General features: G+C 43.5%; 5 protein-coding genes, 1 non-coding gene and 1 pseudogene across 7 annotated transcripts; 3 read left to right on the top strand and 4 right to left on the bottom strand.

The window, feature by feature from the left end:
- Positions 1–7,879: 7,879 nt before the first annotated feature.
- Positions 7,880–7,953, bottom strand: TRNAN-GUU (transfer RNA asparagine (anticodon GUU)). Its single transcript has one exon. It is a non-coding gene; the product is annotated as a tRNA-Asn (tRNA).
- A 10,912-nt stretch (positions 7,954–18,865) lies between these two features.
- LOC133065557 (large ribosomal subunit protein uL16-like) lies at positions 18,866–20,342 on the top strand (annotated as a pseudogene).
- Positions 20,343–23,834: 3,492 nt separating this feature from the next.
- Positions 23,835–35,421, top strand: NT5DC4 (5'-nucleotidase domain containing 4). Its single transcript, XM_061156114.1, is given in 17 exon segments — positions 23,835–23,911; positions 24,419–24,487; positions 24,593–24,715; positions 24,796–24,890; positions 25,058–25,180; positions 25,252–25,309; positions 25,656–25,749; positions 25,918–25,986; positions 26,247–26,330; positions 26,854–26,886; positions 27,682–27,800; positions 28,016–28,104; positions 28,292–28,462; positions 28,893–28,944; positions 29,301–29,356; positions 32,373–32,552; positions 35,396–35,421. Coding segments are annotated over 17 exon segments (1,518 nt in total).
- Positions 35,422–40,345: 4,924 nt separating this feature from the next.
- On the bottom strand, positions 40,346–65,166 carry CKAP2L (cytoskeleton associated protein 2 like). 2 transcript variants are annotated; one of them, XM_061155321.1, is made up of 9 exons: positions 65,071–65,166; positions 62,808–62,874; positions 58,794–58,845; positions 56,588–57,828; positions 53,146–53,353; positions 48,951–49,106; positions 44,465–44,528; positions 42,857–43,046; positions 40,346–41,450 (listed from the first exon to the last, which is right to left on the bottom strand). In XM_061155321.1, the coding sequence occupies exons 1-9, from the start codon at positions 65,099–65,101 to the stop codon at positions 41,225–41,227; spliced, it is 2,235 nt and encodes a 744-aa protein (XP_061011304.1). In that variant the 5' UTR covers positions 65,102–65,166; the 3' UTR covers positions 40,346–41,224. The 2 variants fall into 2 exon arrangements, with proteins under 2 accessions (XP_061011304.1, XP_061011305.1); XM_061155322.1 differs by having other exon boundaries at positions 42,857–43,025.
- On the top strand, positions 46,918–47,765 carry LOC133064841 (non-histone chromosomal protein HMG-14-like). Its single transcript, XM_061155323.1, has one exon. It carries the CDS (start codon positions 47,111–47,113, stop codon positions 47,414–47,416), a length of 306 nt encoding a protein of 101 aa, XP_061011306.1. The 5' UTR covers positions 46,918–47,110; the 3' UTR covers positions 47,417–47,765.
- A 6,073-nt stretch (positions 65,167–71,239) lies between the features above and the next one.
- IL1A (interleukin 1 alpha) lies at positions 71,240–82,666 on the bottom strand. Its single transcript, XM_061155320.1, has 7 exons — positions 82,574–82,666; positions 81,889–81,943; positions 80,528–80,576; positions 78,669–78,891; positions 76,891–77,064; positions 74,978–75,099; positions 71,240–72,818 (listed from the first exon to the last, which is right to left on the bottom strand). The coding sequence occupies exons 2-7, from the start codon at positions 81,933–81,935 to the stop codon at positions 72,627–72,629; spliced, it is 807 nt and encodes a 268-aa protein (XP_061011303.1). The 5' UTR covers positions 81,936–81,943; positions 82,574–82,666; the 3' UTR covers positions 71,240–72,626.
- A 48,198-nt stretch (positions 82,667–130,864) lies between these two features.
- On the bottom strand, positions 130,865–139,362 carry IL1B (interleukin 1 beta). Its single transcript, XM_061155319.1, has 7 exons — positions 139,249–139,362; positions 138,579–138,640; positions 137,770–137,818; positions 135,519–135,717; positions 134,572–134,733; positions 132,605–132,735; positions 130,865–131,663 (listed from the first exon to the last, which is right to left on the bottom strand). Exons 2-7 carry the CDS (start codon positions 138,623–138,625, stop codon positions 131,451–131,453), a joined length of 801 nt encoding a protein of 266 aa, XP_061011302.1. The 5' UTR covers positions 138,626–138,640; positions 139,249–139,362; the 3' UTR covers positions 130,865–131,450.
- Between the last annotated feature and the right edge of the window lie 3,811 nt (positions 139,363–143,173).

Here is a 143,173-nt window from a genome sequence, read left to right as displayed (position 1 = left end):
TTTTTGTTTCTGTATAGACTTCATTCTGTAGAGGGTTGCGTTTTGGGACACCTCATCATTTAACTAGTTTTCAATTGGTGAACATTTATTTTGCCCTATAAACTATGCTGCATAAAAATCTATATGGCATGTTAATCATCTTTTATATACCTGTGGGAATATATCTGTTGAGTAAATTCCCAGAAAAGGGAATTCTGGGTCAAAGGACATGTGTGTTAAAAGTGTTTATAGATATTACAAAATTATTGTGCAAAAAACATTCACCTATTTACATTCCTACCTCTGAATCATTGGTCTTCCCTTTGGCCCTTCCTCATTTCCTTCCCTGCCTTTCCCCTCTCTCCCACTCCCTCTTTCCTTTCTTCCACCTAATGAACAGGCAAGCAAAAGCTTTATCTTTTCCATTGTAACATGGCAAGAATAAAAATAAAATATATATTACAATTTCTCATAGTTTGTTGGTCTAGTTGGTTCTCTGACATCCAACTCTTGGCTATATTCATATTTTTGCTTTAATTCACATTATGTTACTACTGTAGGACTTAAGTTATCTTGAAATGTTTGAGGCTTGTGCACTCCTTTTGTCTTGCTGATGTAAGGTTTTTTTAAAAATTTTTATTAAAATAAAAAATTTTATTTTAAAAATTAAAAAAAATTTTTTTAAAAAAATGTAATTGTTTTATAATATTGTGTTAGCTTCTACTGTACAGCAAAGTGACTCAGCTTTATGTATACATGAGCGAGTGAGTGAAAGTCACTCAGTCATGTCCAGCTCTTTGCGACCCCATGGACTATACAGTTCTTGGAATTCTCCAGGCCAGAATACTGGAGTTGGTAGCCTATCCCTTCTCCAGAGGATCTTCCCAACCCAGGGATCGAACCCAGGTCTCCCGCATTGCAGGCAAATTCTTTACCATTTGAACCACCACAGAAGCCCCTCTTTTTTGGATTTCCTTCCCATTTAGGGGACCTCAGAGTGCTGAGTAGAGTTTCCTGTGGCCTACAGTAGATTCTCATAAAGTTTAAAATACATCTTTCATTCCAGGATGTAATTTATTTTTATTTTATTTTTGGCTGCACTGGGTCTTTGTTGCTGTGCCCAGGCTTTTTTTAGTTGCAGCAAGTGGGGGCTACTCTCTTGTTGCAGTGCCAGGGCTCTAGGCACTCAGGCTGAGTAGCTGTGGTTCTCTAGAGTGAGAGCTCTAGAATGCCGGCTCAGTAGTTGTGGCCCACGGGATTACTTGCTCTGAGGCATGTGAGATCTTCCCAGATCAGGGATCAAACCCATGTCCCCTGCACTGGCAGGAGGATTCTTAACCAATGGACCACCAGGAAAGTTCACTTGGGGTATAATTTTGTTTTTACTCATAATCACCCCTTCTTTGTACAAAAATTGCCTTTTAAAACTATTAAAAATAGTTTTAAATTTAATATTATGAATAAGTGATACATTTACATGGCTCATAATCCAAAAATATAAGTTGGTATTAAAAGTCTGTCTTTGTTCCTTATTTTGCATCTGCTATTTCTACCACCTTTCCTATCCTCTGAAACCTTGTGTTTAGTTTCTTATATATCCTTCCAGTGTTTCTTTATGAAAATACAAGCAAATAAATATGGATTCTTATCCCTCTCTTTTTACACAGAATATAGTTTACTATTTCTGCTGCATTTTTTCCTTGCTAATTATTGGCATACCTTGGAGATCTTTATTAGTAGATGGAGAGTTTTCTCCTTCATTTTCATGGCTGTGTATGTATGTATATGATATTCTATTATGGAGGCACCTTATTTATTTAACTAGTCTTCTATTGATGAGTTTATCCGATTTAGACTGAGTGACTGAACTGGATTGATACAGTGTGGCAGTGTGGCCCATGCCCTTGTCCAAGTGGTCATTTGGATGTGTACAGATCAATCTGGAGTGTCAGAGTGGAACTGCTGGGTCAAAGGATTTCTCTTAATTTTGAAGATGCTGCCAAATTGCTTTCCCAGAGGGGCTGTACCAATTTACACCATTGTGAAGGATGTGTGAAGTTTCCTCTTTCCCCACAACCTCGACAACTGCGTGTATATTATCAACTTATTGGAGTTTTGCCAATGCAATAGGTGAAAATTGGTGTCTATAGCTTTAATTTGCACTTCTCTTGTGAGTCTGATGATCTTTTAAGTTTAATTTTAAAAATTTGTTATTATTATTTACTGAAGTATAGTTGATTTGAATATCACATTGACAATCTTTTTTTTTTTAACATTTAAAAGTCATTTGTATTTCTGTTCTTTGAATTATTTGCTCATTTTTCTCTTTGGGATTATTGATAGTCTTCTAGAAGCTCCTTCTGTATTAGGCAGGTTTGACCTTTGTCTGTGATATGAATTGCAAGCCTACTTCCCTACAGTTTGCCATGTGTCTTTTGGCTTCCCGCATGGTGTATTTCGTTGTAGCTTTTTTTATTGTCATTGCTTTAATTTAAAAATTGTTTTGAAATAATTTTAAACTTCAAGTTACAAAGATAATATGGAGACATTCTTATGCCTGTTTCCCAATTTCTTCCAATACAAACTTCTTTCATAATCATTATATAATTACTGAACCCAGAAAATTTATATTGACCAACTACTGTTAACAAATCTATGGAGTTTATTCAGGCTTACCTAATTTCTCACCTAATGTTCTTGTTCTGTGGCTTTGTAGTGTATTTCTTTTTAGTACTGAATAATATTTGTTTGGACAAAGGAAGAGACTGTTTATCTGTTTACCTACTGAAGGACCTCTTGGTTGCTTCCAAATATTGGCAAATATAAAAAAAGCTGTAATACATATCCATGTGCAGGTTTCTGTGTGGACACAAATGTTCAGTTCATTTGGGCAAATACTAAGAAGCATGATTACTGGATTGCATGCTAAGTATGTTAGTTTTACACAAAACTGACAAACTCTCTTCTGAAGTGGCTGTACCATGAGGCATTCCCGTAAACAGTGAATGAGAGTTCCCTCTGCTCCACAACCTTGCCAGCATTTGGTAGTATTAGTGTTTTGGATTTTGGTCATTCTATTTGGTGTATAGTCATATCTCTTTGTTTTATTTATTTATTATAATTTTTGGCTGCATCACATGGCTTGTGGGATCAGCCATGATCCCAACCAGGGATCAGACCTGGGCCCCCAGCAGTGGAAGCTCAGAGTCCTAATCACTGGACTTCCATGGAAGTCCCTTTTATTGTTTTAATTTGCAATTCTTAATGACATATGGGGATCTCAAATTAAAACAGCAACAACAAAAAAGGGACAGTTAGAACCGGGCACAGACAGTTAGAACTGGACTTGGAACAATGAACTGGTTCAAAATTGGGAAAGAAGTACTTCACAGCTGTATATTATCACCCTGCTTATTTAACTTCTATGCAGAGTATATCACTCTAAATGCCAGACTGGATGAAGCACAAGGTGGAATCAAGATTGCTGGGAGAAATATCAATAACCTCAGATATGCAGATGACACCACCCTTATGGAAGAAAGCAAAGAGGAACTAAAGAAACTCTTGATGAAGGTGAAAGAGGAGAGTGAAAAAGATGACTTTAAACTCAACACTGAAAACCAAGGAAGATCATGTCATCTGATCCCATCACATCATGGCAAATAGATGGGGAAACAAAGGAAACAGTGACAGACTTTATTTTCTTGGGCTCTGAAATCACTATAGATGGTGACTGCAGCCGTGGACTTAAAAGATGCTTGCTCCTTGGAAGAAAAGCTATGACAAACCTAGACAGCATATTAAAAATCAGAGACATTACTTTGCCAAAAAAGGTCCATCCAGTCATGTGGACTGGATGTGAGAGCTAGACTGTAAAGAAGGCTGAGCGCCAAAGAATTGACGCTTTGAACTGTGTGGTGCTAAAGAAGACTCTTGAGAGTCCCTTGGACTGCAAGGAGATCAAAGCAGTAAAGAAAATAAATCCTGACTATTCATTGGAAGGACTGATGCTAAAGCTGGAGCTCCAATACTTTGGCCACCTGATGTGAAGAACTGACTCTTAGGAAAAGACCCCAATGCTGGTAAAGATTGAGGGCAGGAGGAGAAGACAACTGGGGATGAGATGGTTGGATGGCATCACTGACTCAATGGACATGAGTTTGAGCAAACTCTGGGAGACAGTGAAGCACGGAGAAGCCTGGTGTGCTGCAGTCCATGGGGTGGCAAAGAGTTGGATATGACTTTGCAACTGAACAACAACAACAAGCTTAGTTTGAACTCCAAATTCCATGCCTTCTAGAAAGCCGAAGTACTCCCCAGGATCTCCATTGTTTCTCACATTATCTCTGATTTAAGCTACTGTTCCTATGGATGCTGCTCTGTTCCATGCTTCCAGATGGTAAATTTCAGCCCTTTAGGTATCTATAAAGGGACTAGCTTGCACCAAGCATGTGTGGTAGAGGGGGCTTTACAGAAGATTTTGAGCAGACATGGGGATGTGGGGAGGACAGCGCATGGGTTAGGGCAGCTGGGGACACACAGGCAGCTCCGTCGTTAGAGTGTACTGACTTGGGGGCACCACTAGCTTCCTTCAGACACTTTATTGCCTTCCTTTTATCTCCTTTCCCCATCTCTCCAGCTCCCTCCTTGGGGCAAGACTCCTGACTCCTGCAAGAGAGTTATCCCCATCCTTCAACCTCACCTTACTCCAAGGGGCTTAATTGACCACCCATAACAGAGCATGACCCGCACAACTAGATTCGGGGGCCTGTTGCTATTTGCTCTTCTGGATTTTCCAGTGCTTTCTGGGAACTCTGCTTTCTAAAACTGAGGAATGGGAATTAGGGCATTTCCTGGTGTGGGAGAGATGAAGGAAGAACAGATGGGGAGTCCGTGTGACATGGGTGGGAGCAGATTGAGAAAGACAATTTTAAAAGTTTTAGTTAAAAAAAATCTGGAGGGACTTCCCTGGTGGTCCAGTTAAGATTCTGCGCTGTTAATGCAGGGGGCGTGATTTGATTCCTGGTTGGGGAACTAAGATCCCCCATGCCATGTAACATAGCCAAAAGATTAAAAAAAAAAAAGTCTGGAGAAGGGGAGGCAACATAAACACAAGGAAAAAAAATCAAATTGTAAATAAGAGCATACAGTGAAGAGTCTCCCCTCTTCACCCTCAGTCCCTTAGTTCACTTTCTTAAAATAACCACTGCTACTGGCTTCTTACTGACTTTTGGGAAATGTTTTATGCATATATAAGCATAACTTGTATGTATTAAGTGTAAGTATGCTCCCACTTTAAAAAAGAAATAGTGGCCTGTTAAACATAAGGCTTTTCTTTTAACTTTTGAAAATATAAAAGTATATCTTTACTATTTTTAATGGAGCTACTTATAAATATATTACATAAATACACACACATACAAGCACATATGTATTTTCTTGTATTTTAAACCTAGGTGACCCCCTTCATGCACCACCCGGGATGCTTTCTAGGGCATGGGAGTTTCCACAGGGAGAGGGATTCTGATTGCCAAACATTCCTTTTTTGTTTTTGGCCACACTGCCTGGCTTTTGGGGATCTTAGTTCCCCAACTGGGGGTTGAACCTGGGTCCCTGGCACTGGAAGCATGGAGTCCTAATCACTGAACCACTGGGGAAATTCCCTGCCAAACATTCCTGATGTCAGGCTAAGTCCCAGGATGTGATTACAAGCTGGCAGCATTGTTTCTGAGGGCTCAGAGCTGTGGTTGGCTGTATTATTTTTATTTTTAAATTTTCTTGGCTGTGCCACACAGCTTGATTTATGCGTTGGTCCCTTGGCCATGAGGCATGTGGGTGCCTAGATCCCCAACCAGGGATTGAACCTGTGCCCCTTGCATTGGAAGTTCGAAGTCTTAACCACTGGACTGCCAGGGAAGTCCCTGGCCAGTTGTATTCTTGCTCCCAGTTATTTCTTGTCTCCTCTGTAGAGGGTTCTGCACACTAGGATGTGACCTGCGGTGCATCCCCATGGGAGGAATATATTGGTACTCCTTCCTCTCACTGGTGCTGGATTGATTACATCACCTTCCTGGGCTAACGGAAGTGAGAGTGATGCTCATCATGTCTATGTCAAAGCCTTAAAAGCCAGAGTGGGCTTCTGTTCTGTCTCTTTGTCCTTGACCATGAGAATGGAGTCAGGGGTGGTTCCTTCAGCCTGGGTCCTGAAACAAGATGGCATATGGAAGACAGCCACAGTTGAGCCACATCTGATGAGTAATGATGGCGAGAGAGAAAGCTTCCTCATTGTAAGTCCCTAACATTCTAGGATTGTTTGTTACAGCAGCCTCACCTAGTGAAAGCCGACTTACGCTGGGGTTGTGCTTTGTTACAAAGTCCAGGTGACTCTGAGGAAATGATACCTGCTGATACTGGCCTCTGGGTTGGATCTGAGTCTACCACCAGCTAATAAAGGAGTTCTGGCCATTATGACAAGAATCAAGACATGCCACAGGCACAATGATGGCTCTAACTTTGCTCATAGCAATGCCAGTGGCTTCAAATGTTCAGGAAGCCCTTTGGTCATGTATAATGAGAGTCTTAAATAAATTTTACTTCTGGAAATCTAGCCCAAGAAAAAAATTCGAGATATACCCAGAGGTCCACTGTAAAGTTATTTGAAAAATTGGAAACAATGTAAATACCCCATCACAAGGGAAGAGTGTATACATTGTTCTAGAAGATGGACACTATGCAGTCATTAAAAATCAAGTAACTGTGGTTTTCCCTGGTGGTCCAGTGGTTGGGACTTTGCCTTCCAGTGCAGGGGGTGTGGGTTCAGTTCCTGGTCAGGGAGCTAGGATCCCACATGCCTCAGGGTCAAGGGACCACAGCATTAATCGGAAGCAATCTCATAACAAAATCAATAAACACTTTAAAAATGGTCCACACACACAAAAATCTGAAACTAAAACAAGTAGCTGAATATTTAATGAGACAGTGGAGATGCTTATATTTTAGTACTGAGTGAAAGAAACAAGATAGGAAACTATATCCCTATGACAATTCTAACAAACTTAGGATCACATTGTTTATTTTTGTCTCTTTTTTTCACTTACATTATGTGAATTATTACATTATGTGAATACATATTCCCCCCAAAAGTCAAACATGTAAATATTTCCATACCCATGAGGAAATAAGGAAAAACAGTGGCTATCTCTGGGTAGCATTTTCTTGTCTGTATTTTCTGTATTTTCCAACCGTGCTCTGATGAATATGTGCTAGTTTTATAATCAGAAGTAAGTAACTGCTGTTTAAAAATAAGAATTATTCCGGTCACTTCTAGGGCTGTGCCTTTGCGCTGTGGCTGCCCAGGGGCCTTAATTGGGGCTCCTCATCTAAGAATAAGCCTGTGTGTTTAATTAGGTCACTCTCCTGCCGACCTAGAATCTTTGCACAGGGCTTAGCTTGTGCTGCCCTAACTCCTGGTATGCACCCTGCCTGAGCTTGGAGCCTCACAGCCAGGAGCTGGGCTGCTGCCTGCCTTTAGCTTAGTCTGAATTTGAGAAATGTATGATGCCTCTCTAACGTATCTTCCTTAAAAATTAACTGGAATCTAGTTGTTTTATTGAAGAGAAAATGAAGACTCATGAAGTAAGTGTCCTACCTGTTTTTGAAAGAAAGTGAAAGTGTGAAAGTGAAGTTGCTCAGTCGTGTCCGACTCTTTGAGACCCCATGAATTATACAGCCATGGAATTCTCCAGGCCAGAATACTAGAGTGGGTAGCCTTTCCCTTCTCCAGGGGATCTTCCCAGTCCAGGGATCAAACCCAGGTCTCCCGCATTGCAAGCAAATTCTTTACCAGCTGAGCCACAAGGGAAGCCCAGCAATTGAGGTGTTGCTAGAGTCCAAGCCAATTTGTCCCTGGGTGGGCTTGAACCACGAACCTTTTGATTAACAGCCGAACTCGCTAACCGATTGCGCCACAGGGACTGTCCGTTTTTGGATGGTCATAATCTCGGCTTCCCAGGCTGTTCAGTGGTAAAGAATCTGCCTATCAAGCAGGAGATGCAAGTTTGACCCCTGAGTTAGGGGGATCCCCTGGAAAAGGGCATGGCAACCCACTCCAGTACTCTTGCCTGGAGAATCCCATGGACAGAGGAGCCTGGTGGGCTACAGTCCATGGGGTCGCAAAGAGTCGGACACGACTGAAGCGACTTACCTGCATCAGTATTCTTACCTGGAAATCCCGTGGATAGAGGAGCCTGGTGGGCTACAGTCCATGGGGTCAAAGAGAGTTGGACATGACCTAGTGGCTGAAACAACAACAGTCTTGGCTGAGGATGACTGCTGTGCCTGGCAGCTATTGTTCATGGTCCCCTGTGGCCTTCCAGTTCTGTCCTGGGTCACATATGTGGAGGCCCCGAGAGACTGGTGAGCAGATAGGCGACATTGAATGTGCCTGAGAGCTGGAAGTCTCTTAGAGAGGAGCTCAGTCCAGAGAAAAAGGAGCCCAGTGTGACCAGGCTGCTCCTAGAGGACCTCAGATGTCAGTGGGCCAGCCAGGGCTACTCTGCTCATGTGGTGTCACTAAAGCCTTTATCCAGGTTTGGTCCTTGTGAGAATGTGCCACGTGGTGTGCGGTGTGTGTGTGCAGTGTGTGTGTGGGGGGGGTGTCCAGAGTGTTGCCCAACAGAAGCTACAGTGGAGTTGGGCAGACCTGGGCCGGATAGGAGAAAGCAGCTGGAACTGGCAGTTTCATTGAATAAACCACTAATAATACAGTATCACCCACTTTGCAAAGTAGGTTTTTGTAGCCGTTTCACATCATGTCACTGTTTTATTTTTTGCTTTTGTTTTTTGTAAATTTTTGTCTGTGCCACAGGGCACGTGGAATCTTGGGATCTTAGCTCCACAACTGGGGATCAACCCCATGTCCCCTTCATTTGAAGTGTGGAGTCTTAGGCACTGGACCACCAGGGAAGTCCCAACAATCATGTCACTACTGAGGGGCTCAGTTGTCCAGGGGCACTCGGTTCCCTCCCTTCTCAGACTCCATCAGCCTCCCTGGGATCTGCTTCAGCCCCAGATTGCAGGGCCTGGTCCTCTCCTACACTGCTTCTCATCTGAAACCTTCAAGTCCATCATCCTTAACTTTTTTCCTTGAGGTGTAATGTACAGACAGTAAAATACATGAGTTCTTTCTCTTTTTAAAAATTGTATTTATTTATTTATTTATTCCTGGCTGCTCTGGGTCTTCATTGCTGCCCTCTGGCTTTCTTTAGTTTCTGCATTTGGGGACCACTCTCAAGTTGCAGGGCACAGGCTTCCTTTACACTGGCCTTTCCTGTTGCAGAGCACAGGCTCTAGATGCACAGTTGTGGAGCACGGGCCTAGCTGCCCCAGGGCATGTGGAATCCTCCTGGCCCAGGGATCAAAGCCGTGTCCCCTGGATTGGCAGGTGGATTTTCATCCAGTGCACCACCAGAAGAGTCCCAATACATGAGTTCTTATGCTTGATATTGTGTCCATGAAATTCCCAAGTTATTGTGGGCAACACAGTTTATTGTCCTTCTAACCCCATTGGGTGGATACGTCACTATTTGTTTATCTTTTCTGGTCTTGACGGGCATTCAGGTTGTTTCCAGTTTGGGGATTATTGTGAATAAAGATGCCACGAACATTCTTATACATGTCTTTCAGTGGATGCTGTTTGAAATTTCTTTTACTGGAGTATGATTGTTTTATCATGTTGTATTAATTTCTACTATACAATGAAGTGAATCAGCTATTGCTATTGTTCAGCCATTCATTTGTGTCTGACTTTTTTCAACCCCATGGACAGTAGCATGCCAGGCTTCCCTGTCTCTCAGCTATATGTATACATATATCCACTTCCCCTTGGACCTCCCTCCCACCCCCAACCCACCCCTCTAGGTCATCACAGAGCACAGAGCTGAGCACTCTGTGCCATATAGCAGTTTCCCACTAGCTATCTATTTTACACATGGTCATGTCTATATGAGCTTCCCTGGTGGCTCAGATGGCAAAGAATCTGTCCGCAATGCAGGAGACCTGGGTTCAATCCCTGTGTTGGGAAGATCCCCTGGAGGAGGGCATGACAACCCACTCCAGGATTCTTGCTGGAGAATCCAATGGACAGAGGAGCCTGGTGGGCTACAGTCCATGGGGTTGCAAAGAGTTGGACACAACTGAGTGACTAAGCATGCACGCAATGTCTATGTGTAAATGCTCATCTCCCAGTTCGTCCCACCTTCCCCTTGCCCCATGTCCACATATTTGTTCTCTACATCTGTATCACTATTCTTGCCCTGCAAATAAGTTCACCTGTACAGTTTTTCTAGATTCTGCACATCATGCGTGAATACACAATATTTGTTTCTCTTTTTCTGACTGACTTCACTCTGTATGACAGACTCTAGGTCCATCCACATCTCTACAAATGACCCAGTTTCGTTCTTTTTAATAGCTGAATGATATTCCATTGTACATATGTACCACATCTTCTTTATCCATTCATTTGTCAATGGACACCTAGGTTGCTTCCATGTCCTGGCTATTGTAAATAGTGCTGCAGTATCTTTTAACTCACTTCCTGTCCTTCATCTTCTCTGTCACGCATCGAGACCCCAGGTCCTGCAGCCCCACCATCAGTCTAATTCTGTAACCCAGTCTCATTGCTTTTTTGGCCAAGATTCCTGCAAAGGGAGGTCTTCACCTGTGGCTCCGCCTTCCCTGCCCTCTGCCCCCACTCTACTGCTACCACCTCTTGCCACTGACATCTCACAGGGCCCAAGTCTCCCGTCCTGTGACCTTGGGCCTTTTCTGACCCTGGTTTTTCTGTAGCGCTGTCACTGCTCTCGGTTCCCTCTTTCCTCCTGGGGTTGCTGGGACAGCCCTTCCTCCTACTTCTTCCCTGCAAATCTGGATGCTCCCTCTCAGCTTCTTTTGCTGGGTCCTCTCTGGCCTCGGCCCCCACATGATTGTTGCCAGGACTCTGTGCTCAGCTTTCTTCTGCTCCTGTCTCTCTGAGGGGCCCTCCTGCCACTGGGTCTTCAGCTACCATGGTTGCTCAAGCAACATCCCTCATCCTCAATCCCATGTCCCCAAACCCAAAGGATTTCAAACTCATTTGGTGGCAGCCTTGATTGACCCTACCTGAGGTTGTTTATTGTCTTTGTGGACCTACTTCGTGTGAATGAATATTCATGGCTCGGCAGCAGGAATGCTAATGTATTAGATTATGGGCTGTTGCCCTGGACCCCAGCAAGTGTGTGATCATGCATATATACAGTAAATCATGTGTTACCTCCTTAGACTCAGAAAATACCGACTTCTGAGATATATCAGGCCCCAAGGGTGTCAGGTCAGTGTTGGTGGAGCCCGAATGCTGTCTCTAGTTTGTGGACGAAGGCTTTGTCCTAGCAAGCCCCTGCCCTTCCTGCTGATATTTCTGGTTTGGTGGTCATATACTCACTGGCCTCTCAGTGTCTCAGCCTCATTTCCCTCCAGGATCCCCTTCGGTTAAGCAGTCCCCAGGTCCTGATGAGCCCAGTGACTCCCTGGCCAGCCCTCCCTTATCCCCTCCCCACAAATCCAGGCGCTCACAGCTCCTGCCTGGGCCATGGAGCTCAGCTTGGCAGCTCCCCTCATCCTAGCCCGCCCAGCCTCCCCTGCTCTGACATCAGAGCAGCTTTGACACCTCATCCTGCTCAAAACGCTGCCTGGGCTCCCTACCACCTGCGGGGTCCAGGTCAAGCTCTTTTATTAGGGCACAGGAGCCTTCCTAATCTGGTCTTGCCCCCTCCCCCACCTGCTGTGGGCCCGGAGAACAGTTGTGGGTTCATGACCCCTCTTTCCCACTTTGGCAGCTGCAGTTGCTCGGCCAGGAATTTTTCATGTGATCTCCAGGGAAGCTCCTGCTCGCTTTTCAAGAGGCTGGTGGGCATGACCTTCTGGAGTTGCTTTCCTGTCCCTCTGGATGGCTGTGTCTGGACATTGTGGGCAGCACCCTGCTGCGCTCAGGACGACGTGGTTCAAGGTATTGGCTTGTGTGGGAGGTTGCAGGCGGTGAATGTGGAGGGGTTGGGGGGATGGGGGTGGTGGGGATGGGAGTGGTGGGGGTGGGTGGATGGTACAGTCAGCACCAATGGGCTCATCCCTTAATGCCACAAGGCAGTTCAGGGCAGGTGCTCACAATATGCATAAAGGAAAAAAAAAAGGGGTTTTACTCAAAAAACAGAGAATCTTATGTATATATCATTTTCTGTTCTTTTTTCAGTTAGCATAAACATTTCTTGAAATTTCTATGTCATTTTATGTAGCTGAAATTTTATTATCAAAACAAAGATACCAAAGATAAGAAATTAAATATGGTCCTGCATTTTACCCAGACCCTCCCCTGGGTGATTCATATGCATGTTACGCCTTTCTTCATTTGAATTATTTTCTTCATCCTTCGTGTATGTGATTTGTTAATGGTTGACAAGCCTGTGCAAATGCAATTTGGGGTTCTGATTTTTTTTCCCCATGTGGGAAAAGTATTTTCACATTTTCTGAGTTAATCTTCTTGACCACAATTAGCAAAGTTTGTGTAATAATTTATAAATAACAGAGTCTCTCTGCTTCAGGTGGACATTGAAGGGACCTCTGATTTTTCATGAATTCTCTCTCTTTTTTTAAAAATTGAGATAGAGTTGATTTACAATGTTATTTAGTTACAGGTGTACAGCAAAGTGATTCTTTTTCAGTTTCTTTTCCCTGATAGATTATTGCAAAATATTGAGTATAGTTCCCTGAGTTATACAGTAGGTCCTTATTGCTTATCTGTTTCTATTTTATACATAGTAATGTGTGTATGGAACTTCTCTGGTGATTCAGATGGTAAAGAATCTGCCTGCAGTATGGGAGACCCCAGTTTGCCCCTGGGTTGGGGAAATCCCCTGGAGAAGGGCATGGCAACCCACTCCTGTTGGCTGCCTGGAAATTTTCCTTGCTCAGAAAATTCCAAACAGAAAAGCCTGGTAGGCTACAGTCCATGGAGTCGCAAAGAGTTGGACATGATTGAGCAACTCAGACACACACACCCACACACACACACAGTGTGTATATGTTAATCTCAAACTCTTAATTTGTCTGTCCCCCATCCGTGAATCCTCTTCTTGCATTTTTCTGTTTTCTGTATACTTTTAGGATGGATTCTCAGAACAGGATAGTTCCAAGAAAATGGACATTTTCATGACTAGATCTGCAAAACCAAGTGGTTTTCTAAAGCAAGTGTCATTTCCCTGGGGGACTGGTTGATGACACAAAACACTGCGTGCGGGAGGGGTGGTCATTCTAGAAACATGGCCCAGGAGACAAGCCGACTTCCCATCCACTCGAGTCCTGCCTGATTCTATATGAGATGTGGGGCCTGGTCAGGCTTCAAAAGGATTTACCAGATGATAAAATAATAAAACATTGGGATGTGACCCTTCTCTCCTACCCTCTGCTCATTTCTACCTTGGGCTGAACTCCTGACAGTTGCTGGGCATTTCTGTTCTTAACCCTGAAGTGCATCTGGCTAATGGGTCGAGTGTAAGAGGGACCAACAGCCCCAGAAGGGAGGTGACTGTTTTCCTCCTTTGCCCTACAAACTGCGATGGAGTGGTGACTGATTCCCAAGGGCAGACTGCAGAGAATGTGCTATGAAGTGAATCTCCCCCCACCCTCGCCTCCAAATCTTCCTACCAACCCAGTGCTGGTGGGCTTCTCTGGTGGTCCAGTAACTAAGCCTCCATCCGCACTCCCAATGCAGGGGGCCAGAGTTCGAACCCTGGTCCAGGGACTAGATCCCACATGCTGCAACTAAGAGTTTTAATGTCACAACTAAATATCCTGAGTGCTGCCATGAAGATCAAAGATTCTGTGTGCTGCAACTAAGACCTGGTGCAGCAGAATAAATAAATATTAAAAAAAAAAAAGACGGTGCTCATGTTGTCTGTGGTGGTGGCTGACCTTTACAAGGAGGGGCAGTGAAAGGACAGGTGAAGCCTCCAAGGAGTGAGTGAGGTTCTAGAGCAAGTCCTTCACCCAGCCCAGCCTTCGTTTGCCTCTCTAGAAAAAGAGGATAATAATAATGGTAATAATATCTACCTCACAGGGCTGAGGTGAGAAGCAAATGAGAAAATGAATTTGGGACACAGTCAGTTCTATATAGACACTGGATATTTCCAGAAGCATGAGACTCCCAAGGCCTGGGGTAGGGTGATCTCAGCTTCCTCTTGTACTCATTACATCTATTGTTGGCTGGGATGTGTTGAATGACTTTTAAAAGCCGAGGTCCTGAAATTTTGTTATATGTTAGTGTCACCTTGGTGGCTCAAGAGGTAAAGAATCTGCCTACAGTGCAAGGGATCTGAGTTCAATCCCTGGGTTGGGAAGATCTCCTGGAGAAGGAAATGGCAACCCACTCCATTATTCTAGCCTGGATAATGCCATGCACAGAGGAACCTGGAGAGCTACAGTCCTGGCGGGCTACTCTTTGGGGTCGCAAAGAGTCAGACATGACTGAGCAACTAACACACACAGAGTCACCCAGGTAGCAAAAACGCCCCATGGCTGAATCCTGCCCTAGACCAGCTCCACGAGACTCTCAGAGAGGGAGGGGTCCCCCCACTAGGCTGTTACTCAGCGCTGGCTTGGGCCATCCCTGGCTTCAATGTGCCCACCTGCCCTTGCCTGACTGCTTCCCATTCACCAGAGACTTTATTTTAATTTATTTATTTTTCTTTTGGCTGCTCTGGGTCTTGGTGTGGCACATGGGCTGCTCTGGTTGTGGCACGCAGGCTTAGATGCCCTGCGGCATGTGGGATCTTCCTTCCTTGACCAGGGATTGAACCCGCATCCCCTGCATTGGTAGGCAGATTTTCAACCAGTGGACCACCAGGTTAGTCACATGTCAGAGGTTTTAAAGCTCCTTTAGTCGTTCCAATTTGCCAACTAAGGCTCCAACCACTCTTATCACTGAAATATAGTGAGACGGGCACCATGCAACTATCTGAGCACTTGTGAGCGATGCAGACTCCTGGGACCTACTCCAGACCTACTGAGTCAGGAGTTGCATTTATTTATTTATTTTTTCTTCTCTCTCTCTTTTTTTAATTTATTTATTTTAATTGGAGGCTAATTACTTTACAATATTGTAGTGGTTTTGCCATACATTGACATGAATCAGCCATGGGTGTACATGTGTTCCCCATCCTGAATCCCCCTCCCCCCTAGAAGTTGCATTTTAACTAGACTCCTGGATGATTCATGTGCATGTTGAAGTTTGAGAAGCACTGAACTGGCCTCTGACTCCCAGCCGACCCTTCTCATGTGTCCTCCTCCACCCTGAGCCATGGCGATCCACCCCTGGGTACACAGGACCAGAACATTCTTCTCTTACACTCCTTTGCTCTCATCACCTCCCAGAGAAAGTCTCCACCTGTTAGTGTGGCCTGGAAAGCTGGCCACAGTGAGCCCCAGCTGACACCCCAACTCTGCACCCCAACCAAGCATGTCTGTGACTCCCACATACTTGCCAGGCTGCTGATCAGCACCCTTGGAGGCAGCCCTTGTGTGGCTAATTCCTCCTCCAGGAAGCCTTCCCTGACCTCCCCTGGGTTCTCTGGGCATGTTTAGTTACTAAGTCGTGTCCAACTGTTTTGTGACCCCATGGACTGCAACCAGCCAGGCTCCTCTGTCCATGGAATTTCCCAGGTAAGAATACTGGAGTGGGTAGCTATTTCCATTTCCAGGGGATCTTCCTGACCCAGGGATCGAAACCATGTCTCTGACATTGCAGTTGGATTCTTTACCACTGAGCCGGCATGTTTCTCATATCACTGTTTCCTATTAATGAGTGTTGAAGTCTTCTTTCTTGGACTGTCAGCTACTCAAGGGCAGGTAACACTCTTCATAGTTTTTCTAAAATTTTTATTTTATTTCTGGCTGCACTGAGTCTTCATTGCTGTGCGCGGGCTTTCTCTAGTTGCTGAGAGCAGATCTAATCTCTAGTTGCGGTATGATGGCTTCTCGTCGCAGTGTCTTCTCTAGTTGCGGTTCTCAGCCTCTAGGCCACAAGAGCTGCAGTAGTTATGGTGCTCAGGCTTAGTTACTCTGTGGCATGTGGGATCTTCCTGGACCAGGGATTGAACTTGTGTCCCCTGCATTGGCAGGTGGATTCTTAAGGACTGGACCACCAAGGAAGCCCTCTTCATAGTTTTAAATCCGGCTTCTAGAAGAACCTTGGCATGAAGTAGACACTTAATGAATGCACGTGTCTGACTAGATCGATTTATGTGCAAGAAAATACGGCACGTAATACTGAAATGCACCGTATCTAACTCTCGTGCAGCTTCCCTTTGCCCCGACCCTCTGTGCAAGCTGGCACTCATCCTGCCTAGCCCGCTCCTGTCTCTGCAGATCACAGCAAGAAGAGGTGTGGGTTTCGGTCGGGCGGAGCCTGTCCCTGCCTGTGGCTCTCAAGCCCCGTGACCCAGCCTCAGGCATGTCTGGCAGGTCTCAGATGCCCTTCCATCATGCCCCAGGATGACCACCACCCTTATGACCTAAAGCGAAGAAGAACTAAAGAGCCTCTTCATGAAGGTGAAAGAGGAGAGTGAAAAAGCTGGCTTAAAACTCAACATTCAGAAAACTAAGACCAGGGCATCCGGTCCCATCACTTCATGACAAATAGGTGGGGAAACAAAGGAAACAGCGACAGACTATTTTCTTGCAGATGGTGTTTGCAGCCATGAAACTAAAAGACGCTTGCTTGGAAGAAAAGCCATGACAAACCTAGACAGCATATTAAAAAGCAGAGACATTACTTTGCCAACAAAGGTCCATCTAGTCAAAGCTGTAGGTTTTTCCAGTAGTCATGTTTGAATGTAAGAGCTGGACCATAAATAAGGCTGAGTGCTGAAGAACTGATGCCTTTGAACTGTGGTGTTGGAGAAGACTCTTGAGAGTCCCTCAGACTGCAAGAAATCAAAGTAGTCAATCCTAAAGGAAATCAACCCTGAATATTCATTGGAAGGACTGATACTAAAGCTGAAACTCCAATATTTTGGCCCCCTGATGCAAAGGACTGACTCATTGGGAAAGACCCTGATGCTGGGAAAGATTGAAGGCAGGAGGAGGGGATGACAGAGGATGAGTTGGATGGATGGCATCACTCACTCGATGGACGTGAGTCTGAGCAAGCTGTGGGAGTTGGTGATGGACAGGGAAGCCAGGGGTGCTGCAGTCCATGGGGTCATAAAGAGTCAGACGTGACTGAGCAACTGAACAACAAACCTGTCCCAAACCTGTCTTGGGGCCCTCCTGAAGCACCTCATCCTCTGCCCATCAGGATCACCAAGCTACCTGGTTTATACTGAGTCCTGCCCCAAGGCCACAGGTGCGAGCCCTTGTACCACGGCCACAGAAGCGGAGCCCAGAAACAAGGTCACCTCTGAAGCTAAATGAGCCCTTTTGTAGCTCTTGCCAAAAGCCCCGATCATCACTAACAAGCTTTATGATTAAAATTAGGCAAAGATGCCCACTCCAGTAATCACCCTGCATGCTAAGTTGCTTCTTTCGTGTCTGACTCTTTTCGACCTCACGGACTATAGCCCACCAGGCTTCTCTGTCCCTCAGTCAAGAATACTGGAGTGGATTATCCTAACCAATCACTGAACGTCAACCTTCTCGCAGGAATTTTCTTTGTCTTGAGGCTATAAAAATTGGCAATTAACCCACAAAAACTGTGGACTCTTCCTGGTCTGTCAGGAGGTCGGCCCGCTGCACTCGCAGTGTCCTTGTTATCTCTGCTCTTTGTTCTTTTACTCCTTCCCTTCCGAAATGCTCTTTGTCTGGAAATTCCTTTCCAACCTGGGCTCAGACTGCCTCATCAGTTTAGGGACAGGAGGGCACTATCTCCCAGGCTCTGGCTTCTTCTACCTCCTGCCAGCTTGAGATCCTTGGGGACCCTGGGTCTGCAAGATTGAGTTAGGGGTAAATGAGGCCTCACCTCACTCCCTCAGAGGACAATTTTACCTAAAAGACGGGCCCCAAAGTGCTGTATGATGTCCTGAGGGGGAATGTTGGCCCCTGGCCTCCCTACTCCCATCCTGTGTTCTTGTAGGGCGGTCAGGATGGCCAAGGGGCCAGTCAGTACGCACGCATACACTCACGCCCACTTTCACATCTGCACTCACACCCACAACACAAACTCCCAGCCACTTCCTTTATTTTGATGGTGAGAGAGACAGGATCTTGGAAGTTTCCTAACCTCTTACCCCAAATCTCTCCCTCCATGGGGTGCTGCATCCCCATTTAGGGGACTGGCCTGTGCCCTGGGTGGGGCAGGATTGGGGCAGAATTGTATGTGGGCCCTGACTCAGCGCCAGGCCCTTCTTGCAAGTGGAGTCACGTCCCTCCTTATTCACCCTGGCGACGTGTGCTCTGGCTGTGGTGGCCACATCAGAGGGGAGGAGCCCCCTTGGGCCAGCCCGGGCTCCCATGGCCAATGCCCAGCCTCCACTGTCCTCGTGGGTCAATTTCCTTCCAGCCCCTCAGCACTGGGCACACTGTAGGCGACATGAAATCTCTTTCTCCTCTAGACTAATACAAATCCTACATTTCCAGAAGATCTCATTCAGGAAGCCCCTCTGTTAAAACAAAAAACCTTCCTGGGATTTCCCTGGTGGTCCAGTGGTTAAGATTATATGCTTCCAATGTAGGGGGAGTGGGTTCGATCCTTGCTCAGCGAACTAAGACCCCACATGCTGCGTGGTGCTTCCAAGAAAAACACAAAAAGTCTTCCTGATGGCTCTTTCCTTTTGGCATGCCCACTGAGGATCCTGCTGTTGCCATGAGCTTCTGCCCTGCCTGGTGTTACTGGTATTGTGAAAACAAGCCGAACCCAGAGTTTCACTTCTGCTGAAATGTCCCTGATGCCAAGATCTGCATCTTTGACCTGGGGTAGAAGAAGGCAAAAGTGGATGAGTTCCCACTCTGTGGGCACACAGTGTCTGATGAGGATAAGGCAGCTGTCCTCCGAGGCCCCAGAGGCTGCATGTATGTGTGCCAACACATATGTGGTGAAAAGCTGTGGCAAAGATAGCTTTCACATCCAAGTGTGGCTCCACCCCTTCACATCACCTGCATCAAGAAGATGTTGCTCTGTACTGGAGCTCTTAGGCTCTGATAGGCTCCAGACAATTATGTGCGGTGCCTTTGGAAAGCCCCAGGACCCAGTGACCAGGGTGCACACTGGCCAACTTATGATGTCCATCTGCACCAAGCTGTAGAGCAAGGAGCATGTGATTGAGGCCCTGGTGTGTGCTAAGTTGCTCAGACGTGTCCAGATCTTTGTGATCCCATGAACTGTAGCCTGCTGGGATCCTCTGTCCATGGGATTCTCTAGGCAAGAACACTGCAGTGGGTTGCCATGTTCTCCTCCAGGGGATCTTCCCCAGCCAGGGATCGAACCTGTGTCTCCTGTGGCTTCTGCTTTGCAGGCGGATTCTTTGCCACTGAGCCACCAGGGAAGCCCTGAGATCCTATTCATGGCCAGATTCAAGTTCCCTGGCCACCAGAAGATCCATGTCTCCAAGAAGTGGGGGTTTACTGAGTTTATTATTTATTTTAAAAAATACCTGTTTATTTATTTGCTTGCATCGGGCGGGTCTTAGTTGTGGCATTTGAGATCTTTAGTTGCAGCATGTGAACTGTTAGTTGTGTTATGTGGGGTCTCAGTTCCTTGACCAAGGATTGAACCCAGGTCCTCTGCCTTGGGAGCGTCAAGTCTTAGCCGCCGGACCATCGAAGAAGTCCCGGGCCTTACTGTTTAATGTAGATGAATTTGAAAACATGGTGACAGAAAAGTGGCTCATCCCAGATGACTGTGTAGTCAAATACATCCCTAATCGTGGCCCCTGGGCAAATGGTGGGCCTTGTGCTCAGGAGAACCTTGGCGCTGTCCCCTCCTTATCACACTCACCAATAAATCCTACTTTCCTGTTAAAACAGAAAAATGGCCTTCCTGATGTATTGCTCCACTTCCCATCTCGATCCCTCCATGTACCACTCACCCCTGTGTGAGGAAGCCCGGTCTATGGGAAGTTTCTGGTGATTTTGAGAGGGTTTCTCCAAACTCAGGGAAACAAAAGGGCCCTCAAACTCTGTGCTGCAGTGGACCAACTGTGTGATCTGGAATAATGCCTCCGGCTGAGGGTGGAGGTGAAGTGTGAGCGGTGACTGGCCTACTCCACGCTCTGGGTGCTCCAGATCTGGCCACCTTTCTGAGTGTCAGGTGGCCATGGGGAACAAGGCCATCATGTGCTGGACACCTGATGTCCAGGACCTGGACACCTTCCAAACAGGAACAGCCTGGGTGTGAGAGTCAACAGGATTGCAGGCTGAATGGTCCTGTTTTTACGCTGCCTCTGGGTGGATGGGAGGGGCCCAGCTGGGAGCTCAGAAGAAAGTGGGAGCAGAAGTGACCATTCTAGGTGGTAATGTGGGGGCCTTGGGCCTCCTTAATTAAAATATATATATTTAAAATTTGGAAATAATTCTAAAAGTTTATGAAAAGTTGTAAAAATAAAGCATAGTTCAAAGAACATCTTTATTCTTTTTGCCAAGATTTACCTATTGTTGGGAATTCCCTGGTGGTCCAGTGGTGGTGGTGTTGTTATTTAGTCACTTCAACCGTGTCCAGCTTTTTGTGACCCCGTGGACTGTAGCCTGCCAGGCTCCTCTGTCTGTGGAATTTTCCAGTCAAGGTTACTGGAGTGGGTAGCCAATTCCTTCTCCAGGGGATCTTACCAACCCAGGGATTGAATCTGAGTCTCCTGCATTTCCTGTATTGCAGGTGGATTCTTTACTGCTAAGCCAGCAGGGAAGTCCCCAGTGTTTAGGACTCCACATTTTTCACTGTTGAGTCCCCAGGTGTAATCCCTGGTGCAGGAACTAAAATTCTACAAACTGTGTGCCTTCCCCACCACCGAAAATAAAAAAGATTTACCTATTACTAACATTTTACTCCATTTGTTTTATCATTTTATCATCTGTCCCTGCCAGTGTGTACACACACAGATGGACACACATATGTGTGTACATGCATAAATTTTTCCCTGAACAATCCGAAGTTAAGTTACACATGTCATGACCTTCACCCTGAATACTTCAATATTTTCCAAGAATATTTTTCTTGTGGTGTCAACTTTACAAATTGACCCTGAGCCAGTGCTTTAAGCTGCCGTCCATCATCTAGTCTTATTTGTTGACCTTATTATGTCCTTGGGTTAAATCCCCTTCCCCGATTGAATATCTGAGAGTAGATACTGCAGTTAGTTGGCATGTCTCTTTAGCCTCCTCCTCTGAAACATTCCCTCTGCCTTTGTCTTGCACGCTGTTGAAAAGTCCAGGGTCTTTGTGAGGGCTCTAGGCAGAGGTGGGTGAAAATGAGCTAACGTACCTCCTGCAGCCTCCATAATCTTGCCTTACCATCTAACCGTTGTTCATTTGGAATTACCAAGGATGGGACTAACTATTTCACTGAAATATTTTCTTCCACCCAGATAATTTCTATCCCTTCAACGGTGTCTAACTTCATTTAGTTTCGCCATTTTGGAGAGAATATTTTATCAAATGTATCATAAACTTGTGTTCCTTTTTAAAAGAGGACATGCTACATCCTTAAAGTCTTTCTGGATGATCCAGGTCAAAACTCTAAATGGAAATGATTGTGCTTTGTTGCAAAACCAGCAATTTTGGACACTTAGAGCCTGATTGGGTTTCCCTGGTGGCTCAGATGGTAAAGAATCCACCCGCAATGCGGGAGACCTGGGTTGGGAAGATCCCTTGGAGGAAGGCATAAGCCACGCCAGTATTCTTACCTGGGAACTCCCCATGGACAGAGGAGGCTAGAGGGCTACATACAGTTCATGGAGTCGAAAAGAGTCAGACATGACTGAGTGACTAAGAACAGCACAGCACAGGGCCTGTTTACAGCTCTGCACTAAATGATCACAATGACTCTGCTCTTGGGTACTCATTTTTGTACTTTTTTCCCCCTGATTCTGAGATTCTAGTCATCTGCCATTTCTTATAGCTTCTGGTACACTTCGAGGGCTTCCCTGATGGTTCAGCTGGTGAAGAATCCACCTTCAGGGCAGGAAACATAGGAGATGTGTGTTTGATCCCTGGGTCAGGAAGATCCTCTGGAGAAGGAAGTAGCAACCCACTCCAGTATTTTTGCCTGGAGAATTCCATGGACAGGGGAACCTGGCAGGCTACAGTCCATGGGGTTGCAAAGAGTCAGACATGGCTGAGCAACTAGGCACACTTATAGCAATTCTTTTTTTCTTTTTACAATTTATATTTATTTATTTGGCTGTGTCGGGTCTTGGTTGTGACATGCAGGATCTTAGTTGCATCATGTGGGATCTTTCTTTGTGCTCGGGCTCCAGAATGCACGACTCAGTAGTCGCAGTGTGGGGGCTCAGTTACTCCAATGCATGTGGGATCTTAGTTCCCTGGCCAGGTCACCTGCATCTCAAAGTGGATTTTTAACCCCTGAGCCACCAAGGAAGTCTCCAGAAATTACTCCTTTAAATGGTCTTGGGCTAGGAAGACTGATAACCCAATGTGCTAGAATTGTTTGTAAAGCAGGAATCCTAAGTGCTTTCTTTCTTTATTAGACACTTTATTTATTTAAAAATGTTTTTAAAACAAAATTCACACTTTATTTAGGTTGAAATTAATTATGCAAAAGTTTATTTCCTTCACTAAAAATAACCGCAATATTTTGTGTATTATTCCTAGGTAAACCACAAACACTTCTTTTTGTAAGTTTTCTATGTTTTGCTTGTAAATCAAGATGAGGCAGTAGACATAGTCATGTCTTCTGCGCAGCCAGTAGCTTGACTGTCATGTACTTACTGAATACACTTACTTGCATTCAGTAAGTGAAGTGATGGAAAATATCAAAGTTTATCATGAATTTTGGTTTGAGGAAGCCACAAATGTGGCAAGCAAACTTGACATTCAGATGACACTCCAAGGGAAATTTCGCAGAGTTCAGCACAGTAACCTGGAATCTCAGCTTGCCTTTGACAGCTACGGTAAAAACACTCTAGATGTTCTAACAGTGGACCACATTACTCAGGAACAGAAAGATATATTCTCAGAACAGTACCTCAAAGCTCTTAAAATGCTTATCTCTGCTACCCTCTGTCATGGGACAGTCATTTATTTTTAAAGCATATGAGTCTCCTGCCTTTGCAACCTCCATGTTTGTTGCACTCTGAGTTCTCTGCTACATTCTAGGTCGTTGTGGTCCTTGGATGCATAAATCCAAGAAGTGAAGATAGTATAATACAGATGAATTTTTCTTCCTTGATTATTACTGGTTTCTGTCTTAAAAAACAGGGGCTTCCCTGATGGCTCAGCTGGTAAAGAACCAGTCTGCCAATGCAAAAGAGACGTGGGTTCACTCCCTGAGTTGAGAAAATCCCCTGGAGGAGGAAATGGCAACCCACTCTAGTATTCTTGCCTGGGAAATTCCATGAACAGAGGAGTCTGGAGGGCTGCAGTCCCTGGAGTCTCAAAGAGTCGGACAAGACTGAGCGCACATGCACTTAAAAACAGAAGGGACACCAGAGACTGTCCTGGCTGACTCCTCCCTCAGAGGAGGAGGAGATGGGGGCCAGGGTGGGGCCAGCAGGGTCAGCAGTGTTGTCGCGAAGGTTTGAGGGAGGGGAGAGCTGCTGGACACCACTGATAGTGGGCAGGTGACTGGAGAAAGAACCATGGTATTCTCACACCTGGTGGCGATGGCCAGTGTGGATGGGAGAGAGCTAACGGAGGCCAGAGGAGAGCCGCAGGCCGTGGAGCTGGACTGGCATCAGCGGTGAGATGGATGAGGGGTGAGGGGATCATGATAAACACCCCATTTCCTGACATACCCCATACAACACAGCAGCCCCGGGACTGACTCCTTCAAATACACAGAGATGATGACACTGAAACACAGGCAAGCTCCTGCTCTCACAAGGGAACATCCTCCTGTAGGTGGGCAGCGGCTGACCACATAGAAAACTGACTGTGTACACTGAGGGGGGGAGGGGGCTCTCCCCTCCCCCACCCCCCAGACAACGCGCTTTGTGCGACCCAGCTGGGACAAACGCAACATCTCTGAGCTTGGACACAGCGACCTCAATCAGGAAAGTGAACCCCACTGACCAGGGCACATCCTCGCTCTTGGGGATGCCCCCAGAACACTCCCACGGTGAGAGGAGCCCTGCACACGCTGGCACACGTGCTCAGATACACACGTGTGCTCAGACACACGCAGGCCCAGGGAAGCCCTGGCCCTTGGAGTTTGGGGGCGTTGATCCGGACATCCTCCCCTTTCCAGGATTTTTGTCAACTGCGGCCTGATGATGGGGAAGTTTGGCTGCTTCGGCTTTGACGTGGACAAAACTCTGGCTGATAGCGGAGAGGGGGAGGGGTGGGGGTGCGGGGGTGAGGAATTGGGGGCCGGGGGCGCCGGCTGGGGAATGGGCACCAGCGGGCCTGGGTCTGCTCTGCCCGCAGCTTACAAGTCCCCGGCTTATGAGACGCTGGCCTTTGAGTTGCTGCTCCAGCGCTAGGTGTGCATCGGATACCCGCACGAGATCCTGCGCTACACCTACGACCCCACCTTCCCCACCAGGTGAACAGGGCCCGGGGGCGGGATGCTGAGCCGAGTCCCGGCCCCGGCACCACATTCACAGCCTCTATGCCCTCACCCAGGGGGCTGGTATTCGACGCGCTCTACAGAAACCTGCTGAAGGTGGATGCCCAGGGGAACGTGCTGCAGGGCACCTACGGCTTCTCCTCCCTCTCGAGTAAGGCACCGGCTGGGGGGCAAGGATGCTGCAGGAAAGACGTTGGGGGCTGAGTCAAGCACACAGCAGGGGCTCGTCAATGCCAGCTGGAGATAGAGGGACAGGAGGACGGGGACGGGCGCGAAGGAGTGGCTGGGCCTGGCCGACCACTGGGGGGCGCTGTGGAGGGGGCATCATGGCACAGTGCTCACTGCCCCCTCTGGAGGTCTGGAGCTTCTACCCCAGCAAGTTCATTCAGAGGGACGACCTGCAGCGGTTTCACATCCTCAACATGATGTTCAACCTGCTTGGTGAGGGATGATGGACTGCGGGCTGATGGTGGATCTTTGGGCCAGAGACTGACCTGCCTCCCCACCCCCAGAAACCTACCTCTATGCCTGCCTGGTAGACTTCTTCTCTGGCTGCTCCCGCTACATCAAGTGCGTTCTGTGCCCCTCCCCTCCCCCAGCCCTGGGTGACCCAGCAGGATACTGCTCCCCTTAGGGGCCAAGCCCTGAAGTGGGGGCTCCAGCAGGAGGCAGAGGCTCCTCCTAAGGGGTTCCCAGGGCTTCAAGAACTCAGTGGGAAGGCCTTAGATGTGGGAGCCCCCAACTGTGTAACTGATACCCCCTAGGGGTGACCCTCGGCACAGGGTGACACCCCTCCCAAGAGGGCTGGGACATGAACCCAGTGTCCTCACTGTGGATGGAAGGATCCCACTGATGGGGCTCCAGGGTGGTGGTCACCTCGGCGGCCCTTATCAGCCTCCCTCCTGGCTTGACTCAGCTGTGACATGGGCTATCAGCATGGGAACCTCTTCATGTCCTTCCAAAGCCTCTTCCAGGATGTGATGGATGCCATGGATTATGTCCACCATTCGGTGAGTGTCCCAGGACCCCAGGCCGCACCCAGGTCCCCAGATCCCATAAGGTTTCACTCTGCTTCCGGTTGAGGATGGTGGTCTGGGTTCCTTCATCTTGGATGTAGGCATGTGCACGCATGCCCATGTGCACACACACACATACACACATGAGATGTGAACTCACAGCTCTGCTCCCTCCTGTGGGGCTGTCTCAAGGAGAAGACCTTGGATGACTTAGAGAAATAGCTGGATAAGGTGTGAGTGGCCTTAGACTAGGGTCATGACTAAGCTTTGTCCCCCTTGTCCCCTCCTCCCCCAGGGCAGTGGGGCTGCTCCTCCTTTCCCTGGCTCCTTCTTCAAGATGTGGACAGAGCTATGCATCCTGGTCTTGTTCCTTGCCTTCCTGCCTGACCTGGGGCCCCCTGCCCACCTATGGGGCTGAAACCTGAGAACAGGCTCCCAGGGCAGCTCTGGGGAGGCCCCACTGCTGGAGGTGGCTCCTCTCTCTGCCCCAGGCACGAATCCCCGTCCTGCTGGACAAGATGAGGGAGGTGGGAAAAGTGTTCCTGGCCACCAACAGTAGCTATAACTACACAGATGTGAGTGTGTAATTGGAGGTGGGTGGAGGGGCGGGGCTCAGCCTCTGGGCCAGAGAACTTTCCTTTCTGGCTCTGGGTAAGCTGAGGACCTGCAGAAACAGTGAGGGAGTGGAGAAGCAGTGGGGGTGAAACCCTCACTGCCTGGTTGGTATCTTGGGTTCCATTTCTTGGCCTTTTAAGGTCTCAGTGAAATGTTAGTCACTCAGTCGTGTCTGACTCTTTGTGACCCTGTGGACAATAGCCAGGCTTCTCTGTCCATGGGATTCTCCAGGCAAGAACACTGGAGTGGGTTGCCATTTCCTTCTCCAGGGTATCTTCCTGACCCAGAGATCAAACCTGCCTCTCCTGCACTGCAGGCAGATTCTTTACCCCGAGCCACCAGGGAAGCCTAGGGTCTCTGTGAAATTATCCATTTCCCCTCCATCTTGCTCCTGTGGTCCCTGGTGTGTCCTGTGGCTGAGGGCCTTGGCAGCCCTTGGTCTAACCCAGCTAGGTGCTCTAACTCCTGGCTTTTCCTTGCTAGGCCATCATGACCTACCTGTTAGGCACTGGTGAGGTGAGTGCCATGGGCCTGGCTACTGGAGGCTGTGCCTAGGGCAGGGAGGCCGGGCCACCTTGCTGTAGGTCCCTCCCATGTCCAGCTGTCTCCTCCAGAGGAACCAAGGGTATGGGAGGGATCATTTCACCTGAGTGGGCCCATTGGAAACTCCCCAGTGGGTGCTGGAACTTCCTCAGTGGGTGGGAGACTTGTGACTTCAGCCAGGCTATGGGAGGAGCCTGGAGGGGTGGGGAGACCTTGGAAAAGTGACTAGATATTTGGGGAGGGGCTGGATGGGGCAGAAGAGGGTGAGGGAGAGGGTGAGAAGTGGCTTTGGCAGGCCTGGGGGTGGGCAGTGTGACATACCTTGTGGGGACCCGGCCGGCTAATGGGTAAGCAGGGCTCCAGCTGGGGGGTGGGGGGGGAGGAATCTGTGCTCTCATCCTGTGTCCCTGGGCCTCTGACTCTGTGCTACGAGGGACTCCAGGGGCTGACACAGCCCACTCAACATCCAATGCTGGCCTCTGCTAATAGCTTTTGAGCACGTCCTGCCAGTGTGGCTGGGGATGCTGGGTGGTCAGAGGCCCGGATTCCTGAGCCCTGGGATGTCCCATCTGGCTGAGAGGCCAGGGCTGAGATGGGGGAGCTGGCGAGTTTTCACTGGTCCAGAGCCAGGCATCCCGGCCAGGTGTGGGTGGGGCAGCTGTGGGTGAGGACCTGGCTGAGAGCCTGAATCAGATTTTCCAGGCTGAGCGCGTGTGTTGGCACGTGCCTCGCCATGTGCCCCACCATGTCTCGTCCACCCACCTGCAGGCTGAGGCTGCAGCCAGGCCCTGGAGGTCCTACTTTGATCTGATCGTGGTGGACACACAGAAGCCCCACTTCTTCGCGGAGGGAACAGTGCTGAGACAGGTCAACATGGTAATGCAGGGGTCGAGGCCTGTCCTTCGTGACCCATGAACCCACTGTGGGGAGGGAGCCCGCCTCTCAGGCTTGACCTGCCCTTGGTGGTGGCTGCTCTGCTGTCTGTCTGTCCCTGGAGGCAAGGATCCAGGGAGGGGACTCCTTCAGGGCCCTCTGTGGCCCCCTTCTCTCCTCACCCCATAGTTACCCCTGCCAGTCCCAAGCCCCCACCCTCTCTGACCAGGGCACCCCTCTGCCCCCTCCAGGACACGGACAAGCTCTGTGTTGGTACCTACACTGGCCCCTACCAGCACTGTGCTGTCTACTCTGGAAGTACCATCTCCCCCTTTCCCCTCCCTCCCTCCCTCCCTCCCTCCCATTCCTCCTTAGTGACCATCCTTCATCTAGAAGCCCACATCCCAGGCCTGCGTGCCAGGACAGGACTAGGAACCCCTGTCCCCAGCCTGCTCGCTAAGACAGGAAGGACTGTGAGTGGGCCTGTCCTTCCCTGGTCCGGCAGGGTCATTGGACGTGGTGTGTGAGCTGCTCGGAGTGCAGGGCATGGACATCCTATACATTGGGGATCACATCTTTGGGGACATCCTCAAGTCCAAGAAGCAGCAGGGCTGGCAGACTTGTCTGGTGGTTCCTGAGCTGTCCTGGGAGTTGGGCATCTGGGCCCAAGAGAAGGGTGAGTTGTAGGGGGCAGACCAGCAGGGGGCACTGGCCAGTGATGCTAAAGCCTGCACCATGGTCATCGTCCCCTCTCTCCTATGTGGGGTCAATAGTGACCATGATCATACTGTCTGCTCTGTGGTTTATGAGAGTGGATCTGTTTATTCATGAGGAAACAGAGACCCAGAGAGGTTAAGTGTCTTGCCCAAAGTCACACAGCCTGGAGGGCTAAAGCTGAGACTCACATCCTGTCTCCTAACTCCAGAGCCCCGTGGTGCTTCTGTAGTCCCATGTTTACTCCCTCACCTGACTGCATCCTCCCTACTCACCCTGAGAAATTTAGTGAGTGCAAGGCCCAGTCCTCCAGCCGAGAAGTCAGGAGTTACTATGAACCCAAATAATTCGGGCTTGTTCTAAGGGCTGGGTTTGAGTCACTGACGTCACAGAGTGAATGGAGACCCTGAAGAGGCTGGACACGCATCTAGCAGACCTGTACCAGTGAGAGCCCTGACCTGTGACCCCTACCCTGGGAGGGAAGCAGGATGGAGGGTGGTGGTCCATGTCCATGCCTGGCAGCAGGGTCCATGCCAGGTTGCTCAGGAAATCATGATCTGTTTCAGACTGGGCTTCCCTACTAAACTGGACTCTGATCCCCTTGAGATGCTCACACTGACCGCTAGGCCCTTCCTCCTGAACCACTGACCCTCTCACACGTGGGCACACACCCAGCTCAGCGCCCCCACTGGGTGCCTGCAGAGTGTCTCCCACCCCATGCCATCTGGAGAGGTTGTACCTGGAGACTCTGGGGCCCCCAGCTCCTCTCCTCCTGGGTCAAGTGGCCATTTTTGCACTGGGCACACAGATGGCAGCAGTTACGGCCTGCAACTCATCAACTCCACCAAGAGGGAGATTCGGGGAAGAGCAGGGTGCTGAGGAGGAGGGGATGGGCCTGGCGGGGCAGAGGGTGAGGCGTGTGTCTCCAGGTTGCCTGCCTAGATTAGCTCTTTCCCAGGTCCCCAGAGCCCAGTTATGACTCCCCCAGTCTCCAGGAGTGCCACTGGGCCTTGTGAGCTGGTGCCCTCTGCTGGCCTACATGCTGAATGACAGCAGTGTGCTCTTGAGGGGTTGAGGTTTTTCCATCTCCACCATTAACCTTGAGCAGTGCCTGCCTCCTGGATTGGGTCCTCATGTGACCGACTGCCTGGTTAGCATCTGGGGTCAGCCAGACAAAGGGCCTGAGAAGACAGGCTTTAGGGTGGATGCGCTGGTGGGTCTGGGTGAGGAAAGGACACGTTCCCTAGTGTCTTTCCTGACAAGTCACTAGAGGTGGAAGAGTCCCACAGGGATTCAGGCCACTCGACCTTCCCAGGCCCAGTAGGGACCAATAGGGCAGGATCTCGGTTGAACCTCTTGTAGGAAATTCAGTGCTTTCATGCCGTGTGATCCTCCCACAGCTCCTCGAGGGGGACTGGACAGGGATTGTCACCTTTATTTTATAGGTGGGGAAACTGAGGCACAGAAAGGGGAACAGGGAAGCCCTTGGTCACACTTGATAACACGGGACCATTTTTCTTTTTTTTAAAAAAACTGTTTGTTTTTGACCTGAGTCTTCACTGTTGTGCACGGGCAAGTGGGCTTTTTATTGTGGTGGCTTCTCCTGTCACAGAGCACAGGCTCAATAGTTGTGGTGCACAGGCATAGTTGTTCCCGAGGCATGTGGCATCTTCCTGGACCAGGGATCGAGCCCGTGTCCTCTGCATTGGCAAGCAGATTCTTAACCACAGGACTACCAGGGAATGGAATGCTTTTCTAGATTCTGAAGGCAGGGCCTGTAATGAGGTGGGGGCTTGCTAGGGGGGTGGTGTAGGAGTGGGGCTGGGTGTGTGGGTCTTACCAGAAAGTAAGTGATGCTGAGAGTGTAGAGCAGGCTGGTCGCTCTCCAGGGCCAGGCAGGGAAGCAAGGAGTGGGGCCTGGGGCCAAGCAGAGAGAGCTGCCCCACCTCCCAAAGCCCGCACTGGCTGAGCACCATGGCAGCCCCTTCCCTGTGGTGGGCGAGGGCCTCAGTGTCCTTGGTGGTGGTGGTGGTTTAGTCGCTAAGTCGTGGCCGACTCTTGCAATCCTGTGGCCTGTCAGGCTGTCAGGCTTCTCTGTCCATGGGATTCTCCAGGCAAGAATACCGGAGTGGGTTGCCATTTCCTTCTCCAGGGTATCTTCCTGACCCAGGAATCGGACCCAGGTCTCTTGCATTGCAGGTAGGTGATTTACCAACTGAGCTATGAGGGAAGTCCTCAGTGTCCTTAGGGGATTGTTTCCCGGGAGGGCAGAGCTGGGCCTGACCCTGGCAGACAGGTTCACTTGTGGGTGATGCAGGTCCAGGGTGTTGGGGGGAATGGAATCTCGAATCAGTGAGCTGCCCCTCTGCCAGAGAGTCAGCCGGGAGTTGGACCTGTGCTACAGTGTGATGGGCAGCCTGTTCCGGTGTGGCTTCCACCAGAAACTCTTCTCCAGCCAGCTGATGCGCTACGCCGACCTCTACACAGCCACCTGCCTCAATTTCTTGTACCACCCACTCAGCTCGCTGTACCGGGTGGCCCTGGAGCTGGTGGGTCCCTGCGGAACCTCCCTAGCATCCCTGAACCTCCGTCCCAGAAGGACCCATGGGTGGTTGGCCCTGCCAAGAGCATTTGAGGTCACCAGACCCCCCTCTCCCATCTCCAGGCACAAATGGGCCAAACCCTTGCAGATAACTGTCTGCCTCATCAAGAATACTCTGGACGGGTTATGGTTCTACAGATAAGATGCCTCTGCTAGGAAGTTTTCCTCCTGCTCAATTTTTTTTTTTTTTTCCTCCTGCTCAATTTTAACTCCTGCTTTAAACTGAGACTGCATTATCTCCCTAGTACACATGATACCACTTTCAAGGAGGAAGGCTGTGGTCCCCCTACCCTCAGTAACTGCAGTACAGTGATCGCAGGGGAAGTGGACGAAACAGCAGACTGCATAGTAAACACTCCAGCTGGTTTTCCTCTGGAAGACCTGGAATGCTTCTCAGTCAAGAGCAGGGAAGTGAAGGCGACAGTGATGCCACAGGGTTCATGGAGGCCATGAGACTGACCAGTGCAGAACTCCCCGGGGCATGCATGTCCCTTCTCCCAACAAGCGGTCATTATTTCCATCTTAGATGATGTACTGTCTGCAGTCAAGGATCTAGACTTGAAGCTAGTTCTCTGGGGCTCCGTGCACCCTGTTTTTCTTGCCACTCTCAGCTGCCTTCCTGATAATTGAGAGCAGGAGAAACCATTTTATGTTTCTGGGCTGGGTGTGTGTGTGTTTTTAAGTGATTCTGCTTAATGCTTAATATAACTCAGCAAAGTAGGTTTTCGTCTCCTCATTTTACCACTGGTGAACTGGAAGTGCAGAGAACCTAAATTACTTAGGTTCAGACTGCTGCTAGGTAGGCTGCAGAGTCAGGATTTGAATCCAGGGCTGCTTTGTCCCCTGCACCACACTACTGCACTGAGCTCTCGTTGTGCAGCCTCTTCTCATCTCCGGGCTGTTAAATGAGCAGGCTGGAGGATTCCCGTAGGCAAAGCAGGGCGTCTGAGGCGTTATTGTGCAGTTAGACACCATTGCTAAAGTAGAGACCAGACAGGTGAAGAAACAGCATCCAGAGCACCCGGGTGAAAGAGCCAAAGAAACCGGAACTTACCCAGCAGTGCTGCCTGGGATTTTTGAGGAAGTGAAGTCCATCTGCCAGAAACTTCCTCCTCCTGCTGACCCTCTTGGGCTCCCTTTTCTGTAGCATCACTGGGCAGGAAGCTGGCAGCTGTGGGCAGAGGATGGCGTTGGGGGGTATTGATGTGTAACTGGGGACTCCAGAAGGCCTCGGCACCGATGGCGCTCCTCCACCTCCTGTGTTGGTCCTTACAGATGCCCCATGAGACAGCAGTGGAGCAAGAAAGGGCCGGTCTGGTTCCCGCCTTCAGCCTCTTCTCTTGCAGCCAGAGGCTGAGTTACTGGGAAGTGAGGGCTGCCAGTGGACTGGCCGGGGAGTTCAGAGACTTGGGGGTTCCTCTTGGGCTAGAGCAGGGGTCCCAGTGGAGCAGTATCAACCCGAGGGGTTATTTGGGAGGTCTGCAGGAGCTATTTTGTCTTCCAGTGCAATCATTCCTGAATATTCATGTAGGAATACATATTATTTTATTATACGTTGCTTTTCATTTCTCATTTGTTATAGTTAAGGTATGATATTGATTGTTAAGATTATAGAGACAATCATATTGTCTATGAATCTCAATTCAGAATCAAGAAAAGCAAATGAAAATATTTGTTTTATTTATTTTTTAATTGAAGTATAGTTGATTTGCAATGTTGTGTTAGAAAATACTTGGTTTTAAGATGAGGCAGGGGGTCTGAGAGGGCCAAGAACCACTGGCTCTCAGACTCACAGGTCCTGCTCGGCTGACTGAATGGGGGTCCATATCTCCCCACATCTCTTCTGGATCATTCCTCTAGATCATTCATCCTCATCCTCTGGATCATTCATCCTCATCCTGGGAGAGGTGACAGAACACAGACTCTCTCTGGCCAGGCTTCCTCAGCAGGCGACTTTTATGGACACAAAGTGGAGGGGCTCCTTCTTCGTCCCCTCTGTGACTCTGCCTTCTGAGTGGAGACCCAGGCTTTCCTGAGTGGCAGGTTCAGCTCCTCACCTAGTTCTGCAGCCCCGAGCCCTGTAGAAGGGTTCCTGTTTCTACCCTGGCATTCCCAGGGCTTGAGTTTCAAAATGCCCATCTTATCGGTTCCCTTTAGTGTGGTGGCTCCAGGCTCAGTTTACATTCTTTCCACCAGTGATTTTCACCAGGCGCCTCCCATGTGCCTGACAAAGTAGAAACTGAATTATGAGCCATTTTACTCCTGCCCAGGAGAAGCTCAAAATTCAAGTACATTGATAATATTAAATGAGAAGCAAAAGAGATTAAGAGGTGGGGAGAATACACAGAACTGAAGGTCTTAATGACCCAGATAACCATGATGGTGTGGTCACTCACCTAGAACCAGACATCCTGGAGTGTGAAGTCAAGAGGGCCTTAGGAAGCATCACTATGAACAAAGCTAGTGGAGATAACAGAATTCCGACTGAGCTATTTCAAATCTTAAACCAGTGGTTTGCAACTATTTTTTCCCTCCCAACCCACCAGAGGACTAGACCCACTCCCCTCTGTAACTGTGGGTTCTCTGGGGATGTGTTGGTTATTCTCTCCTCTCATCTCCATCCCAGGGCAGACTAAGGCATTTGGACACATTTCCTACCCCTGGCTGGGAGTCACTTTGTGAACCTGAGAAGCTTCCATAACCAGCTTTCTTTGTTTCTTGTAAGGCTGAGGGCAAAGAAAGGAAGACCAGGAGGGCTGCATGGAGGCAGACTGAATCTAGGACATGGCTGGCATCACCATCCTCTTCTATGAGATATTTTTCAGATAACAGGAAAAATATGGGAGAGAGAGAAAGCAATCATATTGAAATCTCCTAAATGTAACAGATCTGGAGCCCAAGAGCCCTTCTTTTAGGGAGGAAGAAGGGACCTTGTTCTCCCTGGCTGCTGGGCCATTTGTGTGTACCAAGTGAAACTATTTAACCCAGTTCCCCTGAGTGTATCCTTTCTCATCCATTTTTATTTCTATAAATTTCTTTTTAAAAATAGTGTTTCTGTGCACTCAATTTTTTCATTCTGTTACTAGTAATGACAATGGCTATAGATGACTTCATTAACTGTTCTTTCCAGTCACTGTGAAAGACAGCGAGATAGTCTTTGAACTTGATGTATGTACATGCATTAAAATCTACAAAAAGTCCTACTTGTGATTTTAAAACTTGATTCTTCATTCTAGTTGGAGCTCCTCCATGGTGTTAAGCCCTTGCCCTTCACTGAATTTGAGTTCACTTTTCTTGTTAATGCTATCATCTGGAGGCTTTTGTTGTTTAGGCTCTCAGTCGCGTCTGACTCTTTGCAACCCCATGGACTGCAGCATGCCAGGCCTCCCTGTCCTTCACTATATCTCCTGGAGTTTGCTCCAATGCATGCCATCCAAGCATCTCATTCTCTGTCGCCTCATTCTCCTCCTGCCCTCAGTGGAGGCTTAGAAGGAATATATGTTTGAAATGAAAGCATGTGATCCAGTTCGCTAGTTTTATTTTCTGTGGGTAAATAGGGGAAACATTTGGAATATCTGAGGATAAATAAGGGACAACAGGCCCTGTGCTCAGAGTTCACATTTTTTGACATCTCCTGTGCATTTTAGAAGCTTCCAGACCTTTCATTCTTCTTCCTGTGTTGACTTTTGGGCCTCAGAGTCACCAGAGGCAAGTTTTCCAGGAAAGGATTAGGTACCCCTGAACATGTGTCTTTATTTTTTAAAGAAATAGAAAGTATATTTTTAGCTCTGTTTTCTGTCTTTTTAAATATTTATTTGGCTGCACCTGGTCTTAGCTGCAGCATGCAAACTCTTAGTTACGGCATGTGGGATGGAACTTGGGCCACCTGCATTGGGAGTGCAGTCTTAGCCATTGGGCTCCCAGAGAAGTACCTGGCCTTGTTTCTTTAAACATTAGACTCTTATTAAAGGCCTACAGGATAGTATTTTACCAGGAAAACTGCTCAGACCCTAGGACACATGCTTTTCTTTGAAATCCAGCAGCATTACAAAAAGTATTTTAATACTACAAAAATGAATGCTTAGAATTCCCTCCTAGGGCAGAGAGAATGCAGAAATGGCCTGGGGGATAAGCGGCCTGGCAGAAGATCCTTAAGGGGTCTGAGGAAGAGATGAGGTAGAGGGAGGGGAGAAGGGGTGGGGAGGGGGAGGGCAGGAGGGCAGCCCCGCAGAAAGAAGAGGTGGTCAAGGCCCTTTCCTGTGCTTCTCTATCTCACCTCTGCTCCTCCCTCAGGTCTCAGGGGCCTCCCACCTCCCTGATCCTCTTTCTCTGACATTTGTGATGCTTTAACATGTGTCCCCACTAGACTTGTGGCTCCATGGGGACAGGTCATTTGGGTCACCATTGTATCTCTGGTGTCCAGTGTCCTGTATGTTTTATTGCATGAGCCATGTAACCTGGTTTATTATTACACTGGGTCAGCATGTAGAATTGCAGGGAAAAGAGTGGGGCTAAAGATATATCATCAAGACCAGAGGAAGTGGGGAAAGGATAGACAGCTTTGGATTAGAACTCTGCTCAACTCCTAGGAAGTCATCTGTATTTCTGTCTGGGGGTTGTTCATTTGATGCGGTGTTTTGTTTTTGTTTTTAAAAAAACACATCATGTCGGGTCTTCCCTGGTAGTCCAATGGTTAAGACTCCACCTTTCAATGCAGGGAGTGTAGGTTCGATCCCTGTTGGGGAATTAAGATCCCGCATGTCACTAAGCCCATGTGCTGAAACTAGGATCGACATATATATGCTATCATGTGTAAATATTAATAAATAGCTAGTGGGAACCTCCTGTATAGCCCAGGGAGCTCAGCTTGATGCTCTGTGATAACTCTGTGATGACCTAGAAGGGTGGAAGGGGCAGGGAGCATGAAGGAGGGATGTCCCAGAGGGAGGGGATATATGTATATAAATAGCTTTTTTTGTACAACAGAAACTAACAATATTGTAAAGCAGCTATCAGTTCAGTTCAGTTCAGTCACTCAGTCGTGTCTGACTCTTTGCGACCCCATGAACCGGAGCATGCCAGGCCTCCCTGTCCATCACCAACTCCTGGAGTTTACCCAAACTCATGTCCATTGAGTCGGTGATGCCATCCAACCATCTCATCCTCTGTCATCCCCTTCTCCTCCTGCCCTCAATCTTTCTCAGTTATCAGAGTCTTTTCAAATGAGTCAGCTCTTCACATCAGGTGGCCAAAGTATTGGGAGTTTCAGCTTCAACATCAGTCCTTCCAATAAAAACCCAGGAATGATCTCCTTTAGGATGGACTGGTTGGATCTCTTGCAGTCCAAAGGATTCTTAAGTCTTCTCCAATACCACAGTTCAAAAGCATCAATTCTTTGGCGCTCAGCTTTCTTTATAGTCCAACTCTCACATCCATACATGACTACTGAATAAAACATAGCCTTGACTAGACTGACCTTTGTTGACAAAGTAATGTCTCTGCTTTTCAATATGCTGTGTAGGTTGGTCATAACTTTCCTTTCAAGGAGTAAGCCTCTTTTAATTCATGGCTGCAGTCACCATCTGCAGTGATTTTGGAGCCCAAAAAAATAGTCAGTCACTGTTTCCACTGTTTCCCCATCTATTTGCCATGAAGTGATGGGACCAGACGCCATGATCTTAGTTTTCTGAATGTTGAGCTTTAAGCCAACACTTTCACTCTCCTCTTTCACTCTCATCAAGAGGCTCTTTAGTTCTTCTTCACCTTCTGCCATAAGGGTGGTGTCATCTGCATATCTGAGGTTAGTGATACTTTTCTCAGCAATCTTGATTCCAGCTTATGCTTTATCCAGCCCAGTGTTTCTCATGGTACTCTGCATAGAAGTTAAATAAACAGGGTGACAATATACAGCCTTGATGTACTGCTTTTCCTATTTGGAACCAGTCTGTTGTTCCATGTCCATTTCTAACTGTTGCTTCCTGACCTGCATACAGATTTCTCAAGAGGCAGGTCAGGTGGTCTGCTAATTCCCATCTCTTTAAGAATTTTCCACAGTTTATTGTGATTCACACAAAGACTTTGGCATAGCCAATAAAGCAGAAATAGATGTTTCTCTGGAACTTTCTTGCTTTTTCGATGATCCAGCGAATGTTGGCAATTTGATCTCTGGTTGCTCTGCCTTTTTTAAAACCAGCTTGAACATCAGGAAGTTCACAGTTCACGTATTGCTGAAGCCTGGCTTGGAGAATTTTAAGCATTACTTTATTAGCGTGTGAGATGAGTGCAATTGTGTGGTAGTTTGAGCATTCTTTGGGATTGCCTTTCTTTGGGATTGGAATGAAAACTGACCTTTTCCAGTCCTGTGGCCACTGCTGAGTTTTCCAAATTTGCTGACATATTGAGTGTAGCAGTTTCACAGCATCTTTTAGGATTTGCTATAGCTCAACTGGAATTCCATCATCTTCACTAGCTTTGTTTGTAGTGATGTTTTCTAAGGCCCACTTGACTTCACAATCAGGATGTCTGGTTCTAGGTGAGTGATCACACCATCGTAATTATCTGGGTCGTGATCTTTTTTTGTACAGTTCTTCTGTGTATTCTTGCCACCTCTTCTTAATATCTTCTGCTTCTGTTAGGTCCATACCATTTCTGTCCTTTATTGAGCCCATCTTTGCATGAAATGTTCCCTTGGTATCTCTAATTTTCTTGAAGAGATCTCTAGTTTTTCCCCTTCTATTGTTTTCCTCTATTTCTTTGCACTGATCACTGAGGAAGGCTTTCTTGTCTCTCCTTGCTTTCTTTAGAACTCTGAATCAGATGGGTATACCTTTCCTTTTCTCCTTTGCTTTTGGCTTCTGTTCTTTTCACAGCTATTTGTAAGGCCTCCTCAGACAGTCATTTTGCTTTTTTGCATGTCTTTTTCTTGGGGATGGTCTTGCTTCCTGTCTCCTGTACAATGTCATGAACCTCCGTTCATAGTTCATCAGGCACTCTGTCTATCGGATCTAGTCCCTTAAATCTATTTCTCACTTCCCACGGTATAATCATAAGGGATTTGATTTAGGTCATACCTGAATGGTCTAGTGGTTTTCCCCACTTTCTTCAATTTAAGTCTGAACTTGGCAATAAGGAGTTCATGATCTGAGCCACAGTCAGCTCCCAGTCTTGTTCTTGCTGACTGTGTAGAGCTTCTCCATCTTTGGCTGCAAAGAATATAATCAATCTGATTTTGGTGTTGGTCATCTGGTGATGTCCATGTGTAGAGTCTTCTCTTGTGTTGTTGGAAGAGAGTGTTTGCTGTGACCAGTGCGTTCTCTTGGCAAAACTCTATTGGCCTTTGCCAGCTATCCCCCAATTAAAAAAACAAAAAAGAGAATTGGTTGTCTCATATTGGAAAGTACAGGGCTTGGCTGGCTCTGGGCTTTAGCCTGGGTATCAAATGATGTCACCTCACTCTCTCCAGCCCTCAGGCTTATTCCATATTGGTGCCATTCTCAGGTAGGCTTTTTTTCTCCATCGGTATAAGTAGATTTACAGATTCCCATCCTATCTCTTTGGCAACTCTACCAGGAAAAGTCTCACTGTTTTGTGTGAGACACAACCCATTGTCCAGTCAATGTCATTAGCCAAGAGATAATGGGTGCTGGTTGGCCTGACCTGGGTCATATGTTCTGGTGGGTGGAGTTCATTCCTCTTAAGCTACAGACTGTGAGCAGGAAAGAGGTGGTCCTCAGGAAATTAGGGTGCTCTTTTTTAAAGATAGTTATTTATTTTTATTTATTTTGTTGCTCCAGGTCTTAGTTGTGTTACGTAGGATCTAATTACCTGATCAGGGATCAAACCCAGGACCTCTGTATTGGGAGTGTGGAGTCTTTAACTGCTGGACCACCAGGGAAGTCCCTAGGGTGTTCTTATTAGGACTGTATGCCCAGCAGGCATGATGGATGTCTTTTATAGCAGGTGTAACTGGTACCCAGTAAACAGTAATAATGGTCATAGCTTCTCCCTTCCCTGTCTCCTGGTTCCCAGACATTCTGCACCTGATGTCAGCACATAACCATCCCTGTTTATCTTCAATACTCATACTCCCCTCTCCTAAGAAGCTGTCCCTACACATTAGATTTAATACTGTTTAAAGCCCGTATCTCTGCTACAATTCCCTGTGAATCTTCCTGCCAAGCGATTAAGGGCCTGCCTTCTTTCCTTCCCGCCTGCTCTGGTTTCTAGGAACAGCTATTTACTGAACAAGAGGGTTACTGAGAACCTACAAAGAGCTCCAGAATCAGGGTGTAGTTTTCTGCAGCTGCTGTACCATCCACTATCATTTCCACATCCTTTTAGATCTTGAAGATGCTACTTAGTCTAATCAGGCTGCTTAAAACCTCCAATTTGTCAGTTTGAAAACTACACATTATTAGATGCCAATAATTTATCCTGCATTGTCAGAACCCAGAATGGTATCGAGACATCCTGCTAAGAACTGGCAATGGTGAAGTTGCTCTTTTGAGAACCAGGAGGGATGAGCTTGACTCTTGTCTGCTGATTCTGAATATTTGATTTCTCCCAGTCCCCATTTTCAGCTTCTGTGCCTTCTAAGCATTATTTGGCTTCACAGATGAAGTGAGTCTGTCTATAAGGGGAGAAAAGGGCTGGCTGCATGGATTCCTGCATTTTCATTGTGGTGACAGTCTATTTCTCATTGAGAGTTAGTCTATTAACTTCAGGGTTTTATAGCTCAGTTTTAGAATCTTGTTTTTATAAATCTTAGAGATGGCTCTGCTTGCCTCACAGTGGGAACATCTGCACCCTGGGTGAGGCTGGGGGTCTGATCAAGGTGAGTTCTCCCGGGTAGTGGGTGTTCCCTGTGAGGCCTACTGGTATTTCCCAGTTGTTGTTGTTGTTCAGTCGCTAAGCTGTGTCTGACCGTTTGGGTCCTCATGGACTGTAGCCCGCCAGGCTCCATTGTCCATGGGATTTCCCAGGCAAGAATATTGGAGTGAGTTGCCATTTCCTTCTCCAGGGGATCTTCTTGACTCAGGGATCAAACCCAGGTCTCCTACTTGTCAGGCAGATTCTTTACCACTGAGCTACCTGGGAAGCCTGTGTTTCCACAGACACACCCCTAATTCTCTAGGCCAAGCTACCATCACAGTTTTCTGTAATAAATAAGATAAATAAGCAGGAATGAACAAAGGTTAATTTTTTTAAAGATAATATAAATATCAAGAAAACTGAAATCTAAAATACATCAACTAGGTCCTTTGTACTTTATATTTACACAATGATTCTGACTGGGAAAGGTGAATGGGGAGTCTCTGGGGCTTAGGTGGTCTTCTCAGGCCAGATGTCCCCTACAGAGAATAGAACTGAAGAGGCAAGGGTCCTCTCCCCACTGCTCTCTGCTATTCCCTTTTGCTTTATTCTGAAGCATTTCTGAATAATAAATGCAAACTAGGTTTGAATATAAAAAGCTTAATGACCACCCCAATTCAGGATTGTGTATCATTATAGGAAACCAGGCACAGAGAGGATGGGAATTACCCCTCATCTCCAGGGATCTGTGAGGGAAGTCAAAGATCACACAGAAAAGTCATTTGTGACCTCTAGGCCAAGGCACGGCTGGTGTAAGCTCATCAGCTAAATGAGGGCATTTGACCAGATGGTGGGTTACATTCCATCTAAGCGGGGAAGGCCAGTGTCTAGGCTCTGGTCTTTCAGGCTGCGAGGACCTGCCCTCTCTGCTAGGGCAGATGCAGGAAGGAAAGTTTATCATATTGTGGATCTGACTTCCTGATATAAAAAGTAACTATGGTGGGATTAAGGTAGGTCAATAAAATTACAAAACTTTCTGTACTTGTGGGATAAATTAATTTTCAAAAGTTGGAAATTTATGTATGCTGTAAAACTGTGGCCAACTCCAGTCTTAAATAAACCAGACTTTCCTGCAGGGATATAAAATTGGGAGAGTCAGTCCCGGTGAGTTACTTTTCAAGTTCCAGGGGCCCATGTCCTGCATCCACAATGCCTCTCCATTGTACAGTTTCTCCCAGGTCACCTGGGTAAGTGCATTTCTTGTCTCATGGAGGCTCTGAAATGTCTCTTAAAAAAGAAAGCATCAAGAAATTATGATTCAGGGACTTGAAACCCTAACGTTACAGGCAAAGCCTCATTTTTGCGGAATATAAAGCACTCGGTCTCTTCCACTTCTAAGAGCTCGTTGAGAGAAGCCACCACGAGGTCGTGTTCCTGCAGCATTTCCGGGTAGCGGGACACAGCTCGTTCGATCCTGGCTGAACGCCTCACGGGTGTGATCAGCTTCATGTCCTGCACCTCTGGCATCCCATTTATCCTAAGAGAGCAAGAGGTGCATTCAAAACCTTGTAACTCCTTTCAAAATTCTACTTATTATTTTTTTCTTATTCTCTAATAAAACATGAGAGAATCTCAACGTTGGCTGATACAAGAGATGTGTCTAGGGCAGCTCTCATCCTAAGACGGACGTTCCCTGAATGTTAGAATGAACTGGGTGGAGTCCATCTGTTGTCAGATGGTGTCAGCAGAGGGATTTCCTTGAATGAAGTGCTAAGTGTGGTTTTGTTTGAAGTCAACTACTTGGCAGTTGGTGTTTGTTTATTCCATAAACTTCCACAGAATTGACATCCTTTGGGGAAATTGGGCCTAACACCAAAAGAGGCTGGACTAAAGAATTCAAGACACTTTCTAGCTTTGACAGTACATTATCCAAAAACATCTTTTAAAATGTGCACCAAACCACAGATGGAGATTGGAGCAAATTGGGCATCTTCCTGGTAAGGGCTTTAATACATTCCTATAATAGCCTGAAAGACAAGCTGCAGAGACTTTCCACGGAGTGAATCCTGGCCACAGGAAACAAAATCACAGATTACATTTAGTCTTATAAAACTCATGGCCAGTCTGCTGAAAATGTTCCTAAAAATTCCTGAGCCAGTGAGAGGTGGCTTTCACATCAGCAGCTTAACTTCATCCACCCATGAGCGGAGTATAGTGGGGAAATGACACATCTGAGAGAGGTGTTTAGAGTGGAAGAAGCTCACCTGTGCTCCCCAGGAAAGTAAGACAAAGAACTGTGGTCTTGGTGCTTTTGTTTGAAATTTTCCTTTCAAGAGCATGAACAATGACACTGATACCCTGACACAGTTCCTTAAATTATTACACATTCTGTCTTAAACTTCCACTTGTTTCAAAACCAAACACTTGATACATGAGCAGCCTCTAACTAGTACAGTCCTGACCGCCCTCCTTGTTCTTACAGGCTATTCATGGCCCCTTCCTTCCCATAGCTCCAGAGGTTGCCCTTGCTTAGCAATTTGTGCAGTACCCCCACTCCTGACCCCCAGGAAAGGTGGGTGGGATCTGCCATTGCAGGACAAAAGAGGGTGAAGGGGGAGGACCGATTTCAGGAGGAAGGGGTGACTCCACTCCAACACCCCTCCTGAGTCTGGCAGCTCCTTCCTCACAGGAAGGTCAGATCTCCTTGGAGGTGCGGTGGTGGGGTGGCGTGTGTCCAGAGAAAGGACTTCTCCCTGGCATGGGTTCCACCCCTCCCCTTCCCCTCTTTCCCTTAACACCAAAGATGGATTAGATCACCTAGTCCTCATATGAGGCAGAAGTATTCATATCACTATTCTGCTGGTATTCCAGATCTTCAGAGGAAAAGCTGACAACTGGACTTAATTTAGACCTGTGAACACAAAAGCTTTACAGCGTGCTTACCGAGGGATTGGGGCGATCTGTAATTTGATACCAGGATGACCATCCTGTTCTGACTTTGTTATTTGGGGTGTTACTGACATCTGTTCAATCTCTTTGGGGGAAAGGCAAGATGCTCCAGATTCTGTCTTCTTGGCCAGCTCTTCTACTGATGTTATATTAGTTTCAGCAACTAAGGAGTTAGAGATAATTCCTATGTATATAAGGTCAAAAGGAAAGACTTAGCAATTTAATACTGAAGCTAAAAAAATCAATACAGTGAAACAGGAATATCTCCGTGACTTCTTAGTGATCCTTATGGATTCCATATGCTAAATAAAGAGTAACTGATTTGGAGTGGGACTTACAACTAGTTTTTCCCACTAAGCCTTGTAGTAATATGCTGCTGCATTAAGCCTCCTCCTAACCAGTCCTCCACACAGCCTTTGGGCCTGTGAGAATGGATCCCTGCTACCCTTTCAATATTCTGAATACATCCCCAGTCTTATTCATTCTTGAAGGAGCTCCCCTAGTGACTAACCATTGGCCTCTTACACTCATTCCACACCTTGGGTCAATTCTCCTAACTCATTAGGGTTAACCCACTTGACCTTCTGATCCCCTTGGACCCAGGGATGACCATATGGCTCTCACCTTGGACGCAGGTGTAAATGTCTTGTGTTAACACAATGTACATCACAGCCTAACCACCATAGCAACCAAAATAAAGGGAAGGAAATTTGACTGAGACAGATAGATATACTATGGCTGGAGGCTGAGACCCCAAGAGAGGCCAACAGGTGGAAAAAGGCATGAATTCCTGTCTCTCTCGCTCTCTTTTTTTAATCCTTTAAAGAACACTGCCATATATTATAAACAAATACCTGAATTGTAGCATTGTTCTCAGTAAGGGTACCATTGAGTATATATATACTACAACCTTATTCCTAAAAGTAATGGGTTAGTTGGCTGTAATTCCACATGGCTTGATTGTTCCCCAAAGTTCAATCTACTCTTAATGGAAAAAGATTTGTCACCTTTTAAGATTATAAAAGTAATCCATTCTATTTTCTCAAGGTGTCTTCCCCCCAACCCTGTTCATATCACAAATATAATTATATATATTGTAATTATATTGTATATATAATGTGCCACTCGCTTTATTTGGCACATTTTTCACAGAAGAATTCTCTAAAGGTTTTGACCAATGACAGCAATTGTCTATGTGAAATGATTCCTGAGATGGCTATGTTTTAAAGGTAGAACATGAATTTGGATGTATCCAGGTTGGTGGGCATGTACCAATTAAACACATAACTTAAACTAAAGTACCTCTCCTCTCTGGCTCAGTCTCTCCTGGTAAAGAACCTCTTGTCTTCTCTCCAAGGAAGCAAGTCACCCTGGTCCAGGATGCTCTGGTGGGAACCCTTTGTTTGGTGTTGGAGCAGTATATTTACTTGTAATAATAGAAATCAATCAGCTGATGATGAAAGCTGAAAGGTCCACACCAGGGAAACCAAGAAGCAAGAGGCATTTCAGTGAACTTAAAATTCTTCTTTCCCTATATGTGTTCCTCAGTGACCTTTACTTGAGTAACTAGAGGGAATGAATTTAAATACAAAATAGCAGTACCTTCTGTGGTTCTGTTTCGGTCTTGCAAAATATTAAGGACAACTTCTCGCAACTCTTGTATTGGCTAGAAGGAAGAAAATACACGAATGGTATATTAAAAACATTCATGGAAAAAATGACCCAAGGAATTTATGATGTTGTTTAACATCAAATGACTTTTTATAACAAGAATGTTTCCCTTTTTAATCGCTTGTCTAACTATAAGTAACATTTAAAAGGCTTCAGTTTTAGCTTTACAGGAAAAATAAAGAAAGAGAAAAAATATTGGTTTAAATGCTGGCATGCCTGACTTTAATGAAGAGATGAATTCATGGAACGTTGTCTATAATAAAATTTCTTTAAATCAAATTGGGTTTCTTATTGACTGACATGATCCCATCAAAGATGTATTCCCATACCAAGATTCTAATCCAAAGACACAGAACTAAGCTATACAGAAAATCTGATATATGTTTTCAGTGTTGTCTTAACTGAATTTTTGTTTTTATCATGAAAGTCATATGTCAATACACACAACTGAACAATAGGTCAAAGTTAAAAAGGAAAACTACCCATAATCCCATCATCTAAATATAACCTTTAGTTAGCATTTTAGACAATTTTCCCCCAGCTTTTCCTTTCATTCTTTTATTTGGTAACATAATATAAAAAAACACTAAACTAAAAGCTATCACAGAAAAGTAATTTTCTGATAAAATTATCTGAGATAGTCTTCCTTTTCTTCCCCTCCTTCCTTTTTAAAGTATGTAAACAATGTCATGAAACAGAACATCACAAACGAACTATACTTTCTCATAGGAAAACAGTATTTGGAGGCTGGTCTTCCTGACCTGGGAGCCTGTATCAAATAAATAACAGATATAAACTGAAAATAGAGCATAAAAGCAAAGCTGTCTATACATTTTTACAAAAGCTAAAATGCTTAAGCTAAACGCTTAAGGAAATGGGAATAAATGTACAGAATACATTGCAAAGCATCTTAATTATATAAAACACTCATTAAGTGTATATTTTCATATGCTTCTGGTTAAAGATGATAGATTGAGTACACAAATATGCCTAATCCCTCTTGAAACTCTTCTGAAATTATTTTAAAAGGGGGTTAAAAGGAGGCAATAGCCACAGAGAATAGAGGGAATGGCAACAAGAATGTAGAAGGAAGAGGTAACCAGCTTGACCAACGAAAGAGTCAAATTCTATGCTGGCAGTTTGGCTGAGAAAGAATCTGATTCAACCCCAAAGCCTCTGAAAGGCTCAGGAATTGCTGGAGGGCTCTAGAACATCTGTCAAAAAGCAGTCACACCTGGGAATTGCCTGGCAGTTCAGGGATTAGGACTTGGTGCTTTCACTGCCAGGCCTGGATTCCATCCCTGGTCAGGGAAGATCCTGAAAGCTGGTGGTTTGGCCAGTCAATAAAAACAATCAGACCTCCAAATCCACCCTGCATCCCTGAACTCCAGGCAGACTGGTGGCTCTGTTCCGCCCACCTTCACCCCAACAGGGCAGCAGGCACATATGCTCCAAGTCTCTGGGTGATGTCATGCAAGACTGAGGGTGGGGGTGTCTGCTGAGAAAAGGGATACATGAAAGTTTCCACACTGAAGGTTGAGACTCCCAGCTCCCTTTTCCCCAATAAGGGGAACTGGTAGCCCAGTTCCTGGTTCTCAGGAAGGAGGATGAATGAGCCTTCTTCAGAGAATATGACCAGCCTTAGAAGAAAGACCAGAAGATACTGATATTGAGGGTTCTTCAATCAGCTGACTCAGCCAGATCACTCTGTGGTAAAGCCTCATCTGTGACCAGAGTTTTTAATAAGTTTTTCAAACCTACTTCATACACATACAAATAGTCCAGTTTCACCAGCATCTGAGTAGAGCCTCTAAGGAACAATAGGGAATACAACCAAACAAACACCCCATTCTTCCTTCAAAAAAAGGAGATGAGAGAAGAAAAAGCACTGGAGAAGAGTCAGGCAGTGCAGGAAGAAAAGGTAACTTGATAGTTCTGGTGAAAGGAGATCCCAGAAGGACAACTGATAACGATGGGGGTGAAGAACCACCAGTTGGCCACTCACGCAACCAGAGAAAGCCCAGCACTGCAGCAGTGAAGACCTAGCATAGCCAAAGGAAAAAAAAAAAAAGAAGAATAACCCAAGGAAAAGAAATCAACAGAATGTAATGTTTTGAAAGTATTGAAAAATATAATTATAGAAGAGTTTGGAAATACTAAGCAAAGGGAAAACAAGAAAATAATTTCAGGAAAATTAGAAAACCATACTTAAAAGGCAAAGTAACCACAGTATGTACTACATGGATCAGTGTATACGTCTCACCTATTTATGACAATGTAAGCTCTGGACAGTGATCAGAATGTCTGCATGATTCTAATGGAAATATGGAGGACAGTGAAGTCTACAGGGGTGATGGGGTGTCTGTGTGTGTATGCTGGGGATCTGTGCAGATGTGTGTGAAAAAGAGGGTTAGATCCTCATCCTGCAGAGTTAGAAGTCTACAAATCATGTCTAAAGATAAAAAAATCAAGAAGTAGGGCGGGAGGAGCGGCAGCGGCCAGGCTACTCAGCTTCGCGAAGGCTCTCAGCGGGCCGCGGCCCTCAGGCACCCGGCTCTCGCCCGCCCCGCCGCCACGATGCCCAAGAGGAAGGTCAGCTCCGCCGAGGGGGCGGCGAAGGAGGAGCCCACGAGGAGATCGGCGAGGTTGTCAGCAAAACCGGCTCCTGCAAAAGTGGAAACGAAGCCAAAAAAGGCGGCGGGAAAGGATAAATCTTCAGACAAAAAAGTGCAAACAAAAGGGAAAAGAGGAGCAAAGGGAAAACAGGCGGAAGTGGCCAACCAAGAGACTAAAGAAGACTTGCCTGCAGAAAATGGAGAGACTAAAAACGAGGAGAGCCCAGCCTCTGATGAAGCAGAAGAGAAAGAAGCCAAGTCTGATTAACAACCACACACTCAGTCCTGTCAGTGGTCCCTGTTTCCCTTCTTGTACAATCCAGAGGAATATTTTTATCAACTAGTTTGTAAATGCAAGTTTTTTAGTAGCTCTAGAAACATTTTTAAAAAGGAGGGAATCCCACCTCATCCCATTTTTTAAGTGTAAATGCTTTTTTTTAAGAGGTGAAATCATTTGCTGGTTGTTTATTTTTTGGTACAACCAGAAAATAGTGGGATATTGGATATGGGAGGCTTTGATTGTCTTGGGTGTCAGCTTAACATTCCATAGATGGGGGGTAGCTTTTATATCCTATAATACAAAAGTATACTAAATGGCAGTTTGGAGTCAGTTGTGCATTTAATGTCTTGAACACTTTAAATTACTTCTCTTCTCATATTGTTTTGGTAGAATTATTTCCTACAGCAAACCACTTTTTGATCTTGGCTCTCCTGGTCAGAATTTTGTGCACTATACTATAACATCTTTGGTCGTGGTAGTCCAGTTTTCCTAGTAACTTGGTTAATGTGCTGTGAACGATTGACAGTTTGGGTATGTAGTGTATATGATATTAAATTGTGAATCAGTGGGACTTATGATGTAACAACATATCAATATTTGAAGATATTGGTACTTGATATCCTGTTAAGGAAAGTTTGCTCCAAATTTTAAGCTGGAAAGTCACTGGAATAACTGTTAAGAATCACAACTACATGATATTTTAGATTTCTGGTATGTATGTGAAGAATTGTGTACAAATTGAAATGTCTGTGTAGTGATCCTCAAAACAACCAATAAAATCTCAGTTATAAAAGAAAAAAAAAATCAAGAAGTAGTAATACTAGCACATTATCTGAAATTATCAAGGTAACAAAATACTCAGTTTGTTGTCAGTGGGAAATGGGAGGGAAGGAAAATAGGCCTTATGGTATAGACTTTATCAAACTATTTAAACTATGACCATGTAAAACTCTGATTTTGAACAATCATGGAAAAGGTATGGTAGAATATACAATGACATAGAAAGTGATATTATTGGGAAAAGAGTTTTAAGACTATTTGATGCAGTCTTTGTTAAATTATATAGAGACAGTGGTTTTACTAGGTTTTAGAATTACAAGTTACTTCATGAAATGGCCTTGAATGATTGATCTATGGATATTGATGTGTTGGGTTTAATATATTTTTTAGGTTCTTTACGGTGAGGTATGATTTTCTAAGTATTGGATATTGATGTTATACTATAATTTTCTATGCTGTTGCTTTCCAAAAGTGCACATTTCTACAATGAGCGTTAAGTGAGACATATTCACTTGACAAGAAAGTGACTCTATTTGTTTACATGTGACACTATTTCCTAGAAAATAAATATTTTAATTAAAATGTTCACAAAGGACATATTGTACTTCATATTTTGCATACAACTTTATGAAGTAAATTAGAACCTTTATCATTACATTATATAACTGCCATTTTGCAAACAACAGAGAACTCATATGAAAGAGGAGTTTTAAGAAGTCACCCACTCAAGACAGATACTTACTGTGGCCCCATTTCTAATGGCCTCTTCGTAGAGCCCAATAACATCAAAGGTGCCTTTGCCTGCCAACAACTTTGCTTTGCAGATCCAAAATTTAGCAAATTTTTCAGCCTCAGGAATACTGGACAAAATGGCAAATACTTCATTAGAAAGTACACCCTGGAAAAAAAGAAAAATACCCAGAGGTAATTGTTACTGTCTTGCGGTTATTTTCACATCTCTTAATACTTACCATAGCAGGTTTGCAGAAATCAGTCTGATAAGTGTTTTTGTTTTTAACTAAAAATATTCAATTTTATTGAAGTAGTTTATATAAAAAAATGCACCTATTTAAATAGTTTCAAAGAGTTTTTGCACTGATCATTAAATTTTAAGAGTTGAGACCAAATAGAAAAATGTTTATCATAGCTCAAAGTAAGAAATTGTTCTACCTGTTTATGCAAAACCAAAACCAAACCAAACCCTAGAGTAATCAACCTTCCATGTATTTTTTACATAGTCATAATAATGCGAACACTGAATAGTGACCAGAATTTCTGCTTAACAGAAGCGTAAGGATGCAGGTGTGAAAGGGTCATGGATGTACATGCGTATGTGTTGGGGATCCATGCAGGTATATGTGTGTGTGTGTGTGTGTGTGTGTGTGTGTGTATGTGTGTGTCGCTCAGTCGTGTCCGACTCTTTGCAGGTATATATAAAGAAGGTTAAACCACATACAAAGGAACTTTATAATGGCTTCATAGGTTTGGACCCTTTCTGCCTTGTACCAAGAGCAGCACAGTGACATGGACTAGAAGGAAAACGGGAGCTACTATGCTCACACTGAACCAAGTAGCACCTCCTACTCTTCCTGAGATGGGAAAGACAAAGGGGTAAGCTCATGGTCAAGAATCACTAATGTCTGAGGAAACCAACACTGCATGAAAGAGGCATAAAACTCAACAACCAGAAGACCGAACACTGGTGCAAACAGCTGAGGGCGCAAAGAGGAATACATTTTAAGAGTGTTGTAGTCAATATCTTCAGAGTCATAAGAAAATACTGCCACCATAAAAGTAGAATCAGTGTTATGAAAAAGAATCAATAGATGGGCAGAACAATGGCACTGCTGAAGAATAAATCAGTGAGCTGAAAATCCAGCTGTGGAATTCTTCTAGAACCCAGTGAAACAGAACAAAGAAATGAAGTATATAAAAGAGTTGTAGAGGACACATCTATACTCTATATTGGATATATTTATTAGATACATCTATATTGGATACATTCCAATATCCATGTAATAGAATTTCTTCAAAGACACAGAGAAAGAACAAAGCTGAACGTGCACTGCAGTTATAGAAGAAAATTCCCAAGGACGGAACAGAGAAACAAGTGTTCAGACTGTAAGGTCCCCAGAGAGCTAAGCAAGATGGATGAAAAAAGATCCATACTTAGAAAACCAAGGATAAAAAGAAAATCTTAAATTCTTCCAGAGAGGGAAAAAAGACCCAAGATTACCTACAGAGAAATGAGAGATTGACATGAGACTTTAATAAATCAACAATTCCAGATGCAAGAAAGAAAATGAAACAATAACTTTCAAATCTTCCAGGAAAAACCATCTGAATTTAGAAATTTCCCCCAGTCAAACTATGAATTCAACATGAAGATGAAATGATGACATTTTTATAAGCATAACAACTCAGAAAGTTTACCATTCAAAAACCATAAAGTTATTAGTGAATGAACTTTAGAATTCAACTGGAAGACTTGAAACAAAAATAGCCACAAGAAGAATATGATATATAATTGCACACCATGTTTGAACTCATACTTAGCACTTTCTTTTGTGAGTTCAATTTATATGCTTTCTTTATGAAATAAAAACTGGATCAAACAAAGACATGAAGAAAAATAAACCAAAAAATACTGCATGTAAATTGAGTTACTAAATAAAATGGCAGAAATAAAGCTAAACATATATGTAATTACAATAAATGTACATGGGCTAAATGCACTTTTTAAAAGCAGAGAGTTTTCCATATTTTGTTAGAGAAATTAAACTAGGTATTCATATGAGACATACCTTTAAAAATAGAGAGATAGGGAAAGATTTACCAGACAAATTGTAACAACAACAAAGCAGGTGTAGCAAGATTAATATCAGACAAAAGAAAAATCAGAGCAAGTCATGAATCTTTATGCACTTAACAACATAACTTTGAAAAATAGAAAGTAAACACTGATAGACAAAGTGACATTATGAAATCACAGTGCCAGTAAAAGACTTTGGTATATTTTTTTCAGAGAGCAAAAAAAAAAAAGCAAGTAAATGAACAAAAAAATAATTGTGCTATTTAAAATTTCTAAGTTTGATCTAATGGATATCCATGTAGAATTTTCTATTCAACCGAGAATACATACACTTTTCAAACACTTTTGGAACATTCACCAAGGCTAATCAGACATTAAGATCAGAAAGAAAATTTCAACAAATTCCATCATAGGCTACATTCACCAACCACAAAGCAGTATAATTAAAAATTGACAGACAAGTAGCCAGAAAAACAAAAACAAACAAAAAAAACCCAACACCAAGAAAACCAACTACATATCTGGAAGTTAAAAGATACTCTTCTAAGGTAACTTCTGGGTTGAAGACCTCAAAATGGAAATATCAAACTAGCAACAAACGAGAACGTGTCAGTTATTGAACTTCAGTGTCTTAGCTCTAAACCCACCTTTTATCCTCTGCTTTGTTGTACAGAATTCTCTAAGTCTATAAATCACTTTCTGTTTTGACAGCAGTTCCTTGATGGGTTCCGCCAGTGTGGGGCAGGAGAGGAAGGCTGCAGGCTGGAGAAGAGGGGACTTCCTCTTTCTCGTTTGCTTTCATCACCCCACTAACGGTCCTTCACTCTGGCAGCAGCAGTTGGTTCTAGCCTCTACCTTTTTTACCCTGGCATGCACGGATCCTGCCTCACTGTGCTCCTTCGGAGGCAAAAGCCCCAACTGGGTAGTTAGCATCCTTTTCTCCAGGTCTGAATCCCAGCCCCATAGGGCCCCTCCTGCAGTTCCTGTGGTACCAGCATCCTAAGAGCTGGAGTCCCATTTACACCAGAGTTTGTCTCTCCCAGCTTCTAGGTTCTGACGTCCCCAACCTCTCTCTGTTCCCATAGACCCAGTGGATGTTGCTAGCTGCTTCCTGCAGTTATTGCCACTGTTACTGAGATCCATTTCTGCTGTCAGTTCTGTGTGTGGTACCCCTCTCTCCTTTGATGATTCCCTTATCATTTCTGTGCACACAGGCTCACAGAATACTTTACAGGCAGCATCTGTGCCTCTTTGTGATGTGTCCATGGAGTCAGAAGGGACTGGGCATTTTTGACCCTCAAGGGCAGCCATTAATCAATGACCATGGAATGACTAATGCCACAGTTTCCTTGCCCCGATCAGGACAGCTCTGAGAGATGAGACCTGCGCTGTCTCTGGAGCTCCCAGGTGCTGCAGTGACCCTCCATGAACTCTGCTTGAGACCACACCCTGCCTGCCCTCTTTCCCCTCTGGTCCCATATCCCCAACTCCCCTCCCAGTTGTCCCTTGGAGCCTCTTCCTAGTAAACTACTTCCACACAAATTCTCCTCGTAGGGTCTGATTCCAGGGAACTCACATAAGACTGTGAAAGTGATCTTCATATTACATTCTTTCTACTGAGATTTCTTGTGCTTCTGTTTTCCTGACTTGACTCTTAACTGATATGAAACATTACCTAGTCAAACCTGAAGGATAAGACCAAAGCTAAATTTGGAGGCTAGGCCTTGCCTTTTGACTATAGCTTCATCTCCAAATGTCAAATGTGAACTCTTTGGACCTTGATACACAAAGAAGGCAAAGTTCCTTTTGGATCATTCTGGATCCAGACTGCTTGGGTTAATTTCCCAACTTCTCTGGGCTTCAGCTTCATTTATAAAGTGAATATAGTAATAGTTGTTATGATAATTGTATGAGATAATATAAATGAAGTGCTTAGAACAGTACCTGGCATACCAGGAGCCATTATTTAAGTATGTATATTATTATTACTATCACTCCTCCCTGTTAAAAGGAGTAGCTAAATTTCTGCTTAGACAGAGGTTGTCTCCCCGAAACTATACTTAAGAAAAGTGTTTAAAAACCCTAAGACTTGGCAAAGCTTTGGAAGATTATCGTTCTCACTCACCCTTTCAATGAGCTGCAGACATTCTGTCAGAGTGCTGTTAATTTTATTGGACAGTTCCAGTTGTGCTTTCTTTTCTTCCTCTTCTTTTTCCATACTCTTCCAGAATGAAATATTCATTTCCTCTATTATTTTTCTTTTTGTTTTAAGCTCCATAGGAGGCCGTTTATAGATTTTCCCCTTAGATTTCCGCCATTCTTCCAATTGTTTCCTGTTATACAATTAAAACAGGGAACGGGTTTAGGGTTTTTTTCTGGTACATGGTTTTAAGATTCTAAAGTACGATGAGCATAGATTAGCATTGCACACCTTCAACTGCAAAATCGGGAGAATGTTTTAAAAACAAGTTACTAATTGTTACGGAGGCACTGGTTGCTCCCACCCTTCAGAAGGGCAGATGCCAGATGGAGTACTAGGAATACAACATGTGGTTAGCATCTCCATCTTCAAATTCCTTAATTTCCTGATTGTTATTCAGTCGCTAAGTCATGTCTGACTCTTTGCGACCCAGACTGCAGCATGCCAGGCTTCCTTGTCCTTCACTATCTCAATAATTCCCTGATTATTCTTCAATATTATTCCCTGAAAATTTTTATTTCACCTGTATGCTACTTCTGACAATTGCTTTCTCAAGACATCCCTCCAGCTTCGAGATCACTAACTCAGCACTCCATTTCTCTTCTCATAAGCTCTGTATCTGCCACTCAACCAGATGTACCAAACCTATATTCTGCCCTCAGTAGGGTCTTGGCCACTCAAAGTGACCCACTTGGCCCAGTTCCTTAACCCTCTCCTGATGACACAGGACCCCTGCTCCCCCTAACAGGGTCAATAATTTCAGGGCTCCTTTCTTAGGTAGCTAGTCTCTGATGGCACCAAGTCCTAGGCCTCACCCTCCCCACACTGTTCACACTCTGCACCCCTGCTTTGAGGCAGTCCACAGACTACTCTTGGGGGTGGCACCAAAATATGAGGATCCAAGCATCTGCATATAGGCTCTTCAGCTTCTTTAAATCACAACTACACTTTTATGACTCACAAATGTACATTTCAGCCCAGATCATTCCCTAGGGCCCCAAACTTTGTAAAACCCTCTGCCTAATTGATATCTGTTACTTGATGTCTGGCAGGTATTTAAAATTTAATATCGTCCAAAACAAAGCTCTTGATTTTCATCTCTAAATCTTTTCCCAAAGAGCCTTCCCTACATTGGTAAATACTATCCCAACTTACCCAGCTGCTAGGGCCTAAAACTAGGAGTTGTCGTGAGTAGTCCTTTCTTTCCTTGCATCTGACACATCATCGTATAGTCAGTACTGCTTCTGTCCCCACTGCTACCATTCTTGGTCCAGTGCACCATCACCTTCCGCCTGGAATGCTGCAGCAAGCCTCCTAAGTCCCCTCCTTGCTTCCACTCTAATCCTTTTCAGATTTATCCTGTGCACAGCTGCTGGTGATCTTTACAACGTAAACCAGAGTCACTGCCAGGAACTTCTCATGGCTCTTGGTATAAAATTCAAAATGTTCTCCATGGCCAGAGGCGCAGAGCAATGTGCCCCCTGCCTACTCCTCCAGACTCACGTCTCACCACTCTCCTGCTCGCTCCCCGCCATCCAGGAGCCCTGGCTTCCTTCCAGTCACCTGACCCAAGCTCATTCCTGTCTCAGGGCCTTGCACTATCAGTCTTTGGTCCTCTACTCAAATGAAACCTCCTTGAAGGGGTAATTTTCTGTAATTAATCTTATTTAATCAATGTGTTGGTTTTCTATTAATATCTTCTGTACTGGAAAGCAAGGTCTGTGAAGATGGAAACCTTGGATGGCCAAGTGCCTAGCATGGTGTTTGGAACACACTAAGTGTTTAATTACTGTAAAATTCACCTTTTCTGGCACACAGTCCTGTGCATGTCGACAAATGCATGAATATCATGTCACTGTGACTATACTCAAGATATAACACCCTTAAAGATTCCCTGATACTTCTTGGTGGTCAGCCATGCCACCCACATCCAGGTCCCAGCAATCATGGATCTGTTTGCTGTCCTTACCGTTTTGCTTTTGCCAGAAAATCAACAACTATTAACACTCTTAGAATTTGCCTTTTCTAAAGTCAACTCATTCCCAGGACTTGAAAGCCGTAGATTTATTATTCTAGTACTTTCCATATACACACCAGAAAAAAACTGTTCCCTAAAAGTAGACTGTGACCGTGTGCACACCACTGTATCTCTCAGTGCCTGACACATTGTAGGTGCTGAAGGAACACTCCAAGAATGAGTGAAGATCTATTCCCTCTAAGGACTCCTCCTTTTTTGGTCATCAACAATGGCCAATTGTAATCAGACTATCTTATGATCCACTGTAGGTTATGTGGTCTAGACTGTGAGATCCAGGGTAGGGACCCTGACCTCCTTGTTCACCAGCTCTAGGTCTTTGCATTCAGTTTTCTCTCTATTAAGAAGACCTGTCTTTCTTCTGGTTACTGTCATTTTCCCAGCCCAGTTGTCACTGTTGAAAGTACCTCCCCTGACCCTTCTATTTGAAAAAATCATCCCGGCCTCCCTTTCTCAATCACCTCACCCTGAATCAAGTTGTTTATTTTCTGTTTCTTCAGGGGGCAGAGAGCTTGTCAGTTGTGCTCAGGGCTGTATTAGAAAATAAATCCTGCCCTCACTTCACTCTGCTACACCTTTTAGCTACCATCTTATTTTATGTGGTCCTTTCACCCTTGCCAAGAATCTCCTTATTTTCTACTCCAACCAAGTGTACCAAGGTGCTTCTCCTGGGATGTTCAACACATCATGAGAATATATATGGTCCTGTGCAGAAAATGTATGAAACCCTTTGGCTCAGTTTCAAGCATCACCTATGTTAATGCCTGAGGTCCTGATTTCTACCATCTGAACTCTATGTGAACTGCTTACTTCTTTCTGCTTCAGTTTACTTTCCAAGAAACTTGGCCTGCTCAGACTCATAGAAGCTTCCTGCTCCTTCTTCCCTGATAACCTTTCTGGCTTTACGCACTAGTTGGCTTGATGAAGGATTACCATCTCTGCACTTCCTATCTATGCAAGTTCACTACTCTGGCTCCTCCCACCCTGCCTGTTCTGTCCCCGTGGGGCACTTCCTGCATGAATAGTCTACCTCTGCAACCCCTACTTCTTGGTCAACTATTTTGCTTGAATTTCTTTTTTAAAAAAGAAATTAAAAAGAAAAAAATTAAAAGGAAAATAAAAAATAAATTATTTTAAGCATACAGGAGATTACAGAGAACAATCTCCACCGAGCTCTGTCAAACCTTAATATTTGCTTTGAATTTTTAAGAGTTATAGCTAAAAATTACCCAGGAGCCATTATTTATGACCCATTTCCTGACTTTAGCTCTCTTGATGGTCAATTTGCCTAGCCATCTCAATTTGCAAAACTCTGGAATTAAAATTAAGTACCTTCGATCCTCTGCTGCGATCTTCTGACGTGGATTAGTTTGGGTCCCATCTGGGACTCCTCTTCTACTTACGGTTGGGCCACCAGCTTGAATCCGGGGAGCTGTCTTGTTTAGAAAACAATTCTGGGGAGGAGCGCCTTTGAACTTGGAGTCCAGAGTCTGTGCTCTTTGCTGACAGCTGTTGTTGCATTTATTCCCAGTGGCTCCATTTGCTCTGATGCTAGGGGTGCTTGGAATGACGGAGTTAAAGCTGCCAACAGTCAAATTTGGCCTTTGGCTTATGGCTTTTGATTTCTGCAGTGCATATGATGTCCGAGGTCTACAACAAGCCTGAGTGGGTTTATGATCTTGCTTAATGTTTGGGTGTCTGTGGTTACATCCTCCTTGAAGTGCACTGGGGTGCGTACTGGGTTTGCTGTGTTTTACTTTCTGCTCAGTAACAGTGTATGGCTGTAACTTAGTTTCATTTGGTCTTTCATACTTACCTCTATTAACCTTTACAGCCTTTATGTCCTTAACCACTGTTTTCTTTGTGGCTTGAGATCTATTAAGTGTCTGGACAAAGTGAGAGGGAAGGATTTTGGGGGGTTTCCCCCCTGGTCTTATAAGGTCTGCTCCTCTAGAGAGTTGCTGAGACTTCCCTGGTGGAACCCTGGTTTGTGTTTCTTCAACAAATGGTTTCCTAACTCTCTGTGTCAGAGCAGCACCGTTCCCTGAGCTTTTGCCCAAGACTTCTCCGGTAGGAGCCAAAGCGCTTTTAGTTTGATTCGTTTTGGGCTTATTTATGGTCCAGGATTCAGGATTTGGCTTCCTTTCAGAGTCTGGTAAGTCTTGGGGCAAGTTCTCTTTATTCATCTCCTTTAGACAGCCACCCAGGGATTCATTTTCAACATGCATATTGTCCACAGGGTCTGTACGTTTAGCAGTTCTTTGATCTGTTACCTGCTGCTTTGTAGTTTTCAGTTCCGGTATATTAAGTGATCCCATGGTTTCTCTTGGCTGTTCTCCATCAGTGGACGATCCAAATCCATGCAGCTGTTGACTATTGCCAGGAGGCTTACCGTTTGGGTTAGAAGAAACACTTTCTGAAGTGAGCCTTTTGCCTAGTTTTGGTGGCTCCAACTTTGGCCTCTGAGACCTGGTGATATTGGCAGGTCCGGACTGCAGTTTAATGCTGATGGATCTTGTAGCTTTGACTGGCAAGGCAACATGGTTGGTAACATCCTTTTTGGGTCCAATAGTCTAAAAAGACAAATAAAGGTAAAAACATTAGTCCATTGTTTTTAACGTAAGAAAAAAAAACAACTAGTTATTTTGTTTATAACTTAAGAAAATAGATCCTGACAAAACAAAGACTCACTAATAGATGACTTTTATAACTTGAGTTCCTATTAGAAATATATTAGAATCCTTTAGCTTGATAGAATTAAGCAGAATTTCTGGAATTCCAGAAAGATACATACATAATAAACTTATGTTAGGGTACCTCCTGAGTTCCTCCTCATACTTTGTTTTTTGTTTTGGTTGCATCAAGAGGCAAGTGAGATCTTAGTTCCGTGACTAGGGATCAAACCCGCGTACCCAGCAGAGGAAGTGCGGAGTCTTATTAACCTCTGAATCATCAGGGAAGTCCCTTCCTAGTACTTTCTATTGCTACACTAATTCTCTTAAAACAACACTGTCTTTGAAAGGTCAGAGTGTCACTTAAGGAACACTGTCTCATCCTGGAGACTAGTGGTATGGAGTGGTGGGAGATGCTGGCAGGCCTGAGATACTTTGAGACAGCTCTGAATAAGCATCAAATGTCTCAGTAGAAAGTGAGTCATATTTGTGAAGTTAGGACAGGGTTTTAAGGTTAGATTCTACATTATTCATAAGTAAATACTTCAGTCATGTGACTTAATTTTTGATAAGAAAGGGAGGACTAGGTAGCAGAAAACTGAAAACTAGGGAGGGGTGTTTAGAATTAATATGGTAAATAACAGGAACAGGCCACTGAGGATTCTACAGCATCCACATTGAAAGCAATTACTTAGAAAGGAGAATTTGTCAGAGATTTACTGACTATCTAGAGAAAGATATGTCAGTGCTAGAGCTATGACTTTCTGTTTTTGGTTTGGTAATATGATGAATAATTACTATGTAAGTTTCATGAATGTGTAACTAGAACCACTTGGCATTAAGGGCAAAGACTAATTTCTACTTACAGATTTAGAAGGCAGAGGATTTGGGCAATTATTCCTGGCTTTCAGGTAAGGCCTAAAAAAGATGAAATAAGATTAATTCTTAGTATAGAAGAATCAGCAAGGCTTGGGAGTACAGTGATTAAAAATATTAAAAATTATTGTGGTTATAATTATAAATCATTAGAATTTCCATGTGGCTAAAAAATTAAAAAATTATAATTAATAAAAAGTCTCCTTATCATCCTTTCCTTAGTCCTATTATTCCACTCCTTGGTGATCATGACCACTCTTACCTATTTTATTTCTGTGATCCTTTCATAGATGTCCTATGCATAGATACAACATTCTAACAATATTAATAAAATATGTTTTCTTCATATCTGCATAGTCTTACTCATTTAAACATCATTCCCTGAACATTGCAATGTGCCAGGCACTATAGATTCAATGCCAAATAAGATAAATGCTTCTTTAAAAATCGTGTTTGTTTTCTGAGTCTGTTTTGCAAATAAACTCATTTGTATTAAATCAGCTATACTTCAACTTAAAATAAAAAAACTTGCTTGTTTTTTAAGTGTCTTCAACTAGTTAATTTTTAGGTGAGGAAAGCGATATAAATAAAAGAACATAGAGGCACACATGAAAACTAGTGAGACAGAAAACTTAAAAAAAAAAAGATAGATAAGTAGAAGAGAATTTAGATTCAAACTTCACAGATCATAAACTGCCAAACAGGAACTTTGATCAAGACTTGATATTTGTTTCTCTGGTCTTGGATGCACATCCCAGGAGGGCAGGGACTGCTTTGTTTTGGTAAGCACCTTATCTCTAGAACCAAGAGTGACTGATACATTATAGGTATTAAGTAAATTGTTGAATAAATGAATTAAGTTTATTTATTTAATCAAGGAAATCATGTCAAGTAAAAACTCAAAGTAAAAGAAGGCAAGAATATACAATGGAGAAAAGACAGCCTCTTTATTTTTGTTTTTTTTCCAGAGTTAGTTTTATTTTATTTATTTATTTTTTCCATTTATTTTTGTTAGTTGGAGGCTAATTACTTTACAATATTGTAGTGGTTTTTGCCATACATTGACATGAATCAGCCATGGATTTACATGTGTTCCCCATCCTGACCCCCCCTCCTACCTCCCTCTCCATCCCATCCCTCTGGGTCTTCCCAGTGCACCAGCCCTGAGCACTTGTCTCATGCATCCAACCTGGGCTGGTGATCTGTTTCATCCTTGATAGTCTACTTGTTTCAATGCTGTTCTCTCTGAATATCCCACCCTCGCCTTCTCCCATAGAGTCTAAAAGTCTGTTCTGTACATCTGTGTCTCTTTTTCTGTTTTGTATATAGGGTTATCATTACCATCTTTTTAAATTCCATATATATGCATTAGTATACTGTATTGGTCTTTATCTTTCTGGCTTACTTCACTCTGTATAATGGGCTCCAGTTTCATCCATCTCATTAGAACTGATTCAAATGAATTCTTTTTTTTTGTTGTTGTTTTTATTTATTTATTTATTTTTTTAATTAGTTGGAGGCTAATTACTTCACAACATTTCAGTGGGTTTTGTCATACATTGATATGAATCAGCCATAGATTTACACGTATTCCCCATCCCGATCCCCCCTCCCACCTCCCTCTCCACCTGATTCCTCTGGGTCTTCCCAGTGCACCAGGCCTGAGAACTTGTCTCATGCACCCAACCTGGGCTGGTGATCTGTTTCACCATAGATAGTATACATGCTGTTCTTTTGAAATATCCCACCCTCACCTTCTCCCACAGAGTTCATAAGTCTGTTCTGTATTTCTGTGTCTCTTTTTCTGTTTTGCATATAGGGTTATCATTACCATCTTTTTAAATTCCATATATATGCATTAGTATACTGTATTGGTCTTTATCTTTCTGGCTTACTTCACTCTGTATAATGGGCTCCAGTTTCATCCATCTCATTAGGACTGGTTCAAATGAATTCTTTTTAACGGCTGAGTAATATTCCATGGTGTATATGTACCACAGCTTCCTTATCCATTCATCTGCTGATGGGCATCTAGGTTGCTTCCATGTCCTGGCTATTATAAACAGTGCTGTGATGAACACTGGGGTGCACGTGTCTCTTTCAGATCTGGTTTCCTCAGTGTGTATGCCCAGGAGTGGTATTGCTGGGTCATATGGCAGTTCTATTTCCAGTTTTTTAAGGACTCTCCACACTGTTCTCCATAGCGGCTGTATTAGTTTGCTTTCCCACCAACAGTGTAAGAGGGTTCCCTTTTCTCCACACCCTCTCCAGCATTTATTGCTTGTAGAGTTTTGGATAGCAGCCATCCTGACTGGTGTGTAATGGTACCTCACTGAGGTTTTGATTTGCATTTCTCTGATAATGAGTGATGTTGAGCATCTTTTCATGTGTTTGTTAGCCATCTGTATGTCTTCTTTGGAGAAATGTCTGTTTAGATCTTTGGCCCATTTTTTGATTGGGTCATTTATTTTTCTGGAATTGAGCTGCAGGAGTTGCTTATATATTTTTGAGATTAATCCTTTGTCTGTTGCTTCATTTGCTATTATTTTCTCCCATTCTGAAGGCTGTCTTTTCACCTTGCTTATAGTTTCCTTTGTTGTGCAAAAGCTTTTAAGTTTCATTAGGTCCCATTTGTTTATTTTTGCTTTTATTTCCAATATTCTTGGAGGTGGGTCATAGAGGATCTTGCTGTGATTTATGTTGGAGAGTGTTTTGCCTATGTTCTCCTCTAGGAGTTTTATAGTTTCTGATCTTACACTTAGATCTTTAATCCATTTTGAGTTTATTTTTGTGTATGGTGTTAGAAAGTGTTCTAGTTTCATCCTTTTTATAAGTGGTTGACCAGCACCATTTGTTAAAGAGGTTGTCTTTTTTCCATTGTATATTCTTGCCTCCTTTGTCGAAGATAAGGTGTCCATAGGTATGTGGATTTATCTCTGGGCTTTCTATTTTGTTCCATTGATCTATATTTTAAGACAGCCTCTTTAATAAGTGGTACTGGGAAAACTGGACAACTACATGTAAAAGAATGAAATTAGAACACTTCCTAACACTACACACAAAAATAAACTCAAAGGGACTTCCTTGGCGGTCCATCGGTTAAAACTCTGCTTCCAATGCAGGGGGCATGGGTACAATTCCTGGTTGGGGGATCTAAGATCCCATATGCCATATGGCTCAGCGAAAAAAAGAAAAAGAAAAAAACTCAAAATTGGATTAAAGATCTAAATTTAAGGCCAGAAACTAATAAACTCTTAGAGGAAAACACAGGCAGAATACTCTTCGACATAAATTTCAACAAGATCCTTTTTGACCCACCTCCTGAAGTAATGGAAATAAAAATAAACAAATGGGACCTAACTAAACTTAAAAGCTCTGGCACTGCAAGGGAAACTACAAACAAGATGAAAAACTCAAAGTAAAAGGAAGCTAAAACAAAGGCTGAAAGCCAGCTTTGTAAAAATTCATTTTCAACTAAAAATTTAGCAACACGCTGGGGAGAAAAACATATCAGTGCTAAGGTAAGTGTGGTGACACCATTGAGATGACAAGATGTTGACAAAAGATAAAAGTGAGGCCATCATATTCTGTTCACCTCCACAGTCAGTGCTAAGAGGAAGACCCAACCATACTCTCAGGCTAGAGGATGGGGATGTGCAGTTTACAGAGGAGGGATTATATAACTGGCTCTCATTTTAGAAAGCAGCACCAGGACCAGGACCATCCCTCTCCCAGCAAACAAAGCAGAGATGGGAGAAGCTTCCAGCATTGTAGGTGCTACTGTAGACCCTTCTCTCTCACCTTGGGAGACTCACAATAATAATGCTTTAATCTTTGCCAACATTTTTATCACGCCTGCACCAAAATGCCCTTTTTGAATAATCCTAGGATCTTAATACAGTCTGAGCAGACTGCAAACAAACAGGTTATGTTTTGGCAGAGCTTTAAATTGCCATTAGCAACCAGGGCAACAGAACTTGCATAACTGTGGGAGACAGACTCACTTGGTGTTTTGGCACTTCAGTTTTCCCTTGGCTGCTAGGTACTCCTGCAGCTTTCTCTGCCGCTCTTCTGCAAAACAGGCAAGCAAACAACAGAATTTTAGCTCAAGATTTTAACAAGCTCACTTATATTCTAAAAGAAGGCACTTTTCTGTATTGATTTTGGTGTTGGACCATAATGTTTTAAAGTCCCTAGCACTACAGACTTGCCTCCAGGTTCACATCCACATTGACAATAAAATTTGTATGTCTCATTTTATGCTAAGCTCTTTACACTTACATTACTTCCTTTAATCTGCAAAAAAAATCCTATAAGGTATTTTACAGTCTGAAATTTAAACATGGATAAAGGCTATACAGGGAATTTCCTGGTGGCTCAAGCAGTAAAGAATTTGCCTGCCAATGCAGGAGATCCTGGTTTGATCCCTGGGTCAGGAGGATCCCCGGGAGAAGGAACTGGCAACCCACTGCAGTATTCTTGCCTGGGAAATCCTATGGACAGAGGAGCTTGGCGGGCTACCATCCATGGGGTCACAAGAGTCAGACATGACTTAGCAATTAAACAACAACAAAATGGTATACAAAGCCAGACTTTGAAACCAGGTTTATTCAACCCAGAGCCCTTGCTCAGAGCCACTGTTCTCAGCTACAACCTATCAAGCTTTGCATGAAGAAATGCTATTACTGGCCCACCTGAGCTGGTGAGCTCAGGGCTTGTTTTATTAATCCCTTCTGACAGGAATGATGATTTTTGCCCACAAACCCTTTCTTTTGGAATGAAGGACAAAATAGGCTAGGCTGGAGGTTCATCGCAAACATCTATCCATATAGTGACTTTCTTTCTAAGCAAGCCATCTGTGAGGGGATGAAAAGTCAGTATTTCTCTCTTCGAGAACTTTCAACCTGGTAATGGTGATAAAAGCGGGTCAAAAAAAGAACTATGGGAGTCCAGAGCAGGAACTGAGTGAGGGGAGTGGGCGATTGGAAAAGGCTAAAATTAAGATGGTCGTGGCACTGAAAAAGACCTTTGGGAGTCTCTTGGACATCACGGAGGTCAAACCAGTCAATTCTAAGGGAAATCAACCCTGAATAATCATTGGAAGGACTGATGCTGAAGCTAAAGCTCCAATACTCTGGTCACCTGATGCAAAGAACCAACTCATTGGAAAAGACCCTGATGCTGGGAAACATGGAAGGAAGGAGGAGAAGAGGACAACAGAGGACGAGATGGTTGGATGGCAACACCAACTCAATAGACATGAGTTTGAGTAAACTCCAGGAGACAGTGAAGGACAGGGAAGCCTGGCGTGCTGCAGTCCATGGGGTCGCAAAGGGTCAGACATGCCTTAACGGCCAAACAAAAAGAACAGCTATAGAGGGCGCAAAACAACTCAATCTCATTTAAACTGAGTTGCGCTGTGTTTTGATATCTGGTTCTGATCCTTCCCCAGGAGACAGCTGTGTCGAGAGGACTGACGGAGTTGAGAGATGTGGCTGGAATCCCAGTTCTATGATGTCTAGCCAGTTAGCAAACCTTGCTGTTGCTGAGCAGATAAAATGGGGCAGAAATGCCCATTTTTAAGGGCTGTTGTGTAAAATGCCTAAGACAGTGCCTGGGCCCTGGGAGACAGTCGACAGGTATTGTTGCAGAAATTAAAACATTGTGCATTTTGACAGGTGACAGATATCTGAGCGGGAATATTTAAAAAGTCAACAAAGGGCTCCAGACACATTTAGGAAGTCAGGGAGCCCAGGACCCTCAGCATCGATGCAGATTTAACCCATCAGCTTCCAGGGCGCGTGTGTTGCAAGAAGACCTCCGAGTCTGGGTGAGACCCGCTTTGACAGCTGTCACAGTCAGCTTGGGCGGGCGGCGTAGCCCCGAGGGCCACACCCCGGCTCCTCCTGAAGCCAAATCTGGGCCGCTGGAGCGCTTGGCTTTCCACTGGTTGTGCGATCTCGGGCAAGGACCCTCGGTTCTTTCCCAAACGAGGTGACAGTGGCAGCTTTTTGCAGAGCTGCTGCGGGACTCTTTGGGAGGGTGCCTGGGAGGCGTGGCCCCGCGCACAGCCTCCCAGAACCCCAGCCGCGTTTTCTCACCGAGGCCTGGAGCGTGGGCTTGAGTCAGCCCCCGCTGAACCAAAAACGCCCACGGGGAGACAGAGGCAGGCAGGCAAGCGATCGGGTCACTTCCGCAGAAAGGACTCGCCCGGGGTCCTCCCTTCGTCCCCGCCCGTAATACACAGCTGCTGGAGGTCATACTTACCAGCAGCGGCGGAGAGTCCAGGCCGCACCATGATTCTCAAACGACAGTTTTTCTTCAAAGGCCGCGCCTGGAGCGAAAGCCGGAGCGCCGCGCTTGCGTCCGCTCTCATTGGCTCCCGTGGGTTTGAAACATGCCAATCGGAAGCCTGGGAGGGCGGGCCCGAAGGAAATAGGTGCATTTCGGTTGGCTCTACCCTTCAAGTCCCACCCTGGGGCCATTTGATTGGAAGAATGTACAGGGAAAGAGCCGTTGGCATTGAAGACGGCTGGTTGGGCGGGAGGCGGAGCCCTCCCCACCCCTTTAAGGATAAAGTTTCTGGGTTGCTGTGCTTTCAGTTACGAGAAAGGTGGCCAGGACTGGCGACAGGGCGCGGGGTGCACCCGGGCCCCACAAAGCTCCTCCTCCGCCCTTTCAGATTCTAAGGTTCATATAAAAATAGTATAAAACCAAATTGATGAATTTGGCAGCTCCTCACGAGTATACTCCTAATTTTTATGGGTCTCTGAAGTTAAATGATCTTAGTTCTTAGTACAGCAGTTCCTGGGTGCTCAGTCGCTTAAATCGTGTCTGACTCTTTGCGACCCTGTGGGCTGTAGCCCGCCAGGCTTCGCTGTCCATGAGATTCTGCAGGCGAGAATACTGGAGTGGGTTGCCATTTCCTCCTTCAGGGGATCTTCCCCACCCAGAGCTCAAACCCACGTCTCTTAGGTCTCCTGCTTCACAGGATTCTTTGCTATTAGCGCCGCCTGGGAAGCCCTAGTACTGAAGGGTGACTCCTCTTTGTTTTTTATTACGGTAAGATATACAAAGCAAAGCTTACCATTTAAGTCATTTTTAAGTGTACAATTCAGTGTCATTAAATACATTTACAATGTTGTGCAATTATCATCACTGTAAAAAATTAATAAATAGGAACCCCCAATAGATTAGGGAGACCAGCAGGGGGAGATGTCATATCCTGTGATCATAAGTAAGTGAAAGTTGCTCAGTAACGTCTGACTCTTTGCGACCCCATGGACTGTAGCCTGCCAAGCTCCTCTGTTCATGGAATTCTCCAGGCAAGTATACTGTAAACATAGCAAGCCCAATAATAAGAAGAAAGACTCCTTTTCCCTGACAAAGACTTGCCAGTGAAAAGCCAGGGACTCAGTTTATTACAATCCCCTTCCCCCAACTTTCTTTCTCCCCTCTATAAAAGCATTTTTCTTCACTTGACTTGAATGTGGTGGCTTGCTGTGGTTGCAGACCTCAAATTGCAATTTATGTAATTCTCTATACTGAAGTTCTTTCAAAGTTTAATGAACACATTATCAACTGGAGGCAGTATTTTCCCTGCATTAGTTTCTACAATTAAAAAAAAAAAAACAAAAAAACTATTGTTAAAACTTCTCTTTATAAAAAAAGAGACATATTTCCTTCTGAATGAAGTTGGCGTACTGTCAGTAAGGAAGAAGGAGAGATGGTGATTGTGTGAACTACTAACAGTGTTCATCATATTCTTCTCTCTCTGATGTCACTTTTCAGATTTTACCTGCTATAAACCTACTGACATCTTCCAAATCTGTATCTAGTTCTAACTTCTCTTGAGTTCCAGACACATCATCATCTGCTCATTGTACCTGGGTGTCCTGCCAGTAGCTAAAATCACGTGTCTAAAATGGTACTCATTATGTTTTATCCTGGAGCTAAGAACTCCATGCATGCTCAGTTGCTCACTTGTGTCCAACTCTTTGTGACCCCATGAACTGCAGCCTGTCAGGCTCCTCTGTCCATGGGATTCTCCAGGCAAGAATACTGGAGTGGGTTTCCATTTCTTCCTCCTGGGGAATCTTCCCCATCCAGGATCGAATTCATGTGTCCTCCATCTCCTGGATTGGCAGGTGGATTCTTTACCACTAAGCCACCTGGGAAGTACTTCCACCAAAAATACTGATTAAGACACCACTGCTCACCCACTACACTCAGTGCCCACAACCCTGCATCAGGCCACCGCTGACCCACGCCTCTGTAAGAGACTCCTGGATACACACGGGCAAGTCTGGGTCAGTCTCTTTTGGGTCACCGCTCCTTTCTCCTGGGTCCTGGTGTGCACAATGTTATGTTTGTGCCCTCCAAGAGTCTGTTTCCCCAGTCCTGTGTAAGTTCTGGTGTCTCTATGGTGGGGTTAATGGCGACCTCTTCCAAGAAGGCTTATGCCATACCCAGGTCTGCTTTACCCAGAGCCCCTGCCCCTGTGGCAGTCCACTGCTGATCCGTAACTCTGCAGGAGTCACTCGAACACAATTCTGTCTCAGTCTCTGTGGGGTCTCTGGGCCCTGGTGTGCACAAGGTTTTTTTAAGCCCTCTGAGCATTTCTGGTGGGTGTGGGATTTGATTCTAAGGGTGATTTTGCCCTTCCTACAGTCTTTCTGGGGCCTCCTTGCACTTGGAATGGGGTAGCTCCTCAAAGTCGCTCCAGCACCCTGCAGCCGCTGCTCCACTGCTGTGCAGCCACCACTCCGGTGTAGTGGTGTGTGCATGGGACCTTTTGAAGGAGGTCACCATTATCTTCATTACCTCCACCATAGTTTGGCACCAAGTAAATAAAAGGAAGGGAACACAGCCCCACCCATCAACAGAAAATTGGATTAAAGATTTACTGAGCATGGCCCTCCCCATCAGGACAAAATCCAGTTTCTCCCTCAGTCAGTCTCCCCCATCAGGAAGCTTCCAGAAGCCTTTTATCTTTCTCCATCAGAGGGCAGACAGACTGAAAACCACCATCCCAGAAAACTAACCAATCTAATCACAAGGACCATATCCTTGTCTAACTCAGTGAAACTATGAGCCATGCCATGTAGGGCCACCCAAGATGGATGGCTCATGGTAGAGAGCTATGACAAAATGTGGTCCACTGGAGAAGGAATGGTAAATCACTTCAGTATTCTTGCCTTGAGAACCCCATGAACAGTATGAAAAGGCAAAAAGATAGGACACTGAAAGATAAACTCCCCAGGTTGGTAGGTGCCCGTATGCTACTGGAGATCAGTGGAGAAACAATCCCAGAAAGAATGAAGAGATGGAGCCAAAGGAACAACAACACCCAGCTGTGGATGTGATTTGTAATGGAAGTAAAGTCCGATGCTATGAAGAGCAATATTGCATAGGAACCTGGAATGTTAGGTCCATGAATCAAGGCAAATTGGAAGTGGTCGAAGAGGCGATGGCAAGAGTGAACGTTGACATTTTAGGAATCAACAAACTAAGATGGACTGGAATGTGTGAATTTAACTCACATGACCATTATGTCTAATACTATGTGCAAGAATCTCTTAGAAGAAATGGAGTAGCCATCATAGTCAACAAAAGGGTCTGAAATGCAGTACTTGGATGCAATCTCAAAAACAACAGAATGATCTCTGTTTGTTTCCAAGGCAAACCATTCAATATTATAGTAATCCAAGTCTATGCCCTGACCAGTAATGCTGGAGAGCCTGAAACTGAACACTTCTATGAAGACCTATAAGCCCTTCTAGAACTAACACCCCAAAAAGATGTCCTTTTCATTGTAGGGGACTGGAATGCAAAAGTAGGAATTCAAGAGATACCTGGAGTAACAGGCAAATTTGGCCTTGGAGTACAGAATGAAGCAGGGAAAGGCTAATAGAGTTTTGCTAAGAGAACACACTGGTCATAGCAAACATCCTCTTCCAACAACACAAGAAAAGACTCAATTCATGGACATCATTAGATGGTCAATACTGAAATCAGATTGATCATATTCTTTGCAGCCAAAGATGGAGAAGCTTTATACAGTCAGCAAAAACAAGACTGGGAGCTGACTGTGGCTCAGATCATGAACTCCTTATTGCCAAATTCAGATTTAAATTGAAGAAAGTAGGGAAAACCACTAGACCATTCAAATCCCTTATGATTATATAGTGGAAGTGAAAAATAGATTTAAGGGATTAGATCTTATAGACAGAATGCCTGAAGAACTATGGGTAGAGGTTCGTGACATTGTACAAGAGACAGGGAGTAAGATCATCCCCAGGGAAAAGAAATGTAAAAAGGCAAAATGGCTGTCTGAGGAGGCCTTACAAATAGCTGTGAAAAGAACAGAAGTGAAAGGCAAAGGAGAAAAGGAAAGATATACCCATTTGAATACAGAGTTCCAAAGAATAGCAAGGAGGGATAAGAAAGCCTTCCTCAGTGATCAGTGCAAAGAAATAGAGGAAAACAATAGAATGGGAAAGACTAGAGATCTCTTCAAGAAAATTAGAGATACCAAGGGAACATTTCATGCAAAGATGGGCTCAATAAAGAACAGAAATGGTATGGACCTAACAGAAGCAGAAGATATTAAAAAGAGGTGGCAAGAATACACAAAAGAACCATACAAAAAAGATCTTCACGACCCAGATAATCACGATGGTGTGATCACTCACCTAGAGCCAGACATCCTGGAATGAGAAGTCAAGTGGGTCTTAGGAAGCATTACTACGAACAAAGCTAGTGGAGGTGATGGAATTCCAGTTGAGCTCTTTCAAATCCTAAAAGATGATGCTGTGAAAGTACTGCACTCAATATGCCAGCAAATTTGGAAAACTCAGCAGTGGCCACAGGACTGGAAAATGTCAATTTTCATTCCAATCCCAAAGAAAGGCAATGCCAAAAAATGCTCAAACTACTGCACAATTGCACTCATCTCACACACTAGCAAAGTAGTGCTCAAAATTCTCCAAGCCATGCTTCAACAGTATGTAAACCGTGAACTTCCAGATGTTCAAGCTGGTTTTAAAAAAGGCAGAGGAAACAGAGATCAAATTGCCAACATCTCTTGGATCATCAAAAAAGCAAGAGTGTTCCAGAAAAACATCTATTTCTGCTTTATTGACTATGCCAAAACCTTTGACTGTGTGGATCACAACAAACTGTGGAAAATTCTTGAAGAGATGGGAATACCAGACTATCTGACCTGCCTCCTGAGAAATCTGTATGCAGGTCAGGAAGCAACAGTTAGAACTGGACGTGGAACAGACTGTTCCAAATCAGGAAAGGAGTATGTCAAGGCTGTGTATTGTCACCCTGCTTATTTAACTTATATGCAGAGTACATCATGAGAAATCCTGGGCTGGATGAAGCACAAACTGGAATCAAGATTGCTGGGAGAAATATCAATAACCTCAGATATACAGAGGACACCACCCTTATGGCAGAAAGTGAAGAACTAAAGAGCCTCTTGATGAAAGTGAAAGAGGAGAGTGAAAAAGTTGGCTTAAAGCTCAAAACTCAGAAGACTAGGATCATGGCATCTGGTCCCATCACTTCATGGCAAATAGATGGGGAAACAGTGGAAACAGTGAGAGACTTTATTTTTGGGGGCTCCAAAATCACTGCAGATGGTGACAGCAGCCATGAAATTAAAAGACGCTTATTCCTTGGAAGAAAAGTTATGACCAACCTAGATGGCATATTAAAAAGCAGAGACATTACTTTGCCAACAATATTCTGTCTAGTCAAAGATTTGGTTTTTCCAGTAGTCATGTATGGATGTGAGAGTTGGACTACAAAGAAAGTTGAGTGCTGAAGAATTGATGCTTTTGAACTGGGGTGTAGGAGAAGGTTCTTGAGAGTCCCTTGGACTGCAAGGAGATCCAACCAGTCCATACTAAAGGAAATCAGTCCTGAATATTCATTGAAAGGACTGATGCTGAAGCTGAAACTCCAACACTTTGGCCGCCTGATGTGAAGAGCTGACTCATTTGAAAAGACCCTGATGCTGAGAAAGACAGGAGGAGAAGAGGACAACAGAGGATAAGATGGTTGGATGTCATCACCAACTCAATGGACAAGAGTTTGAGTAAACTCGGGGAGTTGGTGATGGAGAGGGAAGCCTGGTGTGCTGCAGTCCATGGGGTTGCAAAGAGTCGGACATGACTGAGTGACTGAACTGAACTGAACTGAGGCTCACCCACTTTCCAATAGCGGTAAACTGTGAATTATCTTGAACTACTCCTTCCCCATTAATTCCCACATCTAATTCCAAGATCTCTTGATTTCAACTTTTTCCAACTCAACATACTTTGTATGCATGCTTTCCAAAAGGATTCATTAGTCTTTAATGTGGTTCTGAATGTGTGAATTTGTATAAACACATGAACACACATGCTGTGTTTAATACAAGTTTTAAATGAACCAGGGAATATTATCATTCCTAATGCCATTTATGCATACTGAGACGTTAACAAAGAGGAGAGAAAAAGCATAAAATCTGGGTTTAGTTCTGAAAAATGACACTAATTATAGTTATTTTTATGAACTCTTATCATCTGTTCCTAATTATACCATGAAGTAAACTAATGGTTAAAATGTGCCAGATTTGTTTTTTTAAGCTTTATTCAATTATGATTGATAATAATGTGTCAGTTCTCATTGTTGATGATAATATAATGCTATGATGGGATCCGAACTTTTGGAACCTAGCAGGAACATTGCTTATGTTCCAGAATAAAAAGTTTAGATAATGCTTGTTTCATGGTTGCCAAAGTTAAGTTCATCCCATTTTAGCTAGTAGGATTCGATAGCAGATGAAACTGAATAACACAAGAATGCCAAATCAAGTTTAAAGGCAGAGGAGTGAAAGATTTTGGCCAATTACCATCTCAGACAAACAAAGTAATTAATATAAATTTATTATCATAATCACAGGGCTCCCAGGTACTGGAATGCAGAAGTTCATGACAATGGAAAAGGCACAACTTGAACCAAAGTGCATTAGTACCTCAAACTCACTCAGCCTGGAAAACACTGTCTACTATTATTGAAGATACCTGGTCATACTCAGAGATTGCAAGGATTGCCATAAATATAAATATAATCGCCATAAATATAATAATATGTTAGAAATAATAATAATATCTTAGAAATAATGGTTATAAATATATATGCATATATAAATAATAACTTAAAACAACATTTCATACTTTGAATTCTTCTTGAGGCTCAGCTTCAAGAAAAGTTTTACTTAAATGAACTCATTGGCATTAAAATACTATTGAGGTAGGAGGACTATAGTCATCATTACCTTGATTTTGAAGATGGTCAAACTGAGACCCCCAGAAACTTACAGTATTTGATAAAGGGCCCATCAGCGGCTTAAAAGTAGAAGCTGAGCAGTTGGAATGAAATTGTGTGTCCATGGCTTATTTCAACTGCTGTCATGGGTATTAATATTCTTATGCCTTAGTTTACTCATCTATAATGTGGAAAGAAACTTTTGTAGCCACAGATAGTAGCCTCAGTCTTCCCAAGATTATTGTGCAGAATAATAATTAAATTGTTTGGTAGTTTGCAAAGTATAGGGTGTTCTTTAAATAACAAGCAACATTATATGTTAGTGTTGGTTCTACTGGACTTTGTGTTCTCTCTTACAAAGAGAGTAAACATTCATTTAGAATTACAAAGGCTCAGCACATGCTCAGCAAGTGACTAACAGTGAAGGATTCGACTCCTTCATGTACATAGTACATACGGATGGTCACCACTTTACAAGTAAGTAGAGTGCACAATCAAGGCTATTTTTCCAATATCTGAAAGTCAGTGATCGAGGGTGGCCCGCTTGCCATGTGCACCAGCTTTTCTTGCTTTGTGGCAATAAACAACTTTGGATGGGCAACTGATTTGAAGTAGTCCATAGAGCCATGCTTTTCCCAGAAGAAGAGGAGATTGGTCTCATCTTTGATGATTTTGGGTGTCTCAGGCATCTCCTAGGATACGGAGAACAAAGATCTATTAGAGAACAAGAAGATGCTAAAAAGAGAAGTGACCTCAATCCTTTGGCATTTGGCCTTCGTGCGAAACACAGCACTTTAGGACTATGACTATGTAACATGATGATACAAGTTCTTCATTCATTTGTTCATTCCAAAAGCGTTCATTACATGCCTATTAGATGTATGGCCCCGTCTATTCATAATAATTAATTTCCTTAGTTAAGTGGAGAGAAATCCAATTTCATCATAAAGACTGTCAAGTACACTAGTGTCTTGTTGTGTCCTGGCAGGTAGGGTGAAACATTGCCTCCAACACGGGCATAAAGCATTCTGCATCAAATCTGAGCATGAATGACTCTAAGACCTGAAAACCTTTTGACCTCTAAATGTTCAAAGCATACTTTGGGAAAGTAATTTAGAATTCAGACATGTTTATCTCTGTATTTAAGTCAACAATTGAAGGTAAAAAGAACCTCACCCCAACACACATAACTTCCCAGGCATATCAGCAGTTGAATCCTTTCAAGACAATTTTTTGACAGTTGTAGTCTCTTTAGATCATACTCCTTTTGTGAGTATGAGAAAAGTCTGAAAGTGCTTTCATGGAAAAACAAAATTCAAATTCTTACTTGAGATGCTTCTCTGTTCTTTTAATCTAAAAGAACTAAACATCCTTTTGAGGTTTCCCTGGGGTTTTCAATGTCAACAAGGATTTTATTTTCCAAACCTATTTTTCTCCTGTTTCCCCCCCCGCCCCGCCCCCATCTCAGTAAATGGAATTTCCCCTCTTCCTCCTGTTGGTTCAGTCTCCAAAATATAACCAGATTCTGTCTCCTTCTTTCCACTTGTCTCACAATTCTCCTCACTCACCCCAACTGTTATTACAGCATCCTAATTGGACTCTATTGCCTGCTTTCTGTTCTATTCTCCAAGTTAGAAAAAATATGCAAAAACAGGACACTTCTCAGTTTGAATTCCTTTCCTCTACTTATCTTTCCTCTTTTGCAGGGTACCCTAGCTTCCAGATCCTTGGGTGTCCTTTCTGATCTTTAAAACTCACCTGTAACCTCTTGAAGGTCTAGGGCTAGGTACACTCAGACCCCTCTATTTGGAATGCTTGGCCCATCACCCCTTTGATGGTATACTCCTTTCTATTGACAGCTCTCATCTCACAGGGAGCTCTGTCTAAACAGTATGGTCCTATTTTCTCTATCTCAGCACCCTGTTCATTGGCTTTACAGCATCTTGCCCTTTTTGCTGGTCATTTGGCTCGTCTGCCGCCTGTGTTCCTCGGAAGATTGAGTTCTATAAGGCTTTGGCTCACTACTGTCTACTGAGCTGATGACACTCTGCTTGAAAAACTGAAGGCTCTCAATAAACAGCGTTTGTTGAGTGAATTCACGAATGAAGCTACTGCTCTACTCTGTAGACATCACTTTCATCTCACTTGATCCAGGAAGAGAAACACATGCACCCACATAAATCCTAGTTGGGGAGGGACTGGGTGGTGGATTATACATTTAGTGAATAAGAGTCACCTACTAATCAGTGGAGAAACATTTGGCTGTAGTGGGCATGTGTTTATGTCTTTATGTTTGGACGGGAAGGTGGTAGTGGAGAGGAGGCTGGGATGACACAGAAAACTGGCACCAATGAAGAGAGGGAGGAGGTGGAGTCAGGAGGGCTTGGGGCTTGGCTCGCAGCTTTTTGCTTTGCACCCTTTGACAGGTGATTCATCCTCCCTGATCTCAGTGGCTTAATGAGTTTCTTAGAGGCAGGCTCCATTGTCCTAACACCTACTGTCACATAGGTCAGGTAAGTGTCAGTAAATCTCAAAGAGTGATGGAATAAACAGATGCCCAGGAATGGGAGGTGAATAAGGATCAGGCAGGGATAAGAGCAAGAAGAAGGCAATTTGCCTTTTATGTACTTTGCCACTGCCATCTTGCTCTATCTTGCTGTCTCACAGATCCTGCCTAGAACTCCCTCTGGGGATAGTGGGTCAGAAGTAGGGCGGGAAGGTAGGTGGGCAGGTGAAACTGTGGTGGGAAGGAAAGAACTGGGTCATCCTGCTAGGGATGTCTGCCTCTTGGGATCATCTACAAATGCATGGGCTGTAAATGAAGGTAGATTGGAGACTGGGAACAACTGACCTTTAGCAAGACAGGTTCGTCTTCATTTTGAGCACTCACAAACAGTTGAGTTTTTGAGATTCTTAGAGTCACAGGAAGCTGAGAATCCTCTTCTGATACATAAGCAACAATGTCAAATTTCACTGGCAAAGAGAAAAGCCAAAAAAGAAAGTAAATACATTGTATTTGTATAAAATCAAGTGTTTATGAAGATGCTGTGTGTGTGTGTATGTATGTGTGTGTGTGTGTGTGTGTGTGTGTGCGCGCGTGTGTGTAGTTATGTCCCCAACTATGATGTAAGTACCTGAAGCTCAGAAATGGAATTTATATTGATAGATCTTTGTATCCCTCACAATGTCTGCCATATTTACTAGGAAAGTAAATGCCTAATGACTTTAGAATTTTCTATGTTGAATGAATGCTTGTGGGTGGAGTATTATTGAATCTCTTATAATTATATTAATGGGATAAGACCCTGGAATTTGTGAAGTCATGAGCAAAATGGGGAGATTTAGGGAAGCTGATGCATTCATATGTTGCTAAGAATAGTGAAAAGCAGTTCAATTTTCCTTAGAGAACAATGCTTAATAAGAGGTATAAAATTATTTATGCCTAGAAATCCAGCATTTGGAATATGCTCCAAAGAAATACCCTCATAGAAAAAGAAATAATTTATACAAAGACATGTGCAACTGAATTATTTAGAGGAAACCCTGGACACCTGCACAGCAACATGACTGAATATCCTAGCACCATTAAAAATGGCAAATAACATATACTCTGTCCATATATGGGGAAATTGTGTGAAATAATATCAAGTAGGAAAACAATTTATTTTGTAGAACACAAAATAATTTGTGAATGTCATAGAGTAGAAAGCATGTTAGCTGAAATATATCCAATTAGAAACAGCCCTGCTTGTTAGCACAGAGTAACCTCTTTTGATCTCTGGAAATCATTTTGTTTACTGATGACATGTCCTTAAGCTAAAAATATGTGCAACATGGAAGCTGGCTCAGTGTAACAAAATTTCTTGGATCCTAAATTTCATTCTTCAGAACACATGCAAATCTTCCTGGTTTCTTTTTTTTTTTTCTTTAAAATTATTGGGTGCTTTGCCTCACAATTATGCTATCAAAGATAAGGATTCTTTCTAGTTTGGTGTTACTAGGAAGTTTGATCAACAGGTTCCTCATTGGTTTCTGAGTAAATTTGGGTAAGTCACTATATATTTCTGAGACTCAGTTTCCTTACTTTTAAAATCTGAGGATAAGAGTGTCTCAGAGAACCAAGGGAGAGAAAACCTCAGAAAGCTTTTTACTGCCCTTAGTCTTTCAGAGCTAGAACACTTGTTAAAGCTTTCAGATTTAACTGAAATTGGCTGAACTTTCTGGCCTGACCTAGAAGTTTTTTTTTTTAAAACCAGGGGTCCAGAAGTTTTTTTTTTTTTTTTTTTTTTTTAAACCAGGGGTGATGGGCTTCATGTGCAAAGCCAGGAATCTAGAGAGGTTTATTCTTTAAAAGCAGAAAGCTTAAAAGAAATGCAGAAATAAAAAGCTGAGGAGAGGGCTTCCCTCAATGATAAAAGAATCCGCCTGTGAATGTAAAAGACAAGGGTTCGATCCCTGGTCCGGGAAGATCTCACATGTGGTGGACAACTATTTAGCCACTGTTTGAGAGCCTGGAAACCACAACTATTGAGCCCTTGTGCTGCAACTGCTGAAGACTGAGTCCCCCATAGCCCCCATGCTCTCCAACAAGAGAAGCTACCATAATGAGAAGCCAGAGCACTGCAACTAGAGAGCAGGCCCTGCTCCCCACAACTGGAGAAAAGCTCTTGCAGCAATGAAGACCCAGCACAGCCAAAAATAAATAAATAAATAAAATCAAATTTTTTTTTTAAAGATGGGGAGATGACAGAATTGTCCATTTACCTGCTTCATCCAGATTATTTAATGTAGCAGCCGTGAGGTATGGACCTGACATATCTCGAATTATACTTTGATTGAGGGCGTCGTTCAGGATGCATTCCTCGTGGATGACTCTCATGAAGTTGTATTTCACGTTACTCTGGAAGCTGTAATGTGCTGATCTGGGCCTGATGATTTCTAAAACCATTATCACAAGCTCAGATTAATGTCCAAGTACAAACACTGATGATGTATCTGCTCTACTACAAGTATACAAAGTAGTTATTGAAGGCACCTGAAGAATATCCCAAAGGAGGTGAGGAAATTGACACAGAAGTGAAATCACCCTATCAGCGGAATTGATTCCAGGATTACCCCTGTGGTTACTTATCTCCAAAAACTTTGATTCTTTTCTTCAGGCAATGGTTGTTTTTTTATTAAAAGAGATCACACGTACAACTTTTTTGGTTGTTTGGAGGTTTGTAAGTAACCGGGAAGACTCCTCATATTCTCCAACTACATTTTCAAACTAATGCACCCTGAGAAAAGAATCCACTAAAAATTTTATATGTCACTGAGGTGCCATTATAAATGTCTGCCATCTTTTTGCTTTAAAAAAATTTTTTTCTTTTCTATCTACCACCTTTTTGAATGGTGGTATGTTTCAAAGCTTTACAAATTTTCATGGCTCTGAATAATTTTACTTCCAGGAATCTTTTATCACTGAGGAAATAAATGATGATAGAAATTAAGATTTATTGATATAGCCTGTCATTGTCACATTACATATATTGGTGAAAAACTGGTGCTCTAAAATGTCCTTTATGTATTAATAAATGAAAAAAGCTGCATATTAAATTGCACACAGTTGATCCTGGGAATGTTCATCATGTTTGTTAATCTGTGTGGATGTACACGGAAAAGACTGTAAGGAAAGTAACGTAGTGCTGGCAGTGGTAAACTCTGAGGGGTAGTATGAGTAATTTTAATTTTTTTTTCTTATATTTTCTAATTTTCTAGGTGAACATGTGTGATCAACTGTTACTTTAAAAATATTAGATTTATAGTTCACAAAGAGGCTTGTACAGTAAAGGCATGGGAAAAAACTCATGACATCTATAGTCAGGTAGAACTGATATGATTTGATGCTCTACCCTTACACACTGTGAGATTTTGGGCAGGTCACTATCTCACTGAGCTTAGTTTCCTCACATATAAAATGAGAATGCAGGGTTCTTGTGAAGGTTACAGATAATGCAGTCATTAATAAGTTAGTAGTGTTTGTAGTATTAGCAAAAGTAATAATAACAATAATAGCAAACACTTATTAGGTATTTTCTATGTGCCAGGCATTATTTTAGTTCAGAAACTAGCAAGTGTTGACTCATTTAATCTTCACAACAATTAGGGGCTTGGATTAACTCCATTTACAGTAGAGGAGACTGAAGCTCAGACAGGTTAAGTAACTTGCCCAAGACATAACTAGTATGTGGAACAGCATAACTTATAAGTGGTCACTCACTAATGGTATATAATTACTTTCTGCCAATAGGCTAGAAGTCACATGACTTAATCATATGGCCACCGAGTAAGCCTGTGAGCACATATGCTAAGCTCAAGTACCTACTGCTCTCTTCCCTTTGCAGAAGGATAAAAATTAATTTTCATTTCTTATAATTATCAGACAAATGGGTGGTTGCCCTCTTGTTACTCTGATTTTAGGTTTTATTTCCACCTGTACTCTGCTGTCTGCATTTTCTTGAAAACAGAAAACAAGGATATTATTGCGTTTGACCCCTTACCTTCTTCTGTATTATTGGCAATGGCTTCCAGGTCATCATCGGTGATGAACTGATTTAAACTCAACCGTCTCTTCTTCAGAATCTTCCCATTGGCTGCCACCATCACCACATTCTCCTTGAAGCTAAGCTTGGATGTCTTAGAGGTTTTCGAGGTATCCAGGGACATAAACTTATTCATGTGGTCCCCACGAAGTGGCTCATAGCTTGCATCATAGAAGGACTTCTGCGATGAAGGAAAATAGAAACTTAGAGGCTGTCCACGGCCAGTGAACAAGACTCCTTTACAGTAGGAGTTTTATTCAACAGTCTTAGAGAGAAGAATGGCCATTTTGGTCTTGGCGACCCACGTTTCATCGGTCTTTCCCTCCCCCCACTCTCCTTCCCCCTTTTCTCTGTATCCCTCCCCTTTCCCCCTTTCCTCCCACCTCCCCTTTTAGGATTTCTCTCAAAGGATGTGATCTTGGCAAGGTTTTTTGTCATCCCTCTTCAGACTCAAAAATGAGACCTTGTTATACTTAGTGAAGTAAGTCAGAGAAAGACAACTACTGTATGATATCACTTACATGTGGAATCTAAAACATAATACATGGCTCCCCTGGGTGCTCAGTGGTAAAGAATCGCCCTAAGAAGGCAGTTTGGGAAGTTCCCACTTCCTGTGGAGCAACAGTGACCGGGAACCACAATTACTGAGCTCACACACCACAGCTATTGAAGCCCATGTGCCCTAGAGCCCATGCTCTGCCGCAAGAGAAGCCACCCCATTGAGAAGCCCGAGCACCACAACAAAGAGTCGCCACTGCCGCCGCAGCTAGAAAAAAGCCCGCGCAGCAGTGACCCAGAACAGTCAAACATAAACAAATAAAATTATTAAAAAAAAACTTGAAAAAAAAAAAAACCAAATGAACCCATATACAGATCAGCAACAGACTCACAGACATAAAAAATAAACTGAATGGTTACCAAAGGGGAGAGGGAAGGTGGGGAGGGATGAATTAGGGATATGAGATTAGTAAATTCAAACTATTATACATAAAATAGATAAGCAACAAAGATTTACTATATAGCACAGGAAATTATATTCAGTATCTTGTAATAATCTATATTGGAAAACATCAGAAACAAATGTATCATTGTGCCCCACTCCTGCAGCTAACACAGTATTGTAAATCAACTACACTTCAGTAAAAAAAAAAAAGAGATGTTGTGATGATTCAGGTCTTCAAGTGATGCTAGTGAGGGACTTAGTCTTCCAGTTAGTTCCCCCCAGAAGATTAAACATCTACTTGACAAGGCTCAAATATTTTAGGAATACTCCTCTAGATACAGCTTTTAGAGTCAGTATCGAAGACACACAAAGCAGAACCTATACTGTCTATGTGTGGTCTCTTAGCGAAATAACACAGCATCTGAATGACTGCAGATTTTTTACTTTCAGTTGGCCTGCTTCCTCCACCTTAGCTTCATGGACTATTAGATCTAGAAAGCTATCTTTAATCTCCGGAGCTGATGTTAGAGAGGAGGTCCACAACATATCATTTAAGACCCCTGGGGAAGTAGCCCGAGGGTGCTGGCCCTGGGGGGCATAAGCAACCTTCTGATTGAAGGCTGACCCAGGAGATTCCATTCTTGGAGTTTCAGGTTCGTTCTGCTTTGTTCTGGGAAAATCCAGTGAGATGAAGGGTGCCATCAGCTCTTAGTCTACAGTGGGAGCTGGCCTCACTTATCATGAAGAAATGAATATCTCTGGACTTCTAGTGAAGGCAAAACAAACGCATCTAAGATTCAAGCTGTTGCTGTTCTAGTAGAGAAAATACTGCGTAAGGAGAGCAATCTCCTAAGAATTACAGTCATTTGCTTACCTGATTCAGAGAGAGGTGATCAATTTCAGAACTGTAGTCTTCATTTTCACTGTTAAACGAGATGATGAGAATTTAATTCTGTTTGTTATATCACTACATTCACTGGGCAACATATTTTAATAACCAAACTAGCTTTGGTTACTAACACACACACACATAGCCATTACTGTCATCTTTGAAAATTAAGGACCTCTATGCATACGCATCCATACAGTAATTTGTACCCGATAATCTGAAATTAGTAATCATCAGGCCAGGCCTTGAACTTTACTTGTACTCTATCGATAAAAATGAGGCTTGGCTAATTTACTGTATAGCACAGGGACTATAACCTATAATGGAACAGAATCTGAAATACATATATACATATAACACTGAATCACTTTGCTGTATACCTGAAACTAACACAACTTTGTAAGTCAGCTATACTTCAATTAAAAATTTTTTAAACTAGCTCCCCCCTCACCAAAACAAACCAAAAAATGAGGCTTGGCTAATGGATTGAAGAGTGGTAATCGAATTTCAGGGAAAAAATTTAAACTTAAGAGAGAAATCCTTTTGAAGCACTTCATCTAAATTTGAATCAAATAGGTTATTTGTTACACTTTGCTTTCATGTATTCACTAAAACAGATTTAATCATTTATACTTTGCAAAACATCCAGGCAACATTTCCATCGTCTACTTTGTGTTAGTGTGTAGGTACTGTGGAACACTGCATCTGTTTAAGGTGTTCTACAGTTTAAACATTTTATTTATTATCTTTCTCTTGCATCTGAATGAGACTGACTGCGTAGGTTTCACATGCTCAAATTGCTGTGAAGCCATTTCGCATTCCAGATTGAGATCAAGTTTTCCTAAGAAAGGTTTCTCTTTCTGACAATCCATTGCTGTAGCAGGGCATGTGAACTTGACTGAAGCTGGGTCTAAGTAGATGTTGAGAACTGCCAGGAGTCAGGAGACCTTAAAAGTAATCTTTCTAAAATGGTCATCTCCCTGTCAAAAATTTCACCTTGGTTTACCTGCTGGATACTTAATTTCCCTGAGTCTTCTCTGAACCTGCCCTGACTTCAGAGGTAGAACACATCTCTACAGCCTCTGCTGGTCTTGCCCCATGCTAGTTACTGTAATCCTAGCTGAATTCTTTCTTTTTAAAAAATATTTATTTTATTTACTTGGCTCAGCCAGGTCTTAGTTGCGGCATGTGGGATCTAGTTCCCTGATCAGGGATGGAACCCTGGGTCCCCTGCACTGGGAGCACAGAGTCTTAGCCACTGGACTCCGTGGCAAATCCCTCCTAGCTGGATTCTAATGTGCCTTGCTTCCCTCATTAAGTCACAACAAACAGAATCTCTTTCCTACCTGTAACAGTTCTTCAGGTCTTCAAAGAGGTCAGGGACTTTGGCCATCTTCACTTCTGCAACAGAAAATGCCAGTAGCTGTCAGTCTGGCCAGTGTGTGAACAAGACACCTGCAAGGGGAACCACCTCCCTTCTGCGCTTCTAAAACACTTAGTGAATGACTGAGCCCACACTCAGCATTCTTCTTTTCACTGCCTTTGAATGATCTGCATATGTATTTGCCTCCTCTGCTAGACTGTAAACTTCTGTTAGAATTTCAGTATCTCTTAGGCATCCAACGCAATGCATTGCATTTGGTAGGCATTTGATGAAAATTTGAATAAGTAAAAAACCAAAACCAAAAAACCCCAAAGCATGAAATATTTAATTTATACAGTTGCAAGAGAGAGAAAGAGTTAGAAATTCCCAGTTTTCTCTGAATAGTTTTTGATAGCAGAGACTACCCCGAAAGGAAGGCTTGGCTGTAATCTATTGCTTTCACAGGAAATCATTTCCTCTGTCGCTCAATTTCCCACCAGCAGAGAGAGAGTCATTTTCTGAAATCTGACTATGATTCTAACTCACCCGCCAAACCAGAGAGGGACGGCAAAGGAAGGAAGAGGCTTAAGCTTCAGAGAAGGCAATTTGAGAGATCACAGCCAAGGAGGAAAATATTTTAAGAGCCAAAGATGTGATAAGGACGATACCTTTGCTGAACCGAGCTAGCAACGAGATGACTGGCTCCCTGGTCTTCGCGTGGAGGCTTGAACTGAGCCAGGCTACCTCGCCTTTTGTCTGCTCCGGAGTGGGCGTGGCCACGAATGCGTCACTGGGAATTTACAAGAATTCTGTTTTGTATGTAAGTTCATTCTACCTATACCGGTCCAAATAATGACAAATTATGTACTTGAATATAGTGTTTCCAGGAAAAATTCCTAGAGATTCCAGGAGTTTCTGACTTGATTCATTTACTTATTGCTTTTGCTGTTAACAATTTTAAACATGTGGTCTTAGAAAAAGGGGAAAAGAGCAGGAAATTTAAGTTTCTAAAAGTATTTGGTGGGGGAGGGAGGGAAAACTCCCCAAGGCAGAATTGTAGATGGTTAGAGTTAGAGGGGTGATTAGGAGCTTAATTCCTTTGTTGCACCCCCGGGGCTGAATATGAATTGATGGTCCCTGGCAGCTAAGGAGCAGCTCTTGAGGGAAGCCAACCCATCTTTTCTGAAGAGGGAGGTTTGCTTGAGTAGCCATAAATCACTCTGAGGATGGGAAGACAATCTCCCAGTTAGGGCAGGGAAGAAGACAGAAAATCGACAGTCAACCACAAAAGTCAATCCTTTTACTCCTCTGAATACTGTCAATCTGTTTCAGACAGAAGTGACAGAGCTTTATGAGAAAACTCTACACCCTGGCTCATGTTACAGTGAAGTTACCTTCTACCAGAGCCCAAAGAGAAGTCTAGTCTTCGCCAGGTTAAACCCAAGGTATATTAGGATAGCTGGAGACTCAGGGAGTAGCTGGATTCAAGAATGGAGATTGGGTGAACTTCCCTGGTTGTCCAGTGGTTAAGACTCCATGCTTCCACGGCAGGGGGCATGAGTTTGACCCCTGGTTGGAGAACTAAGATCATGCATGCCATATGGCACGGCCAAAAAAAAGAAGATTGGGAGAAAAGAAGGAGGGACTCATACATGAAACTAATTCAGTGTTGCCTGGCTGTTATCATTAAAGACTTTTTCAGTATCCTGAAGATGGCCCAGTTCAGGTGGCAGAACACCAGACTCAGCAGATAAATGTTTCCATTTTCCTGGTTGGAGTTTAAGCCACATAATTTTAAATAAAGGAAATGGATGGGGAGAGTCAAGGAGGAATTTTTTAAAAAAGTAAAGAGAGAAAGGCAAGGCACCAAAGTGCAAAGTGTTATTGAAAAGCAAAAAAGCTCAGAACCAGAAATAAAGTGTGAGTGAGGTATGCTATTTGGTTTTGTTACTTGTAAATGATGAGGCTGGTTTTGTGATCATTAAAGTCTATCCTAGGTGCAAAGTCTCTGGTTCTGATTCTGTAGCCCAGTTCAGTTCCTCCTGGTCATAGACCTGGTGTTATAATTGTTATAAACAAGAGCCACAGAAATAAATGGTATCCTGGATGCTGTGCTGTGCTTAGTCGCTCAGTTCTGTCTGACTCTTTGTGACCCCATGGAATGTAGCCCACCAGGCTCCTCTGTCCGTGAGGATTCTCCAGGCAAAAATACTGGAGTGGGTTGCCATGCCCTCCTCCAGGGGAACTTTCCAGCCCAGGGATTGAACCCAGGTCTTCTGAGTTGCAGGTGGATTCTTTACTATCTGAGTCACCAGGGAAGCCAATCCTGGATGCAGGCAAAGTAAATGTAGGACCAGACTGGGGTCCAGCTTGGGGATCTCAGGATGGATCCTTTTGTGGACAGTGATGGCAGCTGATTCTCTGCATCTGTGCTTCCCTTTGGGCTCCCCTGGTGGCTCAATGGTAAAGAAGACGTGGGCTTGATCCCTGGTTGGAAAGATCCCCTGGAGAAGGAAATTGCAACCCACTTCAGTATTCTTGCCTGGGCAGTCTCATGGACAGAACAGCCTGGCAGGCTACAGTCCATGGGGTCGCTGAGAGTCGGACATGACTGAGCACACACGCATGCACGTGCTTCCCTTCAGGCAACACAGAAATATTAACCCCGATCACCCCCTCTTGCCTCCTACAGATCTTGTGAGAACTATTACTAAGAAACAATTGCAAAGCACATTGTGAACGTGGGCTGCTATGGAGATGCGACTAAACAAAAATAATAACAGCGCTAATGATGGCTTCTGTTCCTTGGGAATCTGTATAGTCATTACTGTAACACTTTAGTTCATTGAAGAAAATATCGTTCTTATGAAAATAATAATTGGAAACTTCGATAGGGAGGACATTTTCAGGCGAAGGCCTCCACTGAAACCCTGAAGATAACCAGTTTCTGGGAGGAATACATACCACCTCTTTGGTAATCCAGGAAAATACCCTTGGTTGTACCGGCAGTGGCAACACCCATCCTGGCCGATGTCACATCTCTGTTGGAGAAAATTCCTCAAATGAGGTTGTTGAATTTCTCAAGGAGGGTTTGAACGTTTTTTCTAGTCAGCCAATTCAGGTTGGAGTCTTTTTCCAGAACGTGACTTTCCTTGAAACCAGTTTCAAAGAAAGAACAAAAATGTGGGTGAGGTTTAGAGAGTGAGAAGTCCTTGCTTTGTTTTGGGGAACCTGCTTTTCTGTGAATGTGAGCAAAACTTGACTTGTGAGTAAGTCTCAGCATCAGAACCCCTCTTTCTCAGAAACAGAGAGAGAAACCTATGGAACCCCAAGAGTGTTTGGAGGTTGTCCTGTGACTGGGACTTTGGGTGGTTTCATGTTATACCCACTTCTTGATTCTGAGGAGACCTCAACAATCCTTCTTTAGTCTTGCTTACCTCCATCATTAAAAAATTTTATGGCTCACTTCTTCTGTGGCAGGTATTTTGCTGGGCATCGGTATTTTTTCTTTCATGATTCACAAAATTAGGTATGTGGAATAGATGATGTAGTATTTTGGTTGGTGAGTGGATACACTTTACGAGCTTGAAGGCTGTGGGTCCAAAAAGTCATGGTGATGTTTTTCATTTGGAAACTGCTTTACGTAGTTCACAAAGAGCTCTCACCCAGGCAGTCTCGCTGACTCCCCACTTTACCTATGAGAGATATGGATCACCACGCCCTTTTACAACTGAGGACTCTTGAAGAGGTTAAGTGACCAACCTACAGTCACAAAACCGGCAGAGGCAGAACTCGAACTCTGATTCCAAGCCCAAGAGTCTCTTCTCACTGCAGATAGATAGGTGCTTATCTCTTATCACCGCCAATGCCAAGTGACAGGGCAGAAATGAATTGTTCTTCAAGGTCTTTCCTGCTTTAAACAGCCTATCATTCAGTGATTCTGGGGTTCTTTGTTTAAAAAAAAAAAAAGATAAAAGAGGAAATGTTTGAAATAGCTTCCCTCTCGTCTTCTCCAATGAAATCTCACTTTTTGCTTTGAAATACAAGAAAGGGGTGAAGGTGATGTATGTACTTGAGTACATAGTCCTGGTGGAGTCTGGCTGGGGACTTTAGTGATGCTCTTACCTTTGTACCATGAAGACGGGAAACATCCATATGCATCTTGGGGACCAACTTTAAAATCATTGCAAGTAGTGGGATGTAACAGGGTATCTGACCAAAGAGAGAAACATAACTCCTCTCTGTGAATTATTGGGGAATGCAGTGATTTCTTTTTAAGAGGTGAAAAGCCTCTTCAGAGAAACAAAATGTGCAGAAACCATCACATGCAGAGATTTTTGTTTTAACTGATGCCATATGTAGTTGTAATCTGCTTTTTTAAAATTTAAATTTATTTTTAATTGGAGGATAATAACTTTACAGTATTGTGTTGGTTTCTGCCACATAGCAACATGAATCAGCCCTAAGTATAAGTACATTCCCTCCCTCTTGAGCCTCTCTCCCACTTCCCACTCCTATAATCTGCTTTTAAAGTCCAGTTAGTGGGAAAGAGGAAAGGATCTAACAGGTAACCTTGTCTTTGATGTTCTGTGTGTTATACTACATTATCTCCTTTAATCCTCTAATCCTGCGATATGAGGTCAGTACTCTTATCACATTTACAGAAGAGGAAGTCAAGGTCCAGAGTCTTGAAGCAGTCTGTCTAAGGCTTCGAGGTTACCAAATTGCAGAAACAGGATTCAGAGTCCAGAGCTGAGTTTCACTCAACCACGAGGGACTCTCTTTCTCTCAGTGTGACCTCTTCCTTTCCTTTGCCCTAGTTGATGTCGACTTTTTTCTGCTTTGTCTTATTAGCCTATCAAAGGACCTAGAAAGATATGTTGGAGGAGGATGCACTGCAGACACTATCTAAATTAAACTCTTACTTGATCAAAGAAGAAGTCACTCAGAGGGGAAGTATCAAAGTCCCAAGGTCACACGGAGAGTTCATTATGAGAATGGGAAGGAAAAATGAAAACTGCTTCTTGATTTCTAGTTGCACTGGGTCTATTTTTGGTTGCATTGGGTCTTTGTTGCCACTTACATGGGGGCTTTCTCTAGTTGCAGGGAGCGGGGACTTTTCTTGTGGAGCGCAGGCTCTAGGCATTCGTGTTTCAGTAATTGTGGCATGTGGGCTCATTAGTTGCGACCTGCTGGCTCTAGAGTGTGGGCTCAGTAGTTGTGGCACACAGGCTTAGTTGCTCTGAGGCATGTGGAATCTTTCCTGACTAGAGACCCAACCCATGTTCCCTGCATCGGCAGGCGGACTTTTATCCACTGTGCCACTAGGGAAGCCTGACCCTGGCTCTATGATAAAGAAAGGTTAGGTTAAGAAAAAAAATCTCTTTATGGTGTCTCACCAGTATGTGAAAAAGGAATTAACAAAATGAGATTTCATTCAGTGAGCAAAACCATTTATGTTTTCTACTCTCCTGGAAGCTGACAGTAAAGGCATTCATCGATAATCCCCTGAATATGTACAAACTGAGATAAAAGTGTGAGAGCATCTAACAGAAAAGCTAGTCTGAGATTGGGAGTGGGTAGTTCAATGTGGGAGGGAAGAGGGAACATTCCATGCAGAGCAAAGGCAGTGGGGGTCAAATGATGAAATGAAAGTAGGGCATTGAGGCTGGAACCTTGAGTTGATGGGGGGGAAGGGACCTAAGAAGGTGGTGAGATTAGAGGGGAAGGAAAGCAAGAACCAGTCAGACAGGGCCTTGTGTCGGTCCCACTAAGCTCCTTACCCATTTAATTTTGGGTAAACTTTGAGCATAAAACTAAGATCATGGCATCGGATCCCATTACTTCATGGTACATAGATGGGGAAACAATGGAAACAGTGACAGACTTTATTTTCTTGGGCTCCAAAATCACTGCAGATGGTGATTGCAGCCATGAAATTAAAAGACGCTTGCTTTTTGGAAGCAAAGTTTTGACCAACCTAGATAGCGTATTAAAAAGCAGAAACATTTACTTTGCTGACAAAGGTCTGTATCTTCAAAGCTATGGTTTTTCTGGTAGTCATGTATGGATCTGAGAGTTGGGCCATAAAGAAAGCTGAGCGCTGAAGAACTGATGCTTTTGAACTGTGGTGTTGGAGAAGACTCTTGAGAGTCCCTTGGACTGCAGGGAGATCCAACCAGTCAATCCTAAAGGAAATCAATCCTGAATATTCATTGGAAGGACTGATGCTAAAGATGAAGCTCCAATACTTTGGCCACCTGATGTGAAGAGCTGACTCATTTGAAAAGACCCTGGTGTAGGGAAAGATTGAAGACAGGAGGAGAAGGGGATGACAGAGGATGAGATGGTTGGATGGCCTCACCAACTCGATGGACATGAGTTTGAGCAAACTCTGGGAGTTGGTGAAGAACAGGGAAGCCTGGTATGTTGCAGTCCATGGGGTCAGACGCAACTGAGCGGCTGAACCGAACTGAACTGAAACTTTGGGCAGGTGCTCTGAGAACTCAGAGAGCAGAGGGGTGGCTGTGACTTTCTCCAGATGGAGAAATTCAAGTTGGCAGAGTCAAGAAAGGACAGTTTCGTGATCGGTTAGCAAATCCTTATTTAGCTGTGATCTCCTTGCTTTGCATAAAGCTTATTTGTTTCCTAATGTTTGTGCTTTTTTGTTTCTAAATCCCCTTTCCTTCTTCTCTTGGGGTGGTGGTAAATAGGGCTGTGTCCCCTCTTTGCCTTCTCTCTTGATCTGTGTCCCTTTTTCTCTCTTTCACAGACAAACTATAGAAATCAGAGCTCATCAGAAAGCTTCCTGTGCGACAACAGACATGTTTGGGCCTGTTTCTCACTTTCTTCTTTCTGGCTAATTGTGACTGCTTAGTTAGAACTGTATTTGTAAGTAATTTTGTTTTCTTTTGAGTCATTTTTTCATAGGAGTCATGTTTATCTCTGGTGTGAACTTGTTTCTCAGTTAAAAAAAAGCTTGTATTACTTTTATGGGCTCTAAAACATGCAGATTAAATATCCCCAGGGAAATTTTAAAAAATGAAGAAAATACACCCCCTCTCAAATTGAATAACTAGAAATTTTCATTATTACTATTTTGGTGCATTTCCTTTCAGTCTTTCTTTTTTTCAAGCCATGAATCGATTTGTTTCATACAAATGAGATACTCCAAGCACTTTCATATTTGCTTTCCTGGGATTTAGGGAGTATATATTTGGTAGACCATATTCATCAAATATTTGTCTCATTTCTAGGGTTAACTAATAAGTGTCTGTCTTTATTTCCTGGTCTCCCTTGCAGTTAGCTTAGATACACAGTTTGTCCAGCCAGTGCCCTGTGAACAGGAAGTGAGATGGGACTTGTCACATCTCTAGGCTGATGCAATCAAGGGCCAGTGTTTGCTACCGTCATTGCCAAGTTCCCCTGATGCAGCACCTTCGGAGGTCATGTGTTCCAGAGGGTGTGGTCACAAATGCATGAGGTATGGGCGGAAAAAGCCTGAGATTAGAACAATCTGCATTAGTTTAACCTTACTTAGATTTTAGGACATATTTGTTACCCAGGCATAACCTAACCTATTCTGACTACTACTATGTATGACCATCCTTCCTTTCTCTATCACAAATTCCAAGGTGACATATACTTTTCCTCAAAACTCCTCTTTCACGCAGTCTATTCCTCCCTGGACAAAAGTGTGTCTAACTTAGAATTCTTCTGGTCACATTCTTCAACCTCTGGGAGATGACTGTTCCACTAAGATCAATCAAGAATATAACCAGATGTCTTCATTTTGGCTGAGTTTCAATTTCAGATATAAAGATAAATTAAATGTGAAAGCAAAATAGCCAATGATAAATTGCTGGAATCGAAACACATAATTATTACATTAAAACTCTAACCTCTATATGACACTTTACAGCTTTTCAAAGCATTTTTTTCATCAACAAAACTTTTGAGTTGGCCCAAAAGTTTGTTTCGGTGTTTCTGTACAATGCTATAGAAAAAACTTGAACAAACTTTTGGGGCAACTCGGTATAAGCACTGAACACAGCTTATTATGCATGCAAATGTTAAATTGCAAAGGTTCCATGCCCAGCACATGATTCTCTCCTCCCTCCCTTTGGTATGAACTCCTGGAAGCTGGAGAGAATGCTCCCTTGATAAGAGCAATTGTGGCCCGGGGAGTGGAGTGGCAGGTGTGGTAGACAGGGCGGTGGAAGAGGCAAGAGATCTTGGATCTGACTCTGACCCTAACCAGTTGTGTGACCTTTGGCAATTACCACACATTCCCCAGGCTTTTCTTATCTATAAAAGGAGGAAGTTGTACTGAGTGACTGTACAGACTTCTAGCCCAGATTGTCCATTCCACATTTCTTGACTACCCTGAACATGACCATGGCACCTCTGTGCCCTTGAAATGTTACGTTCCGTTGTGTAGAGCCCACACTGGACTCATTTCACACTATGCTTTGGTCAAATCTTTCTCAGTCACACATACAGTTGAATCACAAAGAGATATATATTTTTTTCATGACTCCAATGGAAAATTTGATTTGTCACTCTGAATATAAATAGAAATAAGTTCCTTTTCTAGGACAGACGTATATAACAGTTGCTGATAAATTGGAAGGAAATGGCAATTGTACTCCATCTTTTCAGTGATGATGACTCAGGCTTGTTTTCTAGAAAGCTTGGTATACATAGAGGACCATCTGAGTCTGTATTACCCTCGAGAAAAGAAAGTTTAGGTTTCTGAGCCTGAAAGGCTGGACAATTGTTGGAGTATTTTGAAAAAAGATAAAAGAACATCTAAGAAAAAAATATGATCTTAATTTCCTCCTTTCTGGACTCTTCCATCCAGTGCTGTCCTCAGTATATTCTCTGCAGGGTTGCTCAAAGCACTGTGACTCCCTTGGGAGAGAAGAGGCAGCCTAAGAGAGTCTGGACTCAGCAGAAGGACCTGGAGGCAGAGGGGAGCAGGTGATTCTATAGAGCACACTTCCATGGAACCTTCCTGGAACCCTCTTGACAACCTGCTTCACAGACCCATTCCATGTAAGGCATTGTATTGGAAGCCACATGAAAGAGGTGAAAAAGAACTCCATTGGCCCTTAACAGGCTTGGAACTTGTGGGCAAGACCTGTGCAGATGCTGACAGGACAAGCAGAATAAAAGAAGCACTGTAATAAGACAGAAGCAGATAGATGGGAAGGGAGTTACTGAAGCTCAGTTGGTAAAGAATCTGCCTGCAATTCAGGTGACCCTGGTTTGATTCCTGAGTTGGGAAGATCTGCTGGAGAAGGGAGAGGCTACCCACTCCAGTATTCTTGGGCTTCCCTTGTGGCTCACTGGTAAAGAACCGCCTGCAATGCAGGACACCTGGGTTCGATCCCTGGTTTGGGAAGATCCCCTAGAGAAGGGAAAGTTTACCCACTCCAGTATTCTGGCCTGGAGAATTCCATGGACTATATAGTCGATGGGGTCACAAAGAGTCGGACACGACTGAGCGATTTTCACTTTCAGGACCTCTGAGGGCTGCATTTTAGCTGCGTCTCAAAGAATTAGATATAGATAGTGGAGAATGGACAGTACAGGTTGAGGAAATAATGTAAGTAAAAGCATAAAGACATTTCATATTTGTCTTCCCTACTGTGTGCGTGCTCAATTGTGTCTGACTGTTTGTGACCCTATGGACTGTAGCCGCCAGGTTCCTCTGTCCATGGGATTCTTTTGGCAAGAATACTGGAGTGGGTTGCCATTTCCTCCTCCAGGGGATCTTGCCAACCAGGGATCAAACCTACTAGCTTGATCCTGCATTTTGTCTCCGGCATTGGCAGGCAGGTTCTTAGCCACTAGTGCCACTTGGGAAGCCCACTGTGCCCTGGGCAAATTCCTTAACTTTTACAGCTTTAGTTGCCTTATCTGTAAAACTGGGCTAGTAATTCTTTAGGAATTTTGGAAAGACTAAATGAGGTTGTAAGAGTGTTCAGTTTATTTATTTATTTATTTAACTCTTATCTTGAGATTTTTTTATTATTCAGTTAGCACATTAGCTTAAGGTATAGTTCTGCTACTAACAGGAGGAATACTGAGCCATTTATTAGACACAGAACTTGAAACCACTCATTCTCCCCCGTGAACTTCAAATTTCTAGTGCATCTGCAGTCAGGAAATGCCAATCAGTTTTTAAAATTAATTTTTAAATGGAGTGTCGTTGCTTTACAATGTTGTGTCAGTTTTATTCACACAGCAAAGTGAATCAGCTATACTTACACATATATCTCCTCCCCTTTGGACTTCCTTCCTATTTGGGTCACCATATAGTGCATTAAGTAGAGTTCTTGTACTATACAGTAGGTTCCTCTCACCTCCAGAGCGTTCAGTTTACTACTAGTTTCCTTTTCCTTCTCCCCAAATGTCCCACATTCTCCCATCTTTCCACCTTTGCTCAAGCTATTCCTGCTTTGGGGTTTATTCCGCCTCTTCCATCCACGGAGTTAGGACCTTTCTTTCCTAGCCCTATTCCCTCCTGGACACAGAATGGAAAGCATAGATTTGCTATAGGGAATGTCAAGCGTGTCTGGTGAGAGATCAGGTTACAGTCAAAGGAATTCTAAGTTGAATGCAACCTTGTCTAGAGTGGGTATAGTAGGCTGAAGTAATTATTAAAGGTTATCAGTTCATTCATTCATAAAAGATGGGGATCTTTGATCTGGGAACCTGTTTGAAGCCAGTGATTAAGAGAAACATGGTTCTGGGAATTCCTGGGCAATCCAGTGGTTAGGACTCTGAGTTTTCGCTGCCAACAGTGTATGTTCAATCCCTGGTCAGGTAACTGAGATGCTACAAGCTGCATGGCACAGCCAAACCCCTCCCCTCCCCCTGTCCCACCCAAAAAAACCAACCTCATGGATCATTTCTGCTAGCTGGAAACCATCTTGCACATGTGTTCACAGTTATGGGTGGTTATTAAGAAAGCTGTGATGTGGGATGCTATGGAGATATATGTGGAGTGGGGGAGGGGAGAACTGAATCTATTCTTAAAGGAAAACAATGTAATGAATAGAAAGAGGAGGATTTATCCCAATGAATGAGCAGATAGATGTAGGGAAAGCGACTCACATCTTGGGCCATGAGAACAGCATTTGGGGGCATGTTGCCCCCAAATCTAGAAGAACGATGGTGTATTAGAGAAACTGAAAAAAGGGCCAGCTTGGCAGAAGCCAAAAGAGTGAGGGGACTTTAAGTGGCCTGATGTGAGGGTGAAGGGGTTGGCAGGGCCAGGTCATGACCGGCAGCCTTGTAAACACATTAAGGATATCAGATTTATCCTGAAGGCAGTATCGAGATGTTTTGAGCAGGTAAAATCAGGTTTGTATTTTTTAAAGATCTGTATTGTGTTTAAACTGGAGAAAGCAAATGAGGGGAGAAAGCTACTCCCAGTAGCGGAGAATCCTCCCAGTAAGAGATGAGGATGGCTCTGACGTGGGTCCTGGCAGTGGAGGTAGAGGGAAAGGGTGTATTTGGGTTATTAGAAGGTAGAACCTACAAGACTTGGTGATTAGATGGGGGATGTGAGGAAGATAGATAACTCCAAGAAAACTACCCCCTCGGATGGCTGATGTATTTTATTAACAGTTATCCCTATTGTGGAAGGAGCAGTGAGGAATAACTACAGCACTATGTTCTAAGATAAACAGTAACGGACTTGCAGAAGAGGCGGTGGAGTGGGAGGAGCCTGTGACTGAAGCCAGTAGGAGTTGGGGCATGTGTTTACAGCTCAGAAAGAGCCAATGGGCTGGAGATGGCGATGTGGAATTCTTAGCAGTGCAAGTCTTGAGAAAGGGTGAGAGGCTCTGAGAGGTGCAGGGGCTGGTCAGAGGGCAGGTGCCCGGGAAAGGGTGAAAAGAGTAAATGGGAAGCCAAGGAAGTAGGGAAAGCATAGAGCATGTGAGTCCCTGGGAGTCAAAGGAGCTGCCAACTCTGGTCCTTCCACAGGGCACAGTGCAGCTCACCTGTGGTGTTACTCATTGCTCCTCCTAGCTTGTTCTGACCTGTTTCAGCCCTTTCATTTCAGTCACCCCATGCCCTATTCTGCCCCCAGCCTTTTCGTGGCTTAGAAGAAAGCGATTTGATAAAATCTTCCATGCAAAATTTCCAGGACCAAATATAGTGCACCTTGCAGATATTGATGTCTCTTAAAAGAAGAGCTTGGAGAAAGCAAGGTCTTGGGCTGGGCCTGAGAACTGTGCTTTGTGAGGGCTACTGACCCACTGCTGTGCTCAGTCATGTCTGACTCTTTGTGACCTGGTGGACTGTAGCCTGCCAGGCTCCTCTGTCCATGAAAATTTTCAGGCAAGAATACCAGAGAGGGTTACCATTTTCTCCTCCAGGGGATCTTCCCCACCAGGGATGGAATTTGCATCTCCTGCGTTGGCAGGTGGATTTGCTACCACTGTGCCAACTAGGAAGCCGTACTAACCCACTGAGAAAAATAAATACATGAGCATTAAGGTACAATGTAATTTAAAATTTTAGAAATTAACATTGGGCACCGTCATGCTTTATTCAATACTTGGATAAATAATCCTTAAATCCAGCTGAGACTGAAGGTAAAAGAGGAGAGAAATAATGAAATGTTGAAGAGATCAACTGAGAGCTTGTGTCAGAGGAAGGAGAAAAGATTGAAGAGGTGGGTGGGGTTCCCAAGTTGTGGTGGGCATCTCTAAGTGTAATATCTGAACTTTCATTTATGACCAAGAACGAACCCCTGGAGTGTTTGGAGCAGAGCAATGATGCGTTGGGGAAATTTTTGACAGTGATTAGCACGGAAAGTGAGTGAGGCTGGAAGCTCAGTCTGCTCCTCCAGGTGAAAAGTGACAAAAGGATGGGCAGAGGGAAGTTGTGATGGGACCGGATGCAGAAAATGGATCAGAGAGGCCCAAGTGGGGAAGGAGGAACGGACCCTAATGGGTCCTGGGTGTTTGAGAGAGAACGAGGACTCGACGGTGACATCAATCTGGACAATAGAGAAGTCTGGAGGAGGAAATGGTTTGGGGAGGAAAATGATGATTTATGCTCTAGACAGTTTGAGTCACATGGGGTGGGCTTCACCCATAGAAAGCATTTCCCATATTTCCCCATTTTACTTAGTTCTGCTTTGTCTGTGGTCCTGGGAATTTCTATAAAACGGAATCAGTGGCCTTTCCTTGCAGAGTTTGGAAAGAAGGAATTCATAGAAACAAAGTGAAAAAAAAGGAAGTGATGTATTCTTTGTCTCATAGGCTTGAGGGAGGAGACAGGATCTTCTGAGTCTCAGTCTAAATTTCCCGAAATGTAGCCTGAAAGGTGGTGGTCTCCATGTCAAAGCCAAACTTCCAGTATTTAAAAGCAGTGGGAGAATGCTTACGTTAATGAATGAATGCTGTTCAGGAAGGAATCATCCACTGAAAAAATGAAAAGGTTGCCTTCTCCATACCAAAAAGTGCTAGTCTGTCAGTCATGTCAGGCTATTGTGACCCCATGGACCATAGCCCACCAGGCTCCTCTGTCCATGGGATTCTCCAGGCAAGAATGCTGGAGTGGGTTGCCATTCTTTTCTCCAAGGGGTCTTCCCAACCCATGGATTGAATCTGGGTCTCCTGTATTGGCAGGCACATTTTTTACTGTCTGAGCCACCAGGAAAGCCTCCAAATTCAAATTCAATTCCAAATAAATGAAAAGCATAGGCATTAAAAAAAAAAGAAATAATAAAATTGTGAGAAGAAAGTAAAGGCAGATATTTACATAATTCTGGGTCTTGGTAGTGGCATGCAGGGTCTTTAGATGGGGCTAGGGGCGGCGGCTGAGAGGAGCAACCCCACATCCAAGGGAAGGAGCAGCCATAAAGAGGTAGCCATGTCCAAGGTAAAAGAAACCCAAGTAAGAGGGTAGGTGTTGTGAGAGGGCATCAAAGGGCAGACACACTGAAACCATAATCACAGAAAACTAGCCAATCTGATCACATGGACCACAGCCTTGTCTAACTCAGTGAAACTAAGCCATGCCGTGTGGGGCCACCCAAGACGGCCGGGTCATGGTGGAGAGGGCTGACAGAATGTCCACTGGAGAAGGGAATGGCAAACCACTTCAGTATTCTTGCCTTGAGAACCCCATGAACAGTATGAAAAGGCAAAATGATAGGATACTGAAAGAGGAACTCCCCAGGTCAGTAGGTGCCCAATATGCTACTGGAGATCAGTGGAGAAATAACTCCAGAAGGAATGAAGGGATGGAGTCAAAGCAAAAACAATACCCAGTTGTGGATGTGACTGGTGATGGAAGCAAAGTCTGATGCTGTAAAGAGCAATATTGCATAGGAACCTGGAATGTTATGTTAGGTCCATGAATCAAGGCAAATTGGAAGTGGTCAAACAGGAGATGGCAAGAGTGAATGTCAACATTCTAGGAATCAGTGAACTAAAATGGACAGGAATGGGTGAATTTAACTTAGATGACCATTATATCTACTACTGTGGGCAGGAATCCCTTAGAAGAAATAGAGTAGCCATCATGGCCAACAAAAGAGTCTGAAATGCAGTACTTGGATGCAATCTCAAAAATGACAGAATGATCTCTGCTCATTTCAAAGGCAAACCATTCACTATCACGGTAATCCAAGCCTATGCCCCAAACAGTAATGCTGAAGAAGCTGAAGTTGAATGATTCTATGAAGACCTGCAAGACCTTTCAGAACTAACACCCAAAAAAGATGTCCTTTTCATTATAGGGGACTGGAATGCAAAAGTAGGAAGTCAAGAAACACCTGGAGTAACAGGCAAATTTGGCCTTGGAGTACAGAATGAATCAGGGCAAAGGCTAATAGAGTTTTGCCAAGAGAACACACTGGTCATAGCAAACACCTTCTTCCAACAACACAAGAGAAGACTCTACACATGGACATCACCAGATGGTCAACACCAAAATCAGATTGATTATGCTCTTTGCAGTCAAAGATGAAGAAGCTCTATACAGTCAGTAAAAACAAGACCTGGAGCTGACTGTGGCTCAGATCATGAACTCCTTATTGCCAAATTCAGACTTAAATTGAAGAAAGTAGGGAAAACCACTAGACCATTCAGGTATGACCTAAATCAAATCCCTTATGACTATACAGTGGAAATGAGAAATAGATTTAGGGGCTAGATCTGATAGAGTGCCTGATGAACTATGGATGGAGGTTCGTGACATTGTACAGGAGACAGGGATCAAGACCATCCCCATGGAAAAGGAATGCAAAAAGGCAAAATGGTTGTCTAAGGAGGCCTTACAAATAGCTGTGAAAAGAAGGGAAGTGAAAAGCAAAGGAGAAAAGGAAAGATATTCCCATTTGAATACAGAGTTCCAAAGAATAGCAAGGAGAGATAAGAAAGCCTTCCTCAGAGATCAATGTGAAGAAATAGAGGAAAACAATAGAATGGGAAAGACTAGAGGTCTCTTCAAGAAAATTAGAGATACCAAGGGAACATTTCATGCAAAGGTCGGTTTGATAAAGGCCAGAAATGGTATGGACCTAACAGAAGCAGAAGATATTAAGAAGAGGTGGCAAGAATACATAGAAGAACTGTACAAAAAAGATCTTCACGACCCAGATAATTATGATGGTGTGATCACTCACCTAGAGCCAGACATCCTGTAATGTGAAGTCAAGTGGGCCTTAAAAAGCATCACTACAAACAAAGCTAGTGGAGGTGATGGAATTCCAGTTGAGCTCTTTCAAATCCTGAAAGATTATGCTGTGAAAGGGCTGCACTCAATATGCCAGTAAATTTGGAAAACTCAGCAGTGGCCACAGGACTGGAAGAGGTCAATTTTCATTCCAATCCAAAAGAAAGGCAATCCCAAAGAGTGCTCAAACTACCACACAATTGCACTCATCTCACATGCTAGTAAAGTAATGCTCAAAATTCTCCAAGTCAGGCTTCAGCAATACATGAACCGTGAACTTCCAGATGTTCAAGCTGGTTTTAGAAAAGGCAGAGGAACCAGAGATCAAATGCCAACATCTCTTGGATCATCGAAAAAGCAAGAGAGTTCCAGAAAAACATCTATTTCTGCTTTATTGACTATGTCAAAGCCTTTGACTGTGTGGATCACAATAAACTGTGGAAAATTCTTGAAGAGATGGGAATACCAGACCACCTGACCTGCTTCTTGAGAAACCTATATGCAGGTCAGGAAGCAACAGTTAGAACTGGACATGGAACAACAGACTGGTTCCAAATAGGAAAAGGAGTATGTCAAGGCTGTATATTGTCACCCTGCTTATTTAACTTATATGTAGAGTACATCATGAGAAATGCTGGGCTGGAAGAAGCACAAGCTGGAATCAAGATTGCCGGGAGAAATGTCAATAACCTCAGATATGCAGATGACACCACCCTTATGGCAGAAAGTGAATAGGAACTAAAAAGTCTCTTGATGAAAGTGAAAGAGGATATTGAAAAAGTTGGCTTAAAGCTCAACACTCAGAAGACTAAGATCATGGCATCTGGTCCCATCACTTCATGGCAAATAGATGGGGAAACAGTGACAGACTTTATTTTTGGGGGCTCCAAAATCACTGCAGATGGTGATTGCAGCCATGAAATTAAAAGACGCTTACTCCTTGGAAGGAAAGTTATGACCAACCTAGAGAGCATATTAAAAAGCAGAGACATTATTTTGTCAACAGAGGTCCGTCTAGTCAAGGCTATGGTTTTTCCAGTGGTCATGTATGGATGTGAGAGTTGGACTGTGTAGAAAGCTGAGCTCCCAAAAATTGATGCTTTTGAACGGTGGTGTTGGAAAAGACTCTTGAGAGTCCCTTGGACTGCCAGGAGATCCAACCAGTTCATCCTAAAGGAGATGAATCCTGGGTGTTCATTGGAAGGACTGATGCTGAAGCTGAAACTCCAGTACTTTGGCCACCTCATGCGAAGACTTGACTCATTGGAAAAGACCCTGATGCTGGGAGGGATTGAAGGCAGGAGGAGAAGGGGACAACAGAAGATGAGATGGCTGGATGGCATCACCGACTCGATGGACATGAGGTTGAGTAAACTCCTGGAGCTGGTGATGGACAAGGAGGCCTGGCGTGCTGCAATTCATAGGGTTGCAAACAGTCAGACACGACTGAGCGACTGAACTGAAATGAACTGAACTGAGTGAACTCTTAGCTATGGTATGTCGGGTCTAGTTCCCTCACCAGAGATTGAACCCAGGCTCCTTATATTGGGAGCACAGTGTCTTAGCCACTGGACCACCAGGGAAGTCCCTATTATTACTTTTTAAAACTTCTTTATAAAATAATAATGTAAACTCATTGACTCCATTGAAGCAAATATTTTTTTCCCTTTTGGTCTGCATTTCAATTTCTGAGCAGTATTTATGATCCCATGTTATAAAAACAAATAAGACAACCCACTCCAGTATTCTTGCCTGGAAAAGTCCATGGACAGCAGAGCCTGGTGGGCTGTAGTCCATGGGGTTACATGACTGAGCATGTGTGCACGAGGGTGGAGGGAGATGGATTGGTAGCAATAAACTAGTAGAACTGAAAAAAAAAAAAAAAAAAAGCTGGAAATATACCAGTGTGTCCCCAACAGAAATATTTTGAATTTTGGATTACAGATATTTTACATTTTCTTCTTTGTGCTTTGCTTTATTTAAAATATTTCAACCACAAACATATATTACTTTTGTTATACTAAGAAAAAATTTAAAAATGTTTAAAAACATTTAAAACATTAAAAAAAAAAAAGCCTTCCCCAATTGCTTATGAAAATTTTACAAAGAGATCTTCCTCTGGCCTTCAGCTCTTGGGGTTTTTCTCTTCTGGGCTTCTGAAGAGGATGGGTATGCTTCTTTTCATTGGATATGTTGGTAGTTTTTTGGGTAGCAGATCATTGTATAAAAGTCCCTCCAGACTACTCTCCAGTTGGCCTGGGCCCATGTTTATCCTTACTTAATATTCTGGGAAATCTTCTTTCTCAGCCCTCATAACTATAATTGAGCCAGGCCCTAGAACTCATTACTTCATTTCCAGGCCCTAGAACTCATTACTTCATTTCCATCCACTTGCGTTGTCTTAATGCAATCTCTTAATGTCTACTTTGGCATTTCCTGTCTCAGTTCTTGAGTTTCATGAAACAGAGACCTTAGAAAACTCCTAGTATGTGATAGACCATACCTTTTACTTCTTAGAATTTTGGAACTGTTTTCCTAGTCCAACTCTTCCTCATGGTAGAAGTTAAGTATCTTCACCTGCATTTCTTGCAAAGACTAGGGTGATATGAGAGTTGGGGGTACTTGTAGCTTTGTGAAGCATGCTTCCCTGGTGGCTCAGTGGTAAAGAATCTGCCTACAATTCAGGAGATGCGGATTCAATCCCTGGGTTGGGAAGATTTTCTGGAGGAGGAAATGGCAACCCACTCCAGTATTCTTGTCTGGGAAATCCTATGGACAGAGGAGCCTGGAGGGCTACAGTCCATGGGGTCGCAAAAGAATCAGACAGGACTTAGCAACTAAAACAACAAACAACGACAAACCTTGTGACTTTTTATTTTTATTGAAGAATAGTTAATCTACAATTTTGTGTTAGTTTCAAGTGTACAGCAAAGTTGTTCAGTTATACATCTATCTATCCTTTTTCAGATTCTTTTCCCTTATAGGTTATTAAAAGTATTGCATATACAGCCAGTAAAAACAATGAAATAATGCCATTTGCAGCAGCATGGATAGACCTAGAGATTGTTGTACTGAGTGAAGTAAGTCAGACAGAGAAGGACAAATATCATATGACATCCCTTACCTGTGGAATCTAAAAAGAAACGATACAAATGAACTGACTTACAAAACAGAAAGAGACTCATAGACTTGGAGAATGAACTCATCGTTGCTGGGGGGTGGGGGTGGGTTGGGGGAGGGATAGTTAGGGATTTGGGGATGGACATGTACACACTGCTATATTTAAAGTGGATAACCACCAACAAGGACCTACTGTATAGTACAGAGAACTCGGCTCAATGTTATGTGGCAGCCTGAATGGGAGGAGAGTTTGGGGGAGAATGGATACATGTGTGTGTGTATGATTGAGTCTCTTCACTCTTCACCTGAAGCTGTCACAATATTGTTAACGGGCTATACCCCAAGACAAAATAAAAAAATATTGAGTACAGTTCCCTGTGCTTTGCAGTAGGTCCTTATTTTTATATGCTATGATGTGCTTAGTTGCTCAGTTGTGTCTGACTCTTTGCCACCCCATAGATTGCAGCGTGCCAGGCTCCTCTACATGGGAATTCTCCAGGCAAGAATAATGGAGAGGGCTGCCCTGCTCTCTTCCAAGGGATCTTCCCAACCCAGGGATCGAACCCAGGTCTCCCACATGGCAGGCGGATTCTTTACTGTCTGAGTCACCAGGGAAGCCCAAGAATACTGGAGTGGGTAGCCTACCCCTTCTCAAGGGAATCTTCCCGACCCAGGAATCGAACCAGTGTCTTCTGCATTGCAGGTGGATTCTTTACCAGCTGAGCTACCAGGGAAGCCCCTATTTTATGTATGGTAGTGTGTATATGTTAATCCCAAAGTTCTGATTTATCTCTCTTTCCCCCATTCCCTTTGGGTAGCCATCAGTTTATTTCCTATGTCTGGGGTTCTATTTCTGTGTTGCATATAAATTTATTTGTAACACATTCTTTTTTTTTTTTAAATCCTCAGCAACTTTGTCTCTAGGCCTGGCTAAATTATTTGTGTTAAGGATTGGGTTGAGAATGATTGAGGAGATTATTATGAAACTACAACTCTATTCAGTTTTGGGGGACGCTTTCACATAGGCAGGGGTCCTGAGTGATTAATTCATCTGAGGAGAACTAGTTCCTTCACTTCTCACTGCAGGAAGGAGAACCTGGGCTTTGGAGTCTGACAGACTGGTGTTTTCTAGCATCTGAAATGGGGTACCTCTCCTTATAAGGTAGTTGTGGAAATCAAACAAAAGGTGAGTTTCCTGGTAAAAAAATAAATACTCAAAAATATTCAAATTCTCTGCTTTTGCATCTGATGCAGTCCTTAAAATATTTGGAAATTCGCATCTCTCATAGAAATGAAATTTCTGTAATATGATAGAGGAAAAGTTTATTCACTGATAAACTTTTGACCAACCATAAACTTATGCAAATCAATTATCCTAGTTTCCCATTTTACAGATAAGAAACCTGAGTCCCTGGGAAGTTGAGTGAGTTGTCCATGGCTACTTAACTAGTATTTCACTAGATGTTCTGTCTTCTGTGCATCATTGTCTCTGTGTCTGTGCCTTTGGTTAGGCACAGTTTAACCCATGGGACTACCATTTAGTAACTGATTCCATTTACTGGAAGAGGATTGATCCATCAAGCCACAAGTATTTCCTCTAGGCCTGGCATTGTTCTTGGTGCCAAAGAAGATACCGGTATAACTCCAGTCTCTTTAGACCTCACTGCACACCTACAAGATTGTCTGCAATGAAAAATACTGCCCATACCACATGTTGATGAATATGTAGAGGAACAGAACTTTCATACTGTACTGAGTAGGACCCATGAGAATTAAAAATGATGCAACTGCTTTGGGAAACAAGGTGACAGTTTATTCACTTAAACATTTATTTACCATATGACTCAGACCTTCCACTTAGGTTTTTATTTACTTAAGGGAAATGAAAACATATGTTTATACAAAGCACATACAAGAGTATTTATAGCAACTTTGTCATTACTTGAAAATGGCAGGGACTTCCCTGGTGGTCCAGTGGCTAAGACTCCACACTCCCAGTGCTGGGGGCCCAGTTCAGTACCTGATTGGGGCATCAGATCCCACATCCTGCAACTAAGATTTGACATGTTGCAACTAAAAATCCCTCGTGCCACAAATAAAATGTGAAGCAAGAAAATGAGTAAATAAAGATAAATATTTTAAAAATGGCAACAATCCAATGTCATCAATAAATGAATGGATAAAAAAGTATGGTACATCCACACACAGTGGAAAACTTCTCAGCCACCAAAAGGAATAAACTGATGACACACACATCAATATGGATGAATCTCAGAATAGCTTTGCAGAAAGAAGCCAAACGCAGAAGAGTACATGCTGTATGATTTCATTTATAGAAAGTTCTAGAAAATGCAAACTGACTTATGGGGGCAGCAAGCATCAGTAGTTGTCTGGTGTTGGGGGCTGGTCGGGGGAGGGAGGGTTACGCAGGGGCATGGAGAAACTTTGGGGGTTTACTGGAAATGTTCACTATCTTGATTGCGGGGATAGTTTCACTGGTGTATGCCTTTGTCAAAATGATCAGAATGTACTCTTTCAGTGTGTGCATTTTTTTAAACTGGTCAGTTGCATCTCAATAAAGCTGTTAAAAGACTAAACATAAAAAGACAGAACAAAGGTACTCTGGGTCTCACAATTGTGTGGGTGTAAAGAAACTGTAAAAGCAAATAAGGACCTCTGTATAGCACAGGGAACTCTATTCAATACTCTGTAGTGGCCTATATGGGAAAAGAATCTTAAAAATGGGGACTTCCCTGGCAGTCCAGTTGCTAAGACTCTGTGCTTCCGATGCAGGGGACATGGGTTTGATCACAGGTAAGGGAACTAAGGTTCTGCATGTCGCACGGTGTGGCCAATAAATAAAATAAATATGGAAAGGAATCTAAAAAAATGAGTGCATGCATGCATGCATCCTCAGTCGTGTCCAACTCTTTGCGACCCCATGGACTGTAGCCTGCCAGGCTCCTCTGTCCATGGAATTTTCCAGGCAAGAATATTGGAATGGATTGTGTATATATGTATAACTGATTCACTATTCAATAAATCTGAAACTAACACAACATTGTAAATCAACTACACGCCGATAAAAATTAAAAAAAAAAAAAAAAAGAAGAAGAAACTACAAAAGCGTAATTCCAGTTCCCCTGACTGCTATTTCCTTCTGGCCAAGAACTCAGAGTCTGCTCCTGTGTCCCACCCGGCTTGTCTTAGAGTCAGAGATAGCTTTGACACTGTAAATCGGCCTGGGAATTACAGTCTCCACGTGGCACTGACCCTGCTCTTGTTGGGAGTGGCTTGTGATGCTTCTTCAGGGCATGGTGCTGGCCCTGCTGCTGGGCATCAGCAGAGAAAGCTGATGTACAGGCCAGAGGCACAGTCCCTCCAGGAGGGGCTGCTCTCTGAGGACCTGCCTGTGGACAAGCATCAAGGCTATTCTGCATCAGAACAGAAGAGAGCAGATCACGTCCCTACCGCCTGCCTCTGTGTCTTGGGTACTTTTGACCCCCATGTCTCATGGAGTCTCTGATGAAATAACTCTCTCAAGCCCCTTCTCGTGATTTCCGTGCCTGAACAGAGGAACCTACTAAAGAAGAATGCCACAGTGTTTCCTCACCGCAGATTCCTGGGCAGATTCTCCTGCCCCCGCATTCAAATCAGCTCATGCCAATGAGTGACTTCCTGTTGCTTGCCTCACCCACTCATGTGACTTGCCTGGACCAAGTACAGTCCTGCTGTCTCCAAATACAGGCTTGACCTGGGTTTCCACCCGGCCCTCCCATCACTCAGGGCAGGCTCGGTCTGGTTGGCAAACCCCAGATATGAAGGACTTTCCCTACTTCCCACTGCTTCTTCCTAGGCTCCAAATCAGGGAGGAAGGTAGTACAGAGGAGGAAGGGCAAGGAGGAAAAAGTGAAGGAACCAACACGCTTCCTCGTCCCAGAGCCATGGCCAGGCTGAGTAGGACCAATGAGAAACTTTGAATTAGATGTGAGATTGGTATTTTTGCTTCCTCTCCTCCCTTGCCAGTTCTCACCACGAAAATCCTTAAACATCCAGATAAGTTTGAAAAGTAGCACAGGTTCTTCCTGTAGCATAGGTGGTCCAGTGGTTAAGAATCTGCTTGCCAATGCAGGGGACACAGGTTCCACCCCTGGTTCGGGAAGCGTCCACGTGCTGTGGTGCAACTAAGACCGTGTGCCACAGCTACTGAGCCTGGACACCCTAGACCCCATTCTCTACAACAAGAGAAGCCACCACAATGAGAAGCCCAAGCACTGCAAGGAAGCAGCTCAACCCACTCACTGCAGCTAGAGAAAGCCCACATGTAGCAACGAAGACCCAGTGGAACCAAAAATAAAAATAAATAAATAAATTCAAGAAATTACTGTTTGTAATACTTCTCCCACCTTCAGATATACTTGGTGTTCCCTAGTTCAAAGACACTTTATTTTACAGCCTTTACAGAATGAATTTGCTGTCTTGTATTAGCACAGGAAAAGTGATCTGTAGATCTACTTATTAATTTTTTCCCTGTTAATGTCATTTTAATTATTGTTTATTTTTATTGTTTAGTTACTAAGTCATGTCTGACTCCTTGCTTCCCCATGGACTATAGCCCACCAGGCTCCTCTGTCCATGGGATTTCCCAGGCAAGAATACTGCAGTGGGTTGCCATTTCCTTCTCCACTTTAATTATTATCCAGATGTTAAATGACTATCATGTTGCTCTTCAAAAACATTGAGACAGGCAGCGACAAATGAGAGTTCCCTCGCAGCCCTGTCAGTACTTCTAAAAAAAACAACTTTACTAAAGTAAAACCAACATATGAGAAATTGCACATGTTTAAATTGTGCAATTCTTATGTTTTGATGTACCCATGCAAAACCATCACCACAATCAAGATAGTGAAGGCATTCCTCACTTCATAAGTTCCCACAGGCCTCTTGGTAATTCCTTCTCCCCTCTTTCATTTCCAGCAAACACTGATCTGTTTTCTATCACTGTGACTTAGTTGACGTTTTCTAGATTTTAATGGAAATAGAATTGCACAAGATGTACTCTTTTTTTTGGTCTCTTTATTGGCTTTCAATCAACCTTCCATATTTTACCCTCTACTCCTTCTTTCAGAGATACTAGATGTTGGCTGGTTCTCAGTTTTCCCACTGCTCACTTAAGGTCAGCTTCCACTTGTCCAACTACTGCTTTCCAGCTTTTGATTTTTTTTTTCCCCCTTGAGAAACTCCTGCGTGAGGCTGTGAACTCTTGCATCTCTGTTGTGAATGTAAACTCAGCACAGGGCATGCCAGGGAGCTCTCTGGTCTTCATCCCCTCCCACTGTTGCAGTCTCCTTTCCTGTTCTCTTCATCCTTGTGGGTTTGTGCCTTTAAAGCCCCTTTAATGTTATTTTAGTGGGATTGGGAACAGAAATAGCAGTAGTGAAAGAGTTCATATCTGCCATCTTTATCTGGAATCTGAGACTGTTCAAATATGAAGATTATTCAAGAGAAAGCTCTGCACTGGCTGGAGGCATCAGAAGGCTCTGACAGCATGTTTGAAGCAGTTGCTTCAGGAAAACAGATGGAAAGATATACTGCATTCTTGGTCTAGAAGAATCAATATTGTTAAGATGACCCTATCACCCAAGGCACTCTACAGATTCACTGCAATTCCTATCAAATTACCAATGGCATTTTTCATAAAACTAGAACAAGTTATCTGAAAATTTGTATGGAAACACAAAAGATCCTGAATAACCAAAACAATCTTGAGAAAGAACAGAGTTGAAAGAATCACTTTGCCTGACAATACCACAAAGCTCTAGTAATCAAAACAATATGGTACTGGCACAAAAACAGACATATAGATCAATGGAACAGGATAGAAAACCCAGAAAAATAACCCATGCACTTACATCAGCTAATCTATGACAAGGCTTCCCAAGTGGCTTGGTGTTAAAGAATCTGTCTGCCTATGCAAGAGACACAAAAGATGCAAGTTTGACCCCTGAGTTGGGAATATCCCTTGGAGGAAGAAATGGTAACCCACTCCAGTATTATTACCTGGAGAATCCCATGGACTAAGGAGCCTGGTGGGCTACAGTCCATGGGGTTACAGAGTCGGACATGACTGAGCACAACAACACAACATAACACACACACAACAATCTATGACAAAGGAGGCAAGAATATATAATGGAGAAGATAGTCTCTTCACTAAGTGGTGCTGGAAAAACTGGACAATTACATGTAAAGGAATGAAATTTGAATGTTCTCTAACACCGTACACAGAACAAGCTGAAAACAAAATATTTCATGTTGCCATTTGCACTGTTCAGACTGCCCAATGTATTGGTTATGTTTGTTGTTCAGTAAAAGCTTGTTTCTCCTCCTTCCTTCCCTCTCTCTCTCTCCCTTCATCCCTCCTTTTCCTCTTTTACTTCAGCAGCTGATTTGGGGAAATTTCCCAGGAGGAGAATGTGCCTGCCATGAGTAAGGGTAAATGAAGATAAATGAGATGCTGCAGCTTAGTTTAGGATGGTGTGAAGGTCAAGAGAGGCACCTCAGGAATCAGCTAAGGGTGAGTCTTCCTGCCAGGAAAAGAAGAGGGAAAAAGTGAAGGGAGTTAAGATAAGCCTCTGAATAAGGGGATTCTGAGCTTCCCTGGTGGCTCAGATGGTAAAGAACCTGCCTACAGTGCAGGTTTGACCCTTGGGTGGGAAAGTCCCCTGGAGAAGGGCACAGCACTCCACTCCAGGATTCTTGCCTGGAGAATTCCATGGACAGAGGAGCCTGGTGGGTTATAGTCCATGGAGTTGCAAAAGTCAGACATGACTGAGTGACTTAACATTTCATTTCAAAGGGGTTCCAGGGCCTGAGGCCAGGAAGAGACTTAGTTTTTATTTTTTGGGCTATGCCACATGACATGTGATCTTAGTTCCCTGACCAGGGATCAAACCTATGCCCCCTGCAGTGGAAGCACACAGTCTTCACCACTGAATCATCAGGGAAGTCCCAGGAAGAGACATTTAACAGTCCAGAGTTTCTGAGGTGGCAGGAACTCAGCTGATGAGGAGCAGCCTGAAGGCCTGGACTTTTTTGGTGTTCGGGTAGAAAGTTCCTTCCTCATACAGAAAGATTAAGTGGCTGATGAGTGGGTGGATGTGGAGGGACAGGTTTGGGAAATAGGTTCAGGTAGAGACTACAGAGTTCTTATAGATGAGTTTTTGTTGTCCTAATCTTAGAAAATGGAATCTAAGGCTTTCTGAGAGTGGAGGGTGGCTGGGAGGAGGAAGGGTCTCTGGGGTTTAGGTCCTGAGAAACTGGGGAGCCCCTGCCCAGGTGTCTCTCAGGGGCTCTGCTGGGGTCACTCCAAAGGTAAGAGGCTCTTAGCCCTGCTAGATAGTGTAGGCTGAGAGAATCTTATTATAGTATTTACTTCCTTTTCTTTCGATGAAAGTTTAAAGGTCACCGTTTGCTCTTGCAAAGGAAGTTCCACAAATATTCCATGTGCAGCCTTAGAAATAAATAGCACGACATCAAGTTCATTGCAAACTCCCTGTTCTGGGGGAATTCCCAAGGAAGTGGAGGCAGAGTTCTGGGAGAGACAAGATGAATTCAGAGCGATTACTCAGTAGCTGCAGCAGGGACCAAAATTTCCCTGCACGTTTATCAGGTTCTCATTTGCCAACTCAGCCTAGAAGTATTTCTGTTGATGAAAAAAAAAATAGCTGTGGGTGAAATAATTTATTTTTCAGGCATGGGCCTCCACCCCTGCTTGGCCTGGAGGCCTGGTTCCCCTTTGTCTGGGATGGCAGAGGAAGAAGGCCCTGGTATCATTATTGAGGAAAGGGAAATGGGTGGGTATCCAGGCCCGAGTTCCATTCACTTGTAACAGTAAGCAGAGCTGAGTGTCAGCTGTGTAGACATTCTACAGGTTGTATTTGAATCCCCATCTGCCACTTCCAAGGTATTGGCAACCATTGTGAATGGTTCTGGGACATCCCTCCCCTCTTTGGGGCAGATAACCCAAAGCTCACTTTCTCTGGATGGAGGGTGGGAGGTTAAATGTAAATAATGCAGCTGTACTGCAGGCCAGAGAGTTACATGCCAGAGTCTCATATGTCATTCATCATTTGTGAATAGCTGTGGTATCAGGTTCAAGGTTAAAGCCTTCCTACCAGCTCTGGAGAACAAAATTTCCCTATTAGGCTGAGATACTTCTGAATAGAGAAGCATTTGGAGGGTTGAGGGACTAATATGTTATTTCCAGATGCTTTGCTTTAAAAATGTAGATTTCTTGGACTTCCCTCGTGGCACAGTGGATAAGAATCTGTCTGCCAATTCAGGGGACACAGGTTCTATCCCTGGCCCAGGAAGATTTCACATGCCTCAGAGTAACTAAGCCCATGCATTGCAACCACTGAGCCTGCACTCTAGAGCCCACAAGCCATGACTATTGAAGCCCATGTGCTGCAACTACTGAAGCCAGAGGGCCCTGAGCCTGGGCTCTGCAACAAGAGAACCCACCGCAATGAGAAGCCCACACACTGCAAGGAAGAGTAGCCCTTGCTTGCAGCAGCTAGAGAAAGCCCATGCAAAGCAACGAGGGCCCAGCACAGCCAAAAATAATAAATAAATAAAAATTTAAAAAATGTATACTTCTTACTCAGGAGAGAGAGCATAGTGAGTCAGAGCAGAACCAGAAGTACAAGGGCAAAAGGAGTAGGGAAGAATTCAGGGTATCGAGTATGACGGTGTGTATTAGATTGGTACAAAAATAATTCGGTTTCAGACCGTGAATTTTAAATTGTTATAACGGTTCAAACACATCTTTATTAATCAAAATAGGAACCATTACAATCAACCCATTTTTGCCAATGAGAAATGAGTTTATTTATTCCTGTAGCATAAAAAATCCATGCTTTTGGATTCTATGAACTCATGGAAAGCATTTTCTGCCTCCTGCAGCTTGTGGAAGTGCTTTCCCTGCAAAAAGTTGTCAAGATGCTTGAAGAAGTGGTAGTCAGTTGGCAAGAGATCAGGTGAATATGGCAGATGAGGCAAAACTTCACAGCCCAATGTGTTCAACTTTTGAAGCATTCGTTGTGCCATGTGCAGTTGGGCATCGTCATGGAGAAGAATTGGGGTCATATTGTTGATCACTGCTGGCTACAGACAGCAGTTTTTGGGGCATCTTATCAATTCACTGAGAGTACTTCTCAGGTGTAATGATTTTGCCAGGATTCAGAAGGCTGTAGTGGATCAGATGGGCAGCAGACCACCAAACAGTGACCATGACCTTTCTTTTTTTGGCTCAATTTTGGCTTTGAGAAAGTGCTTTGGAGCTTCTTCTTGGTCCAACCACTGAGCTGGTCATCACCAGTTGTATAAAATCCACTTTTTGTCACATGTCCCAATCCAATTGAGAAATTGTTCTTTGTTGTGTAGAGTAAGAAAAGACAATGCTTCAAAATGATGATTTTTTTTTTGATTTTTGGTCAGTTCATGAGGCACCCACTTGTTGAGCTTTTTCACCTTTCCAGTTTGCTTCAGATGCCCAATGACCATAGAATGGTCGACATTTTTCTTTGGCAACTTCTCATGTAGTTATAAGAAGCTCAGCTTCATTGATTGCTCTCAATTGGTCATTGTCAACTGCTGATGGCTGGTCACTATGGTCCTCATCTTCAAGGCTCTCATCTCGTTTGAAAAACTTCTTGAACCACCACTGCACTGTATGTTAGCAGTTCCTGGACCAAATATGTTGTGTATGTTGCCAGCTATCTTTGCTGCTTTATGATCCATTTTGAACTTGAATAAAGAAGAATCCCTCAAATTTGCTTTTTGTCTAACATCATTTCTATAGTCTAAAACAAATATAAAATAAACAGAAAATAATAATTGTTAGAAAAAAAAGCAAGAAATGAGCATTAAAATGATGTATAACATAACCACATTTATTTAAGAATGTGTTCCAATCAGTTCAGTTCAGTTCAGTCACTCAGTCGTGTCTGACTCTTTGTGACCCCATGAATCACAGCATGCCAGGCCTCGCTGTCCATCACAAACTCCTGGAGTTTACTTAAACTCATGTCCATCGAGTCGGTGATGCCATCCATCCATCTCATCCTCTGTCGTCCCCTTCTCCTCCTGCCCCCAATCTCTCCCAGCATCAGGGTCTTTCCCAATGAGTCAACTCTTCATATGAGGTGGCCAAAGTATTGCAGTAAAGAGCAAATTTCAACAATGCAAAACTGCAATTACTGTTGCACCAAACTGCTAGTAGGGTAAAGGGGAGGTGGCTGAATAGAGGGAGAAATGCTTCCACATTTGTCCACCCCCATGCCCAACTGATAATAGTAATTTTGTACTTCATTGAAACAACAAAGACAGTAGGGCAGGAATTCTCTTATTGTCCACCTGAAACACTGAGTTCACCTGTCTCTGCTTCTATTACGGTGGAAGAAGTGTCCCTAGGGACAATGGTCATCTCGAACTATGGCTTCTACATCTCCCCTTGCACCCCAGCCCACGGTCTGTTCAGGACCCTTTTCTCAGCTCCATCATCCATTCCTCCTTCTTTGCCAGGTCTCTGCCTGGGTTCTGACCTTGTGAATAAGTCCTCTTTGACCCCACATCCCTCTTCAGCCACCACCTCACTTCTTTGTGTTTCTTCCTGGAGGGCTGCAATTCTGCCCTTTCTTCATTCTACTCCAGTGTGATTTCTGTGGCCACCACTCCCCTGTTGCCAAAGCCAATCACTGACCACCATCTTGTGGGTGGTTCTCTGTCCTCATCTGCCCCAACCTATCAGCAGCACTGGAAACAGGTGGCCACTCCCTGGTTTTTGAAGTGCTTCCTTGCTTTGGTTTGTGTGACACTTAATTTTCCTGGTTTCCCTCTTACTTTTTCTCTGCCCCTGGTTGCGCTCTTCATTCACCTTTGCTGGTTCTTCCTCTCCTATTTGTTAATATTGGCATGTCCTAGGCTCAGTTTTGTGTCTGTCTTCTTCTCGGGAGGTGTAATTTAGTCCCAGGCTTCGTTTACCCTCTGTTTGTCTGATCCTAAGTTTACATCTCCAGCCTGTGTTTATTTTCTCTGAGCTTCAGACTTGTACATCTATCCAACTCTTTGTCATCATCACTTGAGTATCTAATTGATATCTCAAACTAAACATGCCCGAATGAGAATCTTTGACTCATCACCTACTTTAAGCCTCTTCCTCTCTTGGTCTTCCTCAGTAAATAGCACCAAGATTTACCTAGTTAATCTTAAGAACTTCTTTTTTCAAAAAACTTTTTATTGGAGCATAGTTTATTTACAAGGTTGCGTTAGTTTCTGCTGTTCAGCAAAGTGAATCAATTATACATACATGTGTATTCACACTTTTTTAAGATTCTATTTACAGGTCATTATAGAATAGAGTAGAATTTCCCTGTGCTATAATTAGGCCCTTATTAGTTATCTATTTTATGTATATTAGTGAATATATGTTAATCCCAATCTGAAACTATTTTTTTTTAAAAGAAGCTATCTGATTCATTAATTTTCCTCATTCCCATATCCAGTCCACTTGGATGACCATTACTTCTACCTCTGAATTGTATCCAAGATCATTTTTTTCTTTCTTTGTTTTCCTCTAGAGAAATTTGGATGCAACATATTCTGAGCCACCACGTTCCTTGGATGGTGCAGTAACTTCCTAATTGATCTCTCAGCTTCCACTTCTGCTCCTGGCCAGTCCATTTTTCATACAATGGTTACAATAATGCTTAAAAAATGTAAATCTGGTAATGTTACATTTTACTTATCATCTTAAAAACAATGGTTTCCCAATAATTTATAATAGCTCCAAATTCCTCAGAATGATTTATAAAACCTGATGATGGTGGTCCTTATCAGTTTGATTTCATACCACTCTCAGTGATGTGCTGAAGCCACTTACATCTGCTTCTGAGATGACTCAGTGCATGGCTTTCCAACTTTGCATTTATTGATACCATGTTGGTAGCTTGAAGTTGCCCATGATGGAAATATTGACACCTTGGAAACTGGTAAATGACAGAACCCAAGGATTTTTGTTTTCTCTCAGACGGTCTCCTCTTTCTCGTGATGCCTCAACCACACTGGCCTTCTAACTTTAACTTGAACTTATCCATCAGGTTGCTGCCTTAGGCTCTTTATGCTTATGAAAACTTATAGTTCTCTCTGTCTGGATTATTCTTCCTTTCCATGGTTGGCTTTTTCTTATCCTTTAGAGCTTAGTTCAGAGTCATTTCCTGGGAGAGGTCTTCCTTGATGAGCTTCCTTGATGAACCTCCTTAATTCTACTGTGCCACTCTGTTTTATTGCTGACACAGCATTTACCTCTAACTGAAATAATTAATTTTAAAATTTATTTATTTATTTTATTTTTGGCTGCACTGGGTCTTCATTGCTCTGTGTGGGCTTCCTCTAATTGCAGCGAGTGTGGGTTACTCTTCTTTGTGGTGCATGGGCTTCTCATCGTGGTGGCTTCCCTTGTTGCAGAGCTCAGGCTCCAGGCACTGGGGCTTCAGTAGTTGCAGCTGGTGGGTTCTAGTGTGCAGGTAGTTGTGCAGGTTCTAGTTCTGTAGTTGTGGTGTGCAGGCTTAGTTGCCCCAAGGCATGTGGAATCTTCCTGGACCTGGGATCGAACCCATGTCCCCTGCATTGGTAGGCAGATTCTTATCCACTGCACCACCAGGGAATGCCTAAATAATTTTTTTTTACATGGTTACTCTTGTCTCTTCACTTTAAAATGTTGCCTCCTGTTGCTTCCTAGTACCTAGAACAGGGTCTGGCACATGGTTGGCGCTCACTAAACATTACTGAATGAATATGTGAACTTCTTAATGTTCTTTATCCTCCTGGGCATCAATTTCCTCATCTAAAACAGGATCACGGAGGTGATGTCACAAGATGGTGATAGGAGACCCCATTCTCTGTCCCCCAACAAGGATCAACAATTAGACAGCTATCTATGAATGAAAACATCTTCAAGAGAGCTCTGGAATCCACTTACAAAATATCAGCAAGAAGGTGGAAGAGAAAAAGAGAGGAAGAGAAAATCTGAGAATAACTGCACAAAATGGGAAGGAAGAATAGTTCCATTTTGCCTACATCATCTCATCCCTTGAGTGAGTGTTGCTCAGCACCAAGGGGGAAATCCCCAGTTAGAGAGAGCCCCTGTTTCTGGGAATGGGAAAGCAGGACCAGCCACTAGCTTCCCTTTTGGGGCACTACATGAAGGACTCACTTCATTTTCACCCCACCTGGTGACAAACTACACTTATGTCACATAAAATAGACTTTAAGTGAAGAGCTGTAATAGACACAAGGTAATTATTTAATAATAAAGGTGTTAATTCATCAAGAGGATAGAATAGTTGTAAATATGTATGTACTCGACATTGGAGCACCTAAACCATAGGCAAATACTAACATACATGAAGGGAATAATAGACAATAGTACAATAATACTAGGGGACTTTCAACAATGGATAGCTCATCTACACAGGAAAGCAGTAAAGACATGTTGAATATGAATTGTGCTTTAGACTAAAAGAACCTAACAAACATAGAACGTTCTATCTAACAGCAGCAGAAGAGATTCTTCAAGCACATATGGAACATTGTCAGCATAGATCATATTTCAGGTTACAAAATGTATCTTACACATTGTATGTGCTCAGTTGTGTCCAACTTTTGCGACCCCATGGACTCTAGCCCACCAGGCTCCTCTGTCCATGGAATTTTCCAGGCAAGAATACTGGAGTGGGTTGCCATTTCCTTCTCCAGGGGATCATATCTCAGCAGATTTTAGAAGATTGATATCATACCTAGTAATGACCACAGTGCTCTGAAACTAGAAATCAATAACGGAGGAAAAAGGAAAATTCACAAATCTGTGGAAATTAAGTGACACCCTGAGGAACAACCAGTCAATCAAGGATAAAATAGAAAGGAAAATAAACAAATCTTGAAACAAATGAAAAAAGAAACACAATATATTAAAACTTACAGAATGAAGCAAAAGCAGTGCTAAAAGGGAAGTATATAGTGATAAATGCTACATTAAAAGAAAGGAAATATTGCAAATAAGTAACCAAACTTTATATCTCACGAAACTAGGAAAAGAATGAACTAAACCTGAATTTAGCAGAACAAAAGAGATAACAAATTTCACAGTAGTAATAAGTGACAGAAATTAGGAAAACAATAGGTGAGAGTGACAAAACTGATTTTTTTAAAAGACAAACACAATTGACAATCCTTTAGCTAGATGTACTAAAGGAAAAAAAAGGATTCAATAAACAAAATTATAATTAAAGAGAGTTTTCAACTGTGATTTCAAATCACAGAAATACAAAGGAGCATAAGAAATGACTATGAACAATTATAAACTAATAAACTGGACAACCTAGAGAAATGGATAAATTCCTAGCAAGGTATAATCTACCAGTCTGAATTTATAAGATATAGAAAATCTGAACAGATCAATAATGAATAAGGACATTGAATTAGTAATCAAAAACTTTTCAACAAAGAAAATTCTAGGACCAGATAGCTAGTGAATTCTACCAAACATTTAAAGAAGAATTAATGCCAATTCTTCCCAAGATCCTTCCAAAAAATACTTAGAAGAGGAGGGAACAGTTTCAAACTCATTTTATGAGGTCAGCACTACCCTGATATCACAACAGGCTACTAAGAAAACTACATGACAATATTCCTGAAGAATATAGATGCAAAAATTCTCAAGAAAATTTAGCAAACCAAATTCAACAGCACATTAAAAGGATCGTACACTATGATCAGGTGGGATTTATTTCTGCCATGCCAGAATGTTTCCACATTAATCAGTGAATGTGAAACACCACAGTAATAAATAAAAGACACAAATCATACAATCACCTCAACAGATGCAGAAAAAGCACTGGACAAAAACCCACATTCTTTAAAAATAGAACTTCTGGGGATTTCCATAGTGGTCCAGTGGTTAAGACTCCACAATTCCAGTGTAGGGGCCCTGGGTTCCCTCCCTGGTTGGGTAACTAAAATCCCACATGTGGCTCAGTGTGACCAAAAAGTTGTTGATTAGTTGCTCAGTCATTTCTGACTCTTTGCGACTCCATGGACTGCAGCACGCCAGCCTTCCCTGACCTTCACCATCTCCTGGAGCTTGCTCAAATTCATGTCCATTGAGTCAGTGATGCCATCTGACCATCTCATTCTCTGTCACCCCCTTCTTTTCCTGCCTTCAATCTTTCCCAACATCAGTGTCTTTTCCAATGAGTCAGCTCTTTGCATCAGGTGGCCAAAGTATTGGAGCTTCAGCTTCAGCATCAGTCCTTCCAAGACTGGTTGGATCTCCTTGCAGTCCAAGGAATTCTCAAGAGTCTTCTCCAACACCTCAGTTCAAAAGCATTTCTTTGGTGCTCTGCCTTCTTTATGGTCCAACTCTTACATTCATATATGACTACTGGAAAAAACCATAGCTTTGACTGTATGGATCTTTGTTGGTAAAGTAATGTCTCTGCTTTTTCATATGCTGTCTAGGTTTGTCATAGCTTTTCTTCTGAGGGGCAAGTGTCTTTTAATTTCATTGCTGCAGTTACCATCTGCAGTGATTTTGGAGCCCAAGAAAATAAAGTCTGTCACTGTTTCCATTGTTTCCCCATCTATTTGCCTTGAAGTGATAGGACTGGATGCTATGATCTTTGTTTTCTGAATGTTGAGTTTAAAGCCAAAAAAGAAAAAAATAAAAAAGAACTATGGTGTGATCCTAATGTCCTTAGACTTCACCAGCCAGAGAGTCTCTGTTATGTGGGCTTATGCTTGGACTTGCTAATGTGTGACCGCTCCCTTCTTGCCTAGTCTCTTCCACTGTTTCAGGAATTTCCCAAAGTCATGGTGCAACCCAGGAGCTTCAGAACAGGTCGACACACGTTTTTGCTTCCTCTCATTTGCACATGGCTTCCTTGAGCTCCAGTGTAGGAGAGGGTTTCCCAAAGTTGCTCTACAGTCTGTAAGTTGAGTTGGGAGGGGCCTTCAATACTTGTACTGGCCTTTGGCTTCTCCTAAGCAGCATGAAACACAAAAACTCTCAACAAGTAGCTCTCTGGCCCTAACTTCTCCCTCCTCTGAGGACACAAAACCAATCTGCCAGGTTGAGCGGAGTATAGATGTAACCTTGCTGATGTAACAAAACATCAGATTTGTCTAATCTTTCACCTTTTTAGAACAGATATTATACATGTAAAATATTCATTACCTAAAACATACACACTATACTATATACCACATATATTATGTGTGTATATATGTAATGAATATATATATATGTATATTACATATATATACATGTAAATTATGTATACAAATATCAATATGTATATAGCAAAGCTAGATACAAACTAGGGTAATAATATAACAGTTGAGTTCACTATTTTCCCTGGGCAGGATTAATTTGCTATCCTATGAGAAAAAATGGCTCAGCACTCATCCATCTTCTGCAGATCAAGATCCAACTCAACACCATCTGGGCCTTGATCAATAGTAAACAGTAAGTTAAACAAAAGCACTTTTCCTCTAGAGGTTTTCCTGGTGGCTTAGTGGTTAAGAATCTACTTACAAGGCAGGAGAAGCAGGAGACCCAGGTTTAATCCTTGGGTAGGGAAGATCCCGTGGTGAAGGGAATGGCAATCCACTCCAGTATTCTTGCCTGGAAAATTCCATGAATGGAGGAGCCTGTTGGGCTACAATCTATAGAGTCGCAAAGAGTCAGACACAAGTGAAGCAACTTAGTGCGCACGCACTTTCCTCTAGAGAAGGTAGTCAGCAAACTGACCCATGAATTTAATCTGGCCTTTTGTTTGTTTTTGTAATAAAAATGCATTGGGAAACAGCCTGTCCATTTGTCACAGGTTTTATGCCAAAGCAATGGTGTTGAGCAGTTGTGATAGAGACTTTATGACCCTCAGGCATAAAAGATTTACTATCTGTACTCTTCCAGAAAAAAAAAAATTTAGAACACCTGGTGCCTTTTAGGCATGCTAGTTAGATGCTGAAAAGGTGCAAATACTTTTTGTCTTTTCCCCATTGGATAAATTTTCTCAACATAATGTTTGCCTCTTACGCCTGCCTTAAATGGGCAGTTCTGCCTTAGTAAGTCCAGTTGTTTAGACTTTAGTGATGTCAGTCAGTAAAGAGAAGGGGTCTAGGATATGCAGTAGAGATTTTAACAGAGAGCTTGGAAGAGAAAGGGTGGAGGCAGCTGTGAAGGAAATGGATGGAAGAGATAGGGACATTCTAAGAAATGGTACTCAGGGACTTCTTGGTAGTCCAGTGGTTGAGACTTGGCCTTCCAATGCAGGGGGTGTGGGTTCGATCCCTGGTGGATGAGCTAAGATCCCACAAGATCTGCAGTCAACATACAAAAACATAAAACAGAAGCAATATTGTAATAAATTAGTAAAGACTTTAAGAATGGCCCACATCAAAAACAATCTTGAGGGAAAAAAAAAGAAGAAGTGATACCTGGGCTATGAACACTTTTCATGGGGTTTGTGGAAATAAGCCAATAATCTAAATTACTTGAAAATTACTTTTTGTTGCCAAAATGTGTGTGTGTGTGTGTGTATGTGGTGGGTGGATGTTTTCCCATACTGGAATTCAGCCCTGAGACTAGGCAGCAGAGCTGTCCATCGTTTGAGATTCAAAGGGGCCAGTGAGAATGAAGCATTCAAGGACTGTTAACAAGTTGGGAAGAAAGAAGAAGCACAGCATCCTGAAGACCACTTGGGGACTGGCTTTTCTTTGTGGGGTGACTTCCTGTGATGTCAATTAACTCTTTTTTTAAGGTTTGAGAATTGCTTGTGTGGGGACTTCCCTGATGGTCCAGTGGCTCAGACTCTGAATGCAGGGGACCTGGGTTGGATCCCTAGTCAGGGCATTAGATCCCACATGCCACAACTAAGCCCCAGGGCAGCCAAATAAATAATTTGAAGAAAAAAGTTGTGTGTGTGCTTAGAAAAAGCATTTATTTGAGCCTAAATTTGTTGTGAACTATAACCATTATACATTTAAAAACCAAGATTTTTCTTTTTTTTTTTTCCATTTATTTTTATTAGTTGGAGGCTAATTACTTTACAATACTGTAGTGGTTTTTGCCATACATTGACATGAATCAGCCATGGATTTACATGTATTCCCCATTCCAATCCCCCCTCTCACCTCCCTCTCCACCTGATCCCTCTGGGTCTTCCCAGTGCACTAGCCTCCAGCACTTGTCTCATGCATCCAACCTGGGCTGGTGATGTGTTTCACACTTGATAATATACATGTTTTGATGCTGTTCTCTCTAAACATCCCACCCTCGCCTTCTCCCACAGAGTCCAAAAAGTCTGTTCTGTACATCTGTGTCTCTTTTTCTGTTTTGCATATAGGGTTATTGTTACCATCTTTCTAAATTCCATATATATGCGTTAGTATACTGTATTTGTCTTTCTCTTTCTGGCTTACTTCACTCTGTATAATGAGCTCCAGTTTCATCCATCTCATTTGAACTGATTCAATTGAATTCTTTTTAATGGCTGAGTAATATTCCATGGTGTATATGTACCACAGCTTCCTTATCCATTTGTCTGCTGATGGGCATCTAGGTTGCTTCCATGTCCTGGCTATTATAAACAGTGCTGTGATGAACATTGGGGTGCACGTTTCTCTTTCAGATCTGGTTTCCTCGGTGTGTATGCCCAGAAGTGGGATTGCTGGGTCATATGGCAGTTCTATTTCCAGTTTTTAAAGAAATCTCCACACTGTTCTCCACAGCGGCTGTACTAGTTTGCATTCCCACCAACAGTGTAAGAGAGTTCCCTTTTCTCCACAAACTCTCCAGCATTTATTGCTTGTAGACTTTTGGATAGCAGCCATCCTGACTGGTGTGTAATGGTACCTCATTGTGGTTTTGATTTGCATTTCTCTGAAATGAGTGATGTTGAGCATCTTTTCATGTGTTTGTTAGCCATCTGTATGTCTTCTTTGGGGAAATGTCTGTTTAGTTCTTTGGCCCATTTTTTGATTGGGTCATTTATTTTTCTGGAATTGAGCTGCAGGAGTTGCTTGTATATTTTTGAGATTGATCCTTTGTCTGTTGCTTCGTTTGCTATTATTTTCTCCTAATCTGAGGGCTGTCTTTTCACCTTGCTTATAGTTTCCTTTGTTGTGCAAAAGCTTTTAAGTTTCATTAGGTCCCATTTGTTTATTTTTGCTTTTATTTCCAATATTCTTGGAGGTGGGTCATAGAGGATCTTGCTGTGATTTATGTTGGAGAGTGTTTTGTCTGTGCTCTCCTCTAGGAGTTTTATAGTTTCTGATCTTACATTTAGATCTTTAATCCATTTTGAGTTTATTTTTGTGTATGGTGTTAGAAAGTGTTCTAGTTTCATTCTTTTACAAGTGGTTGACCAGTTTTCCCAGCACCACTTGTTAAAAAGATTTTTCTTAATAAGTTCAAATTACAAACCTCACTATTCTAAGGCTAAGTTTTTGATAGAGCAGTGAGAAAATCACTCTCACTTTTTAAATTAATGGACAGTTATTTCACTGCTTAAAATATTAAATCTCACTGAATCTTTAGCTTTTATTTTAGCATAGTAAATTGTGTTTTCCTTAAATATTTTATGCTATAAATTTAATATACCTACAAATTTAGTAAGTGATTCTTTCAAACACTTCAGAAACCTGCCAGGGGGAGACTTAGAAATCTAGTGAGTAAAGTATTTCTAAACACCTAAGCAATATCTATAACTCCAAAAAAAGAAAAAGAAAAAAGAAAAAAAAGTAGTAAATCAGACTAAAAATCAAACACTTTTTACAAACATAATCAAATTTTCTATCCTTCAAATTAAAATCAGAAGCCTAATATCAATTACACTTTTCAAATTGGAATGGCAAAGTTAATATTTCAACTTCTTTAATGTTTCAATATTTTAATGGTTTCAGGCACATTAAATAACAAAGACAGTTGACCAGGAGAATCTTAAAACTTATTTCTAAACTTAATGCCAAGGTGACAAAACAATGGATCTTATTTATATCATCAGTTCTACACTTTTTCTTTTTTCCTTTAAGTACTTTCCGAGTGTTGTCAAGCCACTTAACAGAGGGGCACAGATCATAGATTAACTGTCCTAGATGGTGTGTAGGTCAAAGATTCTGACTCTGGGGTTCCTGGGTGAAAGATTTAGGAATTTGATTTGGACCATCGGCTTGAAAATCTGAGCCAGTTAGTGACCTCTTCTTGGATAACTCTTGACGCAAACCGTAAGGTAACACGCTCAGTCAACCCTTAGTGTTGGAGTCAGGCTGCTGAGTCAGTGGCAAGCCTTCGGATCAGACTTTTTAGCTGTGAATTGATTTCACAACTAAGCCCCAAGGACGTCTTTCAAAGGGCACCCTTACGCAATTTTTATCTTAACCGCTTTTCATCTTTTCCCCACCTCGTGTGTATAGACAGAATCTTGCCTCTTGCCTGGATTGTAGTTAATATCTCTCATTGCTTTATCAGTTGCAACTTTCTTTACAATCTGAGTTTTTCCCCCAGTGTTAGTTGATGACTGCGATTCTGTACACATTGTATTGATTAATGGGTACTTTAATACATATACACATAACATTTCAGCATTCTCATGCATTTATTGCCTATGATAGTCACTGTTGACAGTCGTCATGTAATAATGATTAAAGGGGAGATGACTTTCAGGGCCTTCTAGAAGCTGGTACGTCCTTAAAAGGGGTGAATGTGTGTGAAAGTGTTAGTCGCTCAGTCGTGTCTGACTCTGCGATCCCGTGGAACATAGTCCGCCAGGCTCCTCTATCCATGGGATTTTTCAGGCAAGAATACTAGAGTAGGTAGCCATTTCCTCCTCCAGGGGATCTTCCTGACCCAGGGATCAAACCTGGGCCTCCTGCATTGTGGGCAGATTCTTTACCGTCTGAGCCATCAGGGAAGCCCGAAGGGGTTGACGGTAAAGCACAATAGTGTTTGGGGCTTGGCAGAGGAGACTCCACGAGAACATACATACATAGTCAGGGCAGCTCAGTCTGCTGGATCTGAGAGTCAGAGTGAGGCAGTGAAACAGTCCTGGTTAGGGAACCAGGAGAGGAGAACCCAGACTGTGCAGGACTAATGACCACAAGGGCCTTGACAGCTGGCATCACTGAGCACTCTGAGCTCTCATTCAGAAGTCAGGGAAGAGCTGCTTCATATTTCTATCCTAGGAATGACTGACCTACCTGCCGCTGTTCCCATGTATATCCCTGCAGACCCGTGCCAAGCATCACCTCCCCTGTGAGCTACTGAAGGTTTTGGCTCCTGTGATTCCCCTTTCTCTCTCCCCTCTACTGACTCATATAGACCTCCCTGTGTGTTATAACAGCTCTTACCTTAAACATAAAAATCCTCTTTTGACCCCACAGCCCCCTCCAGCTACCTCGGCATTTGTCTGGCCTTCTCACTCCCACTTTTATTTCATAGTAGAACTACTGAGAGGAGCCTTGCCTACTCACTGGCTTCACTTGCTCGCTTTCTATCGAATGTGCTCAGTCACTCAGTTCTGGCTAGCTCTTCGCGACCCACCCCATGGACCGTAGCCTGCCAGGCTCCTCTGTCCATGGAATTTTCCAGGCAAGAATACTGGAGTGGGTTGCCATGTCCTCAGCTTTGTCTTTCTTTTTTCTAAAATAAAAGAAAAAATTATTTACTCATTTATTTATGGTTGCACTGGGTCTTCATTTCTGCATGCAGGTTTTCTCTAGTTGTGGTGAGTGGGGGCTACTCTTCATTGCAGTGTGCAGGTTCTCATTGCTGTGGCTTCTCTTGTTGCAGAGCACAGACTCTAGGACACACAGACTCAGTAGTTGTGGTACCTGAGGTCTAGAGCACAGGCTCAGTAGTTGTGGTACATGGGCTTAGCTGCTCCTTGGCATGTGGTATCTTCCCAGAGCAGGGATTGAACCTGAGTCCCCTGCATTGGCAGGGGGATTCTTGACCACTGAGCCACCAGAGGTCTTATCCTCATTTTTGTTATGGCCACACACCACCTCTTTCTCACTGAATCCAGTGGCCAGGTCCTCACGTACTCAACCTCTCAGCATTCTTGGATTAGGCGGACCCCTCCTTTAACCATTTTTCTCCTGTCATCCTCTTCCTTTTCCTGATTTTTCTCTTCCCTCAGTCTTTCCTCCTCCTCAATGAGAAGCCTTCAAACCAAGCTTTTGAGCTGTGAGTTGATTTCACATCTAAGCCCCATGGACATCTTTCAAATGGCATCCTTACACAGTTTTTATCTTAACCGCTTTCATCTTTCCCTCACCCAATGTAGATAGATAGAATCTTGCCTCCTGTCTGGATTGTAGTTAATATCTCTCTTTGAAAGCGCCATTGCTCCCTTTCCATCTCTCTACATAGTGCCTCTGGCTCAGTCTTTGGTCACTCTCTCTTTTATAGCTACACACTCTTGGTAGGTATTCTGATGAGACCCCCAGCATTCCATGCCTTTACATGCCAGTTATTTCTGAATCTGAATCTGAAGGGGTATTCCCATTTTATATTCTCATAGAAGTCTAATATGAAATGAAGTTTTCACTCCTCAAATGAAACTTGGACAAAACAAGGCTTCTGGACCAACCCTCCCCTCGACATACCACTTGTTCCTTCCCAAGTCTTCCCCATTTCCGTTAGATACCCCCATTTGCCCAGTTAACCAGCTTTCAGATCTGTGAGTTCCCCTTGATTACGCTCTTTCTCTCATCTCCCACATTTACTACATCTGCCAGTTCTGTAGTCACTACACCAGAACACATCCCTTCCTACCTTCTCTGCTTTTACCCTAGCCCAAGGTAACATTATCTCCTCGTAGTTCATTGCTACAGCCTTCCAACTTGTCTTTCTGCTTCCACTCTTAACATCCTCTCCTTCTGTCCCCAGGGTCCATTCTTCACATGACAGCAAAAGTGATAAAGCCTCTATGAGGTCATCCCTTCCGGGAGTAGGATGCTTTGTGTAACACGCTAAGTCCAAACTCCTTACACAGAGACCTGGCCCTGGCCTGCCTTCCCATCCTCCTCTCCAGCTTTCTCTCTTTTTTTATTTCTATAATTTTATTTATTTATGTATTTTTGATGGTGCTGGGTCTTCATTGCCTCGAGGGCTTTTCTCTAGTTGTGGTGATCCGAAGCTACTCTCTAGTTGTGGTGTGTGGGCTTCTTGTGGAGCATGGGCTTTAGGTCACATGGGCTTCAGTAGTTGTGGCATGTGGGCTCAATAGTTGCAGTTCCTGGGCTCTGGAGCACAGGCTCAGTAGGGCACTAGGGGCTTGATGGCTCTGAGGCATGTAGGATCTTCCTGGACCAGGGATTGAATCAGTGTCTCCTGCATTGACAGGCAGATTCTTTACTACTGAGACACCAGGGACATTCTCCAACTCTCTCTCTCTGCTTCAGTCACACGACCTTCTTACTTTGATGGGGTTCAAAGCAGGCCACCTCCAAGTATGTCACTTAAGTGTATTGATTCTTTTGAAATAAAGTTACTTTGGAAACAGTGAAAGAAGAAGGCTCTGACCCTCCTCTGTCCCCATGAATGCCAGAAATACAGCTCTCATGGAAAGAAACCCTACCTACACCAGAAGGATGGGAGACATAAGGAATATGAGATAAGGAATTCAAGGCCAAGAAAGTTGTGCAAACAAATAAGCTTCGTTACTTCAGTAGTCTTCTGCCCCAAGCAAAACCTCCTCTGTTTTGTCAAATTTTCTCAAATTTTCTTTGTCTGAAAGGTATAAAAGTTGCCTGCTTTGGTCACTTCTTTGAGCTATATATCTTTGAGTTTCTTGGATGTGTGAAATTAAATTTGATTTTTTCTTTCTCTTTTTGATGTTTTTTGTCAATTTCATTACTAGACCAGCTCAAAAGACCCTAGCATGGTAGAGGAAAGTTTTTTCTTCCTCTACACCTAATTCATGCCAAACTGATTTACAGCTCCCATTGGTTCTCTCCCTTTGGCATGCTGTCCCCCCAAATCTTTGCAAGATTGGCATCCTCTTACATCTCTGCTCAAGCCACCTCCCATAAAATGGTACCTCTCATTGCACCCACCTTTTATTTTCTATCCTAAGAAAGATTGCACCCACCCTTTATTCTCTATCCTAAGAAAGCTTTGCTATTTTCCTATCACTGGTATAGATGCTAGAGCCAATGACCCAACCTCCCCTCCACCCCCATCATTACAGAGTAAGAAAAGAAGCCAGAGGTCAGAGTGGCGCCAGGTCCCTACTTCAGCCTTCTCCTTATCACTGTGCAGCAGAACTTGATTAAGTGTTGTCACTGCCATCACCTGACACCCTGACATCAGCTGCGGTCACTTTTGGCATCATTCAACCAGTCCAGAAACATAGCACCAGGGCAACAGCCCCATGAGTGGTGGGAAGGATGCTGGAGTGACCTTCACTTCCCATGTTACTTCTGTATGATCCCTGGCAGATGAAAGGCTTCATACATTTTGTCTCCGAGGGCTGGTGGGATGGGGGCACAGGGGCTGCAGGTGAGGGGCTAGAGAGAAAGAGAAGCATTGGCCCTTTCAAACAGCCTCTGGGGAAACTCAAGACTTGGAGTTTGAGTTTAACAGACTCAAATAACAATCATAACTCACACCTTGGTTTCCAGAGGGTCCTTCCTGCCTCAGCCCACCTGGGCCCCTCTGTCTCTAGCTGTCTCCCCAGTTGCCAGAAGGGAAATTGTTCTCAGAGGCAGTGATGTCCTGAGGCCCAGGCCCATGGCACCTTCCTTGTACCTCCCAGTCTTACTTTTTCTTGTTCACATCCTGCATTTCATGGTTTTATGACCTGCTGTCAGAGAGGGATGTGAATTTTCACGATTACTTGTGTAAGCAAACAGTCATGCTTCTACAAATAAGAAGAGCGGTACTTCTGGACTTCCCATGGACGTCACTTGGCTTGCTTCCACACTGCCCATTTAGGAGCCAGGATGTGGGTGGGATGTGATAGGAATTGGGAGGAGGCTCTGACTGTGGTCCCACACCCCTGGGCAGGCATCTCATCAGTTCTCTAGGTCATCCTCACTCTGGCGTCCAGTTCAACCAGATGGTTTTGAGTACTTCAGCAATGTTGTACCAGGAAGTGGGGAATGGGTGGGGAGGAGGTCTATCCGAAGGCATACAGTCTTACCCTTGTCCCTCTGACCAGGATGCTGGCGCAGTCACCCACCCCCAACCTGTCTTTCAGACCGGACACGCTCCCATCCACTATTGTATCATTTACCTTCCCCCACCAGCTTGCTGCAGGCCAAGCTTACAAGATGAGCCACGCCCTAACCCTATGTTGGCTTGACACGGAATCCAGTTCATAAAATCAAAATCCCCAAGCACTGGCCCTCTACTCTTCAACTACTTGAATAGGATCTCCTTGAACGATAGTTGGAGCTATGGTGGTGGAGAGTGCAACCTGCTGGAGGGGCAGACAAATTGAATTCCCAGTTCATTGGAGAGACTTCCTACTTCCGGTTATATTTCCGGTTGCGTTCATGGTGGATGGGAGGGTGTCAGCTCTCCTCACTCAAACCTTCTGACCCTTTCCCTTTCCTTTCCAACAGACTATTTTTACTTGTTTTTCTCTTTCTGACTTACTTCACTCTATGACACGCTCTATCTGGGTCCATCCAGGTCTCCAATTTAGTTCCTTTCATGGCTGAGTAATATTCCATTTGTATACATGTACCATGTCTTCTTTATCCATTCATCTGTTGATGGACACTTGGGTTGCTTCCCTGTCCTTGCTGTTGTAAATAATGCAGCTATGCATACTGGGGTGCCTCTATCTTTTACACATACATGTAGAATCTAGAAAAAGGGTATAGATGATCTTATTTGCAAAGCAAAAACAGGGACACATATGTAGAGAACAAAGGTATGGACATCAAGGGGGGATTGGGAGGTTGGGATTCACATTAATACCCTATATATACTATGTTTAAGATAAATAACTAATGAGAACATACTGTATAGCACAGGGAGCTCTACTCGGTGATCTGGGTGGCTTGAATGGGAAGAAAGTCCAAAAGGAAGGGGCTATTGCTGTATAGTAGAAACTGTCACAACATTGCAATGCAACTATACTCCGAAAAAAATTAATTAAGAATAGCAACCAAAAAAGAAGCCATGGAATGATACATGCAAAAAATAGGCCATTTTTCTTTTCCAGGATAAGGCTCCTCAGTGCAGAGGAGGAGAGCTGGTTTTGCGAAATAACTTGGCCACAAACCAGGACTAGAACAGCCCTTGGAGGCTCTATTTTAGTCTTTGTCTCAGGTACAGGAATTGAAACACAATTAAAATACAATATCTTAATGAAAAATATTAAAATGTAAGTACATATGTATATATATTTGTATAATTCATGAATCTATTCCTCTGGTAAAAAATTCAAACATTATGAATAAAGTTGAAGTTCCTCTTGATGACCCCCTCCCAACCCCATCCCACTATTTTCAGTCTGGTCTGTACTCTCCAGGGCTCTCTGCCTTCCATACTCTTAGAATCGCATGGTTATGCATTTTACTTTTTTTTCCCCAAAAATATATTTATTTATTTGTTTGGCTGTGCTGGGTCTTAGTTGTGGCACCCGGGATTTTGGATCTCTGATCTTCATTGTGGCATGCAGGATCTTTTTTTTTTTAGCTTCCACATGCAGGATCTTTAGTTGCGGTGTGTAGAATTTAGGTTCCCTGACCAGGGATCAAACCCCGATCCCCTGCATTGGGAGCACGGAGTCTTAGCCACTGGGCCACCAGGGAAGTCCAAATTATACATTTTGGATGAGCGGTGTTTATTTTTTCTTTTATGTGAATGATCTCATCCTGTGCTTAGAGTTCTGCAGTCTGACTTTTGCACACAATGATTCACCTGGATCTCTCTTCTTTCAGTGCTCTCTTTTTCTTTATAATTTGCTGTGTTTTATTTAAGATTTTTTCTAACAAAGGATGTTTAGCTTGTTTCCAGTTTACTTTTTCCTAAACAATTCTAAAGTAAAAGTCCTTAAACTTGCTTCTTTAGGGGAGACATCCAGTAGGGGAACAGTAAGTCATGTTAAAAATAAATTAGGCACTGTCAGGACTTCCCTGGTGGTCCACTGACTGAGACTCCATGCTCCCAAGGTAGGAGATCCGGGTTGATCCCTGGTCAGGGAACTAGAGTCTGCGTGCCACAACTAAAGATCCTGCGTGCCACAATGAAGTTCGAAGATCCTGCACGCTGCAACTAAGACCTGGCACAGACAAATATGATAATAAATATTAAAAAAATAAACTAGACACTATCAATTTTCTCTCCAAAATGGCTTTACCAATTTACTCTCACATAGATGATTTGCAGGGCTTCCCTAATGGCTCAAGCACTAAAAATATCTGCCTGCAATGCAGGAGACACAGGAGACTCGGGTTCGATCCCTGGGTTGGGAAGACCCCTGGAAGAAGCCATGGAAACCCATTGCAGCATTCTTGCCTGGAGAATCCCATGGACAGAGGAGCTTGGTGTGCTATAATCCATGGGGTCGCAAAGAGTCAGACAACAACTGAAGCGACTTGAGCACCTAGACACAGATGAGTGAGATGCCTTCACAGTTTGTCAGTTTTCTTGCTGGTGTGTCCTCTCTTTGGGGCCTGAGAGTGGAGTTGAACCAAGGGAAGGGAACAATACCACTGCTGGGGCTCCCACGGGGCACCTCTGCTTTCTCCCCCAAAACAGCCGCCTGCCTCCCAGGAGTCCTAGTCCATGTTGCGGATGGGTACCACTTGGATGCCTGCTCCTAACAGCCGTCCCATCCTTTGCACCGCAGTTAGGAAACAGACTGAACTGGGAGAGAGGCTTTGCTGGGTTGCAGGGTCTAGTTCCATCCACATCTTGTGCCCTGGCTTGGAGAACTGTGAAGAAGGAGGAGAGGGTGTTGGGAGCAAGCCACTGAGGACCCGAACATTGTTTTTCCCCAACTAAGTCATATGCCACTCCCCCCTTTTTTGTTTTGATAGAAGGCTTTAAAAACTTAGTACTATTTTATTTGAGTAGCTAATATATTCACATGATTCAAAAATCAAGCAATATAAAAAGTATTGAGAGAAATGTCCTGCTCCCACCCTTATCCTCTTGTATCTTATTCCCCAGCCCCTCATGACTACTTTTTAAATTTGTTATGTATCTTCCAGAGTTCTTGAAATCAGATAAAAGACATTGGAAGGGACTGCCTTATTTCTTTTTAAACTTTTTATTTTGTATTGGGGTATAACTGATTAATAGTGTTGTGATAGTTTCAGGTGGACAGCAAAGAGACTCAGCCATGCATATACATGTATCCATTCTCCCCCAAACGCCCCTCTCATCCAGGCTGTCACAGAACATTGAGCAGAGTTCCATGTGCTATACATTAGAGGATTGCCTTATATAGTTTTTTCTGCCTTTTGTTACATGAAAGCTGTGTTCTTAGTTGCTCAATCGTGTCTGACTCTTGTGACCCCATAGACTGTAGCCTGCCAGGCTCCTCTGTCCATGGGATTCTCCAGGCAAGAATAATGGAGTGGGTTGCCATTTCCTTCTCCAGGGGATCTTCCTGACCCAGGAATCGAACTCAGGTCTCCTGCATTGCAGGCAGACTCTCTAATGATTGAGCTCTTAAGAAAGCCTACATAAAAGCTAGCACACTATAAACACTGCCTCTTGTTCTTTTTTAGTTTTCACAATATCTTGGAGAGGATTCCCATAATTCATTCTACAAATGTCTCATAATTCATTCTATGAATGTCTCACAGTTCATTTAAGCCAGTCTTCTTTGATAGAAACTTGAGTTGTTTCTCATCTTTTGCTGTTACAAGTGATGCACAATGAATCATTTTGATCATTATTGCACATGACTGTATGTCCACTTGTAGGATAAACCCCCCAAAGTGAAATTGCTGGGCCATAGGGGGATGTGTATTTGTAATGTTCATAGTTACTATCAAATTTTCCTCTGTAGGAGTTGAACCCATTTATTCTCCTCATACATGCATTGTAATGTTCAGAAGTGAGTGTTTCCCCAGTCTTCCCAACAGGGTGTGATGTTAAACTTTTGGTATTTGCTAATTTGATAGAAGCATTTAATCTCAAAATGCTGTTAATTCAACTTTATTCTAAGTAATATGGAGCATCTTTTACTCTGTCCAAGATCAAATGGTATTTCCTTTTCAGAGGACAACCTATTAATATGTTGTTTTATTAAATTTCTGCCTATTGTTTTGGTTGATTTACATGATTGCTTTTTCTCTACTGTTTTGTGGGAACTCTATATATTAAACAAATTATCTCTTTGTCTGAGATTACAATTCCTTTTCTCCCCTGGGTTGTTTTTGTGTTTTGACTGGTGACTTCTGCAATCCTGAAAGTTTCCTCTTGGCCTCCTTCATTCTTTCATCCTCCATGCCTGTGTTCATACTGGTCCATCTATCTAGGCTACGCTCTCCTTTTCTTTGTGTGGGGAACTCTTGCTCATCCTTTTAGGCCTGATTCAAACATCGCACAACTTGACCCTCGGTCTCCAGAGCAAGTCTTGTCACCCCTCTTAGCTGCTCCTTTCATACTTTGCCATGTCTCTACTTGTTATGCTTATTTTTAAAAATCCACCTTCCCTATCTAACTAGGAACGCCTTACCTTTCTGGTTTCTGTACTCCCAGCCCCTAGGACATAACACTGGCTTAAGATGTGTTTGTTGAATAAATGAATAGAGAAACACTTGGCAGTTGTTACCACCAGTCCTTACTCCCTATTATACTCTAGCTGATCCTGCTTTTCAGAGGAAACTTGTGTACCATATATACTTTTGTTGAATAACAGAAGTGAAAGGGAAGGGCGTTCAAGCTGATCTTGGCTGGACAGTGATGTTCCTAAGCGCTTTGCATTCAGGGATGAGGAGGTTTCTAATTCCCCCAGGAGAATGCTCATGACTTCATTCATCTTTACTCTTCTACATCAGATCCCAGATAAGTCAATGACCACGTGGAAAAAACATTTGTTTACAGTAAAATTTATTTCAGAATCATTGAACAATCTGATCATTCTTCCCTCTTCATAAATAATTCTATTTAAATACCCTGAGCTGGTATGCTTTCAGGTTTGGTGAAAGGACTTGGCAGAAGGATGGCACACTAGCCCAAAGGAAATTGGTTCCATAGTTATTGAAGGCTAGGGTTTTTCACAGATGCGGCTGCTTCTTGGCCCCCTGGAACTAAATTAAATAGACTAACCCATCAATAAATAAATAAATAAATAGTTAAGTGGTTGCTCATCAGAAGCTGGGTGCAAAGGACAGAGGATTTCTTTGAAACTAGTGTGCCATGGTTTCTGCCAGGCTGGCTTTGAGTGAGTAGAAGAAGTGAGAGAGGGGTGGCTCAGTGGATGGGGTCTGAAGATGGTCACTGGGAGGAAGGGATTGTTCCTCCTGGCTGGTGGGGAGATCTCTAAGCACTAATACAGGGCAGGCAGTTGGTCATGGATCAGACAATAGTGAAGTTCAGGCTGCAGCTGTGGTCTTCCCTTCCCTCTGCCAGTCCTCGGGGTTATTCAGCCCACGTGGACTCCCCGGGTATGGCTTTCTTTAGGGAGAGAGGGTTTCCATTCTGAAGTCAGTTATATCCTGGCCGCCTCTAAAATGTCCCAGGAAGACGGGCTTTTCTTCAGTTTGAGAAGTGCTGATGTACCAGTTAGGGTACAGGACAGACTCAAACTCAACTGTATCCTTGATTTCTGTCTTGTAGAAGACAAACCGTTTTTCCATATTCCTCTTGGGGTAGACTTTGGGGTCTACTTCCTGCAGCAAAACAGAAATAAACATCTTTAAGAAGGAAAGGGCAAAGACACTCTACTCTGGTCTGGACAAAGTTGGTCTCTGGGTCGTTTAAAAATGGATTAGCAGGGTTCAGGTCTGGGAGCCAGGCTTCTGAGTTGTCTTTGGGACCCTGACCTTCTGTGTGGTGACAGAAGGCACACTTATCCTTCTCTGAAACTTAGCATCAAATGCTAGGGTGTATAATATAGGTGGAAATGTTTTCAAAAGTGAAAATTAGGTAAAAACTTCTAGGTGTAGCTAGTTTCCAGGGAATTATCCTGTGTTTTTCCTCATGGCTCTGGCTAGAATGACTTCAAGTTGGACATGAAATTTTTGCTGGGAAAACTGGTAGGAGGAGGAGGAGTAATTTGGGGAGTGTAGTGGAGATGGCAGTGACTGGTCCCTTGAACTGATTAAGTCCTCAAAGTGTCATCTATCAAATGATGGTTGTTGTGTATTCACTCAGGAGTGTCCTACTCTTATGTGATCCCGTGGACTGTAACCCACCAGGCTCCTCTGTCCATAGCATTTCCAGGAAAGAATACTGGAGTGAGTTGCTATTTCCTACTCCAGGGGTTCTTCCTGACCCAGAGGTCTAATTGGCATCTCTCGTGTTGGCAGGCAGATTCTTTACCTCTGAGCCATCAGGGAAGCCCCATCAAATGGAGGAACTCTAACAATGTACTATCTGTTGGGTGGCAAGACAGAAGAAAATCTGCAGAGTAATTTATTTTTTTGTAATGGGAGTGAAAGCTACATGCATTTAACATTTAAATTGATTTCCATTTATGCAAAATTATCATGTAGATCTACTCCCAGAGGTTCCGAGGAAGGGGGAAAGTTAGTTGACTTTGAAGTAAGTGATGGCTAGGGATGCCCCAGAAGAGCCTGAGAAGGGCCTTCAGCCCCTGGTACTCACTCACCTCCAGCTGCAGGGTGGGCGTATCACCCTTCTTCACACAAGACAGGTATAGATTCTTGTCCCTGATACCCAAGGCCACAGGAATCTTGTTGTCTCTTTCCTCTGCTTGCACGAAGCTCATGCAGAACACCACTGGGGAGAGGAGAGGGGTCTTGTGGTCAGGGACATGGCACTGCAGGGTCAGCCCAACCCCTGGACCCCAAGCCCGAGACTCGTACAGTATAGCATCCTCTGTGGGAACCTACACTGAGGTTCCTATGGCAACCCACTGAGGTCCCTACAGCCTAACAGATAGGGTAATCCCACAGATCATAGCAGCTTCAGTTTCTTGAAACAGCTTTTTCCCTCAAACGGTCTGGGGGCTTCTCAGAGATTCATCATAGTGGCAGTGAAAAGTCAGGGGGTCTAATTTTTAGAAATAGGAGAAAGCTCTCATGTCCCTGACTGGTAATGTGCCCAAGCACAAGAACAGAACAGTATGATCAACATGAAAATTGAGAAAAGAGATGAAGCTGGGCTCCTGAAAGACACTGGGCATGGATCTGTTTCAGGACTATAAAGAGACAAGTGGGAAGGACCTGGGAAAGGAAAAGATTAGCTGGGAAAAGTGGTTCCAAAGAAAACACATGCAGTTTTAATCTTCCTTAGTTACAGCTGTCTCACTTAGAGGCCCCAAGGTCATGCTCACAATGCTGTTCTAAAGAAACAAGGTTGTCTTGGCTTGGTTGAAATCAGGATGCTTTCTCTCAGGGATGCCTCTCTTCAAGGTCAGCACCCTTTGAAGAGAACAGTCTGGCTGTTCCTTTCAGCTGCCCCCTTGGTTGTACCCCTCCGTACAGGGTTCAGCCACAGTGGCAAAGTGCCAGACAGATTCCCGCAACCCATGGGCCATCCCTGGACTTAAAACAATTGCCAGTGACATGGGCTTCCCTGGTGGCTCAATGGTAAAGAATCTGTCTGCCAATGCAGGAGACACGGGTTCAATCCCTGGTCCAGGAAGATCCCACATGCCACAGAGCAACTAAGCCCGCGCATCACAGCTACTGACACTGTACTCTAGAGCCCATGAACCATCTCCTGAAGCCCCCTCACCCTAGAGCCCATGCTCCACAAGAGAAGCCACTGCAATGTGAATCCCCTGCACCACAGCTAGAGAGTAGCCCCAGCTCACCACAAGTAGAGAAAAGCCCCCACAGCAACAAAGACCCACACAGCCAAAAATAAAGAAAAATTTAAAAAGAAAAATAAAAAAGTTGCTGGTGATAGTGGAGAGATATAAGTTCCTGCTTGTCAGTTAGGTTTCCCTCTAAGGAACCATCTGGTTTTGGATGGGAAGGATGTTAGGGGTGAGGGGGCAGGGTTGGGAATGAGGAGGGACAAATTATCTCCTCACCATTCTAGTTTCAACCCCAACAACCGGAAGAAAGAACCCACAGGCAGTTAGGTCATGTCCATCAAATGACCTCTTTCTAACAGAAGCATTGCCATTAAATGACTTGGCTGGGCAGCGGTCCTGGGCTCGCTGGAGCAGTCTAATTTCTCAGAGTCACCTCTGTTGCTGAAAAATGAACGTACTAAGGGACTCAATGTGGTCTCATCACTAGAATTCAAACAAAACGTTTGCATGTCCTTCCTTGTTGTTGTTATTTAGTTGCTAAATCATATCCGACTCTTTGCAACCCCCTTGACTATAGCCCTCTAGGTCATGGAATTTCCCAGGTAATAATACTGGGGTGGGTTTCCATTTCCTTCTCCAGGGGATCTTCCTGATCCAGGGATTGAACCTATGTCTCCTGCACTGACAGGCAGATTCTTTACCAGTAAGCCACCTGGGAAGCCCCATAATGTCCTTTATTGTATGTTATTTCACTGCCATGGATCATTTTCCTTAATGGTCTGCTCTGTTGAAAATGTAGAGAATTAGCAAGCAACGAGGAGGCCAAGAAAAGAGACAAAGTCCCCAGGTACCTTCTCGGCTCATTTCCTGTGAGAGGAGGTGGAGCGCCTTCAGCACACATGGGCTAGCCAGCACCAGGGATTTTTGCTCTCTGTCCTGGAGTTTGCAGTTTACTGACTGCACGGCTGCGTCACACAGAAACTCGTCAGAGGACGTTTCGAAGATGACAGGCTCTGAAATGTGGAGCACAGACGTTTTTTAGGGAGATGCCCAGGTGATGATGGGAGGCAGAATTTGTTTCCTTGGAGGACATCTGAGCATGCCTAGCTGACGCTCGATTACAACATCAGTGGAGAGGAAGTTGGGGTGGGTCAGAACACTGGGCCTGGCACCCTAAGAGGTAGGTTCAAACTTCAGCTCTATTACTTGCTGTGGATGAGCCATGGAGTCACTTATGTAAAATGGTGGTGGCAACCGATGTGGCCCAACAAGGACATTCTGAGATTCGCAGGATATAATGTAAATGAAAGCATCCAGAATGATTGGCTGCTTTGCAAATATGAGTAGTTATCAAGGTCCTATTTTAAGAATAGTGTCAACAACTAAAAAGGAGACTAAAACCATCACCAAGTTGAATTTTATACAGTAGTGTATTGAAATATAACATTTTGGGTACCATTTTATGCTGGTCTGTAAATTCTGGAAAAGCTTCCATAATTTTAGGATGCATAGCATGATTAGCCAGTTACATCATTATTTCATTAAGGAAGAATTCCTTAAAAAATCTTTTAAGTGAACAAATCAGTCTGATGGAAGACAAAACAAACAAACAAAAAGACTAGTTTCAACTGAAGAGATGATTAACTGGGTTTCTAGGTGTCTCTGTTTTCCTCTTATTACTGGGCCCTCTACTTTTAAAGGGTTTCAGCCTCAGGGGGGTTAGTTGACTGTTAGGTTATGGACTCTGAAAAGGAAATGACCAGCGATCTCATGTCTGCCCTCAGCTTTCACTAGGTACCTTCTTCGAAGATGAAGGAAAGGACGTTCCTCAGGTCATCATCATGGAAGACATGTGCGTAGGCACTGTTCCTCAGCTTCTCCATGGCCACGATGACCGACACCACCTGCCTGAAGCTTTTGTTGTATAGCTGGTGAGAAATCTGCAGCTGGATGTTTCCAACTTCCATGGAGCCGAGGTCCAGGTGTTGGATGCAGCTCTGTGAAGAGACCAAAGAAGTCAGCGTTGGAAGGTGGTTGGGCCAGACAACTCCCGTTTTGACACGAGAGAGGAGGAAGGAGGAGATTCATGCGTGCTCAGCCACTCAGCCATGTCTGACACTCAGAGACCCCATGGACTGTAGCCAGGCTCCTCTGTCCATGGGATTCTCCAGGCAAGAATTACTAAAGTGGATTGCCATTTTCTCCTCCAGGGAGTCTTCTGGACCCAGGGATCAAACCTGCCTGCGTCTCCTGCATTGGTGGGCAGATTCTTTACCACTGAGCCACCTGGGAAGCCCAAGGAAGAGAAAACAGAGCTTCTAAAGATAAACTTTCATCTCTCTGCAGCCCAGAGAGGTTAAGTGGCTTATCCAAAAACCTAGCAGCCAATGAGAGGCAGACCCTAAACCATAATGTAAGCTTTCTAATGCAGTATACAACGTTCTTCTAGAATAAATCCATTCTTACCTTATCTTTTCTTACACATTCTCCACCTAACCATAAACTTTTACCTTCTTACACTATTTATCGTTTTGGAAGCCTAGTGCACCAACATTATGTATTTCATTTTTCATGGCCATGATGATCAGATTTTCAATATGCCTCTTGCCCAATCAACAATGTTCTATACAATCTTTTTCTCAAATGCTTTCTCATAAGCTTCCTGCAAAACAGTGGTTACTATTATGAAATAGTTTCTCAGTTTAGAGAAACTGTTTAACTAACTGCATTAAGCCTTAACTGAAGTTGCTTGCAAGGCATGATAATGGTTTAAAAGTTTGAAGGACAGGGAGGGGGGATCCGGATGGGGAATACATGTAAACCCATGGCTGATTCATGTCAATGTATGACAAAAACCGCTACAATATTGTAAAGTAATTAGCCTCCAACTAATAAAAATAAATGAAAAAAAAAAAAGGAAAAATTAAAAAAAAAAAGTTTGAAGGACAGTTCAAGAGACTTGTAACAACACAGAGGAAAGTTGAGTGGGAGGGACATTCTGCCCAGAGCAGAGGCCCCATGAGAGAGAGCCAGAATGCTGCAAGAGACTGTGGGAGGCAGGGCTCAACAGCGAAACTGGGCTCCATCTAGGACTGGAGAAAACCAGTTATGCTGGTTTTAAAACCTTTAAAGAAAGGAACTTTTAGCAAGACAGGAATGCTAGATAAGGCTGGAGGAGGTTGTTACAAACTAAAAACATCAGAGAGAAAGAACAGCTGCCTGCTAATTGGTTCAACTGCACTAGCTAGGCTGATGGCTGGAATATCTGAGAGAGTTATTAGATTACAGAAGTTATTACACTTGCAGAAGAGGAGGGACAGCTGGAGGGTCAACAGTGCTCTCTGGGTCACAAAGTGTCAGACACTACTGAGTGAGTGAGCACACACCCACAAAGAAACACTCCTCTGCTAGATAAACTTAGCTCCTGCAGGTAATATCTCAGAGCCAAGGGCTGCAGGGTACTAGGGTCTTGGACATCATCCTGCTTATGACCCTTATTTTTCAGACGAGGATCAAAGGGGTAAAACGACTTGCTCAAGACTCAATGGCAAGTGAATAATTTTCTTGTACTTCCCAAACTCAACTTTTTGTTTACATCATAATTTGTCCTTAAGCTCCACTTCAGGGAGCAAAAAACAACCCCACCCTTAAAGGAGGCAGACATGCTCATTCTCAAGGTCATCTTCTCTGGGTCAGGTTCAGTTCAAGTGATTAATGTAGCTTCATCACTTTTAGAGCTGAACACCTCTCCTAAAAGAAGAATTAAATTTGCTTGGAAGCCTGAACTGTCTTCCTAACACAAGACAGCAAGCACTATCTCTACTAAAATTCCCCTTCTAAAAGCCTCTGCAAGCATGACCAGGATCACCAAGCCTCAGTGAAACACTGGTGGTGTGGGAGTTGCAGAGTGGCCAGCTTCCGTTTGTCTCACTGGAAGAGGAGAAAGTCATTCTATCACAAAATTCCATAGGCACAAGCCGGCCCAGAACACGTCCCTTGAGTCTTTCCTGTGTCCCTCAACATGCTGGGATCAAAGCCCATGGACTCACCTTCATCTGTTTGGGGCCATCAGCCTCAAATAACAGCTCATTCTCGTCACTGTAATAAAACAGAGAGGTTGCTCAATTATATCTCCTGGACAAGATTAGCTTTTCTTCCCAGTTGATAATCTTCATCATCAATGCATGTGTGCTAAGTTGCTTCAGTTGTGTCTGACTCTTTACGATCCTGTGGACTGTAGACCACCAGGCTCCTCTGTCCATGGGATTCTCCAGGCAAGAATACTGGAGTATTGCCACGCCCTCGTCCAGGGCATCTTCTGGATCCAGGGATCAAACCCATGTCTGCTGTGTCACCTGCACTGCAGGCAGATTCTTTACCCACTGAGCCACATGGGAAGCTGGGCAATAGGAAACTGCAAACAACGTGTTCCTGAGGGCTGCCTGAAGCAGGCAGTTGCCATGGTAATATACATGGGACAACACAGGAGGAGGGCGGGTACCCATTGCTCTCTGAGCTCTCTGTTGTATCCTGAGACCTAACTTCCAGCCCGGTGAAAATCTGAGCTTTCCTTCTCAGTTAAGCCAAATCTGCCAAGGGATCCCCTGGATTGTTCACTTGGAATCTTTCTTTCCTGTTTCCATACACAGGAAGCCCCTGAAGCAGCATCTGGGTGGCCTAGGGGTGCCATGGCTGGACTTGCAGTGGGACATCAGTCCTTAAACCAGGTTGACTTGGAACCCTGCTTGCCATTGTAAGAGGCAGTTTGGGAGATGAATCTGGTCTCTAACCGCATGTAAAAATCCACTCTTGAGAGGAAAGCCCTGCTCACACAAATGGTATCAATTTTCCCACTTACCTGTAGTAAGCCATCATTTCGTTGATGGGTTCAGGTACAGTTGCCATGGCTGCTTCAGAAACCTGTGCAAAGAGGAGAAAAATGAGTGACCATTTGCCATGCCAGTCCCCATGAGGACTGCCTTCTTTACATGTGAATTGCCCTCAGCATCTTGTACCTGGCAGGCAGGCAAAGAAGCCATTTTCAAATGAATGAGTGAATGCATGAAAATCATCCTTTGGGTTTAGAGTAAGTGAAAGTCACTCAGCTGTGTCTGACTCTTCGCAATTCTTCAGGCCAGAATACTGGAATAGGTAGCCTTTCCCTTCTCCAGATGATCTTCCCAACCCAGGGGTCGAGCCCAGGTCTCCTGCATTGCAGGTGGATTCTTTACCAGCTGAGCCACAGGGGTCCAGAGTAAAGCATTTACTAAACCAAACCCAAACCAGGAGCGGATCTCTTAGGTGATTTGGGGCAGAGGTAGGGTCCCGAGCTCTCAGATGCCAGCTGCTAGATAAGTGGTATTAATTCCCCTATTATTTTGCAAGTTATGGCATTATAACACAACTGGCAGTTTTGCAGAAAGCCCAGCTGTCAGGCAGAGAGGGAAGAGAAGAGAGAGGGAGGAAGATAGAAAAAAGAGAGAGAGACTCCTTTAAGACCTAGTCAGAAGGAAGAATTAAAGTGGTACCTGGGCAATGAAGGTTGGCTGGAGAGAATAGAATCCCTGAGTGGCTTGCTGTGCCTCCAAGCAGGTATACTGTCTGCTGGTTTCTCCTACGCTACTTTATGGCCTTCAAAAGCAGAAGTGGAGAGCTGAGAGATTTCCCCTTTGGTTAACTGATTTCACAACCAAGTTTAAAAAAAAAAGAGAGAGAATTGATGGTAAATTCTGGGAGAGAAATAATTCTCCAGTTCTTGGGAGGGAAAGTGGTAGCAAACCGTGACACATTCTTGCAAATGTGTCATTATGCAAATATATGTTGGTTTTTCTGATGATGTCAAACAAAAATAGTGGGTTTTCCTAGATTAGAAGGATGTTTTAATTTTGGATCTCTGGGGATAAAGTGGAGGACACACAGAGGCACACACACGAAAATGCTCCCTCACTCACTCCTTTCACTTAAGTTTAGGAAACTTCTCACTTGGAGATGGATAACTGAGCATAGGGAAGTGACAGTAACCCTGCGAATTCCGAACCCATCATGCTGTTTTCTACCTTGGAGGCTCTGGGTCAATTACTGAAGCCTCTGGGGAGACATCTGATCTTGCTAGGACGAGGCAGGGAAAACACCGTTGTGCAGGGGTGCAGGCTTTAGATGGAGCTGGGGGAACCTTGGAGACAAGCTCATCCAACCCATTCTGACCAGGTGCTGGTATCCTAGCCGATTGCATATGGAATTGACATCAATATTTGATGGACAGTGAAACAAGCCTGGATTGAGAACCTGTTTGAAAGATTGTGAATAAATTTCATAATCACATTCCCTTTTTAAAATGCAGAGATGTTGGGGTCTTTTCTGGAGGTCCAGTGATTAAGACTCTGCACTTCCACTGCAGAGGGGTTAGGTTTGATCCTTGATTGGGGAACTAAGATCCTGCATGCCTCATGGTGGAGCTGCATAAAAACTGCAGAAATGGTTTTTGCCTAACAGAATTTTTTTTTCTGTTAAGTCTGAAAAGCAAAAAATTTCAAAATAAGAATATTCAGCTGAGACTATATCTGTTGGTAGCTCCAAGAGTTATTAGACATTAGACCTTTTTTTCCTCTAGCTTTATTACAATGCAATTTACATTAATATTGTATAAGTTTAAGGTGTTCAACAGGGGCTTCCCCGATGGCTCAGAGGAAAAGAATGTGCCTGCAATTCAGGAGATGCAGGAGATGTAGTTTCGATCCCTGGATTGGGAAGATCCCCTGGAGAAGGAAATGGCAACTCACTCCAGTATTCTTGCCTGGAAAATTTCATGGACAGAAGAGCCTGGTGAGGTATAGACCACAGGGTTGCAAGGAGTCAGACATGATTGAGCGACTAAGTACAGCACAAGGTATACAAGTTGATGATTTTATATCATATATGTATGTGTGTATATATATATACATATAGCAAAAAGTTTAATCATTCATAAATGTATACATATGTACAAATATACATATGTCCTATATGTGTGTACATATATATACATATATAATACACATAGTGTTGAGAACATTTATGATTTACTTTCTTAGCAAATTTCAGCTATATTATACAGTGCAGTGCAGTGTTAATTGCTCAATCGTGTAACCCTATGGTCTGTAGCCCACCAGGCTCCTCTGTCCATGGGATTTCCCAGGCAAGAATACTGGAGTGGGTTGCCATTCCTTTCTGCATTCCTTTCTGGGTAGGGATCTTCCCTACTCAGGGATGGAACCCAGGTGATCCCACATTGCAGGTGGATTCTTTACCACCTGAACCACCAGGGAAGTCCACAAGATATGTAATACAGTACAGTTCATAATGATCGCTATACTGTACTTTAGATTCCCAGAACTTAGCTATCTTAAAACTGAAAGCATCATACATACTCGTTGACCAACATCTCTCATTTATCTCATCTAGCCCTTGGCAACTGCTATTCTTTTCTCTGTTCCTATGAGCTTTGCTTGTATTTCTTTTTTAAGATTCCATGTATAGGTGGGATCTATAGCTTTTGTATTTCTCTGACGTATTTCACTTCGTATAATGCCCCTCAAGTTCATCTGTGTTGTCACAAAGGTAGGATTTTCTTCTTTTATTTTTTATGGCTAAATAATAATCTTTTATATACATGTTATATATCTCTAAATTGAGATACATATCTTTGTAACAATAGTCTGAAATCAGAAAGTGTGATATCTTCAGCTTTGTTGTTTTTAAGATTGTTTTGGCTATTCAATGTCTTTGGTGATTCCATACAAATTTTTGAGTTGTTTTCTATTTCTGTGAAATGTGCTGTTGGAATTTTGATAGGAATTGTGGTGAATTTATAGATGGCTTTAGGTAGTATGGACAACCTAGAGGGGTGTGATGGGGATGGAGGTGGGAGGGACATTCAAGAGGTAGGGTACATATGTATACCTATGGCTGATTCATGTTGATGTATAGCAGAAACCATCAAAATACTGTAAAGTAATTATCCTCTAATTAAAAATAAAATGCATTTAAAAAAATATTAGTTATCCTAGTCCAAAACATGGAATATCTTTCCCTTTACTCGTGTCTTTGATTTCTTTCATCAGTGTGTTATAATTTTCAGTGTACCTGTCTTTTCGCCTTCTTAGAAATTTATTTCTAAGTATTTTGTTGCTTCTTATGCTTTGTAAATGGCACTGTTTTCTTTATTTCTCTTTTAGGTATTTTGTTATTAGGGTACAGAAATGCACCAGACTTTGTTTAACTCAGACACCAGAAGCATGCCTGCCTGGGTACTGCCCCAGGGTAGCCCTGGAAGAATGAATGAATAAATAATCAGGTCAAAACTGGTGTGTGGAGTCTAGGAACGATGCCTTCTCTACCCTCTTTGTCACCTATATTATAGCACATTTAAAAAATAATTTTATTATGTATTTATTTTTGGTTGTGTTGGATCTTCATTGCTGTATGTGGGCTTTCTCTACCTTTGGCGGGCAGGGCCTATTCTCTAGATTTGGTGCACGGGCTTCTCTTGTTGCAAAGCTCAGGCTCTAGGGAATTCAGGCTTAAGTAGTTGAAGCACACTGGCTCAGTAGTTGCAGTTCCCAGGCTCTAGAGCACAGGTTCAATAGTTGTGGCTCATGGATTCAGTTGCTCCATGTCATTTGGATCTTCCCGGATCAGGGATTGAACCTGTGTCTTCTTCAGTGGCAGGCAAAATTACCACCGAGCCACCAGGGAAACCCCATAGCACTTATAGCACTGAATCAGAACCTGGCTCACTTACCAGGTTCCCTTAGGAGCTTGTGAACTTTTAGAGCCAGGACAAGCACACTGTGTGATGTGCAAGTTCTGGCAGTAAAACTTTGCTGCAACAATGCAGGAGACATGGGTTTGATCCCCTGGAGGAGGAAATTGCAACCCATTCCAGTATTCTTCCCTGGAAAATCCCATGGACAGAGGAGCCTGGAGGGGTACAGTCCTTGGGGTCACAAAAGAGTGAGACATGACTTAGTGACTAAACAACAATCAATAAATCTTGATATCAGGAAGGTAGATGCAAGAAGCCCATCTTCGGGATGTTGTATGTTCCACATGGAATCTAAAAGTTGCAGCCTGTTCAATACATCCATTTGTTGTGGGTTTGGGGATCTGTAGTCATCTCCTAAGTCTAAGCCCTCATAAAACTGGAGGTCTGGTTCTGCAGACTCTGTTTTGCCATCACAGGATCTGCTCTGGAAATGAACCCTTGATCCTCAAGTCTCATTGAAAGAACTACCACCTTCCTCAGACTCTTTGTGCTGGGGACCTGGTGGTCTGGTAGCTTTGTGGGTTCTCCTGACAGAGAATCAGAATTGGTGATGTGATTAGAAGCCAAGTGAAGGAAGATGAAAGCCCGCAACAGTAAGGGAAGTAAGCAAGGGACACAAGCACCATTTTTGAATGAATCCGTTCTGTTTC

This window comes from Dama dama, chromosome 11, assembly GCF_033118175.1.
Source record: "Dama dama isolate Ldn47 chromosome 11, ASM3311817v1, whole genome shotgun sequence".
Lineage (NCBI taxonomy): Eukaryota > Metazoa > Chordata > Mammalia > Artiodactyla > Cervidae > Dama > Dama dama.
This window is presented reverse-complemented; position numbering and strand designations above follow the sequence as displayed.

What these genes read in the sequence shown, in the direction of transcription:
- LOC133064841 (XM_061155323.1), top strand. Translation starts at nt 47,111, where the DNA reads ATGCCCAAGAGGAAGGTCAGCTCCGCCGAGGGGGCGGCGAAGGAGGAG.
- CKAP2L (XM_061155321.1), bottom strand. Translation starts at nt 65,101, where the DNA reads ATGGTGCGGCCTGGACTCTCCGCCGCTGCTG. An exon ending in TGGACTCTCCGCCGCTGCTG is followed by an intron (nt 62,875 to 65,070) that starts GTAAGTATGACC and finishes CCTGTTTTGCAG; the next exon opens with AAGAGCGGCAGAGAAAGCTG. An exon ending in GTCTGCAGCTCATTGAAAGG is followed by an intron (nt 49,107 to 53,145) that starts GTGAGTGAGAAC and finishes CTTTTTTTCCAG; the next exon opens with GGTGTACTTTCTAATGAAGT.
- IL1A (XM_061155320.1), bottom strand. Translation starts at nt 81,935, where the DNA reads ATGGCCAAAGTCCCTGACCTCTTTGAAGACCTGAAGAACTGTTACAG. An exon ending in ATCACCTCTCTCTGAATCAG is followed by an intron (nt 78,892 to 80,527) that starts GTAAGCAAATGA and finishes CCTTCATCGCAG; the next exon opens with AAGTCCTTCTATGATGCAAG. An exon ending in ACGAACCTGTCTTGCTAAAG is followed by an intron (nt 72,819 to 74,977) that starts GTCAGTTGTTCC and finishes TCCGTATCCTAG; the next exon opens with GAGATGCCTGAGACACCCAA.
- IL1B (XM_061155319.1), bottom strand. Translation starts at nt 138,625, where the DNA reads ATGGCAACTGTACCTGAACCCATCAACGAAATGATGGCTTACTACAG. An exon ending in ATGGCCCCAAACAGATGAAG is followed by an intron (nt 135,718 to 137,769) that starts GTGAGTCCATGG and finishes GTCTCTTCACAG; the next exon opens with AGCTGCATCCAACACCTGGA. An exon ending in ACAGGAAATGAGCCGAGAAG is followed by an intron (nt 132,736 to 134,571) that starts GTACCTGGGGAC and finishes TCCTCTCCCCAG; the next exon opens with TGGTGTTCTGCATGAGCTTC.